Source organism: Augochlora pura, chromosome 6 (genome assembly GCF_028453695.1).
Source record: "Augochlora pura isolate Apur16 chromosome 6, APUR_v2.2.1, whole genome shotgun sequence".
Classification (NCBI taxonomy): Eukaryota; Metazoa; Arthropoda; class Insecta; order Hymenoptera; family Halictidae; genus Augochlora; species Augochlora pura.
Genome location: NC_135777.1, coordinates 20,728,636 through 20,844,099, shown reverse-complemented (window position 1 = coordinate 20,844,099; position 115,464 = coordinate 20,728,636). Strand labels below are relative to the sequence as shown.

Here is a 115,464-nt window from a genome sequence, read left to right as displayed (position 1 = left end):
TCCACATGCAGGAACGTTAACGTTCTATGACGGCAACGTTCTCTGTTACTCGCCAATAATGGCTAACTGGTTAGTCGCCGATCGGAAGAGCCGCGGATTTTTTAATAGCCGTGATGTCACCTGTATTCAAACGCTAGAGAAGAGAAAGATAGCGCGAGGAATCTGGAAAGCAACGACGACACTTTTGGAGAAAACGCTCAAGAAAGTGGTACGTGTACGATATGGCTGGAGGATGTACGATCTTCGAGTGCATCTTTCTACGTGGATGCACTTCTGAAGTAGAAAGAACATTTTCCGACTGCAAAGCAAATTTTTTATAAATTCGATAAAAGTTCGATAGAAAAATATCTGAGAAAAATGATTATTGTATTTAATTAGTAAAGAGAGTCGGTGCAAAGTTGTCTCGTTTTTGAATTCGTTAGGATATTAAAAAACTTATTGGTTCAGTATTTTTATAATACTTTACTATAATTAGAATTTTATATTTAATTTTTGATTCCTACTTAAAGGAACGGATAAATATTCATACCTAACAGCTAATTACAAAAAATCTCCTTCACGAGTCTAATTCGTTTAAAGTGCAGCAATTTCAAAACTACCAAAGAAATATTAAAAAACAATTGTTCATTCTAAACATTAAAAAAGCGTCTTTTACTCATGAAAAGAAGAAACTAATATTCGAACGAGCCAATATATTGCAACCCAAAACTATATATTCATACGCGAATCGATTTCACGGTTCCGCATATTCGCGGTCTGGTTTTTCGCGTCCATTATCCGGCAACAGTGAAATTTCCGCAAGTAAACTATAATTCCGGGAACGAGCCGCAACAGAAGCGGGAGTCGTCTGTTTTACAAGGGAACCGCTCGTTGCCGGGTATTCATCTCGTTGAAAACCGTTCGAAGCTAATCTCGTTAAACTAACCGCCCTGGCTAAATGCTGTTTATCCTATTCCGAATGCCGAAACAGTTTCACATGTCTGAGCGGTAAATTCCGGCAACTCCCGGCAAGGCGGGTTCATTACATTAATGACCGACATTACGGGAACTAGAAGCTAGAAGAGAATCCCCCCTCCCCCCGTTCCGCGTTTCGTCCGCCGGTTTTTTACCGGGCGTTCGTCAACAATGAATAATCGAGGGGATTGCTAATTACAACGGTGCCGGGCCAGGTAAAAATGCGACGGTTTAACGAGCTGTACAACCGTAACGACGGCGCGGATCCGTAGCTCCGTCAACCTGCTCGCGCGCCTGCTTTTCACCGGGCGTACCGTGATTATCAGTCACCGATATCTCGAATGAGATCATTCGACCGGGAGAGCGTGCACGGGCGGCGATCTGTGCCGTAGGTGTGCGGATGTTTTTTCGCGCGGATGAAAAGCAGGTTGCCACGGTAACCGCGTGTCCCGATAAATTATTTAAATGAATTGTTGAGATACGCGCGGAGAGACCGCGCCGCGCCGCGCCGGCGGCGGCTGCTGCATTCCGTAACCGGGCAGCACGGTGTATACGGCACTCTCGATTTAGTAAATCGCGGCGATCCGTTCCTTCTGCGCCCGCGCCCGCGACGGAGGAAAAAATAAATATGGCTGAACGCCGCGGCTGAGAAGTCAAAGTTTTCGCATGGAGTGGCCGGGGCATGCTCGGGCGCGAGGTGGCCCACGCGTGCATGCGAATGCTTCGGCGCGCACGTGGGAAGCGAGCTGGTAAGCGGTGATGCAACCTGGATATAATACAGATGCAAATATAAAGTCGCGGCAACCGCTCGCATATAATTACACCTTGCTGGATTTAGTTTTACGACTGCGCGACTTCCAGGCCGGAATGGTTCACTGTTCTGGCATCTCCGTGACTTTTTTCCCCCCTCCGCTTCATTTTCCCTTCGCCAATAAAGGAATCTCCGTCGCGCGACCGACGAGAACAATTCTTACTTTCGTTCGACGACCGTTGTTCTGTGTTTATGAACGGCGCCTCGTGGGCGGGCCGATCGCTGTTTAAATGGAACTCGAAGCAACGGTTACGGAGATTTCAGCGGCGGAAGGTGTCGTAAAATGGATCCGCGTGGATCATCGCGAGGTCGATTCGGAGCTGCGCTCTTTCGCGGCCTTGTCCCGATCGTCAGTTCCTAGTCGGTTTCCTTTTTGACGCGTTTCTATGAAATCGACGTTGATCCTTTTATTGTACTCTATACAGATAATAACATGAATTGTTAACTTACTCGTTAACCCTTGCGTGCTTAAAGGAGGGTCAGAAATGTCTACAGAATTTTAAATATGTATTTTTATTCTTTCTTATAAAATTTGTATATTTTAGCTTTGGAGATAGCTATGTGTATTATTTAACATTATTGCATTTAATAGTATTTAATAAAAAAATATTATTTCTATTCTATCTAATACCATAAACACCTTAGGATTAATATAACATGGAAAAGAAAAATTGTAAGTCAAGACCCAAACTCCAAGTCTAGTCTCTGCAGCTGCATTCTTCATTCAGAATATAGGTAAATCAGGTAAGTATGCATAAGATATAATCTATAAACAATTACGATCGATGTAGGCGTCGCCATCGGTCCCCACCATCAATTATCAACAGCGGAACGGTGGGCGGATCGCGGTTAGGATGAATTGGACCTAGTGAAGACGCCAGAGAGAAGAAACGAGGTCGATGATGGCCCCTTACATAACTCGCTGGAGGGTCCACGAATATTGAAACGGTGTCATCGATAATAATAGGAACCACATAATTAATCGGCAAACCAGCCATTCGAACGAAATCGTCGAATAAAAGGCTAAAATCTACAAAAGCCGAACACGCCCAAGTAAACACAGAGTCTTTAGAGCGGCTCGCCAGCGATCGGTAAACTTTCTCGAAAAAGGATTAACACATTGACGACAGCAGTCACATACATATGACTTCAGAGAATTTTGAATCACAATAATTAATTCGTCACGGTTTTGTTAACACTGTATCCTGATTCAATTATTAAGAAAATTTATATTATTTATATTATTATTACTATTATTATATTTATCATAATTATGTTAATTATACTATTAACAATTCTACTGCGTTGTCTATCATATGAGGATAACAGAATTACTTAAACCATAACATAACCTTCAAAAATTCATTTCTGTGCCAAGCCATTATAATTTTTTAATTTTATTTAAAATTCACAGAGGAATAAGAATATTGAGAAAGTAATTGATTACCATACAGCTTAGCTTTCTAACTTTAATTTGTTTAAATAAAATATTTTTCTGACTCTGCTATGCGGAATCAAAAATTGGGTGCATCAAGAAACTGATGCTGTATAATTTCCTTAAAAATTCGATTAAGGTAACCGCGATATAATTTCGATTTTAAATTATAATTCGTTTAAATAAAATATCTTACATATACCTGAATAAAATAATTTGTATACATCTATGAAATAATACATCGTTTCCGAGATTATCGGCGCGGCCGTCGACTCGTTACGATCGACCGATCAAAGGAGGAAGGAAGGAGCCGTCGACAACTATATCGTTCCGTTCAAAAGACAAGAGGGCGTCCGGCCGGTACGGCGAGAGCAGTGCCAGAGCTCTAGCATGTTAGCGGCCCCGCGTCCCGATATATTTACGCGAACGGGGAGACTTCGGTAAAACGGTGGCACCGGTCCAGCAGCCACGCTACGGAAATAGATTTCGGCTGCGGCAATGCAACAAGCTCCTTGTAGACGAGCGCCGCCGAGCAGTGGGAAGCAGCCAGTACCGTGACGACCAGTTCCCGAGGAAAACCGGAGAAATCGCCTCCGCGAGGTCCCACATGAATGTGAGTGCGAATATTCCTTTCACGAGCGCGTTATCCGGTGCATCGTGGCCGCCGGTAACGCTCTGATACGGCGCCCGTGGTTGCGGCTTTTGTTCTCCGTTTTGTTGCGACGCCCGTGGTGCATCGGCCTGGAAGTTCGCGCGGATCGTTCGGCCCTCTTCCTCTGGGATACGCGTCTTCCGAACTCCTTCTACCGGCCCTGCAACAATTACAACGGACATGGGACTACGCGAATTCGTTGCTGAAACGAAAACTACGTTCATAGATCCTCCCCTTTTTTTCGAAAGCTATCCTAAAGCTTGGGAGTCTTTGGGGAATGTCTAGAATTCGAAGACATTCCTTGGGCTAGATGTTTCTCGTTAAAATAGAAAAGCATAAATCTCGTACGGAAGTAGGTTAGTGTATTAGGCCGGGTCGTAAATAACTAGATATTGGAAAGCTATCGAAGGCGATGAAGGATCGAAAGAAAAAGTGAAACAGAGGCTGGTTTAATGCTTCGCATCTATTTTCAGACAGGCGGACCCAATTTCTACGGGGTTGTGCATTATGAAGTATAGTTGACAGCTATTAACGCATCGATCGCCGTGTCCTCCTGACACGGAGGACGGATTTGTTTCTCCTAAAAATCAATTAATTCCAAAGAAAGTGATTTAAGGTTATATACTATTTAAATTAAATTCGGTTCCAAGCAAGTCGCCTCACTTTAAAGAACTTTCCGGCATTTGTGACGCAGCGCGCCTGCTGGCCGATGTTTTATTTATTGTTCCGGGATAAAGATATTTATGTTTACGCCTCGACGCGAATCTCGCGATCTCCGACCACGCGCTCGATGCATCGGTGACGTCAAAATTTGTCGACGGACGTCAATTCCGAGCGAAGGATCGGAAGCATCGCCTCGGCCGTGCCGCGATGCAATTAGGTATTGCGTAAAAGCTCGTTAGAGGCATCGCGAGGCGGTTTTCCCTTGTTCGTGGATAGGCGATCGCGGGTTCGACGGCGGCGGGATTTCACCGGTTTTACTTTCGCGGGGAAGTAGACAAAAGGCCATCGCGCGCGATCGGCCCGGCGATTTGTCGCGCGAAACGCGTGCTGAGAGCCGAGCCAGGGCGGAAGCGCGGCACGGCGTCGCGTTCGCGGAGAACCGGAAGCGGGACCAGTTTGTTTACGGAGACACGCGATGCCCGACCGACGAGCAGAGACGGTGACGCTATCGCGGCGAAAGCATCTGCAGGCTTCTTCGCCGGAAAATTACAGGGGAAAACGAGTGTTTACGAGGCGTCTCGTTTCGTTAAGTAATCGAGAGACTCGCGCGCGGCTAGGGGCGGAAAAGTGGGGGGGAGGGGCGGCGAGGAACGCGCTTTGTGAAACGTGTGTCAGCTAGAGACGCCACGTCGCGTTTCGTTAATTGCTCGCTGCGAATAATTAATCCGGCCGACGCGACGGGAACGTTGTCTCGGGTGCCGGCGCGCGCGTACGCGAGCCGAGCCAAAACGCTTGTAACGCGAGAATCCCGGGCACACGGATGATCGATCGGCGTAATAAAGCAACAGGGGAAGATTATTACATAGTTGGAAAAATGTATCGCGTTGGATCTCTATCGGCGGCGCACGGTGCTTGGACCACCTCCAAGTTCCTGCAGACTTTAGCAATTTCATCGAAAAATAGTGGCTCGTAAAGCGCAGCCGGCTCCGTTATCCCCTCGGATCGCCATTTAAAATTATCGCGTCTCACCGACGCGAAAATTCCGATACGGTTCCTCGCCGTGCTTTTGAATGGGTTCTTCTTCTGGGTTCTCGGCCCCGTGATAAGCCGTGGATCGGTTTCTCGCGCGCGAAACGATCGCGACGAGCCACGCGATCTAAATTTATATTTCTTGGGAATCGGCCGCTTTGTTGCTCCTTGCATAGGACAGAATAGCCGTCGTAGAACAAAAGAGAGACGGTACCGCCGCGAAGAACAGAAGGGGTAAACGTTCTAAAGATACGTATGGCTCTAATTCGAGGTTTCTAATTCACGCGCGTGGAACTCGCGCGCCGCGCGGCCGACTGGAACCGGTCCCGGATAGAATATTATTTTTCCGACGGCGGCTTACCGTTCGACGTTCGACAATATTATCGTTGGCCGTGGCCGCGAGGGACTCGGCTCGGCCCCGCGAATAAATTATAATTTTTTTTTTTTCGCGTTCGAACGCTAGAAAAATATTCCGACGTTGCAACCGACGCGAAATCCCGCGCGGACTTTCGGCGGCCGGAGCGCAGCGGTACGCGGGGAACGTTAACGTAATCCCGATACAAACGTTGAATGAATGCGCGAGCATAACCCCGCGATATTTACGGATTCTCCGCATTCGTGTCGACCGGCGGAAATATATAGTGTCGCGTGCCATTCGGCTCGATTTTATTTCGAGACGCGGAACCACGATTTTTCCCTTCCCTCTGCCACCGCGGCGAACGCGGACGCGATTTTCCGTCCGTCCGTTCGTTCGTTCGCGCGCGCGATAGAATCGTCTAGCGCGTGACGTCAGGCTTTCTCGAGGACCCCACTCGAGAAATCTCTCGACGCGGCCGCATCCTCGAAATTACTCGGCCACCTAATCCAAGGTGCGATGACATGAATTCACGCGCCGCTTGGCAGCCGACGCCTGCCAGATTGTCTCGACGCCTCGATTCGTGGTTACGTGTAAAAACGCGCCGAGCCGATAAACAATAGCCGCGCACGCACGTCTCTAGTATCGCAAACGGGGCGCGCACTGTTTACCGAGAATATTTAGGCCGACTTACTTTTCTTACTTACTTTTCGCTGGTCGGCCGATGACAGCGTTTTATAACCGTACTGAATCTTATTGTTTCGTTAACCTCGAGACTTGCCACTTGAAGAAACGTGTCGCATAGTCGCGCAGATGTGATACATTGATTACACACTTGCCAGCTAAAATATAGATACATGTGTGATAAAATGGCAGATAATATTGAAATTTATATACTCGCGTTTCTCACGGTTAAGAAGCAACATGAGAAAATACGATCATATTGTTTGCATGGGGCGGTGAACGTTGCAAGTTTATCTCTATGAACCGGCGAATCCTTGTTGCAGAACCCGGGAGCTGAAAAATGGCGCCCGATGGCCATTTCGAACCCCTCGACCCGGTTGCGCATGGCAAGGTCCATGCCCCATTGGGTAATGGTACGTATTGCGTCGCGTAATTATGACCACCTAATGTACCCATTGCGTTTCAAACACATATTCTTTCTTACAACTTGTTATAATTTATTCATTCGAGTCTAGACAAATAATAGAAAGACTATTTAGACAGGCCACAATTTAGCGCTCAATAATTCCTAAAATATTATATAAATTAGAATTTCTCTGATGTTTTCAAAGAGTCAGAATACAAGACTCTGCTAACAGGTGATTAAGACCTTCAGTGTCGAGCAAAATTTATTCAAAATATTATTCGAATAAAATATGATTCGTAGAATTTATTCGAAATATTATATGAGAAAAATATGAATCGTAGAATTTATTCCCAATATTGTACGAATAAAATATGATTCGTAGAATTTATTCGAAATATTGTACGAATAAAATATGATTCGTAGAATTTATTCGAAATAATGTACGAATAAAATATGATTCGTAGAATTTATTCGAAATATAATTATACGAATAAAATTATGATTCGTAAAATTTATTCGAAATGTTGTACAAACAATGCCCAATTCTGACCTGTAACCAAACTAAGCCACATTCTTATATCGGGCGAATGTGACCTGTATTGGTAAAGGGTTAAGGGTGCAGAAAGTTCCTCGTTTAAGAAAGACACTGTCTCAGGCTCAACAGCAGAAGGAAGCGGAACACCAGCATCAACGACGACCGCCGACCCCGCCGAAGGTGCCGCCGCCGTCGCTCTCCGGCGACTGTGGTGACCCCGACTACGAGATCATCGAATTTCCGACCCGACCGCAAACCCAGAACCAGAAGTCCTCGGCGCCGATCGCGGCCGCGAGCCCGGCCAAGTGCGCCCTGTGCGGCACGAAGGACGTGTTCGCCCGCTGCGACACCTGCAAGGAGAACTACTGCGAGGCCTGCGACGACATGAACCACAAGCACCCGAAGAGGAAGCACCACGTCCGCAGGAGGATCCTGACGGATCTCGCGACGAAAACGCGACCGCCGCTGCCGCCGAAAGGGGAGAGCATGTCGAACCCGCCCCCGATACCGCCGCCGAGGCGAAACCGCAAGACTCAGGTAGGATGCGTTCTAGCCTGAGGCTTTGATCCCTTTCCGTGAAATTTTCTTCCAGGACGGCTGGTCGGCCTTAGGTACGCGCATCCTCGTGCCGCAGTCCTGCGTCGTCGGGTCAAAGGAGTCGAACGCGATCGGAATCATCGGGAACCAGGTCGCGAGTTCCTGATCCCCCTTATTTAAACTTGTCCCCCTTTGATCGCTCGACTCGCTAAAGTAATTAATAATAATAGCAACTGCACTGCAGATTTTATGTAATATACGGTAACCGTGGCAAGCAGCAGGTTCACCGAAGGGATCCCCAAGAAAACGTCTAAGATCCTCGCGGCTAGAAAAGTGGAGCAAACTTCCACTATTTCAGCCGCGTGATCCAGAAATTTGACGGCGTCGCAATTTATCCCTGCTTGGGATTTCGCCCTTCTTATTTCACAGCGGAGATGCGGAGAACCTGATGCACTCCGCTTTGCTGCTGTCCTAAGCCACGGTAAATAGAATCTAGAATTATCACCTCGCAAGTCTGATACATAATTCCTGACGAAATTTTTCTGCACAAATATCTGCAGATAAACAGTTGTGTCGCGACCTTGTCCCGCCGACGATTCCGATCGTTCTCCACGTTGTTAAGACACGCTCGTGTATCGTTATCCCGTTGTACACGACGAGATTGTTGATTTTTTTTTTTAGATTTACGTCACACCGAGGCAACGAAGATTGTTAAATGTGCGCCAGTCGCAAACAGATTTTGAATTACACGTCACGCTGCTGCAACGAGCAGCGATTTCAATGTACATTGTCGTTGGTTTTTTTGTCGAATACACCACGTTACTGCAAAAAAAAAAAGAAAACACCACTGCCGTATTCACTGATCCCGTATTCCGTCACTCTATTCACAGAACACTTTGCGACGAGGTAACGGGCGGGAAAAACCGAACAGGGGACGTAGTAATCGACTCCGCGGCGAGATCGCGCGACAGGTGATCGAGTCCTGCGCGGAATCGTGAATACGGCAGAGCATGGTGAACGAAACGGTGGTTCGATTTTCTCGTTACTATGTGCTACTCCGTATTTCCCGTACCCGTTACGCTGGTACAACGAACATATATATATATATATATAAATCAACTGCGTTTAATACAGACCACACCGATTCTTTTCAGCCGAGTTATGTTTCTTTAACCAGACGCCTTCGATTTCCATCTACATACGTTGCAAACGATTTTTTTTTCTTCTATCCACACGTTATTTTATTTTTTTTTGTTCACTAACGCTTCATTTATTTATTTACCGATCCAGCCAGCCATCTAACAACGTGCGACGCTTCAGCTGCGACAGACCCGCCACACACACGCACACCACGGAACGTGCACTATCTATATTTCAATCATGACTTCTCTTTTCTTTTATTCAAGTTTTTGTTTTGCCATTTGTTCCGATTTTTTGTGTTATACGCATATCGTCACGACGCCGTCCAAAATCCTGCCGTAGAGCTCCGCAGAGTTACCGAGAACAGCACTGCGGGCGGTGTTCGGTCGCAGCTCGACTGTGTAATAAAGTTCAGGTTTCCGCGCTTAGGCTAAAACGACGCAAAGCCAGGGACCCACGAATCTCTCCTTGATCGAGAGAGTCGGCAGCTTGAAGCGCACACTACCGAGCAGGCCGCTATCGGCGACTCTAGATACGAAAACGGTGTCGAAAACCATGCAGTCCGCGAAAGACGCCGCGCCCGACGGAGCCGGACCGGGCACCGATAAAATGTCCACGCTGCAGGTAAACGGTAACTTGAAACCGAGCTCGTAGACGATCAGACATTTACGCGTGAAATTAAAGTTCCAGTTCAAAGCGATTCGATGAAACTATTGCAATTAATGAAACGAAATTCGTGTACGTACCGTAACATTTTAATTAAAAGAAATATGGTTATCGAGAGCGTTGTCGCGTTAATTTTCCTGCAACGAAAATTGTAACATTCTTTGCCAATGCTAGGCTATTTATTTATACCAGAATTTTTGTTATCTATGTATCAGATTTTTATTATCTACACATTTTAAATTTTTGTAAGAAATAATTATATATAGTGACGCAGTAGTCACATAGAAATGTTATTCTTACACGATTAATTTAAAATGAACGCATACATTAATTTACCTTGTCTACTGCGTTAAATTAAACTCGCTTATTTTTATCGCAAACACTTGCAATCCGCGGTCTAATAATAAGAAAAATAATAGAATAAAAGAATAGTCCTGAAAACACATAACTGGACAGGAAAATGCACAGGTACAATTTACACGTGGCTCGCTAACAACCCTGAACTAGTTCGACGAAGATTAACAATACAAATCGCAGTATTGCTTCCAAAATTAAAAACATTAATACGATTAAAAGTAGCAGAAGTTAGACGAACGATAAACGCTAGTAAAATCTTCTATAATACCACTACCAATAAAACGGTTACGCAAGAGACTTCGCAGATGGCAATCGATGTCTGATCGTCTACGGATAGGTGTAGAATGACAGATTTAAGAAAGAGCGAAACAAAGAGCTGCGTCTCTTCAGGAGAGATACAGGAAATACCAGGAAGCGATGCGCGCACAAGACGCCACCAGGAGGAGGCACACTTCCGGCGACATTTCGAGGGATCCGGTGAATTCAAGGCCGCTGAGTATGGGCAGTCCGAGACCGGCGCCACCGGTGCCACCGCCGCCTCCCCCTAGATCGATGATACAGTCGGCGAGCGTTTGCGATTTATCCTCGCCGCATATGTGGAATCCTGGAATGCACCAGGTAATTAGCATTAAATATATCCGACTTCCAGATAACCTCTCCGACGCTGTCGGCCTTGGAATAGATACTTACGCGGATCTTTTATGTATTCCTTGCGCATCGAGTTTTAAATCATGCACTCGGTACGGTCTCGTTACGTTTCTCGAAGAAGCAAAATAGCTGCAGGATTATTGCCTGTCCCAGTCAAGGTTCTGATAAAAATTCAACTGCTCTTCTTTACATATTTTGATGTCCTCTTGTCAAATTTCTTGTCAAATTTCTTGTCAAGTTTCTTGTCAAATTTCTTGTCAATCACCAACTGAAAAATAAGATTTTGATGCGTACAGTACTGAAGAGAAACAATTTTCCAGGCCCAATCCATGGCTCACCTGGGCCCAGGAGGCATGCCGATGATGTGGTACCCGCCGAACAGTCCCTGGGAGATGACCATGGGCGGCTCTACGATGAGCCTCAACCACCCCGCGATGTGGGGCTATCCCATGGGCTACCCTCCGTCGCAGATGCTACCACCTCACTATCCAGGCTCCCTCTCGAGGCCGCACAGTCCAGCGAGAAGCATGAAATCCAGCAGAAGATCCAGAGCTGCTTCGCCGTCGCCCAGCATAAAGTCCAGGAAATCGTTGGCCTCTAGATCGCGATCGAGGAGGTCGCAGGGCTCGCCGTCTGATGCAAGCTCCGAGGACTCCGGAGACTCGGATTTCGACGATCGGTTGTCTCGCAGCTCCAGGGGCACGAGGCGAAGCAGCATATCCAGGAGCAGGCAGAGGAGCTACCACGAGGATGAGGGCAGGAGTCTGCTGGCGAGGAACCGTTGCGAGTAAGTTGATTTTATTTTGGTTATTTCGAAGGCAGAACTGTTTTCCTCTGCGATAAACAATTTGTCCACGAGGCGATGATTTAAGGTTCTGGTCCAGGAGGCTAAAGAGAAGGTAATTTTTAGGATTATTTTTGTAATAAAAGTCAACGAGGTGGTAATGATGATCTCATGTTTAATTATGAACTTTTTAAGCGTACAATTATATAATTTTTATTTTTTCCAATTGTCAAGAATAAATGAACCTCGCACTCTTCAAAATTCTCTTTGAGCTGTTTGGACGTTTAGCTCCTAGTCAGACAAAGTAAAATATATTCTGCGATAGCGAAGCTTGTTCCAAAATCTTTCTTTTTACCATGTTCTGATAATTATATAATATATAAAATAACCTAAATAACCTAAAACCGGTTGTCGACCGATTGTCCGGCCAGGTATTGTTTGTAAGCTTGGGAGAACATTCATTGATAAATAAATTCGTAATACCAGCGTATTTGTTTTTTCAGGCGAATGATGTCGGAAGAAAGGGTGATGAGCACCGAAGAATGGTCCGAGAGCCCAAACAAGCGGCACTCGAGGAACTACGAGGACCTCCCGAAAAGCACCCTAACCTCCCGACGGCGTTACGAGCAAGACGATCGCAGACTTTCGAGGCAGGATTCCCGGATCGATCGGGTCCAGAACGGCGGCTACCGAGACCGTCGACGACGAAGCACCGACGAGGAGTCGTCGGACAGGAGATCCACCGTGCCGGCCCGATCCAGAGTGACCAGTTCCTCGGACGATCACTTCGACAAGGTAGAGGCCGCGCCAAGAAGAAGGGACGACGACGCGGTTCCGAGAAGAGCCGCCTCCGTGCGCAGGGACGTGGGATCGGAAGAATTCGATAGATCCTCCCGGCGAGATTCTAGACGGTCCTCCATCGACAGCGACATGCAAGCGCCGAGAAAAGCGGCTTCGCGAGACTCGTCCGCCAGGAGGAACCAGGAACCCGAGAGATTAGACAGAGGAGAGGAAGAGGAGGGCGTATCGCGATCAGCCACGAGAACTCAACGAAGCCGGGATTCGTCGCGCGATCGGGAGATGCCGAGGAGAGAAACGGTGAGAAGGGAGGCGTCGCTCGAGGACGCGGAGAAGTCTGCCAGACGGAATTCCGGAAAATCGTCTCTCGAGGCGGACAGTCGACGGAAAACGCCGTCCCGCGAGCTTGATCCTAGAAAACTGCGGGAGAGCGTGGGTCGGGAGAGTTCGAGGCCGAGCAGCAGGAACCAGGAAGTCGAAGCTAAGCCGGTCGAGAAACGAAACGCGGAGGAGAGTCCTCGAAAGAAGGAGGATCGGGTGGTCAAGAGTCCCGAGAGAAGAGTCTCCGCGGAGAAGGAAGCTAAACGCGAGAATGAGAGTGCTCCGACGAAGGACGTCGCGAACGAGTCGAAGGTCGCCATGGAGATACCGAAGGAGGAATGGGCCTGCGAGCATTGCACTTTTCTGAACAACGAGAAGGACCGCGTGTGCGTGGTCTGCTGCAAGACGAAGAGCAGCGCGTTGCCGCCTAGCCCCGAGGACACCCAGGACGACGTCGAGCCCATGAGCGAGCCGCCGAAACCGGAGTCAGGGACAGCGTCCAGCATTCCGAGCGACCCTAGCCCCGACCTCGAGAAACGGGCGAGCCTGTTAAAGATCTCGAACAGCGAAGAGAGCGGGGACAGTGGCTCGGCAAAGAACAAAGGTAGAGCAAGCCGCAAAATCAGCTTTTCCTTCGGTACCAAATCACACCAGTGACCGTGGCCCCCTTGTTGCTGCCCGATCTCCGAGTGTATCCCCCTTCTGTCCCTAGCCCGCGAGGTGTTTAAAGCGTGTTTCTACGTTGGACGAATCTTCTTCTCTTGTCTCTCGCCTCTTCTCTCTCTCGCTCTCTCTCTTTTTTTTTACAAAATTGCGATGGAACAGAATGGATTGTCCCCCCCCCGTTGTCGATGTATACCCTTGGATGAATAATAAAGAGACACGCACACTGTTTCGTACGCAAAGTCCACTGGAGACCGGAATGCACAGTCGTATTTGAAACGAAGCCCGCCATCCTTCTTCTCGGCCATGTCTGATTGCGTTATTATTCATTCAAGAGGAGCTGCTGCGTTTCAAGCACGACCGTGAATTCGGCTGCTGTTCATTCGATCCTGACGGACGACGTGCCACTCTGACCGATCCCGACGACGCGAAGACAGGCGGTGCCTTACACGATTGTGTGTCCCCCCGTTGAAAACGTCTTAGGACCTTGTCCAGAAGGTCGCGGGGTAGTTTTTGGTGCGGGACGACGTTCCGCGGACAGTGTGCTCCCTGTGAATGACGAAGTGACCTTGAATTTGCAGATACCGCGAGGCTGGAAGAACCGTCAGCGGCCGTTGCCGAGGACACGCTTCCGGAGTCCCCGTCGGTAGGGAAAGACGCGTCGTCATCGATTCGGAACGGGGCACCGGCGGCCGTTGAGAGCACGCAGGACGCCTCGGTCGGCGCCGCCGAAACGAATGGCGAGGAACGCGACGCGACGTCGGCGAGACGACCGATGCTCGCGAAAATCTCGAAAAGCCAGTCGGTTTCCACCGGAACGTCCCCGCCGCCTCAGAGCATTTCGACCCAAGTAAGAAATTCTTGCGAAAGAAACGCACGTTGCAGCTGTTGGCCGACACCGAGCTATCGCAACGCGATAAAACATTCAAAGAATCATCGATTTTTAGACGTACGACTACCTTCCGGCCAGGGGGAGCACAGGACTCACGAGAACAGCGTCGAAGGGGCTGCTCTACTACGATGACAGTGACGCGGAGGTAAAACGTTTCAGCAAACGATCGAATACCCGTCACGCTCTTCAAACTCTCCGTGAAAAGAGAAATGGAGGAAAAAGAGATACATATTCGAATAAAGAGCCGCACAGCTCTGCCGGCCGCTCCACTTTTCCCGGATTTTTCGAATCCGTCGCGCATCAAAAGGCGAGGGCTCGCAATTAAAATATCCCCGGTTATTTTCAAACTCGTATTTGGACCGCGTTATTGGCCGGGCCTTTGACAACTTGGCGAAGTCTGTGGCACTCGAGCCCGAGCCCGTTCTTTTGCGCGAGCCAAAAGCGCCCTTAAATTTTTAATGGCGCGACCCGGAAGCACGACGGCGCGCCCGCGCGGCTAACGAACGGTTTAATGAAAGGAGCGATTCGGAGCGTTTGTTTCAGGAGCCGACCAGATACGGGAACAGCCCGGACCTATATCCGCGGAGCCAGGAGCAGTTTCTCCAGCAGCTGATCGCCGGCGCCGGCAGGGATCGGACGCGGCGAAATTCAATCGACTCCGGCCATCTCTATTATCGTTCCAGGGTAAACTTGCCTGTCCCCCGAGAGAGCCAACGGTTTCTAATCCCGCCCGATCCACGCTCTGCTTTAACCGTTTTAATCTGTAATTCGACGTTGGTTTGAAGTTTCCGTAGCCTCGGTGTGAACGGTAGGGGGCAGGCGTTCGCAGCCCCCGTTCGCCGATCTAGTTCACCGATCATCTTTCACTTCCGTTTGCAACGATTATTAATATCTCTGTGTCTGGTTTGACGATAATTAATTCCGATAGAACACCTATAGAACCACACGTAACCGCACCGTCACCGTTCGTAGTCGTCATCATTGGATCGAGGACATCCCACGACGATCGAACCCCTCCGAACGATTATTCACCGCTGTACGAAAACCGTCGTGCATCGCGCGACCCCCCTTTCGCCGTAGACTTTATTTAGGGGGGTTAGTTAGCCGACCGATGAATTAATTTCATGTTCCAGGAGCCGAGCCAGTCTAGATTCCTCGAGGCGGCGGGCCCTAGTTCCCAAGGAGTTTCAACGTTGACGCGGCAAGGCTTAGAAATTGTCGAACTTCTGCGAGAAGCCGAGAGGCACGGTTACTCCACCGACGACGTTCAGGTGGCTTTATCGCAGGGCGCTAGCAACCCCATCGACTGGCTGAAGGCGCAGTGGCCCCATTTGGTGGAGACGGTGCAAGTTCTGGCAACTACTCAGGGAAAAGAGCTGAAGGAAAACAATATCGGCGCGATCACCGCCGCCGAGGCGAAGGAGGCCGTAAGATTGGCCAAGGGCGACGTATGGAACTCCGTCGCCGTCGCCGTCCAACGTAGACAGCAAAAAGTGAGTCCTCCAACTGTACAACAAACGCAGAATTTTTAGTAACAACCCTCGAAATAAAAATTGTTAGATAAATAACTTTTTATAAAGTAAATGTAGATTTCACATTTTACTTCTTAATTATTTTCTTAACCAATTTTATAATTAATTAATTCTTATTTTATAATAAGAATATTTTATAATAATTCATATTTTATGATTTCTTAAATAATTAGCCAATTATTATTCCAGACTGAAACAGGAATCTTAAACGTATTTGCCTATATATTATTTACCGGAAGCCTATCAATAGAATTTTCGATTATAGTGCTATAGTAGAGCAGTAATCTTAAATATTTTCGTCCACGCAATAATTCCAAGGGTTCTTAAAAATAAATTGCAGACTCACAAAATTAGTGTGATCATCGTCGGTAGATAGCGCGTTAATATGTTCGAGTCGCAAAATTTCATAGACAATTGATCGATGAGTAGAAAACCTGTCAGGAGCGAGTCTCCGGCAGGCGCGAAGTGTTCCGAAGTTTTCGCTGACCCGGAATTCCGACTGACTTCCACAGTGCGAGGAAATAATGAAGAAAGGCAACTTCGCGACGGCGGAAGTTGTGAAAGCGCTGGAGAATAACGCCGGTGCCGAGGACGCAGCTTTATTCGAGCTACAAAAGAATCAGCTCAAGCCGTTTTTGATGAGGATCTGGGGTCCTCCGGTTGGGGTGGAGAACGACGAGGCTGCACCGCGGGAAGGTCAGCGAATATTTTCACCTTAGAAGAGTATCGATGGAATCCCGTCCGCGGCGTCGGCCGAGCTTTTGACCGAGTCCGATGCCTTTTATCGCGGGTTCCCTTTAATATTCCTCTTTTCGCCCGGTGGAGAATGAGAGGTTCGGATTCATAACGAGAGAGGGCCGCTTGAAATGTAACCGAATCCGCCGCGATTAAGATCGCGAGAAATCTTTTAATCTGTCCCGACACTTCGGCGACCAAGAAATGGTGTCGCGATGTTCAGTTTAACAATTTGCAACTTGCGATTTAAATTCTCTATATTTATATTCTTCATATTCTCTAAATAGGTGAATTATTGAAACGTAACCAGAGCGTCAAAAACTGAATTATATATTTGTCGATCGAACTGCAGCTCTCGAGAATTTGACTTATTTTTAAATAACCGTACCTCGTGTATCAAAAGCTTACATCTCTGAACATTTTTCCATAAGAAACTTTTAAGTCGTGTTTTATACTCTTCTTTTATTTCTCATTTCGTTGTCTATACTCTGAATATAGATCTTTAGAGTTCGTAGCTTCGGAGAACGATAACAATTTAGGGTCGTTGTTCTAGATGCGGCAGGTGCGGTCGGTGGTGGTACGGGTGTTCCCGAACAGGTTTCCAACGTGTCGGACTCCGAAGCGCGGAAGCAGGTAATGTCACCAATTGTTGAAAATTTCGTGGCGTTGCAGGCCGACTTTCAAAAGCAACTGGCGGCCCTCAAACAACTGACCGATAACTGGCAACACGATAAAGACCCCCTGAACACAACCGGTAATAAGCCTGATAATCAGTACGAAGGTAACGCTGACGACCGAACCGTTCTAATCGATAAAAATCTGGTCCCAAGGGCCGTACAAGACCTTGACGTAGCCGAAGCCCTAAAAACGCCGGAGAATCGACACGCGATCCGCCCCGACAACGATCCATTGCAAACGACCATAAACGATATGTCTCCTAGTCCAAATAGTACCCTAGCTCAAAACCCTAAAGCATCTGCTGATATTGTTAATATAAACGAAAAAATGCATGATATCGTAGAAAAGAAGGAACAGATCTCAGACCACGCAAAGGGCAGTTTAATGAAAATCGACGTTGCAGCGATTGTAGATCCTCAGAAAGAACCGAAAATCGAAAATCAAAATGTGAGAACAAACTCGGTGAATATTATTGATGAAAAGGAAAAGCAAATTGCGGAAACGATAAAAAGTGTACCGAAGGACAGTGAAAGTAAAGATAAAGTAACCGAAATAATTTTGAATTCTGATAAAGAACCGAAAACCGAAAATCAAAATGTGAGTACAAACTCGGTGAATATTATTGACGAAAAGGAAAAGCAAACCTCGGAAACGATGAAAAGTGTACCGAAGGACAGTGAAAGTAAAGATAAACTGACCGAAATAATTTTGAATTCTACTAAAGAACCAAAAATCAAAGATCAAAACGATGAAAGGACCTTAGCAAATATCACGGAGGAACAGAAGAAGCGAATCTCAGAAGCAAAGAGTTTACCAAAAGACAGTGATAATATAGAAAAAATAGTCGAAACGATTTCGAATCCAAATAAAGAACCGAAAATCGAAAATCAAAATAAAAAAGAAGCCACAGTGAATATCGTCGATAAACAAATGAAAGAAATCTCAAAAACAACCGAGGAATTGTCAAAGAACAGCAAAAACAAAGAAAAAGTAGTCGAAACGATTTTTACTCCTGACACAAAATCGAAAACGAAAACTCAAAATGAAATCACAAACAGGCCCTTAAAAAATATCAATGCAACAGACAGCGAAAATTTAACGCCTGCGCAAAATATTTTGAACGCCGATTCGAAAACCCACGACGTTAAAATCGCGACGAAAACAATCAAAGCGGAAGAAGAGCAGTCACCGAGACCGTTAGAGAATTCACTGCAGAGCTGCGACGCCGAGAAAGTAGAACAAACGATTCCTGATCCTGGCAAAGAGGCGAAGGACCGACTCGCGAAGTTGCCGAGGGCGAAACTCGAGACCGAGGACGAAACTAAGGGTGGTGCGGCAGAAAAAAGCGGGACAAACACCGTGGCAGATAAAGTATCGGCGGGAGTAGAATTAAAAGTGCTACAGAATTCGGAGGGGAATAAAGAACAAACGAGGAGGTCAACTTCGGAAGTAGTCCGGAAGGAGAGCAAAAAAATACTTCCGCGGGACGTAGAAACTGAGACTGTGTTCCAAGAAACTTCGGATCCTGACGCAAAGGCTGTGGAAGCGAACGCGGAGTCTCTTTTACCTGGCAGCTCGAACGTCCCTTCAGAATCGAGCTCGTTACTGGATAATGCACAGCAGCGAACGGAACCCGAACAATCGAGCCCGATAAACGAGGAAAAATCGCAGAACGAAACAGAAATTAAAACGTTGAAAGAACCAATGGAAACTAAAGTGGCAGGTGTTACGGGAGCAAAGACACCTGACAAGGATTCGCCCAAGCAGCCGAGCGAGTCGGCCACAGCTGTGTTAGAAAATCAGCGGCCATCGCCGGAACCTGGTTCTTCGAGCAACGTTGGCCAAGAAACGACGCGGAAGAGCAACGAAACGCAAGTGGCCACTGTGGATGCATTGATATCCGCGGTGAAATCGCTGCCGGAGCAATTTCTGGGCCCGTTTATGTCGGCGATGCAGATGTTATCCCCTAAGAGAACCGCTGTCGTCGACCGGTTGAGCGAAATCGGTGTTGACGCGACCGTCAAAACGGTGGAAAAGGAAGAGAAAGAGGTGGAAAAGGAACAGAAGGAGGTGGAAAAGGAACAGAAAGAGGTGGAAAAGAACTCGAAGCCTGCCGAAGGTAGAGGCGAAGAGAAGAACGACGAAGATCGCGCGAAACTTCAGGCTGCGAGGAAGATTGCCGGCGATAGGGGGGACGCTGCGCTCGAGACAACGGGATCCGCGACGCTCGAAACGACCGCGACGGTCATCAAAAAGCTGCAAGAACTCGAAACGGTACGTAGATGCGGGAAAGGCGGCGACGTTGTCCAAACTAACGTAAAAGAGGGGATAATGGCGGCACCGGAAAACTCGGAGGAAGCGAAATTTGACGGTAATGAGGTCTCGAAGGATCCGTTGAATCGGGACACGGACGCTGCGTTGTCCCCGGCGGTGGAGACAAAAGGGGCGGTATCTGGGAACAATGTGGCACAAGTAAGTTCGCAAAAATGCACGACGGAAGTCGCGGGCGACGCCATCGACGGCATCGAGCCAGCACCAGTGGTCGTCGATCCCGTGGAAACGGACGTCTCCGAGCGAACGGCAGGTGAAGCTTTCGACGTTGAAGCGAACACGCTAAGCGCCGATTCACATCATCGACTCGAGACACGCACAGACAACGAAGAATCATCTGCGAAAGAAGCGATCGACTCTTCCCGAAATAACGCTAAAGACTCTCGAGCTAACAATGCGAGCAACGATTCAGCTATCACGCATACATTAACGGAGCATAACGATGTCATTGGCACGCAGTCATTATCAGACCAGACGTCATCTTCATTGGGACGTGACTCAGAGACATGTGATCGTGAATCATCCGACACGCGAACGCCTAACATTAGAGTTCAGAGCGGCGACGATAACCGTGTGCAATTAATCGTTGCTGATAATAAAAACCCCGTGGAAAATATACTCGACACGGAAATTGATTGCAGTGCTAACGATTTGACTAATTCCCGCATCGCACTGACAAGCTCGCTTCCCGTTGCCGAACCCCTCGCTTGCGACCCGTCCGAAGTCAACGATCCGATTTCGAGAATCGCCGGAAACGGTATTTCCGCGGGCGCCCGAGTTCACGGCGAAGTTTCCGACGGACCGAAAAATGTTGCGGGAACTTCTATAAATTCTAAAGCCGTCGAAATTGCGCAGGCTTCGAAAATCGATGCTCGCGAAATTATTGAAAATCCGACGAACTTTCGGCCGGAAGTTTCTAACGGAGTTAAAAGTGCTCCGGAGATTTCTGCGCTGGCTGAAACATCGGAGCCCGAAGTTTTGGAAAATTTTGAATCCGCCTCGGATAAAATTTCGACGAGCTGCTGCGAGAACCTCGCCGAAGCAACATCCAAAATGTTGGACGCCAAAGTTGTGGAGGATTTCGAAATCGTTGCGGGCGAAGCGCCTTCGGACACTAAAAATGTCGTCGACGAAGTTTCCCGAGATCCTCAAGCTCCCGAGAAGTTCGAGAACTCGAAATTTACTGCAGATGAGGTCCCCAAAAATTCCGAGAACCTTCCGGCACAAGTTCCTCGACATCCTGAAACCGTCATCGAACAAGCTCCGCTCGAAACGCGTGTTTCCGATATTTCGAACGGTCCGGAAATTAAATCGCAAGAACCGCCCGCGTACTCTACAGTCCCGGTCGAAAAGCTCGAAAAGCTCGCAGAACTTCCCAAAAAATCCTACGATAGTACAAGTTCCCCGGACGATAGCGAAACGATCGCGGACAACGTTCCCGAAAAAGCTTCCGGGGATTTCGTGCGCGTCGTTCGCGAAATTCCGATCGATCCCGAACCCGTCCTCGAAATTTCAGAGAGCTCCGAAGCGGTAACGCGAGGACCTTCCAAAGATTCCGCAGTCAGTAATCGGAAAACTTATAATGATCCGATACCGGCGACCGAACAGATTTCGAAAGACGCGGCGGCCGTTGTTCGCGCGGCATCCGCGGGCCCCAAAGTTTCTAACGAACCGCAAACGCTTCCCCCGGAGATCTCCAGGTCCCCGTTGCATGTGCGGGAAAAAGTGGAGCAGCCCATCTCCGTTGCATGCCACATACCGCGGCCCGCCGATAAAATCGATACCCGTCCAATCATTTCCGCAAGTAAGTCACTCGGCCCCGACGTGAAGCCGGGAAGAGACGAGTGCGCCGCGACGACGGTGTCCGTCGACGGAAACAATGAGGTAACGAGAGACGTCTCCTCGGACGAGGCAAAGAATGATTTAAATAGAGCGGAGGCAGCCGTGGATCTCGAGGAGGAACCGAAGAGCGAACATTCTTCGACCGTTCCGGCTGATCGAACCACTCGACCGTCCCTGGATCCCTCTTCAATTCCAAACGAGATCGTCGCGAATAAAAGCCTCGAGGCACTCGCGGATGCCGAATCGACGATTTTAACTATTTCAAGTGACTCTCGTGTTATCGGTCCACGGCCGAACTTGCATACTACGGACACCGAATCCGTCGTTAACAAGCTAAATTCTATAGGCACCAACAAAATTCCGGAAACTCTCGTCGATCCTAATGATATCGCCGATACGACGGCTAACATGTCGACGTCCCCGTCGAGCGAAGAAATTACACCCGCCGTGCCGGTAACTTCTTTTAACAAGGCCCTCGTCGCGAAGGATACGAACAACAACGGGTCAGAGTCGGTATCATCCGAAGTCGAGGCGGCCCTGTTGGAACACGAAAAATTAGAAGATTTGAGGAAAACAGAGCTGAGCGTCACCAATTTCAAAGTGATCGACTGTCAGCCCGAGATCATAGAGATCAACATAACCGAGTGCCCGATGATAGCGGTGAACGAATCCGCGCCGATAATGAACTTGGAGAAGGTGTCCGAGGTTGCATCCATTAACGATTCGACCGCGAAACCTGAGATCGAAACGGAAGAAGCGGTCGCGGAGGAAACGTCGGAGAGCGTTGAGAACGACGACGACACGAACGAGATCGAGATCGTCGTTAAAGCGCCGATCAAGGAGAGATCGAAGTCTCCCGGCAAGAAGATCTGCAGAAGGAAATCGCCGTTGAAGGCGTTGAGGAAACCGACGGGCATACCGCGGCGGAATTTCGTCAAGGTGAGCCCGAAGGGTGCCGGAGCGAAGGGTGCCGGAGCGAAGGGCGCCGCGCGAGCGAAAGAAACGACGGCGGAAATAACTCGCAGATCGATCCAGGCGAATCAAAGAGCAGGGAAAAGGGAGACCGCGACAAAGGGTGACACGAGGACCGCGAGAATCGCGTCGAATATTACGGCGACGAGCAAAACGAAAGTTGCGGCCGGTCAGAAACAAGTTCACAGGAGTCCGGGATTAATTGGCTCGGCGGCGGCCACGAAAAGAGAGAGATCGGCGATCCTGAAAACTATATCGAGGGGCTGCGAGCAGATCAAAAAGTCGATTATACCCGGCTTGGCGAAGGCCAGAAACGCGGCCGGGCCGGAAATCGGGCAGAAAAAAGTGGAGAAACCGAGAGGGTCTTTCCTGTCGAGGATCCCGGTGTTTACGGCGAGGCGCGGCCCGCAATCTGCGAAAAGTTTGCAACCACCCAAGGGACTGTCTGGCAGTTTAAATAGCGCCGCGGCGAAGCCGACGGGCCGGCAAACTGCCGGGGAAACTAGTTCATCGGGAAACGCTTCGAAGATAGAGCCGAGACGAAATATTGGCCCCGATAGAACCGACGCGGATTTAGCGGGAAGAAAAGGAAGCGTCGCGATAAACGCGAACGGGAATAATCAAAGAAACAGTGTCGCCAAGAAGGTGGTAGTGCCTACGTTGATCGAAGAGGCGAACGATGATTTCAGCGACACGGACTCGAGCGAGGAATGCACGCGAGAAGTGGAAGAGTACTCGGACGTGGACGTTTCCTCGGACTTCGAAAGCGCCGCGGAATCGGAAGTGTCTAGCAGCGACAGACAATTCTCGGATCATACTCTGGACAGTATGGAGGAATTAACGGACGCGGAGATCCGGCTGCAGGAGACGATCAACGCGATAAAGGCAAAAATATCGGATTCCGAGACCGAGGACACCGGAAACGAGTACAGCGACGTGGAGAGCCAGAGAGATTCCGATTCTAGCGGCTCCCACGACGACGAGGTAGATCCTAATAGCGTTGAGATAGACGATTCGTCTTTGGAGGAGGAGAGACCGTCGGTGGACGCAGAGATCGATGGGACGTCCGACGAAGATATAACTTTGATCGCTGACGACGTTAACTTGAAACTGGTCCAGTCAAAGATTGACCTAGGAAAAAAGAAATTAGAGGGCAAGAAAGGTTCACGGAATTCGGTGAAGACTGTTAAAAAGGATAAAGCTGCGGAGCCTACGGCGACGATTAACACGAATAAGACAAATTCTAATGGCACGGTGGAAGAGAAGCTTGCGAAATCTAAGAAAGACGAGGTCAAGGTTGAGCGTATAGCGGATTCGAAGGCTGGACAGAAAGCAGCGAAACGCGTTAATGAAAAACGAATGAAAGCGAATCGCAGAGCTAGCACAGGCAGTGATAAGGGGGTGGAACAGGAAGGGGTACCGAGGAAACGGTTCTCCCTGGTAGCCAGTTGTATACGTCGGTTCGAGGGCGAAGAGAAAACGGAAAGGGAGTACGTGGAAAGTACAAGCGGCTACGTGAGGACGGGGGGATGCCCCAAAGCGGAGAGGGAGGTCAGTAAACGTCAGTTGTCAGACTCACTGTGTCCGGCCTTCGCCAATGTCTACAAACAGCTCGAAATATGAAGCAAACGAAACGAGAGACCGGGGATATCCAAGATGTTCCCTAAAACTTTTTTAACCCTGTTTTGATCGTAGCTTTTTTAAACTATTTTCGTAGCTCTTGCACCGGGGGTAAGTACTTCTACTCTTTTTATCGTGGCTAATCATGCTGCCGCAGTGGTATTCATGCTGGAACCGGGAAGTGAACTCGAGGTTTGTATGTGCTCGAAGATGAAGATCGATTGTTTGAAGCTAACGACTTAGGGATTCATCGTTGTGTTACATCGTCGCCTATTAACCGCATTAATACTTCCAGCACAGTTGAACTGACAATTCACCTCATGCTTAACAATTCAAATAATATTTCGATCATCGTCGGTCGATGTTGCTGTCGAAATTTCAAGAGCTCGTTTCTAGACGTTGGTGTAATCGTTTCTACCGTTCCCGCGCATGGTTTTCCTCCCCTAATTTTCTCATTGCTCGCTGCGCATCAATCTATTCCGAAGTCACTAGCGTTCATTCTTTCTTACTCCGAAGAAGGATCTTCGAAACCTGAAATATCAGCAATTAAATACGTCCACTCTTTGTCGAAATCAGAATACGCGTGTTAACTCTAGTTCCCGTTAAAGGGTTTAGATTTGTGTTTCAGGATTGTACTTTTAACGTGTAATTAATCTTGAATTCACAGAGAATAGCTCGCCGTCTATTGGCCGAGGGCAAAGCGTCGAACTACGATGAGGCGGAAGTCGCCGCCAGCTTGTTGGCTCTAAAGTTTGGGGACGTCGAGGCGCTTCACGCGGCCAAAGAGTGTTCCAGCGTGGAATCGGCGCTCGCATTTCTGCAACAGGAGTGCGAACTTTGTACCGGACGCTTTGCGATGAGCCAGGTAAAACGAATCACACAAGTATGTATCTAGTACGATATAGAAGTGAAGAGATTAGAACGTGATTTTCATACGTAGATGATATCCATGTTAAAATGCACGCACCGGTGCTGCAACGAGTGCGCGAAGAACTACTTCACGATCCAGATCAGCGACAGAAACATCACGGATGCGGTTTGCCCGTACTGTAAGGAGCCGGAATTGAAGGACGCCAATCAGGACGAAGTGCTGGAGTATTTCAGTAATTTGGACATCCAGTTAAAAACGCTTTTGGATCCACCAATTCACGAGCTTTTCCAAAGGAAACTCAGAGACAGGACCCTGATGCAGGATCCTAATTTCAAATGGTGCATTCAGGTACTGGCGCCCGTTTACATAGAATTTCGTTTCACGTAACGGATGAGTAAAACAGAGATCATTGATTTTTTAGTGTTCGAGCGGATTCTACGCGGACCCGGATCAGAAGAGACTGATCTGTCCTGATTGTCGATCGGTTACCTGCGCCTTTTGCCGGAGACCGGTACGTGCAGGTGTAGAAGATTGCGCGGAAATTAAAGCCACGTTACGCAATACACGCCGTAAACATCATCTAAAGCGGTGGTTTCATTTTCAGTGGGAGAAACAGCATGAAGGAATTACGTGCGAGCAATTTGCCGCTTGGAAAGACGAGAATGACCCGGATAACCAGGCCGCGGGTTTAGCCAAGCACCTGGCGGATAATGGCATAGACTGTCCGCAGTGCAAATTTCGGTACTCCTTGTCTCGAGGAGGTGAGATCTTAAGGCAACATTCCCTTTCCCAACGACGCGGCGCGTTTAAACGCTCGCTGAGAAATCTTAACTTCCACCGACGCTGTGATATTAGGTCATCCTAGATCATAAATTATTGGCCAACACAGCCAATTTCATAAAGATTGCTATAACATTGATTTCTGCAAAAGATTTTTCAAATTGTGAAACTAGTAATTTTTAAAACATGAATGAAACGAACCAACTAAAATATGAAACGTTAAAGCAGTATCGGATAGAAATTTATAAAGCTCATATTTGGCGCAGGTTGTATGCATTTTACGTGCAGCCAGTGCAAGTACGAATTTTGCTGCGGCTGCGGCAAAGCGTTCATGATGGGAGCGAAATGCACGATCAGCTCGTACTGCGCGAAACTGGGCCTGCACGCTCATCATCCACGGAACTGTCTGTTCTATCTGCGCGATAAGGAGCCCGCGCAGTTGCAGCAGTTGTTGAGAGATAATGGAATCGAGTACGACACAGAGGGTCCGGCCGGGGAGCGCAAGTGCAAAGTGCAGTTGCAGAAAGAAACTCCCACCGGTGTTGTGGACGCAGTGTGCAATTCAGACATCGTTGAGGGACACGCCGGTTTGTGCAGGTAATTCCTCCCTCCCCAGCTCGGAACTTTGCATGAGTTGCCTTTATCAAAGTCGTCTCTCCAACGGCACGGTAATGTTACAATTAAAGAGATTGCAAAAATTTCTGGCTCCGTAATTACTACGATATTGAAGCGGTGTGTATAGACCTCGCGAAAGAACCACGGATAATGAGCCACTTAGGCATAGACAGAGGCTAGCATCCTGCTATCTCTAGAACCGCTTCGTTCTTGTTCCCTCTCCAAAGGATGCATTCAAAAGTCGGGCAAAGAACTTGTACAGTTCTCTCAGTTTCGGATGTAAGCCGCGTTCTTTTGAAAACTATCCCAATGTTCCGCCAGCATCGTTGCCAGCTTTCTTAGGTTTTGCATTTGATAAAGCTGGATAGCTTTTTCCGGAGGACGCGGCCGACAGCTCGCGAAAATCTGGATCCGCTAAAGAGATAGTTATACTTGCGCCGAAGGTTTTAATCCCTTCCTTCGACACACCTTTACGGTCATTCCAGTCGTACCCTAACGTAGCCTTCCGACATTCAAGGATACATTACATCGAATACCTAGTCCGAAAGATTCGTAAGACCCAGTTGGACCCACTCCCGTTGCTAAACGTGGACGATCTTGAAACATGCGTGAGACGCGCTGGTTTGAAGTTACCCCCAAACTGGTACGGTCGCGACCCGGAACATTATAGGAGGGACCTCAGCCAGGTAAACGAAGAAGATTCGTGCACAGCACGGCTAAAATTGTGGGTACTTTTCCCCGCAGGCAGCACTACGTTGAATACTTGGCGGGCCTGGTACTGAAGGGCAAGCTGGACCCCGTGGCTATATTTGACTTGAACGATGCCAAACAAGAGCTGCGCCGCCGGGGAAAAGTTCCCCCTGCGAAGGACCAGGAAATGTCCGAGCGGGATTATCTCGAGGCGTGCATTCAGGTGACTAACAACTCCTCTCCTGTACCACCTTGCCCGACACACTGACCGAATTAACAACATGAAACGCATGAAAGTGGACCTCCGCGTATGACTTTCGCAACCGAAAATTCGCGGCCCATCGAGCGGTCTCTAAAAAGTGAAATCGTGTAAAGAATCCTTTATAGAGTAAAATTTGCCTTCCTTGAAAATGTAATGTATTCCTTTTTCTTTTACCTTGGGAAAGAAGTTGCATGAGTTAGGTTGTATTCATTATTGCTGGAGAATGCAGTGTTTGACTCTGTTCCAGGTTGTACGAAAAGAGATTCCATTGGAGTGATGGAAGGACCATCAGAATCAGACAATGCACATGAGACACTTATGCTCTTTGTGCACGTGTTGTATAGTGTATTTATTTAATTATATGGACTGCGATGTAGAGATCTATTTGCAATTAAAGTGGAAACAGATTTAATGTTGTGTGATATTTAATGTGAAAGAGCAATATCGTTTTCAAAGATGAATCACAGGTGTTATTGAAGGAATTATAATAAAAGGATACCAAGCTTTTTGTAAATGAAATGGATGAGATATTTTATATGCTGTAAGTAATAGTTTATAGTAGTCACAATGTTTTATAAAATATTTTAATAAATCATTAGAGCTCTGTTAAGAAACTGTGCAGACTTTTTCTCTTGTGAGGCGTTGCACCATGGTTTACAATATCTTTTAATCTACTTATATTTAATTTTTTTAATTTCTGAGTTGGTGTAATAAAATTTGTAGTACTTTTTACTTTCTTTGTAGATGTTTCTTGTGATTCTACCTTACCAGTTCCCACACTTAGATCTAAATTTCTAGATATATTTAAACCTGCAGTTTTATCCTTGTGCCTCTTCTTCTTGTGTTTTTGTGATGTTTGATCATTAAATTTGGGTAATTTCACTCTTGGTGGTTTATCAGTAGGTATCCTGGTACTTTTTAAACATACCGAACATTTGATCGCTAGACAATTCTTTTTATTCTTTAAACATTTCTGCGCTAAACTTTTGTGAAATTTAGATACAGGTTTTTCATCTTTCTCGATGGTATGTACAAGCTTTTTAATCGATCTAGAGAGTGATTTGCCCTTCAGTATCCTGATTCTATGATCTATCGTGTTCCAAAGTGATCCGCAATAAGGACACATCACTGACGGGCCAAAATTTTGCAATGGCATTTCCACTCCTTGGCTAAATCTTCTACATTTTTGTCTAAAGAAAAAAACATCAAGCAGAAAATTTCAATAATTTATCGATTAAAATGTGTGCAGATTCTGTATAAACAAAAACATTTAAAGCTTACATATAATGCGTTTGTAAATTCACACTCTGGGAACAATTCAATTTCATAATAAACTGATTTACATTCCACAAGTGTGTTATTTTCTCCATGTTGGATATTTATACAGTCATTAGCGACAAATATATCAAATTCCTGTTTCTGCTTTTGCAAGATATTTGTACAAATTTAGGTTAAAACATACGATTCACACATGTTTCAAAAATTTAGATTTGTCAGCTTAAATTACACTCGGACAGATACTAACATAAAGAGTAAAAGAAGCACACACAATATCAGTAGCTCTTCTAATTACTCATTGATCCAGTTCGTGAAAACAAACCAGTGACAGTGATTCATTCGTTCGAAAGCTTTGTGAAATATACACCCGTGCCGAGCAAAAACGATCGAATTGCTTTGAAGTGTGTCGGGACAGCGATTGATCAAGGCTGGTACTATGTCCTCTGGACAGATTACACGGATTTGCATTAAAAATTGTTGATTTTTACGATATCGTCACCAATTGAACGCAATCATTGTTTGTGCCGTCTGGTATGAAAAAAGTGTAAAAGGATAATCTCAAAATACGATCACGCCAGAAACATCACAAATCTATTGAATAACAGTGCAGCCAACGTGAGAGAACGACAGAGCATCCGCAGAATTCCTAAACTAATCTGTCGGAGGTCGCCGGTATCTTAATGCAGCTTGTATCCGTTTAGTGAAACGGTTGCTGCTCTAGAAACAGACAAAGCCGCGGAGGGTGTCAGAAAAATTTGTATTTTGTCATCCTTGTCATCGGTGCACCGGGAGTACTGTCAAACACTACTTTAAATAAATTGTTGGGCGATTAACGGCTCAACATGGTAGAGGGCAAGGAGGGCGAGCGACAGCCGTTATTAAAAAGGGAACATGACAATTACAGTTCACATAGTTCTGAATTCTTAGGTAAATAATCGTTTCTCTCTCGGCTTGTATTGACTAAATCGTTTAATCCAATTGCTTGTTTATAATATCTTGCAGATGAAAGCCTAGTGACGGTTAATACTACGGTTGGCCCAATCGGTCCCAATGAATTACCTCCACCCTATGAATCATTATGTGAAGGTGCCATGCCTATGGTTACATGTAGAGTTTGTCAAGCTATGATAGATATATCTGGTAAAAGAGAACAACATGTTGTCAAATGTAGTCGATGCAACGAGGCTACAGTAGGTTTAAGAATAATTTTCATAGTGCTACAAATCTACATACAAAAACTAACCATGTTATTTATTTTTTGTAGCCCATAAGAAACGCACCACCGGGAAAGAAATATGTTCGTTGTCCGTGTAATTGTTTGTTAATATGTAAAAGCTCCTCACAACGTATTGCATGTCCAAGACCAAATTGTAAACGTATTATTAATCTCGCTCCAAGTCCAATTACACCACCTGTTTTATGTTTGCCTGGAATGTGTAGAGTATGCTGTGCTCACTGTCATGATACATTCTTGGTAAGTAGCTTATGCAAATCTGACATCTATTTGAATTTTAATGAATACTCTGCCCCTTAGTTTAACACGTTAAACAATGCCTTGGCTCGGTGTCCACATTGTCGAAAAATATCTTCCGTTGGTCCAGATTTTGCTAGAAGTCGAGCTATTGCATTTTTAATTGTTGGAATCATAGCCTTAATATTTGCGATAGCTGTGACTGTAAGTACTCAACAGACAAGTATAATTAACAAATGAATACCTAATTTGTACTCTAAATTAGAACTAATTGCTGTTATTTTTTTCTCCAGGTTGGAACCTATATGTATGTGAAAACTCATGGTGGAATTTATGTGGTTTATGTCGGCAAGTACCATCCAGTAATTCTAATGTAAAAATTTTTGAATAACTCTAGACAAATTTATTTCCATTTTAGGTGCATTTTTAGCGACACTTATGTGTCTGGGGCGCAGCATTTATTATTTCACAATGAAAATTAGTTTGATAGAAGGCCCTATGTAGTCCTCTAAATGACAATCAGCAGCTAATTCTTTGAAACCGATTCCTTTAACATCTATGTCGTATAATAATATATTTAGATCAAATGTTTATAGTAATGACAAAAAACATACAAATCCTGATAGGATCTAACTGGTAGATATGAACATTCTTATACATGATATGCGGGTTTGTATTGTAACATCGCTCACTTACAAACATACTCGCGTATGCATATACGAATATACGTGTTACGGACGAAGAGAACGTGTGTCCGGTATACGACACTCTCTCATATAAAATAATCTACCTAGAATTGCTAGATGGAAATGGGGGTGTTCATTTTAAACAAAAAGGATTGTTCCTCTGCACTTTTATGTATAAAAGCACAGGACCAATGTAACAACCCCATGAACTTGTTTTCATATTTGAAGAAAAATATACTATATATGCTTTCTACATCTACAGTAACATATAAAATGCACATAGGTATAAATGTAAGTAAATAAAAAAAGAATATCACATGAATACTATTCCAATTATAAACTGCTATACATACAGCTATATAAATTGCGTTTCTAACACTGTACTTGCGATGTCGTTAAAGAATTTTTTATAAATCAGTATCACTTAAAAGACATTTTTGGATTTATGTATTATTTGACATGCAAGTAAAATTATATATAAAATACAGATATTGAATGTTATCTTGTATTTTATTGCTAGATATTATTGCATGATCCAAATTATTTGATTGTTTACTTCCTTAAATCGCATAGCTATAAATAAAATAATTGTATTAAATTATAATGATTAAAATTCGAGATATTTATATAAATAATTATAAGAAAAATTTTCAATATATCATTTGTGTTTACTTTTAAAAAATCCTTCATGAACATATGCAATAGTAGGACCGATTCTGCACGCTTTTCTCACTCTTTAAACTGCCACACGCATCCCCACCATTTCACTACGCATCCAATCCACAGTAGAGCCTGTCTCAATACTGAATCGACAGACAATGGGTGTAAAGAAAATTTCTATATTAATCTTCGCTAACGGATCGTGCTGCGGCCTGGAGGTGTGCGGGAGTAGAATCTACTATACTGTGTTACCTAAACTACTAATAAGAAAGTTGCTGCAGCTAGAGTCCTCTGGCGACGAATAGATACAGATACAAATTTCCATTGTGTATTCGACTTAAGTTTGTCTTTCAGAATATCGCTTGCCGCCAAAACCAGCAAGATGATAATACCAATTAAAAGGTTCTTCTATATTTATTATGATGATAAAACGCTATTCACTTATCGAATAATATGTAAGTTAATTATAATTTTACAGAGAGGGCGAACTTGAAGAATGGGGAATCGTTGAATTACAAGGCGATTTAAAATTCGATTCGCCAAATACTACGAACAAATATATCGGAGATCTTCACTATACAAATACTGGTACACCGATATTAATAATTGGTGTTCACGTATTACATGGTAAAGAAGTTGCGCTTCAAAAACCATTTGCTGTTTTATGTAAAGAACCTAATGGAACCGATATAGAGACAGACGAATCCGAGGTGAAAACTGAGTATATTGTAAAAGCTATTGTGAAAAAGAAAATCATTTTTAGAACAAGACCAAAACCTATTGTAACTAATGTTCCAAAACGTATTTAAGTCTAATTCAAGTATAGCATCAACAAAACAAATTCTGACAAATCTAGAAAAACATTGTACTTTTATTTCATTGTCATCTTAACTTAAGAATAAAATATATTAACCTAAATTGAGTTATAAGTACAGATTAATCTTTCATTTCTCCTTCTTCATCTTCTTCTTCCACACCTCGTATATACATAACGTTATTACACCTGATTAAAACTTCGCCAAGATTTCCAGTACAATTTCCATCTATGTGTTCCTCAGTGTTGGCTAATTGCAAATTCATATATCCATCAACAGATACAAGGTAACCTTTGTATTCATGACCCCATTTTAGTTTTACCATCACTGGTTTTCCAGTCAAACCATTCAAGAATGGTTTTGGATTTATTGGCATTGTCGCAGCCATCATGGAGATTTATTTGATATTCTGTAAAAAATAATTTCATTAATTTTATAGTACAACCGCATAAAAAGAAATTAATTTTGCACTGAAATAATCAATCAAAGAGATGTTGCTTTAACATTACTACAATGTACAATTATAATATATGATTAGAGTAAAGGTTAGGTGTTCAAATCATCATGTTTTTATCGAAATTAAGTATCTTGTTAATGCAAAATTACATGTTTAATTTTTATTCGAAGTATGAACTGTTATTACTTACACGAACAAAGGATAAATATGAAAATATCTCAGAAATCTGATAAAGCGTGCTGAAACTTAGCCGCTCTGTTTTGAAGCGTTAGCAACTGTGTTACAAATGGCTGCCACTACACAAAATAACCAACACTTGTCAAGGTTATAATGTACGAACGGAATGCGCAGAGAATGTTCCATACAAACGATACGATTGTATTTCATTAAATTACATACATATAAATAATATATTTTTCAATCTTCAAGCGTTTTCTGTAAATTAGCGTAGAAAGATTGTAGTTACTTAACCTAATACATCTTCCAATAAGAAATTGACATCCGTCAGAAGGAGTAACTTACACTTTCCCAAACATGAATATTCTTCCGAAGAAAAGGTAAGATTAAATTATCTGTATAAATGTTTATATTGTATTGCTTTGAAATGCTATATTTCACAAAAATTATGTTTATTAGGTGGCATGTCCGTACAAAAGAAAATATTGCTCGTGTGCGTAAAGATGAAGCACAAGCTGCAGAAGAAGAAAGAATCAAACAAGAAAGAGCTCAAAAAGCTGTAAGCACATATCAGCGTTAAGATAAAATACAATTATTATTTCTACTTTACTCATTTTTCATTTGTTCTAGGAAACTGAAGCAAAGATTAATTTTCTAAGACAAGTAGCCAGATCGAAATACGATGGACGAGAAGACTCATCTAAACTTGAAGAAGCATCTACTTCCAAATTGGAACATATTAACTTCTTTGCTGATCTCGAAGAAGGAAAACTTGACTATAATAAACCTAATGCAGAACATGAGAAAGAGAAGAAAGAGGAGAAAGAAAAATACGAAAAGCAGATTGGCTACCTTACTTATCTTGGACAAGATACTAATGAGGCAACAGGTAAAAGAAATTGGTACGAGGAGTTACCTAAAGTAGTTCCAGATAGCGAAAAGGATATAGAAGTACAGCCAAAAAAGAAAGCCTTGGATGATCCAATACACGATATTAGAAAGTATTTGAATATTATGGGAGCTGGTTCTTCAGTAAAGTCAGTGAAAACAGACCCAGTTCCTATAAAAAGGGTAAAAGAAGAATTAGAAGATAGTGATTCAGATCATAGAAGTAGATCATCAAAGAAACATAAACATAAAAAATCTAGAAAGCATAAAAAAGATAAGCACCATGATAAAGTAGTAATTCGAGAAAGACCAAGTATAGATGTTGAAAAATTAAGAGCAGAACGATTGTTGAGAGAACAGAGTGAGAAATTAAGAACAGAGGCATTGTTGGCTAAAATTAGAGGAGATCCGGTACCAGTAGTGGCTCCTGAGACTCCTCCTAAACCTGTTATCAAACAGAAGTATAATTCACAATTCTTTCCTGAAATTGCTAGGCAAAATGCTGAAAGGACTCCTAATGTACATTCGTTGAAAAATTAGTGTAAAGTGTAAGTTGAACTTCATTTTATAAATGCGTAGTATTTAAGATTACTTAAACGTTCGAAGATTATAATTATTTAAGCATCCACCTGTGTACAGAGTATTTAAATAATATTTTATAGCATTTATGTTCAGTTTCAAGTACTGACAATAAAATATTGGGAAATCAGTTTTTAAATAAAAAATTCCTAATACGAATCTATATTATAAATAATATATAACGCGCAAATAAATCAATGATCGAAATTTGCATTTTTTTTTTAATTATTGTCAAATGAACTGTGCGATATTATTCCTTGCGAATGTATTTGATTACGCTAGATTTCGTAGTATCACGTGACGCAAGATGGTGGAATATCACGGATCTCATGGATAACGCTTTAAAATTTAACGTTTATGTCATTTTTTCAGTATTCTTATTCATCACTTGACTGAAATTTTTTAGTCGTAAGTAAAATTCTCTTAATTCCTAATAGTATAATAAGCATTGAACTCCTCTCGTGAAAGTATCGTTTGAAATCTCGAACCAGACGCTTACAACGCGCGAGTTTGCATTCGCTAAATATGATTTTCGAATTTGAACATCTGTGAATGTGCTTGATCACCAAAAGATGACAGTGTATAGGAAATTCTCTTTCGTTTGACGGAAATGTGAAGGCTTTGCTTATAAAATGATTGAGAAAATTATATTTTTAAGTCATGCTAATGATCGACCTTAAGATAACCTCTTCGTTAATTTATACGAATACCGCCGTTTTGAAATATGATTCCGAATAATTTTTCTATTGCATAGCCTTTATAAGGATACTCACCTCTGGTATGCTTCATAAAATATTTCAGTTGTAAAAATAATTTAGTGCAAGCAGAGACTCAGATTATTTAGTTTAGTATTTCAGTATGACATGCTATATACACTTAATACTTGTACGAGAATGTGTTTCTAAACATTTTTAGGATATAATACGAATCCTGTTTTATTATTAAAATTTGATCTGTGACAGTGTTTAAAATAACCACTTAGTGAATTGAATAAAATTTTACATTTTTTATTGCATATAAAATTCTGTAATAATTCCATGTATTTATATTTCAGACAAAATGTTACTTTTAATTTGAATATGAAACAATTCTATAGATATGAGTTAACTAAATATTATTATCACAATGAATGAAGAAACAGGCATTGAAGATTCTTCATATTTAAGTTATGAAATAAATGGTACTAGATATATCCTGCAAACAGTATCAGATCCAGCTATTGATTTAATAAAAACTATATCTAGTAATGAAGAGCAAACTGCAATTAATATTACAGATGATACTCAAACAGAAAAAGAGGAAGAATCAGTTTCTTTAGTTTGCTTAGATGGACAAGTTTATGCATTTCAAAATGGGGAATTGCAAGAATTAGACTTCAGTCAAGTTATAGATCAAAATGAACAGCAAGACAAAACAGTTTTATTATCTAAAGATATTGATAATTGTGATGCTCAGTACATTACTAATGAAGATTTAGTAATTAGGAACATTGACGAACAATCTCAGGAACAATATGAAGTTGTTATGGGAGAGAATGAAAAGAATTTCATTGTGGAGAAACAAAATGTAAATGCTAATGATTTTGTGGAAGTTGTGACAGCATTCAAATGTAAAATATGTACTTATACAACTCAAGATAAAACACAATTGTTGCAGCACTTTCAAAAAACGCATGTAAATCCAAAGGTCGATGTTGAAGTGGGTATATCAAATATTCTTTACATTTATGCAATGTTATCAGTGATATTTCAATGGCTATGTTTTCAGATAAAAGAAGAATTTAAAAGTACGGATGAAGTAAAATTGTTATATATGTGTGGAGAATGCTCCAATTGTTTTCCTTCCATAGAAGATTGTAAAGAACACATGATAAACGTAATTATACAAAACGTTTTACTATAAGAAACTTCAGTTCCTACAATCACAAGTTAAACATTTTCAGGATCATCAATTAACGGATACAGGTTCCAATAAAGGTGGCAAAGAAAATATAACAGATGATTCGAAAGATTCTGCTTTACTTGATGAGTGTATGGGACATACTGCTGAAAATAATGATATTAAACGTCAAGTGAAAATTCAGAAACCTTTAAGTTCTGAGTATATGCTTAATAAAAAAATGATTGAATTGATGGAAAGAAATATAAAGTAAGTGAATTATTAAACTGCTTGGACTATGCATTTTTACTTAGCTAATATTATATTTTAAGGTGCTCATACCGAGGATGCCCTTACAAATTTGCTACAGAAGAAACAATGCAACAGCATGCTCTTTGTCATACAGAATCCCAAAGTGGTACAGCATTTAAATGTACTATATGTCGAGATTTGAAATTCACTAAATGGAGACAGTGTAGTTTACATCTATGGAAAAAACATCAAATTGGTTAGTATTGGATGTCAATATTTTAAAAGATAACAGTTCTAAAAGACATTGTAACTAAATGAAAACTTCTTTGCTAGATATAGGTTTGTTTACTTGTAAAATATGTAAAGCATACAAAAGCGCAACGATGGTGAAGCTCTTGACCCATATGAGGGTACACAGCGAGACACGAGAGTACGAATGTTCTGAATGCGGTAAATGTTTTAAACAAGCCAGTCAATTGCGTAATCATAGAGTAATGCACTTGGATCGTAAGACATTGGAAGTAACGCGTTGGTACACTTCAAAGAAATGCGACATGTGTGGAAAAACCTACGCAAACTCTAAATGCCTGAAAAGCCACATTCAAGCAGTGCATTCAAAGTTAAGGCCATATGTTTGCAATGTTTGCGGGCATTCCAGTGCTAGAAAAGCAATGTTACAAATGCATTTGCGTCAGCATACGGGAGACAAACCCTTTAGCTGCGACCTTTGTGAATATAAGACAGGAGACCATAATACGTTGCGTCGCCACATCATGCAACACACGGGTATAATTTTATAACACTATAAATAAGTAAATGCAGGTATCCCTCACTTGAGACGGTTTTTCATAAGTCTATCAAAATCATTAGCAGTTCCTAATAATATGTATCCTGAAGGTATCAAAAAATTAACGATACAAGAAGAAATAGATGAAACAAATTTGGTTGAAATAATATCTGAGATCAACCAAATTAATTTAGAGCTGAAAACTGAACATTTCATTTTGCTATATTTTATATCAGTCCTTTGTCTCGAATAGCATCTATTACACGAGAAATACCTGTTTTAAATAATATAAGTATGCATGTACATTATATGGGCAAATAATTATTGCAGGATTCAGACCTTACAAATGTCCTCACTGTTCTTATACTGCAATACAAAGTAGTAGTTACAAAAATCATTTAAAGTCCAGGCATCCTCTGTTATCTGGTTTATTTACATGTGATTTATGTCCATTTAAAACTGTGAAAAATGAAAGTTACATGCAGCATGTTAGAGATCATGAAAAAGGATTAATCAAAACGAGCATGCAAAAAAAAGGTATAGTCCAAACTTAAATCTAATTGCCTCCACAGGTATTAATTCTTGTTTTCTTTAGATGGTGAAAATGTTGAAGTTTTTCCCGGTAATATTGCAGCGGCACAATTGATTTATAGTTGTTTAGGAGCCTTCTCGAAAGTTGGCGATACTTTAGAAGCGAATTTAATGTCTTCCTCAACGTCTGCGGACGGTACATCACAAACGATTACAATACAAATACCGTCGAAACACCTTGAAGGTTCACTGCCAACGAGAGAAAACGGAACGAAAAATAATTCAACGATAGAACAAGAAGATGAGGAAACGATGCATTGTTTCTTGAAAATTCCAAGAGAAGAAGAAGAAAGTATAGATACCGGCGGTATAACTATTCCAGCAGAACCCGAGGAATCGGGTGCAACAACAATTAATGTGGACACGTGAAGATATTAGAAATTAAATTAATGAGAAAGAATACTTCTATACTTTTGGAAATGTCAGAAATTTACACGTCGAAAGTAAATGAAGAAATGCTAGTCACGCGTTACTTAGATGTTACAAATTATCTTGTTTCTTTTTCGATAGAAAAAAATCTAGATCTAATGTTTTAATTTAAAAAAAAAAACAATACTAATTGTGATACTATTTTTGAAATTCTATGTCGTATTTGCGACGAAACTACTAATACTTCAATTCTATTTGAGAAAAGGTAGGGTAAATTTTTTATGTTACTATAAAGAAACAAAAATTAATTAAAACTTTTAATTACATCATAGCATCAATTATTTCAATATCGTAAAGTCCAAACTTTTATTTTGTCTCGGTATAACTTTTTACGAATCGAAGATGTTTAATTTTCTAGTTGTTTTTATATTATTTTTATTCAAATTATAAACATAGATTGTTATATATTAGAATACTTTTAATACTTTGAATGTATTTATTGATAATTAATAGTAAATCAGTAGAAGTGTACATAAAAATTGTAAAATAATAGTGTGGAAATCGTTGTAAAATGTAAATTACAATACTTCGTGTGATTCGTAGTAAGATTAAAATAATATTTTACACGATGGACGAAAAGAGAAATGCTCTGGTATTTTCTGACTTATTCAGTCATCAGGTAAAAATAACACTTATCATTAGTATGGAAAAATGAATTTAAGGATTTCCAAGAGTGTTCATATATTAACTGTTGAACTCCACAAATATGTTTTCACAAATTCAGTTTCCTATATCAATTTGCTTAAGTGTACAAATTTCGTAACTGATTGATCTATAAACACATTATTCATACAAAAAATCGAATAGAAAGATTTTAAAAATATATTGGTAAATTATAATATGCAACTGATGTCGTTTTTATATGCATTTTGTAAGAAGGTGTTAAGTGAAAATAAAAGATACTGCTTCTCTCGGAGTAGCCTAAGCAAATTGATACGAGTTATTATTTACAGCTAGTGATCCAAGAAATGTGAGGAGCGTTTTTTCTTTTTCAAGCAACCAACGGGATCTTTTCACAAATTACACATCGTATCACAACTAATAGTCTCTGGGCAGTTCTCCGTAATAAGCCGTTAATGCTATTAATTTTTTATTAAGAAAGTGTTGCTCCACTTCTATACCACCACCTACTCCGGCTAACATGGCAATCTGCAATTTATACATAATATGGAAAGGTTAATAATATAAAATACATTATAGAAATACAATATTCTAGCTTTGAAAATTACCTGCATAGTATCTACATTTTTAGGTAGAAAGTAGGCCACATGATCTGTGATTTTTCTTGCTATTTCAAATATTTTTATTCCACCGATAGGTTGCATAATGTCATTGAGATCAAAAATTTCATTTTTAGCATATCCAGGTCCTCCCCACGGAGGACTTAAGAATACAACGTCTGCAACTAACTTTGGTGCAAGTTGAAGGAAATCCCCAACAATAAATTCTATTCTGTCATCAACGCCATAGATTCGTGCGTTGTTTCGAGCAAGTTCAATTTTAACAGGATCTATGTCAATTGCCACTACTGAAAAATCATATAAATGTATGAATTTAGTCTGATAATCAATAACATTAAGTATATATAGACGCACCTCTTTCACACGAAAAAGCAAACTGAATGGCATTTCCACCTGCGCCACAAAACGCATCGATGATAATATCACACCTGCACCTTTCAGCTATATACTCTGCAACTTTCTCCGGCGTTACGGAGTACCAACTCTCTGAAATATAGATTTTTAATATAAACATTTTAAATATAATACCAATATTAATGAATCACTTGAAATATTCTGTTTATATTTTTGGATAATAAAACGTTCAGTATTTAATATAAAGAATCGAATAACATACCGGGATCCAATTTAATTCCTTGATCAAATTTGCTGAACAGGCGATACCTTTGTAACCAATATTTCATTAAAGTCTTGTCGTTTGCTACTTCTACTGGTAGACTTATATTTCTTTTGCATTGCTTCCTTCGCTTCTTCTTTTGAGTTTTCTTCACGTTATCTTCATCGGACAATTCCATAGTCTGTAATTCGTTATCATTACATTTCTCATCTACATCCATGTTAAAATTTGCTGGATCAACTTTTTCATGATCTTTCGTGATCTGACTTTCTAATGTACATTTAGCAGAAACGCTTTCATCTTGGTCAAAACATAAATTGTTATCCTCTTCGATACTTTTAAAAACATCGTCCTGTTTGTCAGACACGTTCCACGAGTCACTTGCATCGTCAATCTGTCTTTTATCTGCTCCCGATTCTATTGAACTTGTGCTCGGCTTACTAAATACAAGTCGTCTCGTCTGCAGCTTCGTGTTAAGACTAGGATTGCACTCTTCATCGGAACTTGATGTGAATTGTGCTTTGTAGGAACCATCTTCAGGAGGCTGTAAATCTGTTTCTGACGATGATAAAGCTGGACAATACGATAAATAATGTTTTACCTGAAGCATTTAGAATAAAAGAATTATTTTCGTGTAAGTGATTTGTATTAGATATTATTTAAAATCTAAATTTACTTTGTCAATAGTATTAGTGATTTCCATCCCGTTATCGTCAAAGTAAATATGCTTGTTTGTATGCTTGGGCCCATAAAACTTCATCTTCAATTGTCTATTTTGTGATCTAATGTTTTTCTTTCTATAAACTACTTCCCCTTGTAATTTTAATTCCTTGTGGTTTTCGTTGAAAGCATAACCCATCAATGAAAATGCCTTCTTCACTGTCTCTAACTGTTCCTCTCCATCATCAAAGTCAATTTCATGGCTAAAAAAATAAAATAATTTTCATTACCATAAGATCATTCCAATATAACAATGAATACACTACCTTCTCTTTAAGGTTACAGGTTTATCTTCGTGGGGCTTATCGCCATCCCGTTCGTTAGAATAATTTCGTTGAATACTATTATTGCTATCACTGTGATTACGAATAGTTGTACTATTATCATTTCGTGTAACCCCGGACTTATCATTGTTTCTATTTTCGGAAGAGTTTCTATTGCCTTCATTATTTTTACTTTTCTTGCCATCGTTACCATCTGATTTCGTTATCAAATTTTGTACGAATAATCCTACGGACTCCATAATTAATCTTTTCTTTCTCGTCTTTTCTCGTTTGCTATACGTTGAATTTTTATTAGACACATTAATTTTATTAACTGTATCTATTTCCGTCAAATCCTGGTCTATACTCCCATCGCTTTCTACATTCTTGTGCTGTTCGCAAAAACATTCAATGGTTGGATTAATATGTTCCGTTTTATAAATTGCTATGAATAATTCGTAGTGTTTGTGATATTCTATTTGAAAATTTTCCTTCCACAAATGTTGCCAATACCTATCATTGTCTTCTGGCGTGTATTCATGATCCTGCTCAGAACTAGTGCTCGTTATATTGCTTTCAATGGAACTAGTTACAGAACTGATGAGACTAGATGAATGCATAGAGATAGAATCGCAGCTAGAACTAGTGAGGGTCATTTTTGTAACATTGGTCATAGAATCTGATGTCGCGTTCGTCTTAGCTATCGATTCGTTAATAGAATCGCATCTCGTTAAAAGTCTTTCGTTTTCTGCGTTAGACTGTTGATTATAGCTTTCTTCTAAACTAAACGGACTCAACGGATTCCAGCCTTCTCCAGTTTCAGGCGGAGTATCGAGACTTGTCAATCTTCTCCTATTCTCTTCCGCATCTCTATCATTGATATCCTGCTTGTTCAGATCGTCGAATGAAAAATTAACGCTGTACGTATCCTTCGCTTTAATTTCGTTACCATCTGTACCATTGTGTTTGCTAAATATTCCTTCAAAATTTGAGCGTCCAAGTTCGCAATTTCTGTGCGCTTGACTAGGAAAACATGTGTTCTGTTCTGAATACTTTTCTATATTCTCTTTCGTTTCTACTCTCTCGTCTTCTATTAAGTGAGCACTTTGTTGCAAGTATTCTGGATTTATATAATCCGCATATTTTCCGATCCATGACGACCAAATTAATTGTTCACCATTCTCTGACCAATACTTGTCCCATGCGATATCCATCGAACTCTTATTTTGTTGATACATATAATACGGATAAGCATGAGAATTATGACTGAATGTATTTGAAACATTTTTCCTATTAGTCTGCGCATCGTTTTTCGAAGTGTTTTGTATTTCTGAATCGTGATCTCCCAAAATAAATGATGAACTTTTTGTATGAAATTTTGTTTCAGTGCAATTGGAGGGATTAATACTTAAAACTTTAATGTTTTCTGCAAGATGATGATCCGATGAGTGAATGTCTGTCGATTCGGTTTCGAATTCTATATGCTTGGCATCCTGAGTCTCTGGTAATACATTCACTTTCTCAAATTCATCTTCCAGTTCAGTCTCTGTAGTTTGAAAAGTCTTTCCATAAGACGCCAAAAGGTTTTGTATGCTCTTGGCCTCGTGTTGATCGTGATATTCAGATAGATCTGCCCCAGAATCTGATTGATGCAGCCCCAATTTGTGAGTAAGGGAATGCGTGGCTGGACGATGAGCAGAGTCGCGAACGGAGTCATGTTCATCTGTGGAATAATTGTTGTCTGTGTGTGATGCACTGCAGTAACAGCTCACTGGCTCTTCCTAATTTTAAGGAAGGAAAAATATGTGCTTGTTGAAATATATATACACATATATATATATATATATATCTAAATATATACACAAACCATGTATATGCTATATAATCAGACTAAATGGAATTAATTAAATACATTAGTGTGAAAAAAAGATAATCTTACATCGTGCTTCTCAATGGATTGTGCTTCTATGGCAGACCTTTTATGAAGATGTAACATTTCTCCAACACAATCAGCCTCAACATCTTCACCTGCACTTGCATCTTCTAAAGCACCCACAGAATATATTTCTGGATTTCTAAAAGACAAGAAAATAAAAGATCATATTATAAACACTTAAAAGGAAATAAAAACGTGAATAAAACATATATAGCAACCCTGCAAAATTCTGTAGGTTGTTAAATAATAGAAGGTTTGAGCTTTTTGTAACAAGATTTTGTACAATTTATGTAGGTATTTTTTTTACAATATTAATTAATTATGATTTTGGTAGAAGACTATATTTGAGTGTCTAATATAAGTTGCTTAATCACAGCTTTTAATAACCCAATCAAAATATATAAATGTATGTTACAAAAGTTACTATATTTTTCATGTGCAATACATTATATAAATATTTCAAGCAGACCTAATTAAATAACTCCGTATTTCATGTACAAATTTAACAAGATTTTGTAGCCTGCGTGTTGCATTCGCTAACTTTCACGTAATGTAGTGTATGTTTTCAGTAATACCCTCTAAAATTGGAAAAAGAACAAAGAAACGGATTTATTAGTGTTTTTATTGGTATAAGGAATAACATTTAAACGTTTAGGCAATATATGCATTCGTTGTTACTAAAAAATATCATTTATTTCGATAAAGAAGAATATATATTTTTTTAAATGTAACAAAAAATATATCGTGACCCTAGATAGTTGAGTGGGTGTCAAGGTTAGGTCATGTGTCACATCACTGATCGATAAACGTTAAGATTTTTTCTTACATAGAGGGTATTAAATTAGCACAAGAATTGAATGAAAAAATCAACTTGCAAGAATAAAAGAAACAACGAGTACATGCATTACGGTTGTATTTACCGAATAAATATTCTGCTGCAAAGACAATAAATGTAATTATCAGGGTCAGAGAACTCTGACTGTTCCCTGATGTAAACGTTGGCCAATGGTTCCCAGTAAGAGTCGTTCATACCGGAAAATATCTTTAATTCCTTACTCCTCCGAAAATCGTCACAACATCCACATGTCTCGCGTTCAGATTTTTACAACTCCCCCCACGTAAAAACAATCCGCCATTTCTTCAATAGCACACCATCGCGAAGTTGTCTGCGGTTTATCATTGAGTTTAATGGTTGATCGATAACTATCGATATTTAATTCATACATTTCAAAAGTGTTACAATGATTTTTTTCTTCTTAAAATAGTGAGAGGGAGGGAGAGTGGATTTTCGATGCGCCAATTCCTGCAAAAGTCAAATGCTATAAATTGCAGGGATCTGACACGTTTTGTTCCACCTTAGCACGGTTTTGAATCTAAAGTTAGCATGGCTTCGAACCCAAAAGTTTCATCACCTGTTTTTCAAAATAACTAATACCTCGTCTATTCTTATTCAAAGAATGCATAAGACTGCAACTCCGCGTTTATGTCTCGTCATTTATCTACAAGATAGTAATCTCTCAATTCAAGAACTAGATCCGAGAGCAACGAGACTCTTGAATTTGAGAAAATTCAACGGACTGCTATGCTCTGATTGGCTGACGATTCACAGCTGAATAGTGCTGCCCTCGTAGTCAATAATAAAGACATCAGCTCAATTCCATGTGAAATAAGTTACACCTAAGTAACTTGCCTCACTTTACCGTGCTTACGGTCTCATTCTTTTTGCGTATTTGTACGCCTGCCATTTCATCTGCCAGCGAATTTGCAAACGATGCTCAATGCACGTTGATGTAGTAATGAGTTTTACTCCTCCTTCGTGCCCCCTAAGCCGGTCCGCACATCCCCACCATTTTACTGCGCATCAAGCTTCACGCAAGTACTGTAGAAATTGTGTATGGGTTGTAGGCAATTGTACGTGGGAAGCGACAGCTAGTTTAGGACACCAACGGTAGATAGCGACACATGTCGTTTTTGCACATTGTCGTCATTTGTCTTCGTTGTTTGTATAGAATCAGTATCGGACTGTTTCGGACGCACGAGGGTGGACAGTGCTGCGAAAAAAGAGCTTCGTCCGCGTGGGTCCGTATCGTAGTTTCCCATATTCCGTTGAGGAATATGGCAGCCAAAATGAATTACTTCGATCCACCCAGTTCCGCGAGTTCCGAGAGGTAAGCAATATTTGATTTGTCAGTTCTTTTTTCGAAAACAAACAGTTCGATTTTTATTATTCAGCGAAGACGGAGAGGTTTGTTTAGGCGATCGGGAAATAAGTCTTGTCGATGATCTCAGCGAAGATGTTGAACATTATAAACGCTCCGATATCGGGGCAACAACACCGCAATCTCCCCGGCCGCCTTCCACAGGTAAAATAATCCAATCATTAATTTTCTCTGATCATCAATAATTTTCAAATATACTATTGCGATTTCCTGTTCACTTTCTTTCAAATGCTGGTATATAGTCGATACGTATGTCTGTAATTACATATGTGACATGCCAATTTACAGAGCCAGTTTGGAGTACCTGTATATGGCAGATAGGATGCAGTTGGCGCAATGAAGTAGAAACCTTGTGCAATTTAAGAATGAAATCTAAGATTCCCAAAAGTATTATTCCTGGCTACCTTTATTCCTCTTAGTTCCCTAATTTCCTTATCAATGCTATCTCTGCCTCTGTTCAATATTTTATAAGAATGATTGATTGGTTCATAGTTTATCTAAGAATTAAATTAGATATAATCTTGTTCTCCTACCTTTTGACTCTTTGGTAGATTATGCCTGAATGCTTTATTATAAGTTGAGAAATATGTTATAAAAGGAAATCTTTAACTGTACGACAGGTTCTCAAATTTCGCCAAGGTCACGGAGACAACGAACTACTAGCTTGTCTCAGTCTAGCAAAAAGACTTCTGCAGAATCCATCCTTAGAAGTAAGACAAGAACAATATACACAGCAGGTAGACCACCATGGTACAATTCAGCAGGGCAGCAAGTAGAACCTTTTGTAATAGGTTGGTAGTATTTATATGATGTATGTATCTTTTAAAACATGCTTGAAATTAAAGATTGCCTCATGTTAGGAATCTGTGGAGGCAGTGCATCTGGCAAAACCACAGTTGCAACAAAAATTATAGAATCTTTGGATGTACCGTGGGTAACATTACTCAGCATGGATTCATTTTACAAAGTACAAGAAGCTGTCATTCCTTATGGAAAAAGTTATAATTGTTAATACAAATGTTGTAGACAAATGTTGTCATCGCATATTTTTGTTGCAGGTGTTAAATGAAAAGCAACACGAAATGGCTGAACGTAATGAATATAATTTTGATCATCCGGATGCTTTTGACTTTGAGCTTCTTAAAACAACATTGCAACGTTTAAAGGAAGGCAGAATGGTGGAAGTTCCTATTTATAATTTTGTAACACATTCTAGAGAAAGTAGAACGGTAAGCAGACATTTATAAACGTGCGAGATGTAATTATGAACTTATTTTGAAACTATCGAATTCTTGTGTCAAAGAAAACAATGTATGGTGCCAACGTAATTATATTTGAGGGAATATTGACATTCTACGATGTCAACGTACTAAAGGTAAGTTATAACATTGTCAGGAGAACATGATGACTGGAGTGAGACGGGCCCGCAAAGGTATGAGGAGAAACAGAATAAAAATTACTACCGTTCTGTTTTTTCTGATTGGTCAAGATGTGCGATGTCAAGGTATTTGTTGATACCGATGCCGATGTAAGGCTTGCAAGGCGATTACGGAGGGATATATCCCAAAGGGGAAGGGATTTAGTGGGTGTTTTGAAGCAGTACAGTACAATGGTGCAACCAGCTTTTTATTATTACATAGCGCCGTCAATGGTTCATGCTGACATTATTGTGCCGCGTGGCGGAGACAATGAGGTCGCGATAGAACTAATAGTACAACATATACACACACAACTGCAGCTCGTAAGATCGATTGTTTTCTAAACAGCCACACTTTTCATTTTATTTAACTGTAATTGATTCTTATTCTAGAGAGGTTTCAAACTCAGAGAAAAATTAGCCCATTCATATATTGGTCAACCATTGCCATCTTCACTCTACATGCTTCCGGATACACCACAGATCAAGGGTCTGCATACATTTATAAGAAATAAGGAAACCTACCGAGACGAATTTATATTTTACTCGAAGCGTTTGATACGCTTGGTAATTGAGTACGCGTTATCCTTATTGCCCTTTGAGGTTTGTTTAGTATAAATACTAAATATATAATATGTTAAATTGCTGTTTCTGTGGAAGTATGTGCAAAAGGATTGTAGACGGCAACGATGAAACAATAACGATATATTGTGCCATCTGTTCAAAGGATGTAACGATAGAAACACCTCAAGGAGTGCTGTATCAAGGAAAACGTGGCGCTACAGATAAAATATGCGGTGTATCCATTCTGCGAGCTGGTGAGACTATGGAGCAAGCTGTTAGGGATGTTTGTAAGGATATTAGAATAGGGAAGATACTTATACAAACGAATCAGCAGACTGGGGAACCCGAGGTATTTCTATTTTCTTATTTTATCTAGATGTCTTATAAATATGTTGATACATGTTACAGCTGTACTACCTTCGATTACCAAAGGATATAAAAGACTACAAAGTAATATTGATGGACGCGACGGTGGCGACAGGTGCTGCTGCCATAATGGCTATCCGAGTACTCTTAGACCACGACGTAGCCGAGGAAAATGTGTTGCTCGTATCATTGCTTATGGCAGAATCTGGTGTACACTCGGTTGCCTACGCATTCCCGCATGTTAAAATCGTTACGTCCGCCTTGGATCCTGTGGTGAACGAGAAATTCTACGTTCTACCCGGCATCGGTAACTTCGGCGATCGGTACTTCGGAACTGAGCCATCCTTGATCGACAATTAAGGCAGTTTAAGGCGACATCAGTTCTCCGGTTATAGTCACTTAATTCGTTTTTACAAAACAAATGCAGTCGTTTCGTATATAATTAATAAACTTTATGTTATGGGATGTGTGTATATATACTGTTTATGTCTTGTGTCTATATGTTTGTACAAATTAGTTCGATGATTGGACCGTATATTTATTATTTTTTAACAGCGTCTTTACATAGCGAGTTAGGCATTATCAAAGCGGCGTCATGTCAACGTTAGAGCGGACATCGCTACTTTCAGCTGCGGCACCGGTGCTGCGTAGTTGTCTGTAACCGCGAGCACTCGCCCGACGGGAACGCCGCCAAGAATCCAAGTTTCCGGCAGTGATGTCGCTCGGCTGATTCAGAAGATGCGTGATCAGTCGATCTAACGCTGCCAAGTCCTCGCTCGTGTTACCAGAATTTCCTAAACTGTCCGGTGGTCGATAACTGTCCGAGATAATTCCTTCAGTGTGTCCAATGTTTGCAATGTTACTCGCACTGCCGACTTGGAGTCCCAATTTTGGAGTAAACTGTACCGAATCATGATATTGTTTTAATTTCGTATACACCTTGTTGAAAATAAAAGATTTACCCTGTTGGTGTTAAATAGTTTATTACTTGGAGCTGAGGTTTCCAATGTTAAAGATTTGATATTGTTCTTAAAGAGTCAATAATAGTGTCAATCTTTTATTGCTATGTGGTCTCACTCTACTACTAGGGTACTCTTCTGTAGTGAAGTTGAAGGGTAATTTGAATTTTGAGTAATCGCTTTAGATTTCAAAGTAATTATAGTTACCTGTTCAGGACCGTGTTGACCGTAACTTATTCTCTGTACTTTGCGGAACGTTTCGTCGTTGATGGCTTCGCGGACTGCTTTGTTCAGCGTTTGCTCCAGCGCCCGCTGTTTAGTTTTACTCAATCCATCGTAGTAGCTATATGGAACATAATTTTCTTGCTCATCTGATCGCTATTTCAATATTATTATAATTCAATTTCGAAATTATTATAAGTCACTTAGACCAATAGCAACTTGAGCAGAACTTTCAAGGAAAAAAAAATCACCAGATTCTTACAGGGTGCAACGAGATATCGGAATAAAAATTACAGATATTCTGTACTATTCAATGAACCCTTGCATCGTGTTTTTCATGTTTCAGTCTTGTTCTGTGTCGTTAGTTTTCTAAAAAAAACACGCGACTACAACATGTCGGGGCACCGTGTAAAACAATCTGGGAACTCGTGTCGAGCTATAAAACGGACTGTACGTGAAATTTAATCTAGCCGCAGCGAAGCGATATCGTGTTTAATTTCAGTCACCTCGAATCCAAGGAGCTGTTATCTCGTGAAATATTCTTATCGCGGACCAGCCGGATGTCGTGTTCCCAGAATCGGCGTAATTCCGGCGTGGACGTGTACGGGGCAGCGACTTCCTTAATCTGCGAAGGAAAACCGCGAGTCCGGTAATCGGTCCGAGAGAAACGGTGCATTATTCAGTGTGCCGGAGCGAAATGGAAAAGAAGCATTACAGAGATTGAGCACGTTTATGGGCAGGCATTACCGGCAGTAGCCGTTTGCGTAATGACGCGGCGATACCAACTTCCAACGTTATAGTGAGAAATTACGTAGCATGATTCTCGCTATCTAGCGCGGTGGATGAGAGATTCGGATCTCGTGAGCGGCACGGGTGGTCGTGTATCGTGACCTTACTCACCTTCAGAACTATTATCGCGGTGATAAAGATACATATTACGTTGATAAAGGTCAAGCACGCGCTGATTATGCCGTTGCAGAAGAACTCGACGGGCAGATAGTCCGTGTACACGTAGGTGTAGGACGTGTTGTAATCCGTGTAGGACTCACCCTTTATGTGCGGCATTTTAATCGGCCGATAGATTAGCCATATGCACCCCAGTGCCCAGAACAAGCCCTGCGAAAATTTCTCTTATCGTAGCCACGGCGAGCACCGGTCGTAAAATGTTTACGACTTCTTATAGATTAGCTGGCGGGACTATTATCTCTGTGACTCGGTATTTCTCACTCACGCAATTCACCACAGGGGGTAACAGGGAGGCCGATATGGCGACGCCAATCAAGGGTCCATTGCTGCCTTGTAATAGAGCTACGGCGACACCAGTGCCCGATGGAAGTGCCCACAACACACCCATCCATAAGGATCTGTAATTACCCCTGTGAGAAGTTTGTTTAGTTGTAGGCGTTACTGCCTGAAACGTTTTAATCGAGGGTCGAAATAAACAGGGATGTTTTGTCTTTAAAGTTAAAAGCTTGCCTATTAATTTTTCATTTCCAAAGTAGACTTTAATCCTCATAAGGAAATATTCAGAATATGAATTTAACGAAAAATAAGGATTGGAAGTTACCTGGCTTTCATTTCGTCGGTCGGCCAATCGCCGTATCCCCAAGGCATCTCAGTAGTGCCCAGGAGTAGACCAAATATGAAACCGAAGAGTATAGATAGAAATATGCCTAGCAACAAGCTCTTAAGTCCAATAAATTGGAGATTTCTGTCTGCTATAATAGTGCCAAAGGTAACCGACATCACGGGACCCTTGAAACGATTACAGACATGAATATTTTGATGCAGAATGATCGAAAGCGGGCAAAGTAATGTGTTACCATTAACGGAGATACCAACATGGCGGCGACGACATTTGTCGCGCTGTTCTCGATTAGACCAAGGGCTGCGAGACAACTGTAACAAATTAAGACAATAATTGCCGTCCACGCTGAAATAAGGAAGTTTAATATTCCTTACTCTGCTGTGAGCACCAGCAACACATAATCGAAAGTTAGGTCTCCTCCGCTACGGACACCGTCCACGACTTGTTTCACCGTCAGCTTCGATCGTATCGATTCGACGAAACCTTTCCAAGCGTTCTTCCGATCCTCCGACTCCTTCCGCCTGAAAGTTTAAATTTCAATTCTATATCAGTCCGGCGATAGTTGCGTCAAGTAATTCTGCTTTCCGACAGTAACCTCCGTGCTAGATCGTCCTTGATGGCGGTGGAGCCAACGCTGCTAATACCGCTGTACGTGCACTGCGTCGGAATCACACTGGGAAACGGTTAAAAATGGATCAGGACGTTCAGAAGAAATACTGCTCGGTTTGTTTCGGGGCAATGCTGCGATAGATCACCTTACTATGGAGTTCATCTTCACGCCGATCCCCATTTCCGTGAGACAGTGCAGGCAGTTCTCGCATGGCTCCCCAGCGGGTACCGGAAATATCACCTGCGGACAAAGACCAACAAAATTTAATCAGGAAGGATAAGGATGAACGATTTTCTTACCTCGTAGTACATGTCTTCTTTATCCTTGCACCAAACTACGTGGTGAACTTTCAACTTCTTCAGCAGCTCTTCCAAAACCTGGAACAGCCACAGACGTGTCTTAGTAAATGGATTTGTGACAAAATAAATTTTGTCACCTAAAATGATGCTTTATCGTTGGCGCTATTACCGTTTCCATCGAGACAAAGCCTGGGCACCTGTTATGCGGACCGGAATTGTCGTGGCCGCGGCCTCGAAGGTACCTTTTGCCTCCGAAGTCATCGGCGATATCGACGTCGTCCTCTTCATCGTCGCCGGCGAGCGTCAATAATTGAGTCTTCGTTTTCGTTTCTCTGAGGCGTACGTTGACTTTCGGCACGTCCACAGCTTTCTCCGTTATTTCATCCTTCCTGCCGCGTTTCAGGGGCACGCCGAAGATCAGCTGATGCTCGTAACTGGTCGTTGGTATGCAAACTAAAAACACCACGCCGCCCGGCATTCTATTCTCGAGGAATCGGTCGATCCGTATTAACGATCACACGGTTTCGCGATCTAGCTCGTCACTTTGCTCGGATGAATCTCGAAGCCTCGAACAGATCTTCCGAGGTATTAGATTTGAATTAGCAGGACACTAATCACTTTACTGTGCCGTACTTAATTGACGTGACAGGTGGTGTTGTGTCAAGTGGTGCTTTGGTGCTTTTTACTGCACTCCGAGGGTCATTTATGAATTTTTGACATTCTATTCGATGAAGTTTCGTTAAATGTCCTAAATTTGAGGATTTTTGTTAAAAATCTCCAATTTTATCAATTGGATTTATCAATTTTTTTACACGATTCCAAATTAATCTGCAAATCCAAATGAACATATAGCACGAATTTTTGTTAAAAATTCATTGGTTCAATTAATAGGTTTATTAGTAATATATTGCTTTCGATATACTGTGATAATTAACATTAACAATATGTTAAATAGTTTTACTCTTCATGAAAGAAAAGTATTACTAACCGATAATTGTCCATTGCAAAAAATGCAATAATTTTTATTTTAATGATTGCATTTGATTTGTCTCGTTTGCGCAACACCATATTTTTTGGTTTTGGCACCGCTGGATGGCGCCACCGTCCTCTTTTATGAAAAAAGTTGTGATTCTCAATTATTTATACAAGCGGTGTTTCCATTTTCATGGTGTTCACTGTGGAGAGTGTAGGCCCAAAGAAACAGACTGTCCGTTTTACGAAATAAACATTTATTTTAACAAATCAACAGCGTAAAGACTAGCGTCTAGAAACTAGTCCGACATCACGTCCGACCTAGATAACTAGAGGCCACCAGGAATATCCCGCGAAAGGAGATTTCGATCTCGTTCCGAGATTTTCACGAGAATTGATTTTCATTTTAAATATTTCGGGTTAAAAGGGCGCGCGTTTCCGGGGGGAAACGCGCGCGCGAACGGAATACTCCCTAATCGAGAATCCTAGGAGAATCCTAAAACCGGTATCACTATCTCGTAGACTATCCAACGATTACCTTAAGGAAACAAAAAAATGAAATCTCAACGGTGTTTTCTTTTTTTTTTTCGGTCAATTCCATAAGTACGTAGTCGTGGCCATCGCCTAACGCGAGATCGTCTTAAATTAGTCAACGGCCCGCCGGGCACTCAATTCTCATGAAAATTGGAAGTATGATTTCCCTTTACACCCTCCCGTTTGCTCGCATTTACTTCGACACGCCGATGTCACTTTAAAATTCCCGTGTCCAATAAATGATGGTAATAATACGTCATCGTAATAACTTGCTACATTATCCGCTATGAAAAGTTCCTTTATTTACATACGATGTTAAATGGTCGCTTTTTTAGGTACTGAGCCTACGACTGTTTTCTCCGCGGCTGGTTTCTTTTATTTTCATTATTCTGTTTTTGTCGCTACTCGAGACTTTTGTCCATTTGTTTACGTTATCTCGTCGTCCTCGTCGTCGTCGTCGACATCATTACCATTATTTTAGTTTTAAGGCCATATTTAAGGAGAGGAGCATTTGGACAACTCACTTGTGTGTGTGTGTGTGTGTATGTGTGTGTGTGTATGTTTTCGCGCGTATGTGTGCGTGTGTGTGTTTCTGTCGCCGTGAAGTACTACGACGATCCTCGGTAGGACGTCGTTCTATTATTATACAGGACTTGTTCTTGCGTAATGGAAAAGCGATGCTAAAAGTTTGTGTAAATCACGTCATATTTTGCGTACTTGAAACATTTAAGTAGAATTCGATTTCAAAAAGAGTTATCGTAGAATTATTATTCAATAGAATTATGTTTCGTTAATGCACGAAATGAAATTCAAGAGTTTACAGAAAATATCGTGCCGATACAATTAATTTTTACGTAGCGAGATATTTTTAAGAACAATCACGTTTACACAAACTCTTCTCACAACCTCTGATCCTTTCACTCTAAACGGAGTTCCACGCACAAGGATAAATCCTATATAAACGGTATTACGATAATATACTCGTTCTGTTGATCCTCGAGTTTTCTGTACGAAGCATACTTTGCCCTTTTTTTACTATTACGTTCTTTTCGGAGGTTCTTCTCGTGGCTGACGAGTACGCCTGTTGCGATTAGAAAATTGAGTTGCCTGCAGAGACTCTTACCCCCTTCACCCAAATGTACCGCAACAATTCTGACGCAAGTATACCGTACGAGAACAATTCATCGATAGCTATAACCGAGACATTACGATACTTTTAATATATTCAACATGAAATTTTTAGCTTTAATACAATATACCGTAAAAGTCTCCATAGGAACTCAACGACTGAGAAGATGTGTCACCGGAAAGGAGATATTGATATTCCGGTTGCAATTGTATTTCGTAAAAATTTTAATCGAATCCCGAGATTTATATTATTAAAACTTCACCGATATTTACGCAATCGAAATGTAAAGCATCATCGATCATCAACCTATAAATCGATGTAAAAGTGATCAAGTAACGAAGATTGAAAGCACTTTTACGATACGTTAACGAAGAACATGCAAAATTGTTAAATACAGTATGGTAAATAAATGGCAAGAGATCCAGTTCGAAAGGCTTGACTCGTATTTCGTTCGCATTTGTCACGATGCGAACAGGATTTAACAGTATCCTTTTGTGTCTAACCAACTGATAAGCCAGCCAGAAAGCAATCTCCGCAAATGAAAGTTCGACAAGATCACTATACCCGCAACAGAAGCATTCAATTCTCCTTGCCGAGACTACAACGTTGCGCCTCGATGGCTCGTCTAATTCTAGATTCGCATCTACAAACTGCGAAGCAAATCGCCGGTTGATCTTCGTCGTGACGGTGTCTCTCGCGTCTCTCAGGGAAGACGAAGAAAAAGAGACCACACCTAGTCACAGAGTCATCAGCGAATCTATAGCTGAATCTAAACGTTGCGAGACAACCTGGCTGGACAGCCACGACTACTCCGATCGTGCTTTATCGAGTGTCTTTAGCGTTTTTTTTTCGGCAAGGACTTCGGGCCGTTCGAGCCACCAATTACTGCCAACCAGTCTTCACTATTTTTCAATTGTGCTGGTTTGAATGTCCCAAAGACTTCGGGTAGAATGAGCCAACAGTTAATACGAAGCGGTAATGGTATTCTGGTAATTTAGTAACTTACTAGACTAAGGATCTTGAATGATGATCGCAACGCCGCCGGCCGAGGCTGCCTCGCAATGCTTGATCGTAGCTGAGCGTGTCGCAGAGGCAACGCGGAATCGTGACCGCGCGTTCCGCCATTAAAAACCGCCCTGCTCGTCTCTCGCTCGGACCGGGAGCGGGCCCGGTCGCCGCTAGGATACTTCTACGAATCTTAAGGCCACGATACCAAGTCTCGTCGGCGATCATCGCGAGAGTCGCGCGGGAGTGCACGCGGTGTCTTAGCCCGACACCCGAGGAGAAAATTCGGACCTAGGAAATGGTGCACGCGCTCCCCCGGCGGAATCGATCATGTCAGCACGCGGAGAAGCTGAATCGCGCGCGCGGTGCTCCGCGCTCGTGCAGAGAAAGTGCATTTGGAAATGAACCACGGAAAACCAGCCGTTCCCCCGGTTAAATCGTGTTCGACCATCGGTCGCGCGTGGAGGAAATGGTATCGGTTAAAAAAATAGCTTTCTCTCTGACTCTCCTTCCCTCCCTCCCTCTCTCTCTCTCTCGCTCTTGCTCTCTTTCTCTCTTTCTCGCGTCCTCCCACGTAGTTCCTTTCGAAAAGGTTCGTGCGTGGCAAGTCCAAGTATCAAAAGGATCCGCGGCATGTAACACCGGCCGGTGTTTCTCACGCCCGATCGCTTCTCTCGAACGACGTCTACACTTCACGGTGCCCTATAAAATTAGGAGAGGGGGCGGCGGAGTAGCGTAGACGCGGGAGAAGCAGCGAGAGCTTCGCCACCGGAAGCCGCCTTCGAACAAAGCTAATCTGTCTGCAGCCAACTAGTTTCGTCTCTGATTTACCAGAGAGAGGGGTTACGCCTTCTCTTCTTCTTCGTGTGTTCACAAAGTTTCACAAAATATACCGACCGCTAATCTCAACTACTCTCTCTTTCTTTCAAACAATACGACGGGCAAGAATCTAGGTCGCGTTCCGTTCGACGGAAAATGGGACCAAAACTTCGAGCGACACGGCCGTCCCGTGTTTCAGGGGGGGGCCTCGGTCACCTTTTGGGCATCTCCCGCGTCTGCGCCGACGGCCCCACGAGAACCCGGAACAAAAATATTCTCATCTCTCGGAAATGGAAAACTAACTACAACGCCCACCCCGCCGGAAGGGGGCCCGTTTTCTGCGTGCGAACGAAAGCATCGGTTTAGTCGACGCGAAGATACTTTCCGTCGTCGTGGTCCTGCGTAAGGGTAGGCCACCGTTGCGCCATGGTGACGGCGGCTGGCTGGTCCTCACGTCGCGTGCTAGAACGGTCGTCCTCGCAAGGGAGCGGCGACCGACTCGGGCTGTTCAGCAACTGTTTAGGAGAAAATCGCTGGAGTCGCGAGCTAATTACGCGATCGTGAATCACTCAGACGGGCGCGCTGGGTCGTCGCAGGAGAGACATGAGCAACGAGCGTCGTGGTGGCCGCCGCCATGGACGACGCAGCCGGCGCTCGTCCTCCGGATAGGACGACGTCTGCTCCTCGACGATCCCCAAGGGTCAAGCTTTCTCTTCCTCCTCGTCGATGTCTTCCGACGATTCGGACGAGTCCATGATCAGGGCGGTCGAGAGGCTCGGTACCTGTGCCGAGTAGGGGAACGAGCTCATCCGGTAATTGTGCGGCGGGTTCCAGCACTCCGGCAGGGAATGGGAGCCGTCCTCCGTCACCATGTCCGACTGCGACGTCTCCATCGAACCCAGCTCCATCATCGACACCCTCCTGGCCGGTCCCCTCCTGCTGTCTGCAATCGCCAAATACTTCGCTTATTGTTAGAACAGCACGCTGCCAATGTATTCACAAATTATAATATTAGGTTATTCAATAAATTCAATTGATCGTATTTTTTGGCTGAGTGCTTTAGTAACACAGAACGATAAGCGACCGAAGAGAAAGAGTTTAAATGATCGATTTCTATGTAGAGGAGACATTTAAAGGAAAAGTTAATCAACAGAGAACACTACGTCTCTGAATCAGTTTTAATATCGACTAACCAATTGCTGTACTTTTGGTTTTGTTCTTGGTCATAGTTAACTTCATATTTATTGAATAAGATATATTATATTTTGTTATGCTTTTATTCTGTTCATTATTGAATTCTCTAATTATTTCATCTTGTTTATTCCTGGATAAAACAGTTTAAGGCATTCAAGGGAAAGTAACTGAATTGGTACAGCATCTAAGCTGGAACTTCACAATTTATTAAAATAAATTATTATATTTTATTCAAAGCAAGGGCCATTTTAAAGAGTCGATCAGAAGTTCGTAGACTAAACTGTAGAAACTAGAACGAAGCTGAGACATTTTCGCCCTGTCAGATTTGAAATAAATTAAAAGCCATTAAATAGGAAGAAAAACAAAGAAAATAAAAGATACATGAAAATAAAAGAAATAAAAACTTGATCAGACCTGGATCTATGATTATGAATGCTTACTCGAAGCTCTCGAGGGCGAGTCCGTCTGCTCCGTCAACAAAAAATCCTCGCGTCTGTCCAAGATATCCTGATCTATACTGCTAGGTGTGCAAACGCTGTCGCGACGGAACAGGCCAATCACCGACTGTACCTTCGGCTGCTCGATCCCGCCTGCGATCAAAACAATTGCTCATCCCTGTGAATCAACAACCTGCTACAGGATGTTTCATTTATCTTGTTCATCGAAACCTTGGTCGTATAAACTGGATAACGAAAATAGCTTTCAGTAACTATACCAAGCAACTATGATCGTTACGTTCTCAACTAGAATAAACGAAACACCCTGCGAACGGTGCACATAAACGAGAAAGCAGTGCTTGAAAAAGAAAGAGAGGTCAAACAGAAAAGTGACTGTTCTCAAAGGCTGAGTTAGAGCACAACAAGAGACCCAAACGAGTGTTCGTATGGTGATCTCGGTGTCTGTCTGCTGTGTGTGTGTGTGTGTGTTTGTGTGTGGCGAGCTGGTGCGCGTGTAGACATGTGTGATTGTGTGTGCGAGATCTGCCAAGGGGATTGGGTAACCCAAAGATCGAAGAAAATAACGGCATTTCCCACAGACGTCAAGAAAGAAAAAACGGAAAACGACAGGAAGTTCTGGAAAGATCTGATGCGTGACATTTACATGTTCTCCAACCGGTAGTGGACGTTTATCGCAGTCCGAAGGTATCCCCCGGCTTCGTAAGCTGGCTCGTCTTCAAAAATATGGATCCCCTGTAAAGTAGTGGGTTTCTTTTTCACCGTTCACGTACCTGCCATTGGTTTATCTAGCCATCGAATCGATACATTTTTTTGTTTAGTTTATTACGACGATCACACAGTAGCTGGAAATGTTTAAATAAGACGTCGTGTCGTCTTAGAATTTTCTCGTCGAATCGCACAGAATTATAGCGTAGCAAAAGCACCACCCGTAGACTTTTTCATTTAATGTTTCTTGTGTAAGGAATTACCCGACCCCCGTCGAAAGTATTTACGAGATTCGTTCGAAACAAAGCAGTGCTAAATAGTTGTTCTACTATATAGACACAACCAAAATGTATAGTTTCTATTGGTGTACAGTATTATAAAGAATAAATGTTTTGTAGTGTATTAACACGCTCACTGCCCTGTCTGTCATCCTTAGGAAATCTCAAATGCGACGGAAACGTAACTGTTCCGATAAAAATTCATTTTTCCGTTTAGATTTTAATATATTCGCTTGTGATTTCGTGGGGACTCTTCGCGGGGACATACATTCGACGGTGAACGTGTTAACGGTGTAAAATCGTTTAACTGTATGACGTGTCAGCCAATGAAATCAGTGTACTGTTGCTACTTTATCTCTGCTGCCATTTGGTCCTACGGCGCAATGGAATGTTAAGAATGGAGCACGTTAGACATTGTTCTGGTAATCTCACCTAAGAAGGTAGCTGAGGGGGAACTATACGCTAGATACTCTTTGTTGGAACACCAAGCAGGGAACTCGTTCTGTTTAACGGGGTGCCCGGAATCGTAATCGTCCTCCCGTTTCCAAGGTAGCATGGTCTCGGTAGCGGTGGGCGTCGTCACCCTGTAGGTCTCTACAATCCAAAAATCATCGTTCCCGCTCAGAATTTGTGTTTGACAAAAAAAATTTGCATTAACAATAATTTCGACATTTCAAGTGAAACAATTTTTGAGGAAGTCTTCTATGTTACTCGTTTAATGTAGCGTCGAATCCATGCATATCGCACTAACTCTTTAAATAATTATAATTCAGAGTGGAGAAGTAGAGAAGTGTAGAAGCGGAGAAGACTGTATACTCAGATACGATACTTAACCTCCACAGAGCAGATACTGTACACCTACCTCTGATCGTTCGAAACCGTCATTTGCTTATTCGATTAACGATCGTTACTCATATTAATCTATCTCATCACGAATTCTCATATTTCAACTTAAAAACTGTCGTCGCCACCTGTGTACGCAGTTATGTATAATCAAGCGTCCTGGAGTTAGTAACAATAACTTTTATGAACACGAAATTCGTTCTGTAGTTCAAACATAGAACCCTGGCAGGAAGCATTCAGTCAGAATTAGGATTGTACTTGTTGGAAAAATTATTTGAGTATTTATTAAGAACGGAGAATATAGAAAAGAAGTATAAATAAAATAGAACAGTATAAAACAATCGGAGAAGCGTTTTAGAACGTTGGAAGTGTTTAATAAAAATAAAGAAAGCCAAGGATGTTTTACTTCGTATTTAGCACTCGAAACGAGCAAACATACTTAATTCGTACGATCGAACACTTCCGCCAGAGGTACACAATTTCACTGCATACTGTTTTACATGCTATAGTTCGCTGTCAGACTGCTGGATTGGCCAGCAACCGTCCGATTAAATTAAGCTAGAATAAAAACGCGGCATCCGCTGATGAAAGGAATCCTACCGTCGCATCCGAGCTTCATGTCCGGGTCGTCCGTGTTAATGGTGTCCATAGAGGTGGTCGTGGTGGCGCCATGATGTGCCTCCGCGTTCACGTTGGACGAGTCTATGGAAATCAAGCGATAAGTTATTTGCCGTTGAATCGCCAGGGAAATTAGTTCCCTAACTCCCCGCTCATTGAAAGAAGACTTTAACGAGTACGGACTAATCATCGCGGGGGCCGCCGATTCCTCAAAGGCTCCGTGAAAATTTCGCCCGGGAAGTTCGCCGGTCTAATGAAACATGGAACTTCGGACCGTATCACGGTCCGCCGGGGGGGGGGGGGGGGAGAAGAGGAGGAGAAAAAGAAGATCGAATTCTTACCGGAAGTGCGAGCCGTGAAAGTTATCGCGGAGTCCCAGTCCTCCTTGCTGGACGGCTTCGAGGTATCCCCGTTCTCCAGCTCGTACAGCACGCCGTTTATGTAATCTGCGACGAAATTCAGATTCACGTATTCAAACCGGAACTTCCCGTTCGGGCCCTCATCTATGCTTTTTTCTTTTTTTTTCTTTTTTTCGCCATCGATAGTCTTTCCGTAACTCACCCTGGGTGAACAACTTCGTCGAGCCGTTCTGTTGGAACTCCGGGAAACTAACGTGATTCTGCTTGCCGTCCTACGAGAAAACAGAAGTTTTAATTGCCATGGAAAAAAAATACCTCTATGCCGGGTGGGCTCCTCGACGAATATTCTCTTTGAATATGAAGGAACCGGCTGCAGACTTTTTATGCATTCGCGACGCGGGAAACGACCGCGAGAAATATAAAGCGGCGAACGTTAGTGATGATGGATTTTTAGGGTACTCCTCTGAATTTATTCGCGAGTCCCGCGTAAAAATTCTCTGTTTAGATTAGAGGAGATCGATGGATTGTTTTATCTGTTCGTGACAGGCGAGAGCCCGCAGAGATACGAAACAGAGGGAATATTGTCGATCTAAAGATAGTGTCATATTCTGCTCGGTTATTCTGACGTCGAAGAAGAATTGAATTTCTAGCCGACGGTTTTAGACTGGCTTCGGGAAATGTCGATCTCGCGGGAAAATCGACTGTTTAGAGTCGCTCAATGGACTGCTGATTTTTGCACATTTTGCAGAAAATAGTAAAAGTATCGTGTTGTTTATTAGAATTACGTTAGCAAGAGGAGATATTAATTTTCACATAATTTCCATGAAAATATGTGCTTCGCATAAAAGTCCACAGTTTTGTCGAATCATATAAACATCTCCTATTTTAGAATAATTATGCGGTGAAGAATGATATATTTCAAACAGAGTCAAGAGTTGATATTCGTCGAGTCGCTTGAAGATAATTCAGCGATCGAATGAGTTGACGTTCGCCGTCAAAGTGCATTGAATTCGTCGAATAGAGTGGTTCGGTACTCACTTTGAGCAACTTCTTACTGCGCTTGTGACGATGCTTGTGCTCACCCATCATCCGTCGTATGTTCATGTGCATTTTGTAATTGACTTGGGTCGATAGATCGCGATCGTTCACCGCGTGTCGGCTGTAGCTCAGCCGTCGATGCTGGGAGAATTTTATTTCATCACTCAGGAACTTGTTTCCATCCCCCTTTTTCTTTATTTTTATATAGCGGTTCTGAAATAGGTAGCTAAACTTTAGGAGTGCATGGTTCTCCTGCCATGACTCTTCTTCACAACACCGTACGACTACAATTGTTATAAATTTTTTTTTTTTTTTTTTCTCTTTCTCCCTTTCGCTCTCACGAACGAGCACCCAAAAGTTCAGCCACCTACTTGAGAATCACCCTGTAGAAGCGGTAATAAAGGGTAAAATAAAGGAACGTTTTGGAACTCGAGGGCAGCTTCCTTTGCTCCTTAGTGCAAGCGAAAGCGTGAAGATTCCCGCCGGGAACGCTGAACCGTCGATTCTCGCCCTCATTCGCGCAACCGAAACAATCGATTCTCTAGCGGAGAAGTTTTGCTCTCGATCATCCACGTTCGAACCCTCTCGCGGCGAGCATCGACAGTTCAAAATTCCCGGCCTGGTGGACGCGATTTGCATCCCCGTGGCGGGAGGGGTTGAAACTCGCGTCACTCTTTTCTGGTTTTTGTTTTTTCTCCGAACACGCGACACGAGCCGAGGAGAGACCGAGGGGTGGGAGAGGCTCGAAATTTTTCAGCGGGTACACGATCGTCGTTTCCCCGAGCATCGTCTCTCCGTCCCCCCCCAGTCAGCAAAGTTTTCAGGGCCGCGAGCATATATGTAAATCGTCGTCAGCAAGGAGGGCGTCTTACCCTCTTGTAAGGCTTGCAAAGTTCTTCGGCCAATAGATGGTGGATCCTGGCGTCGGTCAGGTCCTTCTTGGAAGGGTTGTACTCCACCTCTTGAGGATCAATATTCCAGCCCGCTTCAAGCTGGCTGCAACTCGGACTGGAAGGAGAAAGAATGAGACTGCATTTTATGACGGGCTGCCACTTCGAGATCGATACCGTGCCTCGAGGAGGGTTTCGCCGTTCAATCGAGATACAATGCAGACTTATCTCCGGCTACGATTCTCCCTTGCGCCGTCGACACACAGGCTCCGAAGCCACCGGTACTTTCCAGCCCTAAACTACTTTCTGGGCCATCAACGTCTAGGACAGTGATGCTGGGGCTTATTCGACGTGACGGCTCTCGAGATAACATAGTTAGAACCTTTTCTCGATACGACGCCCGGGAACACATGGCTGATCAATAATTCTTCGGGCCGCGGTGACTCAGAAAATTAAACACGCGTTGTCCCCGATCCTTCTTCACCCACCCATCGAAGATAATTGCGCGAGAGATCCTTTCGTGATCCTGTGAATCACTGGGCGATTCCCTGACTTTTGTGCACATATTTTCGAGCACATCTGTTAGTCTGATAAAAATAAAATCTTTAACAAGGATTTATATATAAATATTGAATTACACAAAATTGTTACTTTTTCAATTAAAAATCTTGGTCACTTCTATTTTATTTTCAAACGACACGGTATATTTTTAGTGCATATTATTATCGTTTACAACAAGAATCCAACGAATTGTTACGAGAGATAGCACAATACTGAAACTTCAAAAAATCGACTTCCTCTGTTACTGATTTCGAGGGTCCCATTCTTTGTGAACATTTCCAGAAAGAAGTCGTGCAAATATTCGCATAATTGCAGAAGTTGTAAGAAGTAACCGAGTCCATCGTTTCAAACTTCCAAGTCATTTATCTTCGAAATGCATTTTCGAGAACGGTTTACATCGTAACTCTTGGACAGATGGATGCGTTAACTTGCTACTTTACGTAGATGTGTAAAATCCAGTTCTTCATTGACTAGCTTTGAGTGTAAGATTCATGAATAGGTGGTTGTTGGAACATTTAATAAAACTACTAAAATATTTGGATTAATTTTGTAATTTAATACTTAATTTTGTTGAGACATGAGAAAGACTAGTTTATTGTGTCATGTCTACAATTTTTCTTTTAAAATTGCAACCGACTGGAAATTCGCTCTTTTAACTTTTTATCTAGGCTTAAGACAAACAGTTGAACAATACCTTTTTTCAAAGTTATTCTGTTTTAAAATAAATGCAAGGCACTGTTTATTCTCCACTTGCTGCACGTCAAATAAGCTCTTAGTAATCATCTACAATTTTTTAATAGTACTTCTAACCAACAGCATCACTGCATTGGTCGCAGAAATATATTTTTTAATATCCGAAGAGTATCCAATGGCTCGGCCAATCAATTCCAATCAGAAGATCGAAGTAGAAGACGTCTCTAGTTCGATTAGACGCGGTTCACTCCGTTCCCCGTTAATTAAAACTTTCTTTACAAATTAATAATTCTCTCCATCGGTGCGCTCACCTGTTGTCTCAAAGGAACGCGATCCGGAAGAAGCATTTGTTATTGTGAAAATAAGCAGGTCAAGTATGAACGAGATAACTTCTTGTTCGGCTCGCATTGAATCGTAACCGTGATCGTGGGATGGGGATTGTCGGTGGGGTGGACGGGAGGCGGTCGAGAAGAGGGGGGGGGGGGGGGGGATGAAAAAGGAGGAATCATACCTTCCATTGAAGTGTCCCGTGTTGCTATAGTTCCGGAATATCGCGGACATGCTCTCCGTTCCGCTGATATTACCGATCGTGGACGCGTTCCTCCTAATGTAATCCAGTGCGTCTTTCATCGCGAGCTTCGAGTACGTTTCCAATATTTTCGGCTCCGCGCCGTAATGATCCCGCACCAAATAAGGTCGAATGAACTTGTTATCGAACCGTTTGAACCTAGAAAACACCACAATGCCAGAAAATAACGAGGCTCGACGCAACACGGCGAAATAGAACTATCGTAATGAACGTAGCGTCTCAGAGTTTTATATAATATAGAATTTATTTAATCCTTAGCAAACCAGAACAATAAAGCTCCCAACTGGGATTTCAAAGACTTTAATATTAATTTGAACGATTTTTATTACTTTAATTTTATCCTCATGCATGGGAATAGTATAGCAATTTTTTTAGAAATTATAATTCGTATGTATTGTTCTTGATTTTTGGTAATATTTGAAAAATGCCAGAGGATTGTAAATGGTTAATCCTCTAGGGGATGCATTATCAATCTAGCCAGCAACTCGGTCGTCCTTCTTAAAGGGTTATTGAGAAATTACTGTGTATCTATATTCAATATTTCATCATTTTATATTTTAATTGAACCATCAAGGTATTGGAGTCCAATTACTATGCGGTGACCAATTGCTATGATTTCCATTTGTTTTCGGACATATTTAACTTTATATTTTCCCTCATATTTCACATGAACTTTCTTCATTCAAAAATAAATAAAATAAAATAATGCGAAGATTTAGCGTGTTTTATTCGGTAAATATAAAATTAATTACATCCGAAAGCAGAGCAAAGCAATTGGTCACGCCAAAGTAACCGGCTCCGCTACCCTAACCTTAAATAAATGCGTTCGAGCCGCTGGCAGTTGATTTACGAAATCCTGCGAGGGTAAAGAGTTGCGCACAAACGAGCCCCGATTTTTCAACTCTCGCAGAAGCTCGCCCGTTGCATCCTTTTTTTACCTGTAGCATCTCGCGTTACCTGTTACCGGCGGGCACTGATTATCCCGCCGTGTGGTACACAGGACTTTTAAAACGCAGTCGCGTGAGCAATTACGTATTCATTAGAGCACAGAAGAGCTATGTACTTGTCTCGTAGGTGGTAGTTCCCGTGCTTCCCCAAAATGTCCTCGATCGCGGCCATGACGTGATCCATTATCTGAAAACGGAAACGTCATTTCCTCTTTCTCTCTCTCTCTCTCTCTTTCTTTCTCTCATATACTCTCTCTCTCTCTCTCGCCCTCTCTCGCCCTCTCTATCCGCAGCTTTTTAGCCAGTCGCTTTTTTTTTGCACGTCCGGCGAGAACGGTGCAGGGCAGACCGCGGTCGCTTATTATATCCGTTATCTGGCGTGATATATGCTAAGAGTATCAACCACGAAACGACTCGGTTAATTTACTGGGCCATTGTTCTTGTTTTGACACGTTCATTTGCGAGAGCGCGGGCCGCGGCCGAGCTTGAAAATCAATGGGATCCTCGTGCACACACGCGGTCGGTCAACGATTATTGATTCCACCGTATATCGCGCGGACCCGGCTATTCTTTTACAATATTTACATTAACGACACAACGAGGATGCGGCCACGGGAGTAGCCGCGTCTCTATAATTTATAACGCGGCGCCCTCCTCCCTCCCTTCCCCCGCGAACCACTTGACCGGACCTTCCGTCGTCTAGTATTTTTATTTAAACCGATCGATCCCCCGTTCCGATACAAACGATTGTTTTGCAAGGAAAAAAAAGGAGAGTCGCACGCACCCTCTCGTGGATCCTCTCGTTCATCGTCGGCTTCTTCCTCTCGGCCCTCTTCACGTTCAGTATCTTCACCAGCGGCTTGATCGTGATACCCTGAAAACGGTAGGGCTGGTCAGTTCTTTTTTTTTTCTCGAGCACGGTTCGTTACCTGGTGACTCGCTAACGCCGGAGAATTCATTCAGACTATGCAGTGTGTTTGAACAGCTGCGACGCGGTCGTGTCTCGAGTCACTCGGGAACATCCAGGGGCGCGTGTATGGGTACCTCGAGAGGCCGGGGGAATGTGTGCGTCTCGTCGGCGGAGATGTACGATTGTCGGATATTTCATAAGGCGAGAAGAATTAGGGGAGACGGATATAGAGGTAACCCGAAGAACGCTCGCGACGAGTGTCCACTTGAAATGAAAAGATTCCGTGGGTGGATCCCTAAGTAGCCGGAGCGAGGCAGGGAGTGGCTTAATTCTGAAACCTAACGAGCGCTAAACGAGCACGTGTCGTCTCGTAAGAATCGCAAGATTTAATTGATTTAAGTTCCTCGTCGAGTCACTTTTCCGCGAAACCGTCTAGGCGATTTTTAAAGTCAAGTCACCGATCCCGTAAATTAATACTTGAAATACTTGGGGTCTTTTCTATGTTAAGTGAGCAGGTCTCGGAATTTATATAAACGATTACTACATCGGTACTGATCACAGTGATGTTAATTTAAATAGTGATAGAAAATCAAGTAGACTTTGTAGACGGATTCGATACAGCAAAGACAGGATTACACGGAATATAGAACAGTAAACTGAACGAGAAATTACACCATTAGCCCTTTGCATTCGGAGCTATTTTAAGTGGAAATCCAGGATATTTGTTTAGACTTGTAGTGTTGCCATTTTATACAACTTGAAGCAATTTTATATATTATAGAATTGCATTCTGTGGCTCATGCGACAGTTAACAGCTCTTGACAATTTTCTAAATATAAAGAAATATGATAAAAATTATTTTCGAACGCGGCATGATCATTTTTAGCGGCACCTTAGAGTCGCCTCGACCGCAAAGGGTTTCTCTATTGCTTTATGGTACAATTGATGCAGACACGTATCAAAAGAACCAAGGCAAGTGTCTAAAAGAAGTTGAAGTCATCTAGTCAGCTTTTAAAGAAGTAGTTACGTTTTAAACGATGTCCGAACACGTTTGCCCGGCACTGTGTGTTCAATTACGAAGAACGACGAAGCGAAAAGAATCGTAAGCGGGCCAGGGAGTAGCCAAGAGAAATTGGAAGCAGCGCAAAGTTAAAGAATAAAATAAGGTGAAATAAAGGGGAGAAGGATACCGTAAATGCAAAGGTACTCGTAATGGGGACATGAATAATAGAGTATTAGGTACCGGGCGAGATAAAGCCAAGTTCGAGCGACCGCGCGGTGGGGTAAAAATTGAATTTTCTTGTAGAATGTCGAGAAACCGACTACAAAGAGACGTGTCCCCGCGCACGGCCACGGTATTAAAATAAACGTTGAAAGTTCCCGGGTGCACGCGTGCGTATAGATTCACGCATTACCCGTGGCACTATTATCGTGGTAATACGAAGCCCCGGCAACCAAAAAAAAAAAAAGAAAAGGAATCGCCGCGTCAAGCTGCTCTTTAACGGCGCATAAGTTATGCAGGATCGAGCGGTTGTCGCGGAGCCCGGTGTTCACCGAATGCCACCATCGATATCGAGTTTCCGATCGACTGGCCGGCAAAGTCGATGGTGTTTTTAGAACTAATGGAACCACGGTAGTCGGTCCCACTCCAATCGCAAACAGGACGCGCCTTCGGGATGAAAGGGGGTGTTTTTTTTTTTCTTCTCCCCCGTTCCATCCGTGCTCTTTACCCGCCCGTGACGCTTAACCTTTCGCAATCTAATTGCGCCTCGTATTTGATTCGCTCTTATTTTAGACCGTTTTAATTCCTCGCGGAGGCAACTTCCTCGGAGAATTAAAAGCGAATCATTTTGCGCGCGGTGGGTACGAAGGTGGGCGATGCAGGAGCGATCGGTAGAACCAGCATCGCTTTTCCGTGCTGGCTATAACGTCCTACCCCGCCACGTTCTCGGACCCGTTCTGCACGACGGCCGCCCGTATAAAGGAAGAAAGGAATCTTTCGCGTCGGTTGTGTATACACCCCCCCCCCCCCCGCTAATATCGCGGGGGAGATATACTTGCGGCCGCTAGACCGTGTTGCGGATCGCCGTAAATGCCTACGCCCGGACGGGGCCACTGGGTTTATCCCCCCGGTTGTCTATGATGGTAAAATGACTGAGCCGAGTAATAAAAGTCGCCGCGCGCCGCCGCGGGCAGAAACGTGTAACCGTACAATTTGTGGTAACGGGCTAGCCGTGCATTCTTTTCTTCCGCGCGCCCGGCCCCCATGCAAAGCGGTACGCCGCTACTGCCGCTGCTGCTGCTGCTGCTGCTCGGCTGCTCCCGCCAGCCGGAATCTAATCGAAAAGCCCCGGAGTTATGGCCCTCGCGCAACGATAGATAATAAATTTCAGAAAACTTCGAGGAGGCACGCTTCACCTAATCGAACATTAATTCCTGTCGAAATTCCTCACCGATCCGGGAGCCTCGCGCGCTTGGAAAATTGAAGATGACAGCGCTCAACGCGATCCCCACTACTTCCTTGTTCGCGCTTAAGTATTAAGTTTTACCGTAATCTAGTTGTTTAACATGTTTAAGGTTTAGTTTTTAGGGTCTACACGAAACAGACTCCAAATTAGGCTCGTATAACCTTTTTAGTTATTACCTTGTTGGAGTGACATTTGTCGGATCGTATATATCTAGTTTTACTTTCTTTTGTACTTTTTATATTAAATATTGTATCTTCTGATATAAGTGCAGTTTACAGAGATATGCACGTACTTTTTTAAATAATTCGGGCAGTATTTTGGAATACTGTAGGAGGGTTAAGCTGAGGTTTGCTCGATTTAAAAAAGGTGAAAGAGGAGGGAGTTTTAATTCCGTGAAATAAGAAGCAGTAGTGACTGCAGGTGAATTTAATTTGCTGTTATTCTCCTCCTCCTGGAAAAGAATTGAATTTCTAATCAAATCTCGTGTCTCGCTACGATTGCAAACAATTTCAAATTCTTAACGAAATTCACAAGTTCGAAAACTTATTCGCGCTCGCGGAACGTCGAATAAAAGAAATTCAAATATTTGAAGATTTTCGAACGGCGTATTAAATCTATAAATTCGAGAATTTGGAAAATTCGCAGGCTTGGCAAATTACACGGACCGGATATCTAAAATTGCGATATTTCGGAAATTCGAAACTAAATTGTAAAAAATGACGGCAAAACAGCAGGGAGAGAGAGAGGGAGAGAGAGAGAATGATTTGACGGTCGCCGGGTTGGATTCCAGTGTGACGAATCGAAAATTTAATAACAGTCAATTCGGCCGGTTTTATTGAACTGTTCCCGGGTCTAAATCAACATTTCTAAAAGTTTGCCTCTGTGGAACCCCGGCACCGTTCGAGCGCCGAGTGCCACACTTCAGGGGATGTTGATTTAGAGAAAAGGGATTTTCCTGCTATTATAGTACCCTCTTTAAATCGAACAACCTTTATCGTTATTCTTCTGTGTACCTACATTCGTGCTCGGAAATTTTCGGGCAGTTACTTCGAGCACAGGCCTCTATTATTCTCTCGAACGCATCTAGCCGGCCCCCGGCCACGGCCGCGCAGCGTCGATATTCGAATTCGATCATTACCTTTTATAATATAAACGTTTCAGGCTTTACACGTGCGCCGGACGATGTTTTCGAAAGGAAAATTCAATCAACCACGATAATGTTATCACTGCAAACAATATTATTCGGTCCTTTTCCAGTATTTAATCGACAAACAGCTATTAGTTGTTAGATTATCCTCTATCGAAACACGAGAACGCGTAACTCGAACCGTTAGATTCGTGTATTGAATATTATGAGTTTAATTATAGGTCCCAGTCATTGTTAATTTCTAAACATTTCAATACAGCTGTAAAATACCGTCGACGAATTTTCATAACATGGTATAAGACACCTACGATCTCAGCAATCTTTCTCAAAGATCGCAACTGATTTCTATCGATTATTTAAATTATAATTATTTGGAGATGAATTAGAACGAAGAACGGGGAATCATAGAGCTGTCTATAAAAGTCCAATGGAATTTCTCCGACGTCGTCGCAGCTGAAACTTCCCGTTCCTCAGCGAGAGAAGTTGAAAGTAGCGCGCGACAGGGGGTTTAACGGTTCATATCTTTAACCCCACTGTATCCCTTTGACCATTGCTGGCAGCTGGACAGCTTGGGAAACGCGACACCGGCTGTTTGCTGAGATAATGCTACAATATTTGTTCTCCGCGCGGGGAACGGGGGGGAGTGTGCCCCTTCTGTTATCTCGGCGGTGTGGGCGAAAAGTTCGGGGGTTACCTGAATGAACACGGTGAAGTATATGACGGCGATGGTGGTGGTGACGAACATCGGCTGCAGGGGCACGTGTTTCGGGTCGATCAGAAGGACCAAGGCGAAAGCGACGGCGCCTCGTAATCCGCCGTAGGACATCACGAACTTCTCCACCTTTTCCAGTTTGTGCAAACGGAACTGATTCGCCACGGCCGACAGCACGATCACGCCTGTGAACAACGGTAATGATTTTCGTTAGCGTCCGACACACACGGGAAGGAGGGGGGGGGGGGGGCGTTGGGGGGTTTACCGGCCTCGTCGACGTGGCCTTCGTGAATTTTTAAGTACGGCCGCGTCCCGTCGGACGATTTGCCGGTAAACTGTCAGTGGAATCGAGAAGCCGTAAGCCAGCGACAGTAATCCACGATGCAAACTGATGGTTGCGGAAGGAGAGACGGGCGAATCCTTTTAAGTCGCCCGAGATTTCGTAACTTAAGGTGTCGCCCGAAACCGCCTTGAATAGCGAAGCGCGGCTGGGCCCTACTCGCCCGATTCTTTTGTCCCTTTGTTCTTCACCCTACGGGTTGACCGAAACGCCGTATCCTCCCCTCCCACCCACCGATAGCCGGTTATCGCGACCGGCTGGCGCGCAACGCGGAATTATACGAGGCGATAAAACGTTTAACGCGGCACCCCCCCCCCGGAAAAATCAGAAACCGGCGCCGCGGCGCGCTCGCGCGAAAAGTGACACGGATTAGATCGTCTAATCCCCCCACTCCCCCTCTTTTAATATTCCAAACGTTTCATTTTCCCCCGGGCCGAGGCCGTTCGACGCCGCCGCCACCTCCGACCGTATTATTATCCCGCGCTCCTCTCCTGTATCTCATAAATGCTTATGACAGCTTTATAAAAACGATAAAAAACGTCTTTAGAATCCGCATTATGCGAACGGAATCCGAGGTCGGTCCCCGTTTCCCGCGGAGTAATATCCGGGGTCGGCGCGACCGGGGGGGGGGGGCCGCTCTAAAAACTACATTTTATATTAATCCGAAGACGTTCCCGTGTATATTACATGCCGATAAGCTAATATATAGTCGGCCGGAATCGGGGCTCCTCGAATAAACTCTCTATATTCCCCGTCGCCGTGGATTCCGCCGGAAAATTTCCTCGAAAATCGCTCGAAAATGCATAAAACATGTCCACCCCCACCCCTTGCTCTCCCTCCCGAGCCGTGCCAAAGACGGTCCTCGAACTATCGCCGCGACGCGCGACGTCCTCGCCCGGCGCGGCGGCGGCCGTGGATCCGACTATAAGAAACGATATTCTTGGCACAATCCCGTAACCGGTAAGTGACACACGATAAGCGGTGATTGGTTTAAGCTTAAGTCCCTTATCCCGTAATACCATTAGCAAGTCGAACTCGTCGGAATCGCCCGGCGGGAGCATTACACATTCTCGCGAGTGGCCTGTATTGATTCGAACGACACGATTAAGGGTGGCCGAGCACTTCGAGACCGTGTCCCTAACTACGGTCAACCTTGTACCGCGGAGAGCTCTTCGAACGACTCTGAAAAAGAAAAAACGGGGCTGGAACGATCTCTCCTCGAACGATGTTCCCGAAGAACCTCGTTTCGACGATCGGACTCGATCACCGGAATGAAAATCCCGTTGTATATCAAAATAATTGCAACGGCGGAATAATTAATTCGCCGAGCGGAAGGGACGCCGTTATTAATCTTACGGGGGGAGAGAATTATGTGGAAACGGATTCGTCGGAGACTCTCCGCCCTTTGTCTCGGCGGATACCTTCCGAGATCAAAAAGAGTCCGCCGGCCGGGTCTACGGGGGTGTTCCTTAGGGGACACGGCGCGGAAGATAATATGGAGAAAAAAGGAAACGATGTAACATCAAAGACAAATGTTCAATCAAATAATGGTGTTCAACCGAGAAGAGAATCTGTGTCTGCGATCTTCAATATGGCGGCGTCTTCCTCCCGGAGAGGTCCAGGGCGGCCCGACGAAGACCGAAAGGACGTGGACGGTGAATCTTATCAAAGCCGGTTTTAATAATACTAAACTTTGATCTTTTTGAAAAATCTCTTCGACAAACACGACGGCGTATATGCGGAACTTTATTTTATCTTTTCCATCACTGCTCTTGACATTTCTCGCTGTTCTATATTCGGGGTGACCATGCACCCGTTCCATTCGAACCCCGCTTTTTCTTCGTCGAGGATTCTCTCGACTTGCGCGAATTCATAGTATGGTTATGTTGCGAATTTTATGCAACCATGTCAGAAAACGAGGAATCGAAAATACAGAACGGTGGAAACGGAAGAATTTTAAAATACTGTTATTATTATATTTGGTATATTAAAACCGTTAAAAAAGGGGATTCACTGTTGTTAACTCGTATTTTGCGCAACGCTTTTATTTTGCATAAAGATCCGGTTTTATTTAATCCACGTTGCATAGATTGCGTTGCAACAAAATTCTGTTCTTCGATTATCAATATTGAAATATTAAAGCAAAAGTTAGCGTATAAATATAAATTTTCTTTCCGGTATAATAATTCATTAGCAACAGAGAATTGCTGACAAATCTAGTTCTGCAATCGTAAATATTAAATACAAAATATCTAGAATAATAAAATGACTATTGGCGTCGACGGCAAAATATGGGACGGTATATTTTCGCTCTAAGTTCATAAGTATGTTTTACTAAAATCGATGACCCAACGACTGCCGCCGCCCTTGTATGTAGGAAAATGTATCGAAAAGAGTACCAACCCTGCGGCGGTCCTTGATTGAACTGATTTCATTATGAATAAATCGAGCAGAGAGCAAACATGTATATTTGCGAAACTTTATGAGTTTTTCAAACCTGAAGTTGTCTTTAAAATACTAGAAATAGTTTTTAAAGATTGAACTATTTATAGAGTTAGAGATTTTTTAAATTAGAAATTTTTAGAGATAAGTTTTAAAATTCCCGGTAAAAGAAAAATATGTTCTTATCCGTTGCTAATTAAATTATTCGATGTTAGGCAGTTGTTAATACTGCTGACGATAAAACTTGTGTAAGACGACGATCTCGTCCGGATAAAAAAGAAATCAATGTGAAGAAAGAAATGTGTCTTTTCGGCAAATATTTGCCGATCGAATTTCCCCGGCCTTAATTTCTGGAAACGATTGTTTCCTGAAAGCGGGCGCCCGAACTGCTATCGATAACAGTAACAATGGGTGTTGAACAGAGTCGTGCAGCTAGTAGAGCGCGAAGGCTCGGAGTGGTTAGAGAGTGGGCCGGACAGGCCATTCTAAACAGGTCTTTTGAAAAGCGGACTATAAAGTTCATAACACGTTTAAAGCGCGACCAGTTTTCGCGTAAACGGTCCGCAGTTTGCGCAGGGGTAGAACTTACCAAGGATCCGATAGACCGAGCAGAAGATGATGGTCGTGAGGACAAACCATGTGTTCCAGTTGTGGGCGTTGTTCACGGTGGCCACCCCGAGGAACATGAATATAATGGTCTCCGATCCGCTCGACAGCATTTTCATCGTGTATTTGACGGTGGTGTGCGACTTGTGCGATATATTGGCCTCCACGTAGTTCTTCATGGTTATGCCGCAGAAGGTGATCCTGCGATAAAGAGGCCACGGATAATGGGGGGGAGGGACACAGGGTAGGACGCGTGCGAGCTCGGGAAACTCGAGTTATCGATCGTCTCGCGCCGTTTCCTAAACGCCGTCGAAATTAATTCGGACATACGATCCGGGACGGCGGCGTTTACAAAATCGATGTTCACGGTGTTAGGGGGATGCCTTCTCTCTCCCTCTCTCTCATTCTCTCTCTCATTCCCCCTCTCATCCTCTCTCTCTCTCTCTCTCTCTGTCTCATTCTCTCTCGCTCTCTCTCTCTAGGTCTGCGGTTATAACACGAGCATCCCCGGCGAGAGAGATTTACGGGGGCGGGAACGTCTTACGTGGGACTCTCGTTAGCCGAGCTGATCAACTCCCGTGAAATATCAAGTCGGTGAACACTTACGGTGCCCGCCACGGTCTCTTTCGATGCGTCAAACACGAACCCGATACCGATGGAAATTTCTGCATGGCTTGAAAACCACACCCTGTTGAAACTTGAGCCACCCGCGGACTCGTGTGTACGCTCGCTCTGGCGTCTCTAGAACCGCGCGGACCATTACGCGAATTTCACTTTTCATTGGTTGTTCCGCAACAATCAATAGCCTGTTCCGACTTCCAGGTTCCATTTAAATGAACGAGAAACGCATAGAAAAACCCCGTGGCTCGGTCGTCTCATACATATTCATTTCTCGAGATCGTTTTGCAGCGAATTTCTAAAATTCTTTTTGGGAAACTTCATTCTATCTTCGGTAAATTCGGTCGACGAGAACAGCGCGGTCTTCAAATTCGGTATCTTTTTGCTGCTTTACGCTTTACCGTGTTTCGTTAGAACGCGCACAATCTTGTGGTTGCATCTTGATCCGAGTAGAATGAATAATGCATCCGCGGTGTTTAGATATTCTTAACCCCTCCCCTGCCGACAAAATATCTATTTACGAACGCGTCCAGCAGTCTGCATCTTTGAAATCCGGCCATGAGTTTTTTTATTGTGTTCCAGGCTTTAAAAAGGAAGGAATAAATTTTCGAATACTTTGTGAAAGTTTCTGCTTTAACCCTCGCTGTATCCGGGCGTTCATGCGCAGCTCCACGTTCGAGTTCGGATTAACCCGTGACCTTATCTAACCGTGCAATACCTTATCACGTACGGTATACAATACCTTATCTGTCACTCTACTTTTTACAGAGTAATTACATTTGCTACGGTTTTTCTGCTTTTGTTGCATAAATGATCGGTTGATCGAGAACTTTTAGGTGGAGGAACCAAATATGAAAATTTCTATCTGAAAATTCTAAAATAAATATTCAAACTATCGGCAGGGGAATATAAATGTTATTAAAATTAGTATAAATATTAATAAGCACTGATGGTATTTAGAATGAATTTTTGCTGTAAGATATTTTGTAGTGATTGAGTCTGATTTGTACAAAATGATGTGCGATCAAAGATCGTGTGAATTATGAAAGGGAAAATTGCTGTGTACATGCATTGTTCTCGAAGACAACAAGGAATGTGACGCGTTAATAGCGTTAGTTTCCATTGTCAGACGGAACACGATTTTTCTCGAGTAATTTGACGCGGTTCGCGGTTGCATTAAGAAGGGGGCCGCGTTTAATGCGAGCATCTTCTTAATACCTAAGTATGGTGAAATTAATTAATAAGTATGTTTCCCGGGTTCTACGAAACTACCCCTTAAGGGACCCGTTAATACGCAGTAAATGCGAGAGAGCTCTGTAGAAATTTAGAGCTCGAAACTTTGAAGCCATCCAAACCATGCCGAGCGGGCGTGAAGTTTCTACTACGGAATACCCTTTAAATAACCGTAATACTAATTGCACTTTCCCTCCCCCACACCCAGGTGGCAGAAACAATTGAATGTCAAAATAATTCTGTGTACCTTCCTAACTCCCGACCGTCGCTTGGAATGATTGCTATCAAATAAAGCCGGCGTCGAAGCCGATTCTCTTCCCGTGGAACGGGTTAAGCCGGATTCACTGGCGACGTTTCCCCTGTAAATTCCGCGAAATTAACGAAATCTTACGGTAGGAAAAATTTCGCGAAGTTCGTTGACTTTAATTTATCGCGTTAGCGGCTTGTATAACGGGTACAGAATTCTACACGGGGGTGGTTTTGTCGACACGGCGAGAGAGAGAGAGAGAGAGAGAGAGAGAGAGAGAGAGAGGGAGAGAGAGAGAGAGAGAGAGAGAGCATCCGCCGACAGCCAGCTTTTCCACAGCCCCGGGAACGTGACTTTCATTTCTTCTACTCCGGAAAGTTCTCGGACGCGTGAGAGATGCGAAATATTGGAAACTCCGTGTTGCATTGTCCATTACTACTTCGTTGTTGTGTCGAAGAAACGATGAATTATGCATAAGGCAAACGCGCGGGCGCGGCCGCTCCTCCTCTGATCGAGGAACTTAACGCGCGAACTTCTACCCGACAACTATTACGGTTCGAAGGTGAGTTGATGAAAATATGAGGCACCCCGGAAGTTCGAATGGTATAAATTTACGGCGGCGGGAACTTTAAGGAACCGAGCCCCCGCGCCCGGCTTCCCTCCGAATAAATTTTCAGAAATCGAGGCGGCTTCATAATAAGATATTCGAAGAAATCAGAAACTGGCAACTCGTTCGCTGCGGCGACGACGACGACGACGACGGCGCGCCCGACGTTTGAGCAACCGAAACATTTGTATTCCGCGGCAATCAAAGTTTAAGGCTGCGAAACCAACGTGCTGGCTCCCGAAGCCGGCACCGGGAACTGCTGCTATTGGCCGCGGCGAGAGATGCGCGATTGGAATCGTGATTATTATCGAATTGAAAAATTGTACGCGCGCTGTAATTCGTTCCTAACCTCAATGATTATTAGTTAGTATTTTTCGACATTTTGACTATCGCGTCGGTCACGTATGAGTTGAACTATTTTATAAGTTGGTGTTGAAATTCATTACTATTATAATATTATACTATTTTAATATTATACTATTATAATATTATACTATTAAAATATCATACTATTATAATTCAGAATTCAAAAGAGTTGAAATCATTTACAATATTTTAACCAGTTAGTTAATTTTGACCAGTAAGGTAAAGATGTCTAACACGTGACCCATTTCTTCCTAAAATTATAATTTGTCGTTCAAAAACGCTTTTACTTAAAATATATACAAGTTTCAGAATTAAAACATTTATTCTCTCAATATTCTACTTTAAAATGGAGACAAAAATTCCCGGGTCTGTTTAAACTCCTAATTGCGATTCCGCTGATTAAACACATTTTTATGGTTAATATCCGGCGCTTGGCGTGTTAATAAAAGTAGTCCACTATCTTTGCACGTGTCGTAGCCTGTATCGATTTGCATCCAATTTTATAATATCACTTGACAACAATAAGCGTTGATATTAAAGCAGCAGCGTCTTCCAATGGGGTCCTGTATCAACCTCGATTGTTCATAAATAAATAAATAACGAAATTACAGTGGACGTTGTGATTTTTTCGAAAAATCTTCGTAGATTATTTCTAGCTGCACGGTTCAACGGCGCGCAGTCGAAAATGTTCGAAAGTAGCGAAAAGAAACGTCGCGCGGGCAATTATCTTACAATGTAGCGAAAATCGATGCGCAGAGAATTTTACCGAGGTCATGAGAATCTCCGGGGTGCCGTAGCGTAGTTAACCCGGCGCCCACGAAGCTGTTCCAGACTAAAATCCAAACATTTCGTCCAATCTGAAATATTTGCGTTGCGCGCGGCCTTCCTCCTCTTTCATGCGTACGAAAATTAAATAATGCGTTCGCTCGCGCGTCGGTAAAATTTCCACGAATTTCGTCGAATTCGACTATATCAAAATTCCTTCGCGCAGAAATTTAGCGTACCGTCTCGGTCTTAACGGTCGTCGTTTTATTCAATTTGGCAGCTCGGCGACGCGAACGTTGCTGCATCGAACAAGTAAATTCCAGTATCGTTTCCAAGTTTCCAATCGCGTTGCGAAGGATTAAACCGTGCACAGAACTGGATTGCGCCAAAGGTCAAACGTTTCTGTTTGCTTTGACGATTGCGCGACGGTCGCCCTCGTCGTGTTGTTGCCATTTTTTTTCTCTCCAACCCTCCCCCCCTCCTTGGTAATCAAGTTCAGATGTCCTTGGCGCATACTATTCCTTAACCGGGACGGTAAACAACGGGTTAAGTGGACGGAATGGGTGGCTTCGAACGTTGCGAATCGGCCGAGCGACGCGAAACACCGTTCGAAATCCGTCTGTTTAACAATCAAACACAGACCGCGCATTCTGTTTAACCATATAGATAAAAATCGACTGGGCCGAGCGAGAACGGTCGATTACAGGGTAAGCATATTTGAACAGTTATTACACCGGACGTACTTCGCATCGTGATCGATCATCGCCGGGTCCGACTTCGCCGAGAAACGTGTAAATAATAGACTTAACGAGAGAGAACCCGTCGCGCAGTGATCGCGCGCGGTGCTTTAAAGGATTTGCCGGACGGCTTTCAATGTATATCGATAAAGAGCGAAGAATCGGGGGCCTATCTACAAATCGACGGGTAATTATTAATTACGCGAGGAGGAGGTGAAAACAACGGGAAAAAAGAAGAAGGTAACCGAGGGACGAAGAATCTGCGACGGAACTATTTCTTTCGCCGGCGATACGGGGTTCGATATTAAAGGTGGGCCCGAGCTGGAACTTTGTTTATAATTGACTGCAGCAAAGGGTAATTAAATAGTTTTAGAAGCTGATTAAAAGCACGCCGATCGTCTGGCTCTCCCTACTGCCGACAAACATGCACTTTTCGGTAAATATATGCGATATATCGCGTGAGAATCGCCCGGCCGTTTCTCAAATTTATTGCGACACATAATTGGGGGTGTCTAGAAATGCAAGCCCGGTCACGTTTAATACACCCCTGGCGATGCCGGACACGTGTGCGCCGAGCGCGCGCGCGCCGCTCGTCCATCGGCGCAAATCGGGGAAAATATTATAACAACGCCCACAGCAATATCACGCGCGCGTTCGCGTTCCACGTTCCAAAAATATATGGAATAATTGAAAGACCTATGACATTTTCGATGCTATTCAGAAAATCATTATGAGCGTGATACTTGCGCCCGGTTCGCGTTGCTGTAGCGACGGTAAGCTCTCTTTTATTTCTATTCGCATTACAGCACGGCCAATAAATAAAAACAACTCGTATTTGCCGCTTTCTTTTACATGTTCCTTGGAGATAATTAATAGATCATGTTTCTTAAATATCGGAAAATGTTTGGTTCTCACCTGTTTGTGTTGTAACGTGTATTTGTTTCAAATCTGACACTGCACTTTTGTACAGTATGTGTATATTATATTAGATGGTGGGGGTATGATATAAAATATGAAGTATAAATTGAGCATAAGTGATTACCATATGTATAAAGTGTAAGTCAAGTATATACATATATGACTTACACTATGGAGTAGTTCGCTCATTTTTAATTTATATAAAATTTATATATTTATATAAATATTCAGGTATGTGTATGTAAAGTTTAAATGAAGAGCGAGTGAACTGACACCATAGTAATTATCTCAGAAAATCGTACGACGATTATAACGCTTTGCTCAGCGTTTATGGTTCTTCTCTTATTGCTTATACTATTAGCGTTAATATTAACATAATGCGAAAGCGTTTTGTGATTTCGATTGCGATTAGATAAATTGACAGGTTCTACTCACGCCAGGATGCTCGACATGTGGAAAATCTCGGCGTTCAGGTAGGCCAGATACGCCATAACGAATATGAAGATGGGTTCGATTACACGGACCTGATGAGTGAACCTGGTAACGAAGCCGGTCGCGAAGCCCCATATCACGCCTATTATGGTGCCGCCGATTGCCACGACGAAGAACGACGCCAGCCCGGACAGCAAGTCCGTATAAAGGATTCTCGCCGGTCCCATCTCGCTGTACGCCTCGAACATGTGGTATAGCACCTGCGGGTCATTAAAAAGTGACGACTCGCGTCGCTAATCGAGCGATTCGACTACCGTCGCACGACGGATCCTATACCCATAAGCGAGATTGGAGGGTCTGCGCCAGCCAAGGACGTTCTTATTAATTATCTCGCGCGCGAATATTTCTTCGTGCTCGCGCTTCTTACGCGAGCTAATGGTTTATCGATCCGCGGAGAGACCTCCTCGTGAAAAACTACGCGATTAGGTAAAACAAGACTCGGAGAATCGAATTTCGATATTCGTCGCATCAGCGCGCTGTCGATACCAAAATGGCGGCCAGGCTGGATACATACACACGTTGCTCGCTACATCAATCTAGCGGATATATTAATCACAATTACGCCGCGGATCTTTTAGCGACGTGCAAAATTGTCTATGCAAATTGCAAGAGATGAAAGTAGAAATAGAAGATAATATGATAAATAATATTGAACGATACCGAATAATATACTACTTTTCAAGCTTTTTCTTCTCAGCGACATTTTAGTATAGAATGTTTACGCTTTGATAAAGGTAACGTCTACAAAAATATCAGAGAATCGAATCGCGATCTCTATTTGAAATTTCACAATTTTAAACGCGATTTAATCTTGTTTCATCTACGATTATGTGCCTCGGCTTTGATTAAGGCCGACCGTTGTCGCTGGATCGGAACGAGCTGTTCTGGACGAGTTTCATTTAGACCAGGGGAATACTCACGACGGTGACGGCGTCGTTTAAGAGACTCTCTCCGAAAACCACGATGTAGAGGATCTCGTTCACGTGGATCTCTTCAAAAACTGCTAACACGGCAACAGGGTCCACGGCACTAATCAACGCGGAGAAGAGGAACATGTCCAGGAGCGGTGTCTCGCAGCCGTAAAGGCCGCTTATGCCTAACAGCCATAGCGATGCGCCTAAAATAAAACAACGTTAAAAGCTAAAGGAAAAACAAATCCTCGTTGCTCGGGTCGCAATCGGTTACGATCGCCGAGACGAAAGTTGAAGTCGAATAATCGATTAAACGCCAACGGTATCGATAGCGTAGATCTGCCCGTATCCTTAATTAATTGTTTCTCTGTATCTAATCTCGGCGGCCGAAGATACCGGATAAATTCGGATTGGGCGAACCGGTTTCAAGCTGCTCGAAAGAGCCGGATTTCTTTCGTTTTATTTTTGTTTTTTTTCTTTTTTTTATCGTCGCTTCGACTCGCTCGAGATGTGTATCGGTAAAAAGCAATCAACGCCGGATTTAAGATTAATTAGCGCAGAGTGTGCTCGGTCGGTTTTTTTCTCGGTTTAGGCAATTTGTCTAACGTCCCGTCGGGATCGGGGACAGAATTGAAAGCAAGTATTTTCCAGGCCGGGCGACAATACTGCCCGGAACAATGCAAACATAAAGCTTCCGATACTCATCGACGATAGCCATTATTTCGTAAAATAAAGCTCCGCCGATTGATAGGAAGATATCAACGTGAATGCGTTCGCTCGGGGGTTCCCTCTTTCAAAGTTCGCCGACACATTCCGGCGAGCTTCCGATAATCGGGCAAAATATTTCCGGGACAAAGGCAGGCTAAAACGTATTGGAGAAATGATGATCGACTCCGGTATTAATCCTCCTAGAAATTATGGCAAGACGGAGAGGTTGACGAGCGTCGCGGGGAAACGCGGGGTTCGCGACTTTTTCGATCGGCGCCCGGAAAATTCTCTCGGCCGCTGTTCATCGTTAATAATAACGGCGCTTCTGCGAAACTCACGACATATCTTTAATTATCACAGTTCGGAAGGATACGTTCGTTGCATTTCGTAACGACGGCGACGCGTTCTCGCGAGACCGTGGGCTCGTAAACAGAAATCGCGTGGGCGTTTCGACTGATCGAAATGTTCTATCTCTCTTTCTCTGTCTCTCTTTCTATCTCTCTCTTTCTTGCTCTATCACTTCTGAAACTCGACGCGAGTGCTTCCGTCTTCGGGTCGTTGTGAAATAGGTGGTCGAACCTCGGGCTGGAGCTGCGGAATGCATATTTTTGTTTTCCTCGGCCGACGAGTGTTCCGCGGCGGTCTCGTTTTGCGCAACCACGGAACGCGCGTCAGCGATCGCATGCGGAACGCGAGATAGTCGCACGTATAGGACCATGTGTGTATTTTGAAACTCTTCCCGATCGTAAATTGGCTTGGGAACCGCTACGTCGATCAGTAAAATTGATAGCAGAACGCTCGCCGGGCGGCGACGACGCCTGCTGGTCTTGTAAATTTCCGTTTGCCGATTATGCGAGACGTTACGTTACGGCAAGTAGGCGGAAGTTCAACTATATCGGACACCAGACTTCAGGCTTGCCAAGAAAGAGGAATTTGATCTTCCAGCTTGCATTGTCGAGGATAAAATATTATTACCGGAGACGAATAAACAATTTGGTTTCTCGTCGTTCTGCATTGTCATCTATCGACACCTTCATTATTCGCGTTTTACCCTTCGTCAAAAATATCTACCGTTCGAACGTGTACAGAGCCCCTATAAATATTTCCACCCGGAGAAGGCGGACTCCAAACAACAATTTTATTTTCGCGCAGGTCGGCCGATCCCCGCATTTTAAATACCTTCTGAACTACGCGTCCGACGAACAACCGTCGAATCGTTCGCCTTCCTCAAAGCTGTACAACTATCGTATTTTTATAATAAATTCTCCATGAAACGCACGGTCTAAAAATTATTCAATTTACGCGGCCCGCTCCGTATAAACGCGTATCGCGGTAATAAAATCGTGCAGCCGGAGTTATTAACGACAAGCCGGCGCAACGGTGTCGCATCGGTGACGGTGGGAAATGTTCGACAACAATTTCAAATTGTAGTTCAAAGTCGGCGCGGAGTTGCCGGTTCAACTTCGTTGGGAGTAATTAAAAAAAAGGAGAAATCAGTTGAAATCCGGGAAAGAAGGTCGGCAAACTGAAATTCGACTTCAACTTCTGGATTATCCTGTGCACAGCGTGGCTGGCGCGGGTGTAGCACGCAGGCGTCGAACGGAAATAAAAGGACAACTGTGAAAAAGGTGGAAGAGAGAGAGAGAGGGAGAGAGGAAAGAGGAAAGAGGAAGAGAGCGACCAGCAGGTAAACGGGCCAACGCGCGCGATGTTAATCCAGGGAACGAAACGGATTAAAGCTGGTGGGAGCGAGAGGGGACGGTGGATAAAAAAAATGCAAATAAAAAGGGAAGAGGAGAGAGAGAGAGAGAGAGGGAGGGAGGGAGAGGAGAAGAAAAATCCGGTCGCGCGACGCCGGTGCCGTTTTATCCGTTTCACCTACCTATCGACAGCGTGTTAAATATAGTCCCGACGACGGCGAAGAGAAGTATCGTCCCCAGGTGGTCGAAGAACAGCCGGTTCGGCATGAAATAACCGGCGTCCAGGATAATGGGCGGCAACATGTAGAGGAAGAACGTGTCGGGCGTGAGCGGCGACACGTGGACACTACTCGCCTGGAACAGTAAGACACCAACGACGACGCCGACAACGATCAGCAAACAGGACTCCGGAAAGATCTTGTTGAGCTTCGGCGTCATGTGGAAGCCTGCACGTACAATCGTAACTTAACGGTGTCCCTTGGAACCGTTCTTCGTTCGAGACGTTCGATTGCTGGCGGTCTCCCGTTCCCACCCCTAAACGCTATCACGTCTATTTTCAAACAGCTACGAAACAGCAATTAATATGCTCGTTTTCGTCGCACCGATGTCGATCACAGCGGAGCCTCGATTATCCGAGCCGAGCAGAGTGACACGGACGCTCGGATTACAGTACAGGATACAGTAAAATTTATTCATTTATACAGGACACCGTTTGCATGTGGGTTACCGTCAATTAAGCTGATTAAATGTAGAACACATTTGAGGCTCGTATAATCGTGGTTCCACCGTAGCACAGGAATTTTGGTTGCTCCAAAAACAACCGAGAATCTATGCTTCGAATTGTGTGTTGTACTTTGAATTTTTCCACGCGTTTGAAAGCGATCGAAATCAATTCTAGCGATAATTGATCGATTCGAGAAGCAATCGATAGAATAACGAGAGAAAACGCCAATCGATGATCAAAAATGGATCGTCGAAATTTTTGTCGACAAAAAATGGCGACGGGAACATCGGTCGGCTCTTGCCTGTTAACGAACACGTAAAAAATTGGTTCGCCCGGTTTCCTCTGTTGCAGCGCGGAATCGATCATCGCGATGACCCACGGCTACTATCGGCTTTTTTTTTCCCCGCGCGGAGGGGAGAAAAAAGACGCGGAACGTCACACACAGCGGTGGTGCACAGAAGAAAATGGAAAACACGGGAACGCATTTTGGCAACTGGCCGCCAGCAACTGGACGCCCCGAATGAAAAGATCGTGATTGGGGGATAAAAGGAAGCGTCAGGTGGCTCGAATTTCCGTGCGGCGATCCATTGTCGTTCGCGCCGGTTTTACGAGCGACCGGCTGCGCGCGGTTATTGAAAATTCTGAAATATGTATGCTATAGTTAGATCGAGATCGATTCTGCTCGGTCAAGGTCACCGAGAGACCTGGCCAACCCCGCGCGCCCCGCTTCGTCCGGCTGTCCTCGAGAGTCTAGTCACGCGGCGACCGCGGGCCGCATCGAATGCAAAATGGATCGAGAACGAGGATCGAGAGAGAGAGCCGGACGAAAACGTAGACGACGATCCGAAATTCGATGGGAAACTGGTTTCTGGAATAGCGAACGTCGACGAGCACCGGGTAGACACGGGCTCGCGTGTATCTCGGGGGTTGGAATCGGACAATGTGTTCACCGAAACAGAAACCGTTGCCGGCGCGGCACGGAATGGAGGAAGTGACCTCGAACGCTCCGCAGAATTCGTCCCGGTCGTATCGCATCGGGGAATGCAACAACGTTCGAGTTGACAGCGACGGGTACGAACCAAAACCATGAGGTTCGAAAAGGAGAGGTGAGAAACCGGTCAAGTTCCACGGGTTTCCGTACCTATTTTCGCGATGCTAGCGAAGAAGATCCATATACCGATCACGAACGGGGTCTCCACTCTGTGGAACTCCACGGCGACGATGTGGTACTCGGGTTTGGGACGGCTGAAGTCCCTGGCGCCGATCATGCCCACCTGCGAGGACAAATGCGATTCGACCGGACCACCCTCGTCGTTTCCAGCCGAGAGGCTCCTGAAAGAGACGTCGTCCGGCAGGGAGCCGTCGATCGGCCCCATGGGTCCGAAGCTCTTTCCGGGATACGGCTCCCTCAAGTCCCTGGGAAACTCTTGGTCGTCGACGATCGGCCCGTGGACCGCGTAATCGCTGGCCGGCACGCGTTTCTCCGGAACGGATTCGAAGAACTTGGTGGAGGCTGCCAGGCCGTGCTGCGGCCAGCAGGCGGCGAATAGGAGCGAAGCCAGTAGCATCATCATCGCGGAGCCTGCAGCAGCAGCGGCACGTGGAGCCATGACGACGTAGCACGTGGACACCGGAGATGCTGATGGCGGGGACTGCGCTCGTCGCCCGCGCTCGTCCACCGGTTCTGAGTCACTCGCTGTACCATCAGAAGGGACCTCCAGCTACGTGGAAGCTGCAGGGTCCTGGGCTCCTGCTGTTCGCGTCGCTGGGGGATCTCACCCTCGTCGCCGGTTCGTTACACCCTCGCTTCCTGCGGCCTGCACCGGGGGGTGGCTGTGTGGCTCGATTGTTTCTGGATTTATCGAGGGCACGGGCTGCGTCTCGAGTACAGGCGGCGTCTAATTACATAGCAGTTTCGTGCACTCCGTGTGTTCCGCCGTTCTCTTATCACGCGCGTGGAAGACGATCGTTTTGAGGTTATTGATATTACCCTGTTCCCCTTTCTCTCTCCCTCTCTCTCTTCGTCTCTATTTACCCAGTTCTTATCGGAGTCACGCCGGACACGGTCGGTCTCTGTATAGGAACAAGAACTTCGGTAGTATGCGTTCACACGGACAGGCTGGAGGTCTGGTTTGAGCGCCCAAAGTGCTCGTGGAGCTGGTCGATTTTCCCGAGTGTCGTCGCGACGGTCTATATCCGTCACCCGGCGACCCTTTCCGGTGACAGGCTTGGACGATTTTACGGGCGAGTCAACGAACCCCTGGTAGACACCTACGCGCGGCCAAATTCACACCCGTCCGGTTAATAGAATTCCTAGCCAGCCGAGCAAAGAAGCGTAGCAAGCAAGCAAGCAAAGCGGCAATGGGTACTGCGCCGGTACGCGGCCGAGCACTGCATTTGTTTTGCTACTTACCGCGTCGCCGTTCTACGCTGCCTCGGAGCGCGCCCCACGTATATCGGGCCGGTTATCGACGGGCGAATCCTGTTCGTACGCAGCTGCAATAGAACGAGTCGTGGACGAGAGTAGCACTAGCCTGGGGCCTCCTCGAGAATTTATTTACACATCGTTGCCCGCGAACCGCGGAGGACGCACAAGATCTCGTCGCGATGGGTAGGACCTGCTCTGTGGCCAGCTTCAAGGAATAGGATAGCGCACCCTGGACGTCGACTCTATTGTCACTTTCAGACTTCTGTGGCGCGCAGCGGGCTCCTTCGCGATCTATAATATCCTGTAGAGCCGAGAAGCAGCCCTCGCTCGCGAGCTCGACGAGGTTCTTCGATCTTCGGAAGGATCCGGTGGGTAGTTCACCAAAGGAAATGGACCTGCCGACGATCCAGCGAGCCGTCAGATAACGCACGAGAATCTATGATAAATCCTCCGTCCAATCACAGCGCTGGTACTGGCTCGAGGATGGAGAGAGATCCTATAGCGGGCTCCAGGTATTGTTATACACAGGTCGGACAGTCGACGGCTCTCGGTGGTCGGATCGATAATCAGGTTCGTTCTCAAATCTGGTGGCAGGCGGAGGCGAACGCGCCGCGAGCGTTCTGCATACGTAGCGGGCCGAGAACGACTCTGTCGAGGTAGCAGCGGCGAGGACGAGGAGGCATCGTTGCATCGGAAGTGCGGCGTTCCCAGGTGCGCTTCGATCGACCGTCACGGCAGCACTGCGCGAAATTAAATCACCGCACGAGCCGGCTCCGCAACACCGAGAAAGAACACCATTGCCACGGCTAAGGGCACGAACAACGCTGCCAAAAACGTGCGTAACTGTCGACCAGGCTATCCATGACGTCGCTAGTGATAGCCGATGGATGCGCGCGGCTACTCCGTCTCTCTCCCACTAGCTCTCGCCCGTCGTTCCTCCGCCACGTTCCGTCCCTCTCCCTCGCGCGACCGCCTATCTAACCGTCTCCGTCTCGCACGGCGGCGTCGCCTCGCGCGTCCCTTCGACGCTTTCCAGCCAGCTGATCGTTGCGGGAACCCGCGCAGGCGTCGCGACGCTCCGATATATGTAGAGAACCGCGGGACGTCGTTGGGCGTGCTTGGACGCGAGGCCAGGCGAAGCGTCGCGACGCTACGCGGCGCCCCCGGGATCGTCGTTGAGAATTTCGCCGCTGGAGGCAGCGCCCGTCCCGTGTCCCCTCAGTACCGACCATACGGACAAATTGTAACGGGAATTGGAATTCCACGGCTATACTGATCGATGATGACGATGATGGCCGCTTTGGGGGCCGAAAGGATTTATACAGGCAGGCGGCGTCGATGCACCGTTCGGCCCGTTCGCGAGCCTCTCGCGTCGCTCGTCGAAAAAACCCGCCACGAGTTAGTGTTTTCCTGTTCCAGAATCCCGCCGAGCATGATTTATCCGGCTCGATAAATTTCGCGTGTCCCGCTCGTTATTTCGCAGCTTTGTTATTCAAACGACCGTTCGCCGCAACGTTTTCGAACCGACGAATGACCCCGCTTCGATGCCTCGAGAGACGTTCGACCGCCTCGCCGGTGTATGTAGTCGCGTCGCTGCGAGACGATTCTACGGCGCGAAGTCCCTACCCCTCGCACCGTTCCGTTTCATTTTTCGTACGATACGACTTATTAAAAAAGTTCGGACGCCCCGGCTTCTAATCCGCGAGACCGGTCGGTCGGTTTGCGCCGGTTAATTAACCGCATACATTTTCGATCTTCAAATGCATTAAACGGGTTAATGTTTTATACTTTCCAAGCAGCGCCGACCGGCATAGCAAAACTTTGTAATCCCGCGAATAATTAAGAACGCAAAGTGGGGCCAGTTCACGTGACTAAGGGGGCTAACTCGTATAACATACCGAAAATAACGCGGTTTTTAGGAATGTGTTTCCGCGGCAACTTTTCCAACGGCGTTTCCACGGAGCTTTCACGAAACGTCGCTGAATATTTCAGGACAGCCTGGCGAGAACAGGTTTTCGAAACGCGAGAGCCGGCTATCTGCCGGACACCGCGGTTATCGCCTCCCGCATTCGCCCGAAACGGAATAATTAAGACGCGGGCGAAGATAGATGATCATTACTTTTGCCGCGTGACATCGAGGGCACTACGTTTGCTCTTTCTATTTGACGGTTCGCTCGCGGTGCACACGTGCAAGGACGTCGTTACCGCTTCGCCCGCTTCGACGACAGAATCAATAATCCTTTTGCCACCTAAATCACCGCATTCAAAAGATTTTCGTCTGCTCGAACCTTTTCCGGAGCCAAATAGCAATTAGCATCGAAGCGCAATCGATCGACTTCTTCTTTTCTATTCAGCTGTCGCTCCTCGGCCGTGTAGACTCGAATCTAAAAGTCTCGTTACGTGCGGCGCACGGCTGTAAAATCGCCAGTAACTCTCTGTTAATAGATCGCGTTTCAATCCTCACCTTGGGGAGTACCTACTCACCAGATGTAGCAGCATCGGACTTGTGCAACAAAGTCGAGTCCGTAGGTCCGTGTTACGTGAGCCGCAGCCCTTAACAGTACTGTGCTCACATATTCCTCGGTGTCGGCGGCGTACACGGAATTCGTCTCTGCCATTTATTTATGAATTTCTCGTAAGTGAGTCGTGAATTTTTGAGGACGCCGTGTAGATGGGTAGGTGGGTCAGGTTGCACACGTCTATACAGACACCGAAGGCGACCTTAAACCAGCGGTGTCCCGACGACGACGACGACGACGACGACGCTCGGATCTGGGAGACACCAGCGCCCTTGACCTTGTCACTGTTGCGCTAGCGAAATGCTTGCCTCGACGCGACATTCAGCTCGGAGCCTGCCAGCCTTTTCGATCATGCTCTGCGACCCACCTTTCTCACCCTCCTAGCATACTTACCTGTTTCCAACGCGACGACGACGACCGCGACCCGACCTTGCTAATCGGTTCATGAACTTTTAATTAAGGGCTCGCGACGACGGCCCCGATTTTTCACCATAGACTGGTGCTGGTTATCGAGGAATGATCAATCGCTGCGCCCTTTGTTTTATCTTCGGAAGTAATTAATTTTATATCTGTCCAATAAGATATATTAAATTGCTTTATCCTTTTATTTTAATATTCCATGATAAAGCTTAATATTAATATTAATAAATAATAATGTTGTTAATATTAATTATGTGGGAGAAAAAATGAAAGGCACAGTAATTGGCCCGGCCTACGGTAACCGGATCCGCCACCCTCTTTTTAGCTTCGGTCCCGCCCCGGTAAACAAATTGCGATAATGGTTTTGTTTGCGCCCGCGGACTAGAAATAGTCTGAATAATTGAACGATGACTCTTCAGGGACCGTCCCTTCGTCCGAAAAATAAACATGTTTTTCGCTGTTTGTTTTCACCGTGTTGGGCGGTCCATTGACAAAGGTGAGGAATCAGGCGTGCCGGGGCGGAACGCTGTTATCATTATTAAATCGCGAATGAACACATTTTTTTCGTAGCCACAAAGGAACGGAATATTTTTTTTGCTGCAGCCCCGGGACCTCTGTTTCGCGAAAGCGCGGCCAATTATTACGAGAGTTCGGCGCGCGGCCGCCTGCCGCGACGCACCTAAAGTTATTCGCAAATTATTGACTGCGTCGGAAAAGTATTTCAACAATGCCGCACCGTTGTGACGCGCGACTCGTTTGTTTTTCTTTCCTCGCGTTCATCGTTTTCGTCGAGATAGAAGGTTCGTTCTCGGGTTGTTCGAATTGGATAGCCTGCAATTATTGCACGCCGGTAGAATTTCAGCGGATTCTTACGGTCCCAGGAAGGTTTCGCGTCGCGATTACGTTTCCCGTTTAATTAAAAATATAACTCCGAGTGGCGGTAATAAATAAGACAGTAGATACAATTTTTATTATCGAGGCGATTCAACTTTGTACACGCGCGAATTATTTGTGGCAACGTTATCGCTGTGGTCGCGCTTTCGCGTTATCGAGTTGAACCGAAAAAGATTCTTTTAACCTACGAGCGGCGACCACTGTTTTAATATTGGCAACGTGCCGTAAAATTGATTCCGTATCAATAATGTCAATTGACAAGAACTTTCCACTATTCGTAGTCAATTGAACGCAAGTCACCGCTCCGAGGTTATATAATTCAGAACGTTCGTTAATGTTCCCCCGGCTATCGCGGCCGCGCTATAGCGCGCTATTTACCGAAGATCTAAACTTCTAATCCAGAAATACAGAGGTCTATATTGTTACAGCTACCGATTGTGCCCCGGGGCTATTCGCGACCCGACGTCCGAGCGAAATGAAAAACAGTCGGCGAACGGTTCGCGGAATGCTTACAATCTCTGGCGAAGACGTGCCATTATAGTATCTCAAAGGCTTTAGTTAAGTGATGAGCACAACACTGGGATACGGTTTACTTTCCACTTTTCAAGTCACGGAGCCTTAGAAATTAACAATTACAGATGTCCGTTCGTCGACTACGTTTTCTCGTGACTACACGCTTTCAACCGTTTCTACGTTGCCGAAACTCGGAAATAGAATTCTCCACCGAGCCAAATCAAATAATTGCAAAAATAAAAGGAGATTCATTGAGAATTTCGGCCGTGTCGCTATTTTTGACACATTTGTTCAAAAAATGTAGAAAGATCGATTTCGATAAATTTTGTGCATGCAAGTTATTATACTTAGATGCATAGAACGCATTTTTGAAATTTGCTTTATAGGCTCAGATAAAATTACCAGCTAAATTAAGAAGGAATCTAGTATTTTTGTTATTCGAAAGGAATCAAAGTCATTCGGTTCTGTTTTAAAATAATTATTGCCTTTCAAAAGGTGCACGAATACTTTCCTGGACCACTGTAATTAAGCATAAGGAAATTAAAAAAAAATTTAGGCTTTCTGTCACCCAAAAGAAATACAAGTCATTCGGTTCAGTTTTAATATAATTATTGCCTTTCAAAAGGTGCACGATTACTTTCGTAAACCACTCTAATCAAGCATAAGAAAATGAAGGCGAGTCGACTAAGCGTCTCACGTTTTTCTCCAAGAATCAGACAGCTATCGCGATCTCTGCTCGGTCCGGTTTCCCCCCCAAAAGTCTCCAATTACGAACAACGAGCATTAAAGGACCCCAAACAGCGGACATTCGGCGAGTCGCCCGGGACAATCGCGCGGAATCTCCCCCGATCGAGCAATTACTCGCCCGGAACGAAATATTCTATTTCGTACTATCAAATCCGATATTTCGTTAATCAATTGCACGGCGAACTCTTTATCGCGATAACGTATTCGCTGCCCGGGAGCAGCAGCAGCAGCAGCAGCAGCGGCAGCGAGTGCGGGCAGCCTTACCGCGATATCGTTCTCACTTTCGGCAATAAATTTCTTTCGCCTGAAGTGCCGTGAATTCGATAGAAATGATTAAGTCCCGGTTGCCTGTTCACAACGCGGAGTGGCTCGCGGCAAAGTGACAAACCAACGATAAACAAATTGATAAGCAACGCACGTCACAAAATTTAATTGCCGATGAGCAGAACCGGGGATCGGCGGTGACAGGGTCGGCGGAAGAGGAAGAGAGAGAGAGAGAGCGAGAGAGAGAGAGAGAGAGAGAGAGAGACGACAGGCGGAATGGCGAGCCTGCATCGCGTCGGTTGATAACAACGGGTTGCGTAACCACGCTCGGATACACGGCCATTCTCGTCGCCGATTTTACTCTGCGCACGATGAAACAGATACTCCCATGTCACTGCGATTGTTTAACAAACGCAGCGAGCGTTTAGATCGGGCTCGGAGCACAGGTACTCGCGCTCGCTCGCTCGCCCTCGCGTCGAGGAGCTTCAGATAAGAGCTTATTCCGGCTGCTTGCGCAGCGAATCTATTATCAGCCATCAGGCCAGATCGCATCTGGTTCCGACCACGGTTGACATGTTTTATTTACAACGCCGGGGATGTAATCGGGAGACCCAATTTCTTCTTGCCCCTTTCTTCATCGGATCCCGCGGCGCGAGCGGCCCGGGAGAGCCGACGCGCTATTGATGACGGCAATTCCGGCACCGTTGAAGGAAACGGAAACCGTTTCGATTTCGAGGCCGGGGAACGGCCTCGTATATAATTCCGCTCCCCGCCCCGCCCGCGGCCGACGGAACAGGGCCGGGGGGGAGGGGGGCCGATCGAAGAATGCTACCTGTTTCTTGTGCCGTTGTCGCGTAATTAATATTCAGACCGTCGCGCCGCCTCTTGACGGATCGGGCTGTTTACCTCCGCGGCCTGCGACCATCAACCCCTTAATTGCGGCCGTTAGTCATGCACCTTTCCCCCTAAGCGGAAGAAAAAAGCGCGCCCGCTATGGAAATTAGCGGCGGCTCGTATAAGAATGAACGAACAGGATTTTCACCAAAAATATGTAACCAATTATGCCGGCTCGTTAGATTTACCGCTCAGAAATCGGTTGAAGGCTGATTAAAGCCCGGTGTTCGTACAGATGCATCCAACATTTATGTCATCGGCGCGCGTTAGGCAACGCCGGTAGTCATAAAAATTCTTTCGTTGGACGTACAATTATCGGTTAAGCAGATGAGAATAGAAAAGAGAAACGTCGTTTCGCCGGTGCATTAAATATGAATGGGGCGAAACGCTGATGGAGAATATTGGACATTATTTAAAGACGGCGAAGAAAAAGTCTTCGGGTATTTTAGAATGTCTATCAATTTCTAATTTTTCCGATTTCCTTCCGAGCAGTCGCCACTTTATTATTGTCGCCGTAATTTTTGTCTTCCTGAATCCTACTCGTATAAAGAAAGATTTCTCGTTAGCCTCTTAATTCTATACGGTTTTCGTTACGCCGGAATATACATATGTACTGTACGTATTATACGAAACTGACCGAGTCCGAACCGATCAGCGAACCCCATGTATAAACATTCATTTTATTCCAACGATAACGTTTGCTTTAGCCGAATCGCGCCGGAACGGATAATATAAATGGGCTTCAACCCGTTACGCGTTTCACGCATTATTGTCGCACGAAAAATTTTCCTTTCGTAACGCGAGCAATGTAATACCAATATGCACGAACCGTTTTCTTTCGCGTAAGTTTGACGAAAGAAATAATTTAAACTCTACCACGCAATAATAATTAAAACCGGAAAAAAGCGCTTCAGCAATGCCGATCGTTAATCACTGTCCGTGTTTTCACAAAGTTGCATTCTATCGTTATCAACAACATTCGTTGTAATTGATTGTTCGTTTCGCGCGATGTTGAAGAATTCGTTTCGTAGACCATCGCCGTGGATTGCGAAGACCGTCCCGATGAATCTGGCTTCGGTAATAACGCGGCGGCGTCGTTAAACGGTGGCAGGACGCTAAGATTAAGGAACACAACCGAACAGATTTTAGGTAAATGTTTGCGCAGTAAAGCTTAGAAGCCGGACAAAAGCGATTGCTTGGTTAAATCGCTTGACGTAGAACTCTGCCGCCGCCGCACGTGTGGCTTAGCCGACTAAGCTTGATGCACAAATGTGTGACACTGTGCGACCTGGATAGATATCATTTTATACAGGATGAGTCTAAATGAGTGTTCCGAAAGTTTACGGTTACATTTTATCGCGGCGTGATCTGGAAAAGTGCGCGATGCTATTTTTCTCGCAAACATGGCCGCCACGGTTTACCGTGTCTCGACGAAAGCTTGAAACAAACTATATATCTTTAAACAATAAAATTAAATACACCGAATTAGAAATTTCCGATTAGAATTCGACATTTTCGGTGAAAATGAAAGAAAGAAAACAGACGGCGCATGAACAAATTAAACGTTGAAACGGTTTAATGTGCTCTAATTGCATAATGACACATTTTAATGCTAATAACTGATTGCGGTAATCACCATGCGAAATACGAGCACAATAATCTAAATACTATTTCAAGCGTCCGATACCTATTTAATTTGCGACAATTTGTTTCGCTTTGACGCGATAGATCTTTGCTATAATCGGGTCTCGTTGTTACACGCCCCGTTGCAATTAATTACTAATCTCTCCTATGATCGCGTTCGATTCTGCATCGGACCGGGCACACCTTGGGCCGCGGTTATTGTCCAACGATTATTTATCTCGATATTTATCTGTTCGACGCCGGCCGGTGGATTCTCCGCGAGCAAAGTACGATGCCCGGCGATGCATGATTCATGGTGGGACTGATAAAGGCTATTTTGGCAACAAGAAGTTCGCTGACCCGCGTTTATCAAAACGTTTTTGTTCGCCGCGAACGAGCAAAATGTACCGCGAACTTTCCGGCAACTTCAATTCGTCTTGCATAATGATACTATTTCTTTGGTTACGTCAATACCCCGGGAAGGATAATCTATTTCGCCGAGGAAGATACGTTTGCCTCGATCACGGACGGCAGCCGGATAAAATGTTCGCAGTCGAACGGGGAGCAAAACGACGAACAATAATCCCTTTCCCACTGATTACCAATCCGTCGCGGAGAACATTCCATCGCGTTCGATGGATTTCGCAAAACAAAGAAAAGGAATATGAACAACATATCCGTGTCCCCCCCTCTAAATATCGAAGCCTCTTCAGGCTCGCGTTGGAACGCGTCCGAAAGTTTCGCGCATTGTCAAAATAATTCCGTGTGCCGTTGATCAAGAGTCTCGACCTTCGTCGCGTTTATTTAGTCTACCCGGAATTCTGTAGCGCGTTATCGGCCGAAAATACGCATTAAACCATATACATAGTCGGCTAATGTAAAGCGCGCGCGCGCGAGCGCGATATTGTGCTTGGTTAGCGCGCCGAAGAATTCGAGCAACGACGGTCGTAGACGACGCGAAGAATTTCGGTGTCACCGTTTTCCGTCGGCGTCACACTTGCCGCTCAATCGCGGTGAATTCCTCCGGCTCACGGACGTCAAAGAAACTGGATAAAAATTGTCGCAACAGAATAATTCTTATCGCGTTGCTGCACGGTTTATTGTACACGTGTATTACAGAGATTCGTTGCGCGGCCCGTTCATCGAGCAATATTAAGTGGAGAATAATCGTGATACATAGAATGTATCCGAAGAATGGTGTTGCAGAGACAGTCGCTGGGCGAATATAAACTAATCAATATTTCGACGCGAGCCGGGCCGAGAAGGATCTCTCCGAACGCAGAGAATCCAACGAAGACACAGCGTGCAATGATAATAAAAATAATAATCGTAGCAACGATGATAATCGTAACGACTATAATTCTTAGAACGACTTTATCGCGCTGCATTCAACGTCAGAAACTCGACGGGCGAGGTAAGCGCGAGATAAATTGTACAGACTACGCCATTAATTGATGAAATGTTTAATGCCGTTTATAAACGCTCCGAATTTGCATTAATAAACATGCTTTTATACCCGGTGATATTTGAGCAGGATTTTCAAAATAATTTAGGAGACTATCTTTTTATAGTTAGTGTTAGTCTATATAGACGAAAACGACTTTCAACCCTTTGCACTCGAAGCCATTTGAACAGCAAATATAAAATAATTTTTCTGGCTTCTAGTATTTCCATTTCATATAAGAAAATTCATTTCATGCAAATGTAATCGAATCTCGGGTCTCATATAACAATTACACTATAAAAATAATTTTTGAACACGTTAGAAAAATTTCAATTGCGCCGCAGGGTCGCCACTCGAGTACGAAGGGTTAATACTTGCGTAGCTTGTGCTGTCTCTTCGTTGAGCAAAACATCTGATTAAATGTTCAATTTTTTATTTATACACGCAGGCACTTTGCAAGGAGGTTACTACTTCATTTTATGTAACTGCAACAAGTAGAAAATGCCACGTCGGAATTATTCAAGATTGTCAAGAAACTTTGACACAATGAAGGAACAAAGGCCTGTACACTGACGGATTAATGTCGAATGAAGCTTGACACCGGCAGGAAGGGGTTAACAATAACGTTCGTTCTTTTTTCAATTTCGTGCTCTTATTTCCTGCGTCTCTTTCTCCATATTGACTATTTAGTGAAAGAATCGAGAGATACAAAATATTCATAAGTGTGTTGACAAGTTCAATATATTTTCGTCACAACTATTTTCATTGCCAGTTCAAATATTTTCAGTGAGAATCGTTTTAAATATTTTCGTTACAAACCCAATTTTAAATATTTTCGTTACACACCCAATTTTAAATATTTGTATCACAAATAAACGAAATTTTCGTTACAAACAATTTCAAATATTGTCATTACTAGATAGTGAATCCATTCCTGATAAAAATAGTTAAGTGGAAACACAATCGTAAAGACACGAGAAGAAACGAAGAAAAGACGCTTCCATCAAATATTATAAAATCGGCTCGAATATTCTTATTACGAATACTCCCGAAAAGGGACGAACAGAGAAGAAGGGTGGAGAAACAAGTCCCAGCTTCGAAGGATCGACGTCGGCGAACAGCTCGACACCGTCAGCAAGAAGTTAACAATATTCAAGCAGCCGCCTCTGTTTTCCGTTTTATCGCTGCCCCCCCCCCCCCCCCTCCCCCTCCTTTTTACGAGCGAATAGTACGGTGTAATGGCGTGTAGGCATCGACGTGGAATTTTCTTTGGACGTTGAAGAACAGCGGTCCCGGAGCCCGGGAGGATTTTTCAGCGGCGCGACGCCCGGGGATGACGAAGTGGATCGCGTCTGACTCACATCCTCGTTATCATACGGAGACAAATCGTAGCAGGACGATAAAAGTAACGGGGGGTGGAGGAGGGAGAGGATGGGTAGGGGATGGGGAGGACAGGGGTGGATAGTCGAGGCGGGCACAGGGGGGGAGAGAGAGAGAGAGAGAGAGAGAGAGAGAGTAGAGTCGCTGGCTGATATCGATTTTCCGTTACGCCGCGTACAGCCTTGACTGGTCCCGGAGTATTTTTCGCGATCTCGCGTCGTTCGGGGTCCCCACGCGGTTCCGCGGGCGACGCCGTTCATCCGCGGCGGCGGCGGCTAGGTCGTCGATAAATTTTCGCGGCCAGGCAACCATAATTTGCAACTTTTCCTTCGAACGGCCCCCGAGTGTGGTACCTCGGTGGGTCGCGCGCGACACCGGGCGTTTCGAGGCGCGAGGAAAGAAAGCAGACTAAACCCCCTCCCCCCACGACGACGGTCTAGGAGAGAGAGAGAGGACAGGGTCTCTCGCGTGGCCTCGTTTCGAAACTGCTGGATTTACAACATTAATATTCCTGATGGACAAGCACCGGTTAATGGCACTTTAATGACCGAGCACTCTATTGAATCAGGCTCGTTGACCATGCGTACCGTGACGCGTCCAAAATCAAGATTTACCCTCGTGACGCTGATCAATGACCGGCCGACGAGAACGATACAGGAGACTCTCTCGCCGGGTGTGTGTGTGTGTGTGTGCTCGCCGACCGTGGATCCTTAGGATTCCTCAGTGTCATGCGAATCCGCTTGTGTCTCGAGTACCCGTGCCCCTTCCTTCCTTCCCTCCCCCCCCTCCCTCCCTCCGTCTACTACGGGACCGCTTCCTTCCACCGCTTGCTTCCGAAATTTCCGATCTTGCTTCGGAATTTCTTCGGGATAGCTACGGGTTCAAAGGATACACCGGCAAATATTAGGCTATCGGAGAGCGATTCATTTACCATAGAAATGATCGGCGGACCCGCGGCATCGACGGTGTTTATGCAAAATTGCTTTTTAATCTAAGCGGGGAAACTTCGGGAACCGAATCCCCCTCTGTATCGATTGAAAAATAAAGCGCGAGTGAGCGCTGGGGGGTTTCCTTTTCTTTTTTACTACGTAAATGTATCTAGATTTGCGATTTAATTCATGTCGAAGTCGCGCGACGCGGATGCCAGTGGGGAATAAATGAAAATGTAATGTCGAAGCAAATGCAGTTGTATATATAATGTATAACTGGAAATAGAACTTGATTTTACCGTATTATGTATATGATTTTGCATGTGTTGCGCTGAAATAGAATAAACATTGATACCGTAACAAATAGAATAAAATATAATAACGACGAGGATATCTGAAAATAAGAATATTGTAGTTTTTATTTTCTAGAGTTATAATAATTATGGTGGAATGCAGGATGCAATTTTAGTCGGACAAATTTCGATGTGTAAAATCGGATTGAGAAATTCACTGGTTACTATGCATTAGTATTTCTCCGTAATAGAATCAGTAGCTCATGGTCGGTGAGCGCGACACCAGATTCCTATTTAATAGAACGTCTATTTGATCCATCTTCGTATTTAAAAATGAAAATAAATTAAATTTCACTTTGCATTCACAGTTTACATGGCTTTTTTCGAATAATCAGATTCGATCTTTTTCAATTGCACCAGGAGATCGAGAACACTTTTATTAATTAAATAAAGGAAGAAATTTTTAAAACGTAGTAACACTTTGCGATAATATGTCAACTTGAAACGAGAAATAAATTATTTTCAAGAAACTGGGACAGGGCAAATTATGAACGAAAAGAGTACGTTCGAATAATTATTTTAGATAAATATTTATTCGAAGCAGTTCGTATAATTATTTCAGATGAACATTTATTCGAAACAGTTCGTATAATTATTTTAGAGAAATATTTATTCGAAACAGTTGGTACAATGTCAAACTGTAAAACGAACGAGCGTTAAAATAAATAAAAAAAATTCGCTGTCCCAGAAAATCCTTTTTCACCAGCAACAACTGCGACAAAATGCTCTGATTAAGAAGTTGACAAGATAGTCCGAATAACAAACCTCACTGGTATCGCCACTTCCGCCCGTACAAACCCCGTCGATCCGTCGACTGGCCCGCGTCAAACAATTCCTGTTGTCCCAGTACATAGAGCAGCAGCTTATCCAGGATCCAGTGATCGTCAACAGTTTTATTCCGGCGTCCGAAGCCGGGAATCGCTCGGTCCAACCGGCGCGCTGACGAACTTTTCCTCGCAAATAAGTCTATAAAAAGTAACCACGATTCGGCGAACGTTCGGGGGATGAGGACCAGGTGGTGGATCGTGGGCGAGAGAACGCGGGGTGGTCGACAAGGGGGGGGGGGGGGGGGGGGTTGGGAAAAGGACGGGGGGGGGGGGGGGCGGCGTGTTAACGGGGCGCCGGGTCTAAGCACAATTCACAATTTTCACCGCGAATAATATAAAAGTAAAGTCCAATCTCGCGCGAAAGTTATTCCGCGAAAATTGTCGGGTCTCGTCGGGAAAACCGGCGGGGGGGATCGGCGCGGAAACTATAGCGGTAACCGTCGGATATCGGATGGGGTGCGTTCTACGCGCGGAACGCGTCGCTCGCAGAAACGTTCGCGTTAGCCTTATATAATCAGAAAATAAGAGAGAGGCATCGCGGAGATGAAAGGCGCTGCAGAGGCGAGGCGAGGCGAGGCGAGGCGAGGCGACGGCGGAGAAAGAGCGGAAAAGGACGACGGGAGAGCCGGTTGGCTCGCCGACTCGCGAACTTCCCTTATTAAATTGATTGCCGCTCGCTACGGAATAAAATTAGCCGGGGGTATCATGATTAAAGTTGCCGGGGTAAATCAACGAACGGAGGCCCCCGGCTTCGGCGGACCGGCGTTGGAGGAGGCGAGCGGGGTCACAGTGGGGCTCCTCCTAGCGAGAGGGTCCAAGGCAGCCGAGGGACCTCTCAGCTCGCTCGGTGTATCGAAGTCGCACGCGATTGTTTCGCCGTGGAGAGAGCGATGCAAATATAGGAAGCTTCGGATGCATCGATGTCGTCTGTAATTTACGTGCAATGCGAAAACTTCTGCAGCCCACCGTTATTCCCGCCCCTTCCGACCCCCGCCGCCGCCTCACCCTCTCTCACTCTCTCTCTCTATCTCACCCTCCTTCCTCTATCTAACTTGCTCCCGTTCCGTTTCCCCCTTGTGTGTTTCTTGTTCTCCGCATTTGCTCCCCTTTGCGTTCAGCCTCGGCCGTTGCACAACTCCACGAGAAGAGACCGGGAAAGACGAGAGCCAACAGAGAGTATCCGCAGGGAGAAAGGTAGAGGGTGAACAGAGAGACAGAGAGAGAGGCTGGAAACAGAAGAGAAAGGGAGAGAGAGAGAAAGAGAGAGAGTGAGAGGGGAAAGAGAGAGAGAGAGAGAGAGAAAGAGGCGAGAACACAGAGGGGTCGCGGCAAACGGCGCGATGACGTGTCTATATTAAGATCTCGAAAATGTGATTGCTTAAGCAGGCCGAGCCTCTCTGGCCCGCGCGTATTGGTGACACGGTTCCCCGCGAAAACCGTTTTAATGGCGTCCTTTTCGATTCCGTGATCGTTTGCCCGGCAGAGATGTCTCCTTTAATGAAATGAGACCGGCGCGATGAAAAGGGCGCACGCCAACCGTGAATACGCACGCTGCCCGCCTCTTCGCCGGGCTGTTTGCGAAGAATATTCGCGGTAATTGCGTCCTGGAAACGATGCGGGAGTTATTTTCGTTTAGTTGATAAGCGCGTCTCCGAAACGACATTTCCACCCGGGGCTCGGTAATTACTGTTAACGGTCGGCCTCATTGTTCCGCGACGATTTACGCTCGCTAAACATACAGAGACCCCGCGCCGACGGTATTCGCCGTTGCTCGGCCACCTTCCACCCTTCCACCCTTCCACTCCCTCCTCCTCCTCCACAATCACTTATCCTTTTTCCTGTCGAGGGGCAACGTATTTACGGATTAACGCTGGGCTACGACCCCACGCGCCGCCAAGGGAAGAAAGCTCCGCGGATTCGGCGCCGCGGTGGAAAGTTAATTGATTCTGTCCGACGATGGTCAATCGAACGAGCTCCCGCAAACCCGGACAAAAGTGACAGCAACGATTATTTGTCGAAACCGTTGCTTTGCGATTCCTACCTTTTATAATTTCATACCGTCCGTACGTCCGGATACGGAATTTATTTTTGTTTCCATCTCTCTGTGTTCTAGTAATTAATATCCTGTGACTTACATCGCGGCGCGTCCGCCTTGTCTGTTATAAAAATTGTAACGACAATGGGGTTGCTCTGCTCGTCGAATCGGAGGCACGTGCTCGTGTTTCAATTGAATTTTTAGCAATTGTTAAAAACAACCTGTCGTATATTAGCTTAATTTAATAAATCATTGAGTACAATCGATTGGAGTACAATTATACAGTTCATTTATTTCCTTGAAAAAAGAATACCTTACGATTGAAATAATCCAATGTGTATGCCTTACTCATGAAAATGCAGCCTTACGCGAATTCTTGATTATTTTTCGATGCGACACTTACTTCTTCTATTCGATAATAATCCCAACTAAAATTTATCACAGCCGATAATATTCTGACACTTGCGCATTCCAAATATCCCAGTCAAATCGAACTCGTTCAAGTCCAGCGCAATAGAAATGAATTTTTAAAACCAGTCAAACATTAATACGCGTCCGTCGCGGCACTCGACGTTTCCACTGTTCGGTTAATTTTTACCGCCGTTGAACAATTAATCAACGAACAAGGATATCAACCGCGAACAACCAATCCGCGCTGACAAACAGCTTAATTAACGGCGAGGGCTCGCCGCCTAAAATTCGCGAAACGCGCGAGGGCTAAAACGGTGCCGAAAAAAGGAAAAAGTAAAAAGAGAAAAAAACGAGCACGGAGTGTTCCGGATGAAAAATTAATATCCTATAAAATTTTGAAAACTGGGGGAAAAAAACGCGGCGGGGCCGCGCCTCGTCGCCGCGCTTCCCCCGTGTATTCGATTTAAGTCCGAATTGCAGCGACACGGATTAATATTCTGTTCGTCAAGTCGGGACCGTTGTTCACTGAAACCCGGCTCGTTTCGGGGAATGAAAAAAACACCAATTCGGAAGCGAATAGCGCGACCCTTTTCCGTATATTTTTTTATTTCGCCCCGGCGAGCAGAACCTTTTGAAATACTGCGGGTGGCAACTTTTTCGCCGGCGGCTGTTCACGTGTATCATGCTTTGTTTACGGTTTTGCGGCTTGCTAGTTGTTAGATATTTTAGAGCGGGGAATATTTTATAATCGTTGACAGTGTACGCGATACGGGGTATTTTATTCGATTCGCGTCGCTCTCGCGCCGTTCCGAGGATCGAAAATGGCACGCTTGAGATTCGCCCGATCGCCCGACAAGGTGGAAACAGGGGTACGCGGTGTTCGTCGTGGCAGCCGCGACGTCGCGGACCTTTTGCATGCTGCCGAGACATTTGCTGCAGCGCGACTACCGTCATTACTACGCCGAATGCCTGCTTAGAGTTGTTAAACGAATAAATTTCTGCGAACGAGTCTATTGCCGCGGCGTGTACACATCGTCGTAAAACGTTCAGATGCTATCGAACGTACTACGAACTTCATGCTTTAATTCTACGAGGTTGAAGAACTTTTTCGAAAATCTTCGCGATTCACCATCGTCGCCGGGTAAAAATCGACGAAAAAGCACCTTCGGTGTACCGTTACCACAGGGGTACACAAATTTACATAGCGTTAACATATCTCCTGTCGGCGAGACGGAAACCCTCCAAAATTGGCAAACACGCGGCTCAAACCTCGTTCAAAATTCAACAAGTCCCGTGTACGCGCGAGACGTCTACGGGAGGACATACTTCTTTTTCAATATCTCTTTAATGTATCACGCGACGTCTACGCGCGAGGCGCCGTGTTTTCTGCGTTCCACCCGGAGAGCCTCCTTTATTCCGACCTAGTTCGCCGAATCCATGTACGAGTGCACTATTTAAGCAATTCCGTTTCAGGGGTTTCGCTCCGACGTCTATTCGCACGTAATGTTTCAAATTAAGCATTAAGTAGCCTCCTTATTACTCAGACATTCTATTGTCTATTCTAATTAGTCTTGAACGTTCCGCTGGCTAAATGGTATTTGTTTCCCTAAACGATACAAACAATTAGCCTGAAGTCCCGTGCCGCGCCGCCGATGTTCGGAGTTTCGGGCTGGCTCCTTTGATTCCAAGATGGCGGGAACCTGGCCAATTCCACACACGAACAGTTATCCACTGCTGGGGTAGATGCACAGTCTTTTAAATTGAAAATTGACTATGAATATTTTTATCTTATGCAATACAGAATTTTTTAGAAATTCTAAAAAATTTAGAAATATTTTTTTTTAAATAGTAGGTTTATGTGGAGATAGCATTTGAAGTGTAGTTTATTTAATAGTTTAAAGATTTATTTTTTAACCATCGGCACTCAGAAGATTCGTCTGATATACTTACAAACAATTCGGTGCAAATTTTGCAAAAATTGTGACTTTGCTGTCAAAATAATAATCATTGTACTACTATAACATTTTTAGGAATTAATGAATAAAGGATTTTATGTTTTTATTTATATATTTCAAATGACTACCTTAACTACGAAACAATAATTTATTGTCGCCGCATCCGAGTGCGAAGGATGAAAATGTTGATATTTTCAGAAATGGAAATCTTTATTTTTAAAGCGAAGTCGTTGAACGGTTGTTGACCTTTTCAGAACGACTTGAATAAGCATTAGAGGTCGATAAAGGTCACCGTTTCAAAACGTAGCTTCTCTGGGATGTTTAATTAAATTTTTCGATTTATAAATAAATAGAACAGCAGACAAGGAATAAACCACCTCATAATTTATTACAGGAAACTCGTATCGCTACTCTGACAGCTGTAAACTTTTTCGACGATCGTCGTCTGCCCCAAGCTTCTCTGTTTCGATGACGGTCGTTCCTAGACACCGCGACACCTCGCTGTTTGTCGAAATTAGAATTTCACGGGGCATTTCGCCGCTGAACAATTCGGTAAAGATTCAGAAAAAAAAATTCCCGCGGAACGGTCCGCGTACAATTTCCACAGAGTTTGGATTCCTCGAACGAAAGAAAAAGTATCTAAAATGACTTAAACTCGGCAAGATCAATCCGAAGCGGAGCGTTCAGCCCCCCCCCCGCCCCCCCGAAGTTAAAGGAACTAAAATATTATTTCAGACATCGTAGACGGGAATCAACGGGTCGCTTTTATTTTTACAAGTTCGTTCGGGGAGCGACGGGTAGGAGATTTTCCTTGCAGGAAATCGTGCTTCTTACCCGTGACCGGCTTAATACATTCGCTTGGGGGGAGGGGAACTATGGCGGCGTCCGTCGACCTCGCGCCGTGACACGCGAGCCAGCCACTTTGCGTAACAGAGAAGACAGCCGTCTAAAATATCTCCCGGAGTTCGTTTTTCGCGCCTTTGAGTACTTCCCGCCTCGTTATCGTTATCAGCGCCGAGTAAGGTTCGAGAGCTCGCCGCCGCCGCGGCTGCGTCTTCCTCGTTCTGATCAAAGAAACGGAGGGGGCGTAGAATGCGAGAGAGGTCGTGTTACATCGAGTATTAAGGAAAACAAGTCCCGCGAAAAGGGAAGTCCTTTGAACCTGGAAATGAGAACGGCCCACTCGGTCGTGATAAACGGCGCCCGTTCACGCTTTGATTAACGGGACGCCTCGTGATCAAAGCGTGATCAACAATAACGAAGAGGGGAGAAATCGGAAAGAAAAACTGTCCGGGCGGCGACGGACACCGTTTCGGACGCCGGACGTCGCGCGCCGGTTTCAACGAAATCCCGTCTTCGGCGACCCCCGCGCTTTCAGCCGGGGCTGTACTTTGTGTGCAGGAGAGATTAATTAATTAATCTTCGAGCGGACGGTAATTAGTTAAGTAAGCGCCGTTCGATTCCTTAAGCTTCGCTTCATGTTTGGACGGTTTTTAACGTTGCACGGCTTTCTGCGAGTGAAAGGTTGTCGCGACAACGAGACAGCTGAAGGCTTTCTACGTCATTCGCTTGCTCGGCGCGCAAAGTTTCACAATCTTGTTTTTAGAGAAGATTACAACTGTGATGATTTCGTTATAGTATTATCGAATATATGGAACAAGTGGAGATTATAAGACAGTAATAAAGAAAGAATTAAGATCTATTGTTGACAGCCATTTTATACTTTAATTTCGATTTTTTAATTGCCTATTTTTTAAACACAGTTTCAATATAAATTGAATATAATTGAATAGAAATCAATAAATGCGAAGAAACGGTGAATAAAAAATAAAATAAATATAAATGGTAAATAAAAAATCGAGAACGCTCGTTGTTACTTCAGGCGTCAATAATGAAGTACAAGCAATGGATGTACAAGCAATTTACCTTTCCTACAATTTTTCTTAGAATTGTATCAACAGTTAAGGGTTGAACGTACACATCCAACGAGCTGAACAGAACAAATCAGAAGTCGAGTAGCAAGGGCTCGCAATTCCCTTTTAACGGGCGATTTATTTTCTCTAAAACCAACCCGGACCACAATCTAATTAATTCCCGGCCAGCAAGGTTCTCAAGATCATCAATTTCCTGCGCGTTTTATTTCCCATTGGGGTTTGATCGGGTCGGTCAATGTTTCCCGACCAAACAGTCATCAAAAGATCGAGCACCGCGGCAGCGGCTCGCGGCTCGCGCCGTGGACGCGGCTCCCCCGGCAAAGGAGAGAGAGAAAAGCGAGAGAGGAGAAAAAAGGGAACAATCGCGATTCTCGCGGTGAACGCGTGCAATCAGGGGATTCGAAAACGCGTAAACAGGCGAGCATAGTCGGACGACGGGCATCGCTCGAACAAAGTCATTAAACGAAGGAACCCGAGGAGTTCGGCGCCCGGGCTTAGCGACTGCTTCGACACGCCGCGAGCCAAACTGAATAAATACAAAATCCATTTCAGCTAAATAATAGGAAAGCGGCGTCCGCGCCCGATGTCCCCCGGATTAGCCCGGCGCCTGCAGCTTAAACAATCACATTTTCGAGGCCTCGAACAAAGGACCGGGCAGAATACCTCGTTACGTCCCCTCCGCGCCGATTCGCGCGTCTCCCTCGTTCCACGGTGGTCGCCGTCGCCCCCCCCCCCCCCTCCTTTCCGTCGTCCGGCCGTTCGGGAGACAGGCGGCGAAACAGGGTACACACGGACAGGAGGGAGATCCGGGGCTGCGGGCAGGGGCGAACTTCGCCGGAGGAAGAGTTAAGCACAAAAGCGCGTCCTATCCCCGAGATTTTGTAATTGAATTAATACCGGTGACAGCCGTCCCACTTCAGAAGCGAGAAGGGTACCGACCGCCAGGGAGATGGACGGGGGCTGGAAAAAATGTCAGCCGGCTTTCCTCGGACTCGAACGACGTTCGAGTGGCCAATTCTGTCCCCGATCGAGCTCTCTCCTGTTTCGCCTTTCTTCCTTCGTCCTCTCTACCTCCGTTCCTCGTCCTTCTTCTCCTCGTCCTCGTCGTCGTCGTCGTCGTCTGCATCTAACGCCGCTTAGCCTTCCCCGCTAAAGAAGTGCACGGCAACAGATAAAACCGGATAATGGAAAAACTAGCGGCGAAGGGCGCCGGTAGAGGGAGAGAGAGAGGGCGCACCGGGAAAAAGCCGGGCGAAACGGGCGGAAGAAGATGGAAGGGATAAGAGCAGCGGAGTCGCGGAAGTTTTGCATCGGGGCTGGCACGGAAAAACGGGCGCGCGCGCGCGCGCGCGCCGCTCCGTGAGCCGGGAAGCGCGCTGAAAGTTTTCCCTTAATCAAAGCGCAACGACGAACCTTGCCCCTGCTGTATCGGAAGAGCGTGTGGCTCCGCACGGAAATGGTAATTATTATTTTCTTTTTTTTTTTTTTTGCTACCCCCTTCACCGGCGACCGAACAACAACTACGGTCTCGCCACAAAGGGGGCGAAACCCGTCCCGGTCCCGTTTCCGTTTACCGGCCCCCGCAACGAATGAAAAATCCCGGGCCGGTTTAAGGTAATTAAACTGCCGGGCGGTCGGCCTCTTTCAACTATCGTCGTCTAATCTACTTTAAAAACAAGCGGAGTGCGCAACGCGTTTGTAACCTCTCTCCCTCTGCAGCCACCGCCCCCCGCCCGACCTGCCACCGTTTCGTTAATTAAGTTCGTTCTTTCAGCCGCGGCCTCGCGTGACGAAGTGCTCTGATTGTCTTTGTTTCCGCGCGTCTCGACGGAAAGATCCGCGACGATCGGAGCACGCACGTAAATAGACCGCTCCGTTCTCCGTCGATAAAAATGGCCGCTCTCGAACGGCGCGTCGCCTCGCGACCTGAAGCATCGACGGCTTTTCAAACGTTCGTATCGTTTCGTAATTCCGCGCCGACCCGTCGAGGTCACCTGGACGAATCCTTTTAATATAAGAGGAAACGTTCGAGATAAGGATTGCGCGGTTCCAAGAAGGCTGTTTTACACCCACGAGCACCATTTGCTACGGGCGGGCGGTCTCCGGGGATTCGAAGATCCTCGGTTTTTAAAGTGAAATCGGCGCTCGTACGATTGTTAACAGAGAGTGGGAGTTCGTTACCGAAACGCTTTTCAAACATTTTTTTCCCCGATATTCAAATGCGAGGACTTTTACGGTGAAACCCTTGTGCTACGATCCTTTTCACAGCTAGCTTGATCAGCGTTTCTGTGTCGTTAATAAAATACGAAAGTCGGAGATTTATATTTATTCTGTATCTGCAGCCTTAAATAATGTTAAATAACGTCAAAAAATATTAAATAACGTTAAATCAATAAAAATATCAATTAACGTTAAATTATCGTAATGTCAAATGACGTTAAATAATGTTAAATAACGGCAAAAAATATTATATAACGCTAAATAGCGTTATCGTAATGTCAAATAACGTTTAATAATGTTAAATAACGTTAAATGACGTTAAGAAAAAATAATTATATCGAGTCTAACGATACATTGCAAGGCATTAAAAGAAAGCAGAAAAGGGTTGATGAAACCCTGCCGAATTTGTTACAAATTGGACTTCCTATCGCTGTTCATCGCGTAGAGTATATGTATAGTATATAGCATATAACTGTATGGTATATAACCGATCGAGTTTCCTTCAAAACATTTAACTGGCACATTCAAATCTGCGCAAGAACACGTCAATCTCGGACGTCTGCAACGTTTGCCTTTGTTAACCCGAAATGATCGTCCATCTTGCAGCTTATTTTCAGAAAGCCAACAATCACTATTGTCCCGCAACAACGGACTATTGTTTCCAAATGTAATGCCATTGTGTTTCGGCAACAGATTATTGTTTCCGAACGTAATGCTATTAAATTTCGATAACGGATCATTGTTATCAAATATAAAACGTCTGACACCGCGTCACGCCGCACCGCCGCAGAAATTCATTTCCCTTTCGCGCGATTCAGACTATCGCCCGAGCAAATAAATGTTCGAGTTAGACAGCGGAAAATCTTAGTAAATTCCAACGAAAATAACGACGGCGCGTCGGTTGTAATAAAAAAAGTCTGTTCGAAAACGGAACAGTGTCGCGCGTGAAAAAAAGAAAGCTGTTCAAAAACGGAACGGTGTTTTGCGGCGCAGGAAAAAAGAAGCTGTTCAAAAACGCAACGAAGAGCCCCCATATCTTCGTTAAGGCACATTCACCGTATCCGAAAAGCTGTTAAACTAATTACCGAGTAATTCCGCGAGCAACATCAGCTAATTACGGTGGAAAATTCCGCGGATGTCGGGTTTTAATGAAGTGCAGCATCGCCGGATAGGGCATTAGAAAAACAATAGGTATCCCGCGTGGCGGCGCAGTAAATAAAATTCCGCGCCCGGCTCCCTTCCCTATAAGTCAGAGCCGGGGAAAGTTTCGCGTCCTACGTAAATATCCGCTGCTAATTACCGGCGCGACTACGCGCGCCGCGAGAAGCCGACGCGCCGACGTGGCGAAGAGAGCTAATTGTAAGAACCGCGGTCGTTCAATTTCACCGTCGCCGGTCCCCGTTGCTCGTTCGATCCCCCGTGGCCGGTCTGTTGCGCTGGAACCGCGGCGCGCCTTAACCGGAGCATTTTCCGGTCGTCCGGCGGGTTAAAGCGGAATCGTCGTGGTCGATTTCGAAACGCGTCTGGGTCCTATTACCGCGCTCCTCCTTGCCCGCCGCCTGCGCCAGATTCTCTCTGTGTATGTCGAAAGAGCTGCGTCAGGGTTTCCTCTGCCACGACGCCGGGGCAACGACGCCACGACAAAACTCGCGGTTCTCCTTGGTGTGCGAAACGTGTGGAAGCACGGCGGGCTGGATGCCGGGTTCCCACGGTCTCTTTCGCCCCACGATTGACCGCGTTATACAGAAACGTCTGTTACGGTTCGACGGAACCGTATACCCGAGCTTCCGGCGACGGGGATCCTATCCGCGGAACCAAGATGGCGCCCGCTCGGGAACCGATTTTTCGAATTCCCGCGGACACGGTCTCCATTTCCAGTAGACTGCGCCGCTTCCGGCTTGCTTCGCGACGAACCCACAGACGCCATGGAGTTTTGGCCCGGGATTATGGAGTTCGCTCGTTTCGTATCGAACGATGCGTGTTTTTTTTTTTTGGGACCGGCTTTGTCCGGGCCTGTCACAGGTGCGACGGTCTCACCGTTAGGTGTCATAACTCGCGACGCGCGCGTTCGACTGGCCTCGCGTCGCGCGATTTTATTTCGCAGCACGGACTGCTAGCTATTGTTTAACGTTTCCAGCCTGGAACGGTTGAAATTATTAAAGAGAAACGGTAACGGGACTTTTATGAGAAGTCCGGGAACTTTGACAAAGCTGTATCGATGGGAAACTTATTTCGCGCGCGGGGCCAGGGCCTCGCGTGCTACCCTGCCGGGGAACGTCGGCCGTTCCCGTGCGCGGAAAACTTTCGCTACGAGGTATTTCCAATATTTTCAGGAAAGTATGTTATGCTTTGTATTATGGGAGCGCGACGACAACGCCGCGCCCAACCTCTTCATCCTCCACCTTCTTTCTCATCCTCCTCCTTTTCCTCTTTCCACGATCTCTGCCATTCGAAAGTACGCTTTGATACGCTCCGCGTGTATCCGTCCGGGAAAAGGTGGAAATCCTCTATTCGGACGACGTTCGTCACGCTGTAATTGTCATACGTCCAAGAAACAGCGACGAAATATCCGACGTGGGATTGCAAGCTTTGCAAAAAATATTACGAGCAAGCTCATTTCCCGCGCGAAACGAACTTCCAACGGACAGTGCGGAACCGCCGGTCATTCTCGCCGCGACGCGTGCAGCCGACCTCTCTATAGGTTCTTGTCAGCAGGCTCTGAATGGCATCGGCGGCTGATGACATCTTTTTGTGAGATTAACCACGTATCTGACACACCGCCTTTCGGCCACCCGCACGTTTTCGGAACAGTTTTCGCTACGATAACGCGAACCAATCGACTATGCACACGTTTTAATCACGCGCGTTGGGATCTGTTACATGGCATGCTTTAACAAGTTTAGAACTTTTCAATTCGCGATGATGGACATTATGACGACACGTTTGTGGGAGATTTATACAATAAACTTGTTAGTATCGGGTTGGCAACTAAGTAATTGCGGATTCAAAATAAGACGGAGAATTCAATTCTTTTGCTTAAAAATATAAGTTTATTCAATTAGACAAATCAATTTTGACACTGTCTGCCCTTCAAGGCTTCGTTTTAATATACTGTATATAACATAAAAATCGTGCTCGCGACGCTTGCTTTTTTGGAAATAATGTGATAAAATATGTCTAAAATGCGCTTCTTGTCCTTTAATCTTTAAACTTTATTGCCAACATATATATTGTCTGACTTGATTGCCAACCCAATAGTATTCAAATTTAGTGGATTGTGTGTGATATTTTCAACATGGATCTAGCTCATTAAATAATAGTCACAAGGTTCTGATTTTTATTCGAAACGGTGGTTCGCAGATTTTTATTTTACATTGACATTTTCAGTTCGCGTTCAGCTGTACATTTTCCATTTTTTTCAAATTTTGAGTATAAAACTACAATTCTGGAATCAAGAAGACTGCGCTAGGAACATTTCTTCGGAAACGGAGATTGTTGAATGTCTACCGAAATGTTTTTAATGCAGTAACGTTTCTACAGTAATAAAATATTTACTCTCGAAATTAGCGGTTATTTACACAGTGTTTAAATTCCATTATCGCGTGGTGAAAGCCGTATTTACCGATTACGGAGCAAGCACGAGATAATATTCTGTGGGGCTTAAAAAAAAAAGGATTCGACGGTAATAAAACGTAACAAGTGATGTTTACATTTTTTAATAGAACTTGATTAAATGAATCTCCCACGGTGTATATTTATAGCTTCCCTTTCTATTAAAAACAGTAAATGTGGATGATGAAAATAAGTCACGTGAACGAAGAAAAAAATGATATTTTATAGGATCTTTAAAATACTGTCGTTGTAAGGAAAGTGCACTGAAAATAAAGGTCGTGAACAAATTAATTTATGGAACGCATGATTTAGGTATTTATTGTAAAAAAATCAGGAATAAAAATTCGATGAGCTGAAAAAAATAAAGATGAACGGAATGTTACTAATATGAAGAATAAGCGTTTACAACGTTGAGTTACAAAATCTTGGAAGTTAAAAAATTCGATACGCGCCGGTTTTCCTATAACCACAGAATTGTTCGCTTCAGTTTACCTCTACTTAAAGCAATAATTCAGAAAAACTAGCCTCAGTGAAACCTGCTGTTATTTCTATTTATTTATTCTTTTATTTTTACTTTATTTCTTATTTTATCGTTTTTAATTTTTTTATTGAACCTACAGTATTATCAGTGATATTAATAAGAAATTAGGTTCGACCCAGACGATTATCACCTGTTTTGCAACTAAAACACAGTTTCGCGGACGATAACAACGTTCCCGACAGATTAAAACCAAGCTTCCCAACGAATTGCGAAACCGGGAGAAACTAGAATCGTTCCGACCAGAGAGGCTCCCTAAGCGGTCGCGAACAGGCCCACCGCAGGATCGCGTTTACAGGTAGCCGGAACAACGGCTCTCGAAATGCCCGGGAGCATTTCGTTTCGCTGATTTCTCCGAGGCGTTCGTTAGTCGAATAAAAACGGGACAAGCGAATAAAATTTCTTTCCGCTGAGAGAGAGAGAGAGAGAGCCCCGCGGCCGTAACGTTCCCTGTAACGACGTATCGTCGCGTTGGTCCCGCGGCACTAAGGAGGCCCCCCCCGCAGTCGCAAAACCAAGCGGCAGCAAGTTTTACAAAGCCGTAAAACGAACGCGGGGTTGTTTCCCATACGAAAGGGAACTGTGCGACGTTTACGGCGAGGCGGCCCCAGTTATCCAACCCGTTCGGAGTTCATAATATCACCGGGGTCCGCGTTAGGCGCGCGCGTTCAATATTCACAAGAAGCCCGGGCGTTAGGATTCGTACGATGGGGCGCGCAAGCCGCGCGCCGAAGATCTGTCAACAAAACTCATTTCTCCGCGCAAAATGAACTCTGACGTTTATGGTGGAACACGCGGGGTCGGGAGGGAGGGGTAGAGAGAGAGAGAGAGGGAGAGTTCTCTACGGGCTGCTCTCTCGGTGTTGTCGCCGCTGGCTTCCGCGGCGCGGCGACGCGCCGGTTGCGCGTCTCGGGGAATTTTCTACGCTCTGCCGAGGAACTGCGGTGGGATTTCTGTGACGTCTGCGAGGCCGCGTTAAGGAGACGACAACAAAACTCGTTTCGCGACGCGAAACGAAACCACTGACGCGTTGATGGCGGAACGTGGAACGAGCGCGCGCGCGTACACGTTCGCTCGCGCTCCGATGAGATTCTACACGATCGCAACGGATACGTGCAATTGCGTTTGTTTATCGTTCCTCCACGGGCAAAGAGACGACCGAGACGCGGTCTTCGATCGGCACCGCCGCGTTAGCAACCCGTTCTCTCCACGTCGAACCGTCCCCCCAAACATATTGGATCCGGAAAAAATACATTCGAACCCCTCGGGCATCCGGGGTCACAATGGCGCCGGGATTCCTCGAAGACGATCTTTGAACGGCTCCGCGCTGAGTCCGGTCGACGACTCTGTTGTCTACGTCGCTCGATTTTGTTTTCGAAATTTCATTCCTGTTGCGGACATGTTTTCGTAATAAAACGATTCAATTTGAACCCTTTGAGGTCGAAGCTATTTTAATGAAAAATTCACAACGTGTTTTCTAACCTGCAGTGCTTCCTTTTTACATTGTTTATTGGAACCTATACAACTGAAACTATTTGCACGTAGAATACATGCATTTTTAACAGATTTTAAAATATTCATAAATTCGATGGTGGTCAGGTTATTTTTGTTAATTCTTGTGTTAGTAAGCAAATGTGTAGTTTAGTGTAAGCGATTTGAATTCTACAATATTTAAGAGTCTTGACATAAATTTTTATCTTAGTGGTATAAAAGGATGTAACATTGTGCAAAAATGTGAGACTCGAAACCATTATCCGATGTATTTATTATATTAGGTTGTGCGTGGAGTAATTTTCTGTTGTAAGGATGCCAAGAAGTTACTTGATTCGGTATGTCGTCGATAAAGAACAGGATCTCCGCGAGCATGAGATTTTAAAGTAACCAGGAACATGGAAAAAGTTTGTGGGACAATGTGATCGATATATCATTAGATAAAATGTTCTCTAAATATAATAGTAATATTAATAAGTAATAGAAATATTAATTCGATAATCGTTAATTTTTTCCTTTGCAAAGCAAAATTCCTTTTGAAAACAATTCGATAGAATTAGAATAGTATAAAAAATCGTTGGAGAAATTATAATAAACACACTCTGATATCCAGATGATAGCATAAGGGTTGAAAAATATAACTCAATTACGCGGTTATGTTGATTAGTACTTTTTTGTCCTTAAGAATTTTGCTAACAAAATTTGTATCAGTTCATTCTCGTATTCTATTTCTATTTCTTATCTATTTTCATTCTTACATTCTATTTCTATTTCTTTTTTATTTTTATTTTTATAATCTGACAACAGAATAATCGAATTTTATTCTGCAGTAAAAGGTACAAATAACATTCATATTTTCTAGATTGCATGTACGAAATATTCACTTTGAGTCTGACTTGTACCACTGCAAGGGGTTAAAGCTCCAAAATTCAAATTCATTAACTTAATATTCAAATAAAGACAATCTAAACTATTTCTTCCATTACACCATTTCAAATTCTTCGAAAACAGCTACATTAATATTCTATAAAAATTGAGTACCAAGTTTCACATTAAACCGGCTAAAATATCTTACCACCAACGAGAGTCGACAAAACAATTCGCCGCGATAGTCAGTCCCAGGGCGAACGGGGGCAGCAAGGGTTCACCGTAACTTCCCCCGAATTCCGGTACTTATAGAAAATTCAACGGAATATAGAGGGGTCCGGGGATATTTAGTAATTCCTAAGATTTCAATTACGATACCTCTCCGCCGCGCCGACTTTTCGTAGCAGATCAGCCGGAAGTCCGTGGGCGGAAGCACCGGGCACGGTTACCGCGGCAATTATCATTTTACAGAAGCCCCGGCCGAACGCCGAAGGAAAGCGTAGGAAGTCCTGACGTGGCCGCGCGCGGAATTTGTAGAAAATTTTCTGCGAAATAGACCAGCAACGACACCGTTACGCTGAAAGGCAATTCCGAGTTCCGGGCGAGTAACGCCGCCGTCTCTCGGCCGTGCGGCGCGGCGGTGGTTTCGTTTCGGGCTCTCGCTTCTATCGTTTCGTGTCGATGCCTCGCCATCCCCTCCCCTCCCGCTCCGCGCGTTTTTCCTCCGTGGGAAACGAAAGTTTCGCGGGTCGGGTAACGACGACTGGATAACAGGAATAGAGAAACGGGGAAACACGGTGTTCCGTCATAAACGTCATCGTATTCGTTTCCCCCCTCTCGGCCGTAGAACGGCGTACTACTACGGTGTACTCTATTTGCAAATATTCCGGGTATTTTCACGCTTTCTACTGTCATCGTTGCTCTACGACTCGCTGATAATTAATGCGGCAAAATTCAGATATAAACGCACCCACTACGAGGATTAATCACGTTGATTTCGGTTTTACGGAACGCGAAGAATTATGGCGCCCGTGTCGATTTATATCTTTGGCCGGAACGAGGTATCCCATCGCTTGGGTGTGTTTATCGAAAATATTCTATAACGCTTTACTGATTATTAATGCGACAAGATGCAGACCGGATGTAAGAATTATTCATTTTCGCGAAGCGCAGTTTTGAGGAAATAGGTTTGAATTTACAGTGGGAATACATTGCATATTTCAGCGAAAAATAGCAAACCTTATTGATATAGTAGGTAAAAGGTTGCAAAATCAAATTAACAAAATTTTATAAAATCTGGTAGTTCGAAAATTAAAAGGGGAATATGAATTAAGAAATAAAGCTGTTATTTAGATAAACTAGATTTGATAATTTAGGTAACTATTATTTATCTAATCTAATATTACTAATATAATAATGTAGGTCAACTATTATTTCTCCAATCTAATATTACTAATCAAATAATTTAGATAAATCATGATTTTAACAGACGCCTTTTAAACCGCCATAATTTTTTCCAAATTGGACGAAATCACCTAAATTTTTTGAAGACGATATAATCACTGGACTCCACTGATTAAAATACTTTCTTCCAGTTTCGCTATTAAGAATTTTGTGGAGTCATCTCGTTAAGTCATATCGTTTTCAAAGATGTCCG

The 115,464-nt window shown here is 44.3% G+C and overlaps 11 protein-coding genes across 22 annotated transcripts; 6 read left to right on the top strand and 5 right to left on the bottom strand.

Moving 5' to 3' along the window:
* Nucleotides 1–3,691: 3,691 nt before the first annotated feature.
* Lubel (Linear Ubiquitin E3 ligase) lies at nt 3,692–27,990 on the top strand. 4 transcript variants are annotated; one of them, XM_078184422.1, is made up of 20 exons: nt 3,692–3,813; nt 6,907–6,996; nt 7,645–8,061; nt 9,631–9,825; nt 10,615–10,842; nt 11,193–11,659; nt 12,160–13,379; nt 14,020–14,288; nt 14,386–14,475; nt 14,874–15,014; nt 15,464–15,823; nt 16,375–16,558; nt 17,151–17,230; nt 24,708–24,905; nt 24,981–25,259; nt 25,333–25,422; nt 25,516–25,672; nt 25,958–26,288; nt 27,051–27,219; nt 27,506–27,990. In XM_078184422.1, exons 1-20 carry the CDS (start codon nt 3,808–3,810, stop codon nt 27,533–27,535), a joined length of 5,001 nt encoding a protein of 1,666 aa, XP_078040548.1. In that variant the 5' UTR covers nt 3,692–3,807; the 3' UTR covers nt 27,536–27,990. The 4 variants fall into 4 exon arrangements, with proteins under 4 accessions (XP_078040548.1, XP_078040544.1, XP_078040545.1 ...); XM_078184418.1 differs by having other exon boundaries at nt 17,151–19,549; XM_078184419.1 differs by lacking the exon at nt 27,051–27,219 and adding an exon at nt 26,824–26,992 and having other exon boundaries at nt 17,151–19,549.
* LOC144471867 (uncharacterized) lies at nt 27,854–29,119 on the bottom strand. Its single transcript, XM_078184424.1, has 2 exons — nt 28,540–29,119; nt 27,854–28,448 (listed from the first exon to the last, which is right to left on the bottom strand). Exons 1-2 carry the CDS (start codon nt 28,626–28,628, stop codon nt 27,854–27,856), a joined length of 684 nt encoding a protein of 227 aa, XP_078040550.1. The 5' UTR covers nt 28,629–29,119.
* A 15-nt stretch (nt 29,120–29,134) lies between these two features.
* LOC144471866 (type 1 phosphatidylinositol 4,5-bisphosphate 4-phosphatase) lies at nt 29,135–31,015 on the top strand. The gene is made up of 6 exons (XM_078184423.1): nt 29,135–29,463; nt 29,539–29,726; nt 29,801–30,010; nt 30,071–30,211; nt 30,301–30,355; nt 30,426–31,015. Exons 1-6 carry the CDS (start codon nt 29,379–29,381, stop codon nt 30,509–30,511), a joined length of 765 nt encoding a protein of 254 aa, XP_078040549.1. The 5' UTR covers nt 29,135–29,378; the 3' UTR covers nt 30,512–31,015.
* A 677-nt stretch (nt 31,016–31,692) lies between these two features.
* On the top strand, nt 31,693–32,289 carry LOC144470765 (chromosome transmission fidelity protein 8 homolog). Its single transcript, XM_078182276.1, has 2 exons — nt 31,693–31,755; nt 31,832–32,289. The coding sequence occupies exons 1-2, from the start codon at nt 31,736–31,738 to the stop codon at nt 32,160–32,162; spliced, it is 351 nt and encodes a 116-aa protein (XP_078038402.1). The 5' UTR covers nt 31,693–31,735; the 3' UTR covers nt 32,163–32,289.
* Nucleotides 32,205–32,941, bottom strand: Smf (small ribonucleoprotein particle protein SmF). The gene is made up of 2 exons (XM_078182277.1): nt 32,816–32,941; nt 32,205–32,577 (listed from the first exon to the last, which is right to left on the bottom strand). Exon 2 carries the CDS (start codon nt 32,557–32,559, stop codon nt 32,290–32,292), a length of 270 nt encoding a protein of 89 aa, XP_078038403.1. The 5' UTR covers nt 32,560–32,577; nt 32,816–32,941; the 3' UTR covers nt 32,205–32,289.
* Nucleotides 32,942–33,043: 102 nt separating this feature from the next.
* On the top strand, nt 33,044–34,676 carry LOC144470764 (leukocyte receptor cluster member 1 homolog). The gene is made up of 3 exons (XM_078182275.1): nt 33,044–33,182; nt 33,262–33,361; nt 33,433–34,676. The coding sequence occupies exons 1-3, from the start codon at nt 33,160–33,162 to the stop codon at nt 34,228–34,230; spliced, it is 921 nt and encodes a 306-aa protein (XP_078038401.1). The 5' UTR covers nt 33,044–33,159; the 3' UTR covers nt 34,231–34,676.
* On the top strand, nt 34,192–38,617 carry LOC144470763 (uncharacterized). Of its 2 annotated transcripts, XM_078182273.1 has the most exons (9): nt 34,192–34,238; nt 34,642–34,677; nt 35,324–35,967; nt 36,037–36,144; nt 36,212–36,417; nt 36,480–36,655; nt 36,733–37,185; nt 37,517–37,723; nt 37,782–38,617. In XM_078182273.1, exons 3-9 carry the CDS (start codon nt 35,395–35,397, stop codon nt 38,144–38,146), a joined length of 2,088 nt encoding a protein of 695 aa, XP_078038399.1. In that variant the 5' UTR covers nt 34,192–34,238; nt 34,642–34,677; nt 35,324–35,394; the 3' UTR covers nt 38,147–38,617. The 2 variants fall into 2 exon arrangements, with proteins under 2 accessions (XP_078038399.1, XP_078038400.1); XM_078182274.1 differs by lacking the exons at nt 34,192–34,238; nt 34,642–34,677 and adding an exon at nt 34,703–35,047.
* Nucleotides 38,618–39,220: 603 nt separating this feature from the next.
* Nucleotides 39,221–44,135, bottom strand: Tgs1 (Trimethylguanosine synthase 1). Of its 2 annotated transcripts, none has more exons than XM_078182270.1 (8): nt 43,903–44,135; nt 42,986–43,121; nt 41,050–42,827; nt 40,740–40,986; nt 40,064–40,664; nt 39,802–39,933; nt 39,436–39,734; nt 39,221–39,355 (listed from the first exon to the last, which is right to left on the bottom strand). In XM_078182270.1, the coding sequence occupies exons 1-8, from the start codon at nt 44,010–44,012 to the stop codon at nt 39,245–39,247; spliced, it is 3,414 nt and encodes a 1,137-aa protein (XP_078038396.1). In that variant the 5' UTR covers nt 44,013–44,135; the 3' UTR covers nt 39,221–39,244. The 2 variants fall into 2 exon arrangements, with proteins under 2 accessions (XP_078038396.1, XP_078038398.1); XM_078182272.1 differs by lacking the exon at nt 43,903–44,135 and adding an exon at nt 43,452–43,559.
* Nucleotides 44,136–44,972: 837 nt separating this feature from the next.
* On the top strand, nt 44,973–48,013 carry LOC144471350 (uridine-cytidine kinase-like 1). Its single transcript, XM_078183306.1, has 10 exons — nt 44,973–45,150; nt 45,215–45,345; nt 45,822–45,992; nt 46,062–46,168; nt 46,260–46,430; nt 46,505–46,576; nt 46,691–46,942; nt 47,012–47,221; nt 47,346–47,531; nt 47,591–48,013. Exons 1-10 carry the CDS (start codon nt 45,098–45,100, stop codon nt 47,906–47,908), a joined length of 1,671 nt encoding a protein of 556 aa, XP_078039432.1. The 5' UTR covers nt 44,973–45,097; the 3' UTR covers nt 47,909–48,013.
* Nucleotides 48,014–48,121: 108 nt separating this feature from the next.
* On the bottom strand, nt 48,122–51,754 carry LOC144471351 (uncharacterized). Its single transcript, XM_078183307.1, has 12 exons — nt 51,396–51,754; nt 51,227–51,304; nt 51,073–51,167; nt 50,913–50,990; nt 50,692–50,838; nt 50,553–50,628; nt 50,297–50,484; nt 49,961–50,105; nt 49,630–49,845; nt 49,236–49,354; nt 48,715–48,850; nt 48,122–48,448 (listed from the first exon to the last, which is right to left on the bottom strand). The coding sequence occupies exons 1-12, from the start codon at nt 51,702–51,704 to the stop codon at nt 48,131–48,133; spliced, it is 1,905 nt and encodes a 634-aa protein (XP_078039433.1). The 5' UTR covers nt 51,705–51,754; the 3' UTR covers nt 48,122–48,130.
* Nucleotides 51,755–52,436: 682 nt separating this feature from the next.
* Nucleotides 52,437–86,890, bottom strand: Nhe2 (Na[+]/H[+] hydrogen exchanger 2). Of its 7 annotated transcripts, none has more exons than XM_078182190.1 (18): nt 85,923–86,886; nt 84,651–85,780; nt 82,968–83,231; nt 80,387–80,583; nt 79,410–79,666; nt 73,467–73,684; nt 70,078–70,280; nt 65,643–65,732; nt 64,975–65,045; nt 63,834–64,049; nt 62,051–62,186; nt 61,179–61,319; nt 60,343–60,412; nt 60,123–60,227; nt 59,764–59,865; nt 58,753–58,914; nt 57,320–57,469; nt 52,437–56,644 (listed from the first exon to the last, which is right to left on the bottom strand). In XM_078182190.1, the coding sequence occupies exons 2-18, from the start codon at nt 85,117–85,119 to the stop codon at nt 56,232–56,234; spliced, it is 3,264 nt and encodes a 1,087-aa protein (XP_078038316.1). In that variant the 5' UTR covers nt 85,120–85,780; nt 85,923–86,886; the 3' UTR covers nt 52,437–56,231. The 7 variants fall into 7 exon arrangements, 6 of the variants coding, with proteins under 6 accessions (XP_078038316.1, XP_078038315.1, XP_078038320.1 ...); XM_078182189.1 differs by having other exon boundaries at nt 61,179–61,391; nt 85,923–86,885; XM_078182192.1 differs by having other exon boundaries at nt 56,246–56,628.
* Nucleotides 86,891–115,464: the final 28,574 nt, after the last annotated feature.

Bases quoted from the DNA above. Each gene is read 5' to 3' on its own strand.
- Tgs1 (XM_078182270.1), bottom strand. From the start codon at position 44,012: ATGAACGACTCTTACTGGGAACCATTGGCCAACGTTTACATCAGGGAA. The intron at 39,934-40,063 runs GTATGTTATTCG...TCTATATTTCAG, and splicing joins AGGAATTAAATTGGATCCCG to AGAGTTGGTACTCCGTAACG. The intron at 39,735-39,801 runs GTGCGTCTATAT...ATGATTTTTCAG, and splicing joins TGCTTTTTCGTGTGAAAGAG to TAGTGGCAATTGACATAGAT.
- Nhe2 (XM_078182189.1), bottom strand. From the start codon at position 85,119: ATGGCTCCACGTGCCGCTGCTGCTGCAGGCTCCGCGATGATGATGCTA. The intron at 80,584-82,967 runs GTAGGTGAAACG...GTTTTATTTTAG, and splicing joins ATTTAACACGCTGTCGATAG to GCGCATCGCTATGGCTGTTA. The intron at 70,281-73,466 runs GTAAGTTCTACC...CGTTGTTCACAG, and splicing joins CTCGGTCTATCGGATCCTTG to GCGTGATCGTGCTGTCGGCC.
- LOC144470763 (XM_078182273.1), top strand. From the start codon at position 35,395: ATGAATGAAGAAACAGGCATTGAAGATTCTTCATATTTAAGTTATGAA. The intron at 35,968-36,036 runs GTGGGTATATCA...CTATGTTTTCAG, and splicing joins ATCCAAAGGTCGATGTTGAA to ATAAAAGAAGAATTTAAAAG. The intron at 36,656-36,732 runs GTTAGTATTGGA...CTTCTTTGCTAG, and splicing joins ATGGAAAAAACATCAAATTG to ATATAGGTTTGTTTACTTGT.
- LOC144471351 (XM_078183307.1), bottom strand. From the start codon at position 51,704: ATGCCGGGCGGCGTGGTGTTTTTAGTTTGCATACCAACGACCAGTTAC. The intron at 51,305-51,395 runs GTAATAGCGCCA...TGGCTGTTCCAG, and splicing joins GCTTTGTCTCGATGGAAACG to GTTTTGGAAGAGCTGCTGAA. The intron at 50,629-50,691 runs GTAAGGAATATT...AATTTGTTACAG, and splicing joins TTGCTGGTGCTCACAGCAGA to TTGTCTCGCAGCCCTTGGTC.
- LOC144470765 (XM_078182276.1), top strand. From the start codon at position 31,736: ATGATAATACCAATTAAAAG. The intron at 31,756-31,831 runs GTTCTTCTATAT...ATAATTTTACAG, and splicing joins ATGATAATACCAATTAAAAG to AGAGGGCGAACTTGAAGAAT.
- Smf (XM_078182277.1), bottom strand. From the start codon at position 32,559: ATGATGGCTGCGACAATGCCAATAAATCCAAAACCATTCTTGAATGGT.
- LOC144470764 (XM_078182275.1), top strand. From the start codon at position 33,160: ATGAATATTCTTCCGAAGAAAAG. The intron at 33,183-33,261 runs GTAAGATTAAAT...TATGTTTATTAG, and splicing joins AATATTCTTCCGAAGAAAAG to GTGGCATGTCCGTACAAAAG. The intron at 33,362-33,432 runs GTAAGCACATAT...CATTTGTTCTAG, and splicing joins AAGAAAGAGCTCAAAAAGCT to GAAACTGAAGCAAAGATTAA.
- LOC144471867 (XM_078184424.1), bottom strand. From the start codon at position 28,628: ATGGAGAAAATAACACACTTGTGGAATGTAAATCAGTTTATTATGAAA. The intron at 28,449-28,539 runs GTAAGCTTTAAA...TTTTTTCTTTAG, and splicing joins AATTTACAAACGCATTATAT to ACAAAAATGTAGAAGATTTA.
- LOC144471350 (XM_078183306.1), top strand. From the start codon at position 45,098: ATGGCAGCCAAAATGAATTACTTCGATCCACCCAGTTCCGCGAGTTCC. The intron at 46,169-46,259 runs GTACAAGAAGCT...TTTTTGTTGCAG, and splicing joins GCATGGATTCATTTTACAAA to GTGTTAAATGAAAAGCAACA. The intron at 47,532-47,590 runs GTATTTCTATTT...TACATGTTACAG, and splicing joins AGCAGACTGGGGAACCCGAG to CTGTACTACCTTCGATTACC.
- LOC144471866 (XM_078184423.1), top strand. From the start codon at position 29,379: ATGGTAGAGGGCAAGGAGGGCGAGCGACAGCCGTTATTAAAAAGGGAA. The intron at 29,464-29,538 runs GTAAATAATCGT...AATATCTTGCAG, and splicing joins ACATAGTTCTGAATTCTTAG to ATGAAAGCCTAGTGACGGTT. The intron at 30,356-30,425 runs GCAAGTACCATC...TTTCCATTTTAG, and splicing joins AATTTATGTGGTTTATGTCG to GTGCATTTTTAGCGACACTT.
- Lubel (XM_078184418.1), top strand. The intron at 26,289-27,050 runs GTAATTCCTCCC...TTTTCCCCGCAG, and splicing joins GGACACGCCGGTTTGTGCAG to GCAGCACTACGTTGAATACT. The intron at 27,220-27,505 runs GTGACTAACAAC...ACTCTGTTCCAG, and splicing joins ATCTCGAGGCGTGCATTCAG to GTTGTACGAAAAGAGATTCC.